This window comes from Phyllobates terribilis, unplaced genomic scaffold (assembly GCF_046119375.1).
Source record: "Phyllobates terribilis strain yellow unplaced genomic scaffold, ASM4611937v1 Scaffold_3__8_contigs__length_932513732, whole genome shotgun sequence".
NCBI lineage: Eukaryota > Metazoa > Chordata > Amphibia > Anura > Dendrobatidae > Phyllobates > Phyllobates terribilis.
In genome coordinates, this window is record NW_027362763.1 from 578,631,706 (window position 1) to 578,775,884 (window position 144,179).

A 144,179-nucleotide genomic window follows, 5' to 3' on the forward strand; every position below is an offset into this window, starting at 1 on the left:
GTGTGGAATTGTATCCAATTTGGCTTTAGGACAATTCTTTTTGTGTTTTTTCATTGAAGACAAATTAAATGAAGATAATAATACCAAAGAATTTGTGATTGCAATCATTTTCAGGAAGAAACTGAGTATTATCTGACAGAATTGCAGGGGTGCCAATACTTTTGGCCACCACTGTACATATATTCCATGATTTGGAATCAGTAGAGTATATGCCATATGTTGTTACTTTACCAATAACCGGCCTATTAGTGGAAACAGCCTGCGGCCTCCTCCGTTGATCAGTCAATTGCGTAATTGTCTGGACGATGGGTGGCAGAAGGGAGCTGTTCGTGATAAAAAGATAACAGCAGGTGGATCTGCACGAGCTCCCAGGCTGAGATCTTTGACATCCATTTTTTAATATACCAAACTTATGAATTTTGTGGTTGTACTGAAGAAAGAGTCGGCGTAACCCCGAAACGCGTTGACATTAAACCAGCATTTCTTTATCTCACTGTGGTTTATCATTTAATCAGCAGCGCAGGATACTTCCATCGCAAGTGACACATCTGTATACATTTCCTTTGGAAGCAGCTGCAAGTTAAGCAATTTGAGGTTGTCTCTCACGCAACCCCATAAAGGGTGAGCACACCTACCCTTTGCTTTCTCTCTATTAGTTGGATAAGACCCAATATATTACATTTTTTTTTATCAAACTTTTATGAAGGAGGCAATACCAAATATACATTTTTTAACAGGGGAAAAGAGGGGGTGATTTATATGGCTATATTTTAAAAAAAAACTTTGTTCTTTGTAGGTTTTCGGAATCCTCAAAGAGGACTAAAAAATATAATCATTTGTTCACTTATATAATATATGCAATACCATAATATTGCAGTACATCGTGAAAATCTAGTCTCCTATTGAGCCCAGTCTATGGCTACAAAGGACAGTAAATGGGACAAAGATAACAGTAAATGGGATATTCAGCAGTCATAACACACTGGTCTCCTGCAATTGCGTCCATGCTGACTGAAGCCAGTGCGCATGGGCACTGGTGTACTTTCCTTAAATGCCGCTTGAGATTGACAGCAACATTTAAAATGGAGGAGCTGAGGTCCCTCCACATGTGACAGATATCAGCTATATTACATAGTCAGCATCTGTTCTCCAAGCATCGTGGCTGGCTCAGAGTTCTGGCTGTTGCTGTTAAAGACAGATACTGACAATATCACATAGCCGGCATCTGCAGCGTTTGGAGGGAGATCAGATCCTAATCTCCCTCTACATCTGAAGACGCCTTCCCAGGATGTTAACACAGTATTGAACGTGAACGGGTTAAAAGTCACTAAAGAGGGGGAAATTATCAGTTATTTATAAATTTAAAGTGGGCACTCTTAGTCTGAACCTTTTTAAAAGAGGACCATTTACCAAATGTTTCATGTTGAACTGGACACAGTATGTAGTAAGGGCTGCAGAGCATAATATTTATTATTAAATTTCACCTTCCTGTTGCATTCAAAGTATTAAGCTAATTACCTAATGAGTTAACACCCAATTGAACTTAAAAGTTATCAGATAGTTACATGGTCCCAGTGAAAAGTAAGTCTCCTTGTATGAGTTGCCCAATCATAAAACAGGCAACACGGTAGAAAAGAAGCTAGCCCACAAATTGATTAGGTTTCCAAAACTGGAAACTGTATGGAATGGAACTGTAACAAGAGAAATGAAGAGGAAATAAAAAAAAATATATATTTTTTTTTTACCACAAAGTAAAATGTATCATGAAAAAAAACAGAACAAAAAATAAAAACAATCTGAGAATCATTGGGATAAGTAGAAGCATTGCAAAATGTATCACAGAGACATGTCAAATTTGCAAAATTATGTTTGATCAGAAAGATGAAAACTGAAGGAAGGGCTTCAACATCAATAAATCTGTTTGAATAGATTTCTTCTCAGTGTAGATAACAAAATTGACACAGAAAAATTCTTCAGACAATTACAATAATAATATTTATTATTCCAACTACATTGTTCCAGAAAAAGTGGTCGCTGCTTTCTTTCCCCATCTATGATCATTCCTTTAGATCTGCATTGTTCAAGTCAGAATCTACTATTGTAGAAATAAAGGTCCATTTAGGCAAAACGTGCATTTTCTTAGAAACATTGAATCATCGATTCTCTAGATTTCCCGACTCCAATCCATTTAACTGCGATAAAATAGAAATAAAAATTAAAACTTCAAAAAGGGAAAAGAAATATTAGATGACCGATTATTTTAAATAAATACTTTCTTGATAAACATTTTTTGTATAAAATTAGTTGTCAGAAAAAAAAAATTACTTTCATTTGTACATTTAACAGAATACCGAAACTAAAAAGCATTCAACTTTCCATTGGTTAAATGATAAATGTCCGGACATTTGGGGTCCACATGTGAAAAATGTACCCAGTCTTGGTTCAGGTGGGTATGAATGGATTTGCAGTTGACCTTGAGCCCTGCTGCCTCATTCAAAGTCTACAGCACGGACTGAAAGACCTGAGAACTAATCACTGCCTTGGCCAATGTGGAGTACGGGGGTCTTCTAGAACTGCAGATGAGGTGGCATCCAAGCAAAGAAAGAATAGTTGCAAGAAGCTCTATTTTTTATTTTGCCAAAATGTGGTGTTTTCCATCTTCTGCATCTTATTGTAATGCCATAAATGTGGGAGCAGGAATACTTTCTAAAAGGCTACGCTCCCAGAACGAGTACTTTATGTTGCAGGTTTTCTGCACCTGCTAGGTAAATGAGGTGTCCCATCGCTGGGACCTGAACCGATAGGTAGATCAGGGAATTTTTATCATAAATGGAAAACCATTATTCCACTTACGAAACAGCGTGGAAGGTTGGACGGCCGACCGCTATTCCACTCTGCTCCTGAGCAATGCACTCAGCTTTTTCCAGTAGCCCAATAGGAAATTAATGGGAGTACAGTTCAAGTATGCACACTGGCGGTCTATTCTATGGGATAAAAAGTTCCCCGTACTGCTGATCGGTGCAGATCCCAGTGGTTGGATACCAAAAGATCCAGTTATCACTTACCCTGAAGATAAGCAATAACCATTTTTAATTGATTACCTCTTTAAAGGGAATCTGTCAGTAAGATCAAACCTCCTAAGCTGTCTATATGGGCATGTAGGTCATAGGGAGCTGAATAAAATGATACCTTGATATCTGCAGATATCATATTCAACAAAAATATTTTTTTCTTAATATGTAAATGAGCTGTTCAAAACTATGATCTGGAACTGATCTTCAAGAGAAACTGCCTCTACAGTCATGGCCAAAAGTTTTGAGAATGACACCAAAATTATATTTTCACATGATCTGCTGGCCTCTGGTTTTTATTAGTGTTGGTCTGATGTTTATATCACATACAGAAATATAATTGCAATCATATTATGAGTACCAATAGGTTATATTGACAGTTAGAATGAGTTAATGCAGCAAGTCAATATTTGCAGTGTTGCCCCTTCTTCTTCAAGACCTCTGTAATTCTCCCTGGCATGCTCTCAATCAACTTTTGGACCAAATCCTGACTGATAGCAGTCCATTCTTGCATAATCAATGCTTGCATTTTGCCAGAATTTGTTGGTTTTTGTTTGTCCACCCGTCTCTTGATGATTGACCACAAGTTCTCAATGGGATTAAGATCTGGGGAGTTTCCAGGCCATGGACCCAAAATCTCTATGTTTGTTCCATGAGCCATTTAGTTATCACCTTTGCTTTATGGCAAGGTGCTCCATCATGCTGGAAAAGGCATTGTTGGGCACCAAACTGCTCTTGGACGGTTGGGAGAAGTTGCTCTTGGAGGACATTCTGGTACCATTCTTTATTCATAGCTGTGTTTTTAGGCAAGACTGAGTGAGCCGATTCCCTTGGCTGAGAAGCAACCCCACACATGAATGGTTTCAGGATGCTTTACAGTTGGCATGAGACATGACTGGTGGTAGCGCTCACCTCTTCTTCTCCAAATAAGCTGTTTTCCAGATGTCCCAAACAATCGAAAAGGGGATTCATCAGAGAAAATGACTTTGCCCCAGTCCTCAGCAGTCCACTCCCTGTACCTTTTGCAGAATATCAGTCGGTCCCTGATGTTTTTTCTGGAGAGAAGTGGCTTCTTTGCTGCCCTCCTTGAAACCAGCCCTTGCTCAAAGAGTCTCCGCCTCACAGTGCGTGCAGAAGCACTCACACCAGCCTGCTGCCATTCCTGAGCAAGCTCGGCACTGCTGGTAGTCCGATCCCGCAGCTGAAACAGTTTTAAGATACGGTCCTGGCGCTTGCTGGTCTTTCTTGGGCGCCCTGGAGCCTTTTTGACAACAATGGAAGCTCTCTCCTTGAAGTTCTTGATGATGCGATAGATTGTTGACTGAGGTGCAATCTTTGTAGCTGCGATACTCTTCCCTGTTAGGCCATTTTTGTGCAGTGCAATGATGGCTGCACGTGTTTCTTTAGAGATACCAAGAACCAGCCTCCTTTTAAAGTGTCCAGTGATGTCATTCTTACTTAATCATGACTGATTGATCGCCAGCCCTGTCCTCATCAACACCCACACCTGTGTTAATGGTTCAATCACTAAAACTATGTTAGCTGCTCCTTTTAAGGCAGGACTGCAATGATGTTGAAATGTGTTTTGGGGGTTAAAGTTCATTTTCTGGGCAAATATTGACTTTGCAAGTACAGTAATTGCTGTTAAGCTGATCACTCTTTGACATTCAGGAGTATATGCAAATTGCCATTACAAAAAATGAAGCAGTAAACTTTGGAAAAATTACTATTTTTCTCATTCTCAATACTTTTGGCCATGACTGTAGTGCTTATTGTAATTAAAAGGGGGCTTTAAGAATAATTTTAATTTTATTCCGCTTCGTATGACTTGCATGCCCATATAGAAGACTCAGAAATGTTGATCGTACTGATAGATTCCCCTTAACTCAATTACTGTATACTGGTAATCTGCATAGTACCCACAAAATGAATGCAGTCCCACATATTACTTTATACTAATGAACAACATCTCAGAAAACAAAAAATGTAAAACCAAAAGATAAATTTGGGATTTAATACCCAACATGCCTAGTCAACTTCACAGTTTACATAAAACCTAATATTAGGCAACATAAGTTAGGTCAACTATTGCCAATTAAGGACAAAATGTTAACTTACTTGGAATGCCAAGTGATTCTTCTACAAAATGAACATATTTCTTTGCATTCGCAGGCAGGTCGTTAAATGTTCTTGCATTAGAAGTGTCGCTTTTCCATCCGGGAAGTGTTTCATATTCAACCTCAACTCTATTTAACACTTCTTGATTTGCTGTAAAATGGTGCACAAAAACACAAAAAAACTTGCGTGAATAGTTGAAAAACATTTTTTTTCTTAATAAAGTTAATCACACAGTATAGATGTGCCCAGCGGTGTCACTAATGAGAGATTTTCTCCAACTTTTGCAATTGTAGTTACATGGCTTGTAAATAAAACAAGGTAAGATTATCTACCAAGCACATCCCACGTTCGTTATATCCTATTCAAATGAGCCCTTTTAATAGGAAATAGAAGACAAAATGGGCATTTCAAAAACATAAATCTGAGGGGTCAGCTCTTAGCTTTTAACCCCTTCATCTCAGTCTGTTTTCACATTCCTGACGAGTGTCACTTTGAGGTGATAAGTCTGGAACGCTTCAATGGATTCCAGTGATTCAGAGATTGCTTTTTTATGATAAATTGTTCATGTTAGTTGATAAACATTTTTGCGACATTTACAAAAAAAATGTAAGTTTCATGCCCTTAAACTAGATGGTTATATTACACAAAATAGTTAACTAACATTTTCCTTTACATCTGCATTTTTGAAACATTTTTGTTAGAAAGTTAAAAGTTTAACAGCAATTTGTAATTTTTCCAACAAAATTTACAAAACCAGTTTTTTATGGACAATCATATTTGAAGTGACTTTGAAGGCTCCATGTGACAGAATACACCAAGTTGTTTCACTCTGGAGTACACAAATACCAACTTTTACATTTTTATAAGGAATTATATTGGAAAAAACTGACAGTGTAGTTTGTTGTGCAAATTCTCTTGAGTGGGCCAATACCCTACATGTAAATCAGGAATTTCAGGTACAGTGGGAAGCGCAGAAGGAAAGGAGCACCATATTGTAGTGCAGATTTAGCAGTTATGGTTTGCAGGTGTCTAGGCCCACTGGAAAAGCCCCTGAGGCACCATAACAGCCCATGAGTGACCCCATTTTACAAATTACACCTCTCAATGAATTCATCTAAGGGTGCAGTGATCATATAGAAACAAAGGGTGTTTCAGAGAATTTTATATCATTGGGCAGTGAAGAAAAAATAATTACATTTTTACCACAAAAATTGTCATAACCCCAGATTTTACATTTTTCACACAGGAAATGAGGAAAACTGGCAATAAAATTTGTCACAGAATTTCTGCTGAACGTGGCAATACCCCACATGTGGCTGTACAGTACGGCTTAGCAACACGGCAAGACACAGGAGAGAAGGCGCGCTATTAGACTCTTACAGAACAAATTATCGTAGAAAAGTTTGTGGACTTCATATACAGAGCCCCTAAGGGCCAGAAAAACAGATTCCCCCCTTAAGTGACCCCTTTTTGGAAATTGCACCCCTCTGGGAATCTACAGGTGTAGTGATTATTTTGACTCCATGGGTGTTTTCCAAAAACAAGCAGCAGTGGATGTTGCAGAGTGAAAATTGCAAACTGCCATTGCAGTGACCAGCTCATGCTTCTGGAGACATGGACTCCGTAAATTAGGCAGGCTCTCATCGCTACAGAAATGCCAAACATGTGGACGCTCAATGTGGCTTAGGCACACTGTGGGACTCAAAAGGGAGGAGGGAATTTGGGAGCGCAGAATTCGCTGGATTACTTTTAAGGCGCAATGAGCCATAGCGCTTTTCCAGAGCCTCTGTGCTACCAGTAACATCCAAGCCCCCAATGTTTCAATTGACAGGCGACAGACCTGCGTGGGGACTTGCCTTTTTTGTGGACAGAGTTGAAGCTTTTGTTGGGAACATTTTACATAACATTTTGGATCACAATTACACTGTAGTCTATGATGAGCACTTACATCAGGGTTTCCATCTAAATCTCCAAATGACGAGATTCTGATGAACCCCCCTACCCCAGGGATCCCTTCACTATAATGAGGCAGCAGAGTTACTCTGCACTCAGTCTGGCCTCTGTTCAGAGGTGTTCCTCTTTACAGAGGTGCACAATACAGTGGCTGACCTAAAAAGAAGGACACTGCCAGATCATAGGTCAGATTGCTTCCACAGTGCTTTCATCTGCCTCATTATAGGGAATCTTCAGTTGAGGTTTCTGTCTGAATTACGGATTTCAGAGAATTACACGGAAACCCCGGCGTAAGCGCTCAGCGCAGGACAAATATGCCTTACTGCGCTCTTTGGGAGGCAGAATGAACAAACCAACAGTAGGTCAAGAATTGGTTCTATTTTTTACGCCATTACTCGTGCAGTACAAGTGATTAGACAACTTTATTCTTCAGACCGATGCGATCCTAGATTTATAACTGTTTATGTGTTGGCTGCTATCGCTAACACTAAAAAACGTTGTGTTTTTTTGCAAAAGAAAAAAAAGTAAGTTTTTGCATTGCTATATTTTGATAGCTATAATATTTCTTTATTTCTGCCGACCGGCTCAATCTTTTTTGATCGCTTTCTATTCATTTTTGGGAGCCAGAATTAAAAAACAAAAAGCAATTAAGGATTTTTTTTTTTTTTTTTTTTACTGCAGTTCACTGTGTGGTAAAAGTGATGAAACATCTTTATTCTTTGTGTCAATACGATTAGAGTGATACCACATTGATATAATTTTTTTTGTTTTGCCGCTTTTACACAAAAACTATTTCACAGAGAAGAAAATAGTTTTTGAATAACTATTATGAGATCTATATCTTTTATTTCTCTGCTGATGGAGCTGTATGGCTGATTGTTTTTGTTTTTTTTGCAGGACAAGAAGACATTTTCAGCAATACTATTTTATTTCCATTTGAAAGCATTTTATTCCACTTTGTTAGGCGGTATGATGAAAAAGCATAATTTTTTGCTCAGTTCTTTATTAGAGATGAGCGGTGTTCGACTTGAACTGTTCGCCAATCTCAAATTCGAGCTGTTTTGGGCGGTGTTCGAGCCGTTCGACGAACCCGAACGATTTGAAAAAAATTTGGCTGTTCGAGGTTATGTTCGATAACTGTTCGTGCACCAAAATCATAACTGGATTTTTTCTCAGCAATGCTGAAAATTAATGTTAATACGCAGTTTGAGTGTACAGCGGGGTGGGGGGAGGGGCAGGGGATGGATCTCTGCAGGAATAATGAAGATCTCCATTTTTTTTTCTCTTTCCCGCATTTACAGTGGGGAGGTGCAGTCTGTCAGCCTATCAGCAGCGCACACGGAGCGAACTGCTTTTTTTTCACACAAGCAAGGGCATGTGTCATTGGCAGTGTAGGTCACATGTCCTTGCCCTATAAGACCCAGCCATTTTCCACGTAGCCACCATTTTCTCACTGCTGCAGCTGCGTGTTAGACGGCACCACTGTTGCGGTGTGCGCTATACTTTGTTAATTTCAAGCCAATTTCCGCACAAATCTACAGATAGCTTGGGAGTAGGGAATAGTTGTGATTGCAGTCCTTTTGAGGACTAGGTTACATCATTTCCTACGACTTTTATCAGGCAGGTCTGTGCTCTTAAATAGATAGGTTGGGAGTAAAGACTAATTGTAATTGCAGTCCTTTTCAGGGCTAGGTTACATCAGTTCCTATCACTTTTTGCCAGGCAGGTCTGTGCCAGAGCTGTGCAAGTTTTTTTCACAGCATTTGGCTAAATCTAGCTAAGCAAATCCTTTTTGGCCTCTTGCAGTGTGTGTTAGTCAGTGGAGTAGCCTATCTGTGTTGCAAGCTACACCACCTGTGTATAGAATACAATTTTTTTTACTGCACCTAGCCAAGTAAAACCTTTTGGGCATAGCATCATTCTATTAGTCCATCTATACTAACCTCCACCAGGTTGCAAATTCAAAATAATTTTTATCTGCATCTAGCTCTGAAAAAATATTTGGGCTTGTAGCAGTGTGTGGTACTCATTGTATTAGGCCATCTATACCAAGCTCCACCAGCTTTGAAATTAATAATAATTTTTAGCTGCATCTAGCCCAGAAAATAATTTTTCTTCCCAATAGTGGTAGCAATAGAAATATGGGGCGCGCGCCTGGCTAACAAAAATATACGCTTCATAACAAAAAAGACCAGCCTAGCGCACTGCATTAATAAGATGGCATCATCGTCTCTCCCAGTGCTAGGCCTACTACGCCGACTAGCATTCCTGTGCCTAAAACACAATGTATGGGTCCGCGCTAGCCACGATGCTGAGGGGTCTAAAGCTGCTGCTAACGCTTTATCACAATTCAATTGGCAGATTTTCACAGAGCTCCTCCTCAACGCCCACCCATCGGGCAACAGTTGCCCACCCTCCCTATGGGATCTAGTGGCAAATAGTTGATGCCATTAATCAGAGCGTCAGTTGCCCCGTCGACGTGGCAAGCATACGGTAAGGCATGGGAAGAGTGGACACGACTAGTAGCAGGCAGACGGGTTGACCAATGTGAACAAGCCAGATCACAAGTCACCATAGAATTTCTCCACCAGCTAATTATGAGGGGCATATCAGGGGCGTCAGCGCAGCGGTGTCGGACCGGAGTAGCATTTCACTTCCAACTACTGAATTGGGGAGATATGACAAAGATTCATCATCAGACAATCCATAAATGGGTGGAAAAGGGGTCAGCCAAGTCAGGAGTGTAGACGTCCCGTGTCACTAAAACCGATTTCTCACATCATATCCCTAACACCATTAACATGACACTCACAATTTGAAGCAACACTACTGTCTACTACATTTGCGATCGCCTTCTTCGAGGCGCTATGCATAAGCAAATTAGTCCCTCAATCCAAAATTACCACCAATGGAGGCTTATTACACCAGGACGTAGTCATAGCCAATAATGCAATAAGTCTACGCATACGCCAATCGAAAACGGTTCCAGCGGGCAGGGGCACTTGGGTACTTCTACAACCCACAAACGGTACACCGAGTCGGGTAACAATAGTAAAAACATATATAACCATCAGATCACAAAGTAATTTCTTCATATCACACATTGATGGAATGCCATTATCAAGATACTAGTTCCAAGCTATATTTAATAAATGCATAACATCGGCAGGGAACCACCCCAAAGATTATGGGACACACTCATTCCACATAGGCGCGGCCACGGAAGCAGCAAGAGCAGGACTGTCAGAAACGGAAGCTCAGAGGATAGGGAGATGGCGATCCACATGTTTGGCGAGATACACAAGACCGGACTTGTTATCCTAATGTGGTTTGTTTCTTTTACAGGTGACGCTAAGCCAACAGTGTGGGTGATAGGCCACTCGTATATATATTGGGCAGAAAAAAGGGCGAAAGTCCGCCTAGGCGGGAGGAAATTCGTTTCATAACACATTTCAACTGGAGAGGTATTAGAGGCCTGCTATGGCCACAGGTACTAATGGAGGTAATCAAGGTAGGGAGAGAGGCAAGAGGTCCGGTCATATTAGTTATACAGGCCGGGGGAAACGACCTAGGTCATCACAACAGCGCATAACTAATAGCAATAATGAAACTAGACACTGAGCGCTTCAGAGAATTTTTCACAAAACTAACTATAGTATGGTCAGAGATTGTGCCGACAGCGGTATGGCAAGGTGCGCGAGACATCACGGCCATCGAATAGGACAAGGCGGGTAATAAATATTCGGATGGCAAAATTTAGAAGAGACAGAGGCGGTGTAGTGATACAACACCGACAACTGGAAGGAGAGAAAGCAGGCCTCATACGGCCCGACGGTGTTCACTTAATGGATATTGGACAGGACATATTCCTGTCAGGACTCCAGGACAGAGTGGAACAAGGGTTAAGAGTGATGGATGGGGGTCAGTTCTGCATACAAGTAAGCAGGATCCTCCATGGCCTGGAAATAGAAAGGACATGTTGGAGAGTTACACTTGTTGGTCAACTTGCCGGTGTGGAGACCCAGGGCATGCTGCAACAAGCTGAATTATTTTAGAAATAAAATGCCTTTCTAATGGAATGAGTATAAAGAGTTAATAAAGCTGTGACCGATCCTCACCCATCCAGTTGTAAGGGTTACATTATTGTATTGTCAAGGAAAGGGGGGCGGTAGGGGGGCTGAGCGTCTGGGTTTGGTAGGGGGTCCCCACAGTCTGCCCAGGCTAGATGCATTTAAAATTCTTATACACAGGCAGTGCAGCTTGCTTCGCAGCTGGGCTACTACGCCCAAAGTATTGCCTAGGCTAGATGCAGTTAAAAATTCTATGCTGACTAGCAGACACTGAAGCTTTGGAGCAGACCTCTGAGTAAACAGCTCTTCAGACTCAACCATCTGTGTTACCACAAGCCATAGTGTATGTAATTTCTTACAGTTAAAAGGGGGGGCGCGACCCAACCCACCTGGAATTGACAATGCCAACGTCACGTAAAACACAGCAAGGGGACTCCAAAAAGAGTCTCCATTTTTTCCAAAAATTGTGGCACAGACACCACTTAAGTGGCATCAATTGCCCCAGAGTTGCTTAAAACAGTTGGTGAGGTGATTTTACCAAATCCTCAAGCTTTTAGTCTCCCCAGGATGACACAGGGGTAGAATAGTCCTTGCGGATCCAAGATTTGTTCATCTTTATGAATGCGAGTCTGTCTACATTCTCAGTGGACAGCCGCGTGCGCTTATCTGTCAGCACACCACCAGCAGCGCTGAACACACATTCAGAGAGAACGCTGGCTGCAGGGCATGACAAGATCTCCAAGGCGTGAGTGGCGAGCTCCGGCCATTTTTCCAGATTGGAAGCCCAAACTGAGCAAGGGTCCAGTGACACAGTCATGGCTTCGATGTTCACTTGGAGATACTCCTGTACCATCCTCTCTAGGCGTTGACTATGTGTCAGACTTCTTGTCTCCTGTGGCCTTGCAAAGGATGGTCTAAAAAAGTGGTGAAACGATTCCACAAAATAGCTGTTACCAGCAGATACTGTTTTACTGTTAAGGTTTGAGTGATGAAGACTCGACAGTCCCACGGTTGGCAAGTTAGAACTGAGATTCACTATGTGCACCACTGGTGTTTTGTGGAAAAGCACATGTAAGATTCTGCAACAGCCTCTGCTCATACTCCTGCATGCGTGAATCCCTTTCTATGGCAGGAATTATTTCGGCAAATTTACTTTTGTACCGGGGATCTAAGAGTGTGGCAACCCAGTAGTCTGTATTACTTCGAATTCTGACAATCCGAGGGTCATGTTGCAGGTAGTGCAGCAAGAAGGCACTCATGTGTCTTCCGCATCCAGGAGGACCAAGTCCTTGTTGTGTTGGTAGCGAGGTAAGAATCATGCTTCCTTCCTCTGCCCTCTCCCCCCAACCTCACACAACAGAAATGTGATCAAGGTCTCCCTCATCTGATGAGTCTTACATGCCCATCGCCAGTTCGTCCTCCACTTCTTCCTCGGCTCCTGCACCTTCCTCAGTTTGGCTGCTACCATGCACCCTGGTTAATCCCTCTCCCCCACTCTCCCATGCCTGCCGCCTTGGTGCTGCCGACCGTCTGGACCTTGGAGATGTTATCCCTTCCGCATACGACGACTCCTCTACTTCCTCCACCTCCTCTTGTCCCAGCACCTGACTCTGAATTCTGTTTAATGTGTGCTCCAGCATGTAAATCACCGGAATAGTCATGCTGATAATGGCATTGGCGTCAGCACTAAACATCTTCGTCGCCATTTCAAAACTGTGCAGAAGGGTGTGTGGCGCCCCTGAGGGTTCAGTCGCCACAGAGGTACTGCATCTCACCCTCAGGTAAGGAAGGAGTATGGCTCGGGACCCTAACACCTGCATCCAACACATACCTGCAGTGGGGGTAGGGCGAGATTGCTCCTAAGGGAGAGCACAGTCCCAGGTCCCTAGCTGGCGGGAGGGTCCTATGTAGTGGGTGTGGGTGGAGAAAGCAGCTTAGGGGAGCACATGACAGGGAGAGTATAAATAGGAATCCATCTTAGAAAGAGCAAGCCAGTCAGAGGAGGAGAAGTGACAGGAGCAGAGGCTCTGCATGAGCTCTGCTCCGGAGGCAGGCCTAGCCTGGGAGGCCTAGGACTGAAGGAGAGAAGAGAGGAGTGGGAGCAGGAAGGCTCCAGGAACCGAAGGGACCCTAGGGGTACGGGCCGTGCAGAAGGCCACCAGTACGCCCGCTGCTATCAGGAGGTAGAGGAGTCAGGCCAGATAAGGGGAACTGGTCTCAACTAGCGGAGAAACAGCAAGGCTCAACTAGAAACCGGAGGCTGCAGCATTTCATGTGGTGCTCTCGATGTCGGAGAGCGCTCAACACCAGCTGGTGCTTCCACTTCCAAATGAAATGATGACCTGCCAGTCACACTGGCTGTTGCGGGTAAAGAGGTGGCAGGTCAGCGTCCAAAAACATGTGTGACTGCTGTCTCCCCAGTCACAGAGGATGAAGAGGCCGCGGATGCACAAGATGGGGCAGACGGTGGTTGGCCCGGCCTGCTAGGCCGCATTGTAGCACAGTGAGCTTCCCACTGCAACTTATGCTTCATATCCATGTGACGGTTCATGCATGAAGTACTCAAACTATGGATTTTTTGGCCTCTGCTTAGCTTTTGGTGACAAATATTACAGATAACACAAGTTGGGTCATCCTTATCGATCTGAAAAAATGCCCAGGCTATGCAACGCTTAGAGCCCATGCGACCTGAAGAGCCACCACGACTTGTGGTCAGAGGCAGAGTTGTGGTTGAGGATGCAGTTGTTGACGTGCTTCCAGTACTCCGTCTCTGTCCAGGAAGGCACAACCTAACCTCGTCGTCAATAGCATCTGTGACGCCCAGCTGCGCTTGGTATCACAGATCCTAGAAGAGTGCATTGATGGAATCCTCCAAGGCCCCCATAAACATTCACACATCTCCACCTTCCACCTCAGACCAGCAGAGGGAGCCCGTTAGGGATATAAATAGGGAAGGTGGCGCTAGGCAGTTCAGTTCCTCTGAAGAGTTCCTGCAGTAGAGAAGCCTAAGAGGTCAGTCTGCAGTGGAGCTCAGTCTAGTCTAGAGAACTCAGTTAATAGTTCAGCAGTGGAGCACGAGGCTCCTGTTAGCTAGATTCAGGGAGCCCAGTTAGAGCTTAAGGTGTGCCGGCGCCATAAGATCGGTGAAGCGCGGCAAGCTGCCGCTAGTGTGTATAGCCAAGTGAGGGCCCGAGTAGGCCGAAGGAGAGTGGAGAGTTAGTACATAGGGGGCAGGGGAGCTTAACCAGCTCACCCCGAAGCACTTACCGGACACCGGATCCGAGCTTACCGGGATCTCTATGACCCAGTAAGGCATAACCGGAATCCCTGGAGAACAAGTCCCAGGATCGCTAAGGTGCTGATACGTAACAGAGCCAGGAGACGCTTAGGCCCCGCATACTGGGAGCGTGAACTCCAAGACAAGGCCCTACCACAAGGTCAGCCAGCGCAGGACAGAGACAAAGTTAGGCCTAGCTCCAGGCAGGTCAGAAACTTACTACGCAGAGGCAAGAAACAGGAGGCCCTACACCCGCTCATTGGGGAGGATCCTGATATGCACCCTTCACCCTACAGTGCTCCGGGATGTGCCTGAATTTCCACCAGTAAAAGGTACTGAAGTGACTACCGTGTCCGTTCCCGTTCTTGCTCTGACCCAGCTGGGTCTCGCCTGTCCTGCACACGCTTTTCTGAGGCCTAGCTCCACCTGTGGGGAGCTATACCATCGAGCTGCCTTACCACCGGCCTCAGTGGACTGCTGCAGCGCTGGTGCTTCTCACCAGATACCACAGTGGCGTGACAAACTCTTATAAAATTAACAATTATCCACCCTTTTAAAGACTGACCCCAGGGTACGGGCCCGGGAGCCGACCACCGCGACATCCCCAAGGCCAGGCAAAGGCCCGGGTACCGAGTCATCCCCATCCCCTGGGCTAGTCACATCCTCCTCCACCTCCTCTGCTGACCTCATCGATTGGCTGACTGTGGGTTGACAGTAAGTGGGATCTCCAACCTCGTCATCATCACCCTGTGTGTTCTCACACCCGTCGTCCTCCGAGCCAACCTCTTCCTGCCCTGACCGAAAAGTCAAGTTGTCGCTCCAATCAGGTATTTGAGTCTCATCATCATCTTCATCATTGTCTCCACCAACAGGAGTTACAGTTTGGGAAAAAGGGTCTACATTATGCTCAGAACCTTCTTCATCTGGTCCTGGATCCGACTAAAGATTCTGGGCATCAGTGCAGATCATTTCCTCGTCTGGATTAACAGAAGCTCTGGAGCAGACCTCCGTTTCCCTGGCTATAGTATGAGTAAACAGCTGTGCAGACTCAACCATCTGTGCTACCCCATACTCAGACGGGCAGCTGGAGACTTGGGAGCTGTGAGGAAGCAAGTGCGATTGGGGTGACACCCCTGAGGACTGGAGTATTTGTGATGTTGAAGTTGAGGTGGAGGAGAGCCCACTTGAAGGAGCACTTGATATCCGCTGAAGCACCTGCTGTTTTTGTGCCTCATCTGGAATTTGTAGCGATGGGCGTGTCCGTAAGAAAGGGATCGTATCACATTGTCCACGAAAAGAAGTAGACATCTTAGCTTGGCTGGAAGATGGTCTTTCTTCTGCAGATGTTACACACCCCCCCCCCCCCCCCACCACGGGGGGGCTCGACCCACTAGCGGACAGGCACCAGTATTGGGAGAGGGGGGCTGGCCGTCAGGGTCCACCGCGGCTCTGGCACAAACCCGGCGACACGGAGGTCGCATGGGCAGGAACGGACTGGCCGTGTCGGCTTGGCACTCCAGAATAGTCCCCCTGCCTGCTCGCGCCCGTAACCTCAAAGGGATGCGCAAGCGGCTTTTCTTCCCAGGGCTGTTCCCCGCCCAACAGGAACGTGGGGGAGCTCAGGTCGGCCTTCCACTGTACTCCCTTACCTCCCTCGCCCGCTTTCCTTCTTCCGTTCTCCATCTAACCCCTCAGCTCTGTGGTGTCTGCTCTCCCTCCAGCTCTCTCCTTCTCACAGTTGGACTACCGCATGTATTCACACTGTGGCGAATCTTTTGGGCCCAGGCATAGGAAGTTGTCTGGGTAATGGATGATATGTGCCCCCTTAGAAACGTCCATTACAACCCATTCGAGGAAGCAACTAAACGCCTCAAATAGTGAGCAGAATCTGGAGCACCCCATGGGCAAACAGCGATCTATATAGTAAGCTCCTTCCCAGAAGCAGCCCAATAGGTGGACACTATTCGGAGGCACAGGTACCAAGTAACCGGAACGCCGAATCAATGTCTGTTTTGGCCATTAGGGTGACCCTTCCCAACTTCTTGATTCGCCTGATTGCCTTGTCAAAAGATGTACAGTATATACTACTGTACTTGGTTCCGCGTCAATGTTGTCGTTTACGGACCTGCCCCTTGGATATTACAAATGGTGGATTAGTCCGAATGTATTGGGTTCCGTTTTTGGCACAACTCACAACGGGGATACCACTACGTCTTGTAAGGAAACTGTTCTGAATGGAACCGCCATTCTACCTAAAGATATTTCTTTTTTTCATTTTCTTGTCACGACATCTGGGTGTTGGTAGGCTGATTTTAGATTTTTACTCCAGCCTTTCTTGATTTTAGAAGGGCATGACATGCCTATATCTGTGTCTCCCCCTCCTTTTACTCCTCCATCTCTTTTCTTTTCGCATGACTATATGTACTTGTCACTTTTCCATGTGTTCGTTGTGTCTTCTGAGCAGTTTGTCAGCTTTTGGACACCTTTGAAGGTGTTTTCTATGTGTTTTTGATTGCCTGCCATTGGTTTTAACGGTGTTCGACGAACCGAACCGAACTCTAACACTATGGGGGTGGCTCAACAATATTCTTTATTCACGGTGTTCAGTGACTGGGTTAACTAGTATGACAGTTTTATATGTTTGATCGTGTCCGACACTGCGATACCAAATGTGTACTTTGTTCATTTTTGTTCAGCTAACATCATAGCCGACACCCAGCTCTCACTACCAGGAGCGGTGCCCCCATGATGTTATCGCGAGGGCCCGATAATTGCCATGGTGACTTGAGGTTGTCCTGACGACCCCCGGGTCACCAGGCTAGCAAGCTATTACAACATTCTCAGAGCATGGTCTAACAAGCTTGTGTATTTCAATAAATTTTTATCAACATTTTATAACATATGAATGTGTGGGAGTGGGATTTGGGAAAAAGGGAGAATTTGGGGGATGGAAATGAATGGAAGGGGACAGGGGAGAGGGATAAGAGGAAGGAGAACCTGAAATTGACTATAAAATGTGATAAATTACAGTAACAAAGCATAAAAAAAAATCTAAAATAAAATATATACAGTTAAGTAACACTATATAAAAGAGTCTCCAGGAAAATCCTGAATTGTTTCTTCTTGGGGGAGAAAGTCCGTGAGAGAGAGTCCATAGGTGAGCAACCATAGATGTGAAGAGGAAGTACATTGCTCAAAAAAATAAGGGGAACGCTTAAACAGAATATAACTCCAAGTAAATCAAACGTCTCTGAAATCAAGCTGTCCACTTAGGAAGCAACACTGATTGACAATTTCACATGCTGTTGTTCAAATGGAATAGACAATAGATGGAAACTATTGGCAATTAACAAGAAACCCTCAATAAAGGAGTGGTTCTGCAGGTGGGGACCACAGACCACATCTCAGTACCAATGCTTTCTGGCTGATGTTTTGGTCACTTTTGAATGTTGGTTGTGCTTTCACACTCGTGGTAGCATGAGACGGACTCTACAACCCACAGAAGTTGCTCAGGAAGTGCAGCTCATCCAGGATGGCACATCAATGAGAGCTGTGGCAAGAAGGTTTGCTGTGTCTGTCAGCGTAGTGTCCAGAGGCTGGATGCGCTACCAGGAGACAGGCCAGTATACCAGGAGACGTGGAGGGGGCCGTAGGAGGGCAACAACCCAGCAGCAGGACAGCTACCTCCGCCTTTGTGCAAGGAGGAACAGGAGGAGCACTACCAGAGCCCTGCAAAGTGACCTCCAGCAGGCCACAAATGTGCATGTGTCTGCACAAACTCTTAGAAACTGACTCCATGAGGGTGGTATGAGGGCCCGAAGTCCACAGATGGGGGTTGTGCTCACAGCCCAACACCGTGCAGGACGCTTGCCATTTGCCACAGAACACCAAGATTGGCAAAGTCGCCACTGGCGCACTGTGCTGTTCACAGATGAAAGGAGGTTCACACTGAGCACATGTGACAGACGTGACAGAGTCTGGAGACGCCGTAGAGAGTGATCTGCTGCCTGCAACATCCTTCAGCATGACCGGTTTGACAGTGGGTCAGAAATGGTGTGGGGTGGCATGTCTTTGGAGGGCCGCACAGTCTTCCATGTGCTCGCCAGAGGTAGCCTGACTGAGGATCTCATCTCGGTACCTAATGGCAGACCCCTTGTGAGACCATATGCTGGTGCGGTTGGCCCTGGGTTCCTCCTAATGCAGGACAATGCCAGACCTCATGTGGCTGGAGTGTCAGCAGTTCCTGCAAGATGAAGCTATTGAAGCTATGGACTGGCCCGTCCGTTCCCCAGAGCTGAATCCGAATGAGCACATCTGGGACATCATGTCTCGCTCCATCCACCAACGTCACATTGCACCACAGACTGTCCAGGAGTTGTCGGATGCTTAGTCCAGGTCTGGGAGGAGATCCCACAGGAGACCATCCGCAACCTCATCAGGAGCATGCCCAGGCGTTGTAGGGAGGTCATACAGGCACATGGAGGCCACACACAATACTGAGCCTCATTTTGACTTGTTTTAAGGACATTACATCAAAGTTGGATCAGCCTGTAGTGTGTTTTTCCACTTTAATTTTGGGGGTGACTCCAAATCCAGGCCTCCATTGGTTAATAAATTTGATTTCCATTGATTATTTTTGTGTGATTTTGTTGTCAGCACATTCAACTTTGTACAGAACAAAGTATTCAATGAGAATATTTCATTCATTCAGATCTAGGATGTGTTATTTGAGTGTTCCCTTTATTTTTTTGAGCAGTGTATAATCTCCTATTCCTTGGCCAAACTTCATGGACATAAGTTTTTATTCAACTGTATTGTGCAAATTTGTGGGTTATACATGTCTAAGTACAGAATGAACCACAGGATCATTCAGCCATATATAACCCCACCATTTATTCTCTGCTTCAACTAGCCTAAGGTTTGCTGATGTCAAACTTGACATGAGTAGAGTAAAAGTTGTACCATATTTCTAGTGTCAAATGCAGCCGAGTTACCAAAAATAGCCAAGTGGCACTGGGTTATAATGTTGGTAGCATTGCCTTGACCCCTAACAGCTCATACAGCAGGGAGAGCTGGTAGTTAGGAGAAAATGTAGGTATACACAGCTGTTACTGTCAGCTCCATATGAACACTTTGTCCAACAGTGAAGCACTATATGCAGTCTCATCACAAATGTTTCTACATTTGGCACTGCGGTGATCATAACCCACAGAATAACGTAAACATAATTACAATGTATGACAGACATCATACAAACAATAGCTGAATAGTCGACAACTAGATAATGTCACGCTGTCTCGGCGTTCAGGAGGTCAGGAGCCTATGCTGACCCTACACTGAGGCCCTGCCTAATCCCTCTACCTGGAGGTACTGTTGATGGTACAGAGGTCCAGGCCGCCAGCGTAAACCTACCTCCTGAGAATCCCTGAACCTCAGTAATCTAGTCCTGAGAAGGACCAAGATCACAACAATTGGGGACAGGACCGTATATGCCAAACACAGTACAAGACGAACGAGACAGTACAAGGGGCAAACCAAAAACCACCTTGCATACAAAAAACTTACACCACTACAACGGAGGGAACACCAACGGGTAAGGGGATAAAGAATAAAGCGAGGAAGGGAAAAAAACACACCAAGTACACTTCGCTCCTACTTCACAATACCACGTATCACTCCGATAGTCTGCATGAAAAGCTTTCACCGACAACCACCCTATCAGAACGGCAGGTATTTGAAGGAGTCCCAATACTGCAGAATTAACTGCAGCTGGGTGAGGCTGGGCCTCCTCTAGCACAGAGAGAGAGAATTAACTCCCTCCCTGCCGAAAAACACCAAGCACCAAAAACTCAGCTGCGAGAAGTCAGGCTGTGTAATCGCGACGATCTTCGTGGCGACACACCCGTGACAGTACCCCCCCCCCTTCTACGAGGGGCCTCCGGACCCTCAGGGCCAGGTTTATCCGGGTGAGTCGTGTGGAAGGCCCGAATTAATCGGTCTGCGTTAATATCCGACGCAGGAACCCACATCATCTCCTCAGGACCATACCCCTTCCAATGAATCAGGTACTGAAGGGACCGGCGATTAAAACGTGAATCGATGACCTTCGATACCTGAAACTCCAAGTTACCATTGACCACCACAGGAGGAGGAGGTAAAGGTGACGGTATCACCGGCGCCACATACCTTTTAAGCAAAGATCTGTGGAACACGTTGTGAATTTTAAAAGTAGAGGGGAGGTCAAGACGAAATGCCACCGGATTATAGAGCAGATCCTATACGGCCCGATGAACCTGGGACCCAGTTTCCAGGAGGGAACCTTAAGTTTTTATATTCTTGGTAGACAACCATACCCGATCGTTCACACTTAGGAAGAGAGTGTCTGGTCCGGACCTATCAGCCATACGTTTGTATCGGTTCCCCATAGAACTTCGATTATACAGCAACCCTTTCCATATCGAAGCGAGTGATGACGAAAATCGTTCCTCCTCAGGAACCCCCGAAGAGCCCCCCCTACTGAAAGTACAAAACTGGGGGTGAAAACCATATGCCCCAAAAAACGGGGACTTACCAGTGGACTCACTGGGCCTATTATTAAGAGCAAACTCCGCCAGAGGTAAGAAAGAAGCCCAGTCCTCCTGGTTCTCTGACACAAAACACCGGAGATATGTCTCCAAACTCTGGTTCAGACGTTCTGTCTGACCATTGGTCTGAGAATGAAAAGCCGAAGAAAACGATAAATGCATCCCCCGCCGTGTACAAAATGCCCTCCAGAATTTGGACACAAACTGAGACCCCCGATCAGACACCACATCAGAGGGTACACCGTGAAGCCTTACAATCTCCCCAATGAACACCTGCGCAAGAGTTTTAGCATTAGGAAGAGCAGGAAGAGCGATAAAATGTGCCATCTTGCTGAACCTGTCCACTACAACGAGTATGACCGTTTTACCCGAAGATGGCGGGAGATCCGTAATAAAGTCCATAGACAGAGGAGTCCAAGGACGCTCCGGGATCTTCAAAGGTAAGAGAGCCCCAGACGGACGGGTACGTGGGGTCTTAGAGCGCGCACAAACCCCACAGGACGCAACAAAAGTTCCCACCTCCCTATGTAAATTAGGCCACCAAAACCGACGCGAAAGGAGATCCACAGTTGCTTTACTCCCTGGGTGTCCTGCCAAAGCTGAGTTATTGTGTGCCTCGATCACCTTTTGTCGCAACTGATCTGGAACAAACAGTCTCCCAGGAGGTCCAACAGGGGCGTCCCCCTGAGCCTCCAATACTTCCTCCTCAAGCTCAGAGAATACTGCCGACACCACCACCCCCTCCTGAAGGATAGGAACTGGGTCATCCGTATTCCCGGCCCCAGGGAAACTACGAGATAAGGCATCCGCATTTACATTTTTTGATCCAGGACGATATGTGACGACAAAATTAAACCTGGTAAAAAACAATGACCACCTAGCTTGTCTGGGATTCAGACGTTTTGCGGACTCCAGATATAGCAGGTTCTTGTGATCGGTGATGACTGTGACCGGATGGATAGCCCCCTCCAAAAAATGGCGCCACTCCTCATAAGCTAACTTAATGACCAAGAGTTCCCTATTGCCGACATCGTAATTCCTCTCAGCGGACGACAATTTTTTAGAGAAAAAAGCGAACGGACGCCATTTACCAGGAGACGAACCCTGTGATAATACTGCCCCTACCCCTACCTCAGAAGCGTCTACCTCTACAATGAATGGCTGTGACGCATCAGGTTGAATGAGTATGGGTGCCGAGGCAAAACATTTTTTCAAGGAAGAGAAAGCTTGACAAGCCTTGTCAGACCACCTAGAAAAATCCGTCCCTTTTTTTGTCATGTCTGTGAGAGGTTTAACCATGGACGAGAAATTACGAATGAATTTCCGGTAATAATTAGCAAACCCCAGAAAACGTTGTAGTGCCTTAAGATTCTCTGGCAGATCCCACTCAAGAACTGCCCGCACTTTCCCAGGGTCCATACGAAAACCAGACGCTGACACCAGGAAGCCTAGAATCTGGAGTTCCTGAACAGCGAACACACACTTTTCCCACTTGGCGTACAGTTTATTATCCCGCAAGATCTGTAACACCTGCCTAACATGCTCCTGATGAGACACAAGATCAGGCGAGTAAATTAAGATGTCATCCAGATAAATAAACTGTTGGAACACAGCCGGGGCATTAGTCAGACCAAATGGCATGACAAGGTTCTCATAATGTCCCTCCAGAGTGTTAAAAGTAGTCTTCCACTCATCCCCCTCCTTCATCCTAATCAGATTGTATGCCCCCCTGAGATCCAATTTAGAGAACCATTTGGCGCCCACAATCTGATTGAAGAGATCGGGGATAAGTGGGAGCGGATAAGGATCTTGGACCGTAATCCGATTAAGTTCACGGAAATCCAGGCAAGGGCGTAGGCCACCATCTTTCTTCTTCACAAAGAAGAACCCCGCGGCCACCGGGGAAGATGAAGGTCTAATATGCCCCTTAGCCAGACTCTCTGAAATATAATCCTTCATGGCCTGCCTCTCCGGACCAGACAAATTCTACAACCTAGATTTAGGTAACTTGACCCCAGGAAGCAGTTTTACCAAACAGTCATACACGCGATGAGGAGGTAGTTCCTGACACCCTCTTTCCGAGAACACATCCTCAAAGTCAGCCAGAAATGGGGGTAAGACCCTAGGAGCGACCGTACCGATGACCGTATTCATGCAGTTTTTTTTTTACAGAATTCACTCCATTGGCTTATCTCTCTAGATTGCCAATTAATAACCGGGTTATGCTTAGTTAACCAAGGAAGGCCCAACACAATAGGAGTGGGAAGACCCTCCAACACGTAACAAGACAACAGTTCTTTATGTATCGCCCCCACCTGAAGATTTATGTTATGCACCGCTTGCGAAAAACTTTCCTGACCGAGAGGCCTGGCGTCGATCGAGAATATGGGGATGGGTTTAGCCAACACACTCAATCGCATACCTTGAACCCGAGCAAACCCAGCGTCCACCAGATTAGCCCCGGCCCCACTATCCAGAAGAACAGATAACCTCTCAGTTCTCGTACCCACCACCACCTCCGCCGGTACAAGAAACTGAGACAAACCTAGGGACGAAATACCTACTCCCAGATTGCCGTCCACCACACAACCTGGGATCAATAGTTTTCCGACGACTCTTAGCTCTGCGAAGGACGGGAAGGACACCCCCCAATAAAATGTCCCTTTCTCCCGCAGAAGAAACCCCTTCCTGTCTTGTGGCGCACCGCCGGTCCCCTCCCCCGAAAGGATGTCCCTCCTAACTGCATAGGCTCCTCTGGACTGACCAGGGGAACCTCCATATAAGGAACCCTTGTAGAAGGAGGAGTCATCACAGAGGGTGGAGTTATCCCGCACGTCTCCCGAAGCCGTCTGTCAATGCGACTAGCAAGGGCTATAGTGGCTTCCAGCGACGCGGGAGAGTCATACTGTGCCAACATATCCTTTAATTTGTCAGATAAACCTTGACAAAACTGCCTCCGAAGAGCCGGGTCATTCCACTGGGTGTCCGTGGCCCACCTACGGAACTCTGAACAGAATTCCTCCGCTGGACGATCTCCCTGCTGGATCCTACGTAACTTAGATTCAGCAAGGGAGATCTGATCCGGGTCATCATATACAAGACCCAGAGCAGAGAAAAACCCATCCACTGTCCGGAGAGCCGGAGAGCCCGGGGGAAGAGAGAACGCCCAAGATTGGGGGTCCCCTTGAAGGAGCGAGATGACTATTCCCACCCTTTGTTCTTCACTCCCCGATGACCGAGGCCGCACCCGAAAGTACAACTTACATGCCTCCCGGAAAACAAAAAACTTGTCCCGTCCCCCCGTGAACCTGTCAGGGAGAGCTACTTTGGGTTCTGATCCGGCTTGCTCCAGGGGATACGAAACCTTGGACTTAACGTCCGCCAGCTCCAAGGACAAACTCTGCAACTGCCGAGCTATATTGGCTACTGGATCCATGGTGGCTGGAGAGAATCTTTTAGTGGGTCGGTGAAAATGTCACGCTGTCTCGGCGTTCAGGAGGTCAGGAGCCTATGCTGACCCTACACTGAGACCCTGCCTAATCCCTCTACCTGGAGGTACTGTTGATGGTACAGAGGTCCAGGCCGCCAGCGTAAACCTACCTCCTGAGAGTCCCTGAACCTCAGTAATCTAGTCCTGAGAAGGACCCCGATCACAACAATTGGGGACAGGACCGTATATGCCAAACACAGTACAAGACGAACGAGACAGTACAAGGGGCAAACCAAAAACCACCTTGCATACAAAAAACTTACACCACTACAACGGAGGGAACACCAACGGGTAAGGGGATAAAGAATAAAGCGAGGAAGGGAAAAAAACACACCGAGTACACTTCGCTCCTACTTCACAATACCACGTATCACTCCGATAGTCTGCATGAAAAGCTTTCAGCGACAACCACCCTATCAGAACGGCAGGTATTTGAAGGAGTCCCAATACTGCAGAATTAACTGCAGCTGGGTGAGGCTGGGCCTCCTCTAGCACAGAGAGAGAGAATTAACTCCCTCCCTGCCGAAAAACACCAAGCACCAAAAACTCAGCTGCGAGAAGTCAGGCTGTGTAATCGCGACGATCTCCGTGGCGACACACCCGTGACAGATAAAAGGCCAAATATATACAAGAAAAAGGGAGCAATTTAAGGAACATTTTCCGAATTTTAACATGCCCATTAGCGGTCAAACATTACAGGAAGCAAAGAGCAGGCAAATGCTAAAATCGCTTAAAGAGACTGTCAGCACAATGTCCCCATTCTTCCCCCAAATCGGATATTAATAATCTTTTTATTTATATAGCACCAACATATTCCACACGCTTTACAATTCAGACAATTTACAGATATTTTCAGGTTGCTTTCTGAAAGATAAGGACACAGATCCATCAAGAGCAGCTATTTTCTTGTCGGTCTTAAGGAGGGGGCACGGTGGGCCCAGACGCTCTTAATTCCTGAAGAGGTGCATCAGATCTATGCTATCTGAATCAGGAGCAGCATGAATCAACCATTGGCGGTGCTAAAGGTAGACTAGATTAAAGGTTAAAGAGCTCATTGTTGCTCTGTTAGTAGAAAAACCACAGCAAAAATTCTGATGGCTGGAAATCCTGGATTTCTCGTAAGTCATCTCCAGCTTTTGATCTGCAAACATCGAGGTTGCAGAAATAAAGAAGTAAACCAGCTTCATTGTGGAACCCTAGATTTCATTGGACAAACATACTGTGGACGCTGAAAAAAATATTTCTCCCAGCCAGTCCAGTTTAGCTTTACACACGACAGGCTTGATTCATGAACAGAAAGCTTACCTGGAAAGTGAGGTATCTTTACACCATCTAATTTGTAGGAAACCCCTACTTTAATTTCTGAAAAAACATCCAAAATGTCAAGTTTTGTAAGTGCCAGCCTGTAACATAGAAACATTCATTAATCTAACATTCAAAACATTTTGGCAAACAATGTACAGATAAAAAAAAACACAATATGTACAAACTTACGCTGTGAATCCATTGATCATGTGAGCAAATCTGAGCAAAACCAGATCCAACCATCCACATCTTCTCCTCCTACCAGTAGTAACTCCGAACTCATGGCCCCGAGTCTGGAGAATATCTCCAATATCCTAATAAGAAACATGTACACAAGTGTTTGTGAAACTTTAAAATTCTTGTTGCCTTCCAAAATTCAATTCACTCTCAATAGTAAAAAACTCATTTAACAAATATCCTTTAGTGAATCGGTTATGCAAATATAATCAGTATTACGACTACTTACATTACTTTGCTCAGTCGGAAAGGCACCAATACCAACTCGAGTAGTGTATGCTTTTACCACTCCATAAACATCTCCAATGCTTTGAGGTGGAATGCCAAGGCCAGTACAAACTCCTCCAACAGTACAATTTGAAGAGGTCACAAATGGATAGGTACCTGCAAAGTTTAACAAAATTGACATTGCATTTAAAAATCATTTTCCACTGCAAATTGTTCAGGTTTAAATCTATGATGTATTTTCAGCTGGCAAGACTAAAAGGGTTGTCAAAGCCCACATACTAAATGTATCCGATACAGAATACAAAATTTAAAACAATTTTGTTTTCATACAAAAAAAAAAAAAAAACCTAAACATTTATATTTTGCCATTACATTCCTTTATGGTGGGAGATACATAGGGAAGGTGACAATTTTTAATGTTGTATTAATTATATAATCAATTATTTTTAATACAAAATGAAAAAGTACAACTTTCATTTTTTTTTATATATATTCATTTTTACCTTAGATACTGGTGGCTGCCATTTTAATTTGGGAGTGTGTAAATGTCAGAGCAGGACAGTTACACACCTCACTTATGGCAATCCTGGGCATAAGAGACTGCGGTCACCCGTCCAACCGCATCTGTAACATTGAGCCCGCTCCTCCTGCCTTTTAGCTACTCCCCTTGGGCTGTCCAGGTCGCAGCTGTGGGAGGAGATAGCGGCCATCTTTGTAGAGCCTGCTGTGTATGTTGCGAGCGCCACTTTCCCCTGTCATTGCACGTACTTGCTCAGTGCGTGCGATGACAGAAATTGCCGGCCGGAGACTCGGGGAGAGGAAGTGCTGGGGAGCAGAGGTCCCGGGTGAGTATCTGCAGGGAGCGGTGATGCACTCTGTTGCACCTCCCTTTGCCAACATCTTTATGGCCAATTTCGAGCATACATTTGTATACACCAACACCTTGTTCAAAAAACACAGGGCGATATCAACACAGTGGAAACTTTTTTTCACCTATATCAATCAATGTGTACCCAATCTGATATTTACCTTACATTATCATGGGACTAAACTTCATTTCCTGGACACCAACGTCCTCTTAGACAAGGAGGGTGTTCTGACAATGGATTTATATATTAAAACAACTGATAAGAATAGTTTTCTCCACTACTCTAGTTGCCATCCAGCGCACATCAAAAAAGCATTACCAAAGTCACAATTCCACAGTATTAATCGCATGGTCTCCAATGATCTGACACGACATACACAGCTGTATGAGATGTGTGATGAATTTAATAAGATAGGGTAGCCCAACACTTATCACTTGACCAGTCCCGAGAAAGTGCAGCCCTGGATCACCCTAGGATGTAATTGGTCAATAACTACCATCCACTAATGTGCCTCATTCATCAGTCCATTAAAAAGACATTGGCCACTTTTAGGTAGATCTTATCCTAATATACAAGAGTTTTTGGTGCCACCAGGATTTGTCACAAAAAAACCCCCCAAAAAACAGATAATCTTAGAAACCTATTGGTTAATGCCGATATTGGCTAGCAGACTGTGGTTAGTGCACAAACTTTTCTGGTGACAACGGAGGGGCACTTTTCCATGTCTTCACTTCTTGCAGTGTTCTAATATCATAAAAAATGATCACTTTACGCATCCCAGATCTGATAGAAAATTCCCTATCAGAGGTTTTTTTTTTTTTTTTTTTTTACTTGTGACTCCTCATATGTGAACTATCTGATCAAGTGCCCTAAGATACGTGGGCGAGACCACCCAGCATATGAGAGACCGCACCTGGCAGCAAGTCTACCATTAGATGTAGAAAAACCATGTTACCAATACCATCACACTTTGTTTCTGCAAGTCATAGTGTGGCACAACTTCATTTCCAAGTGTTAGAAACGGTAACCAATGCGAGAAGGGGCGGCAATAAAGTCCTTGAATTAAAATAAAGAGGCCTTCTGAATTTTTAGGTTGCAGAGGTTAGAACCTTTAGGGCTCAATAGAGAATACGAGGTTTTCTATGGAATAGTCACATATAGGCTTACATATTGGCCTCCAATGTACTTATTTTATATGTTATGTTTTAGTGTCTCATGCAAGTCCTTTTTGTCTTACAGGTCATCTAGGTTTCCATTAGGTATCAAAACACACCTCTATGTTATATGTTTCCTTTCCTCTTTCCTTCGCTACACCTTATGTATTATTGCTTGTTCCCCTTTTTTATTTTCTCTCCCAGTTTTCCCTATTAACTGTATACTTTTGAGTTTTGCATTTCCTTATGCTTCCTACTTCCCCTTTCAGATCATCCCCTTTTACCTATGGTTCTTACTCTTCAGACATTGTCACTCATCTGTAAAAAGAAACATCCCCCCCCCTATTCTACACATAATCAAGGTCTTCATACACCTTTCCTATACCTTACATGGGCTTAAGGCGCCAGCGCACAGTAATCTGGTCTTATCCACTGTTCTGCGCATGTCAGATTTTCTTTGTCGCTCCGGACCGCTGTTAAGAGGAGACTTTGTGCAGCAGGCCTTCATGGTAAAATAGCTGCTAGGAAACCACTGCTAAGGACAGGCAACAAGCAGAAGAGACTTGTTTGGGCTAAAGAACACAAGGAATGGACATTAGACCAGTGGAAATCTGTGCTTTGGTCTGATGAGTCCAAATTTGAGATCTTTGGTTCCAACCACCGTGTCTTTGTGCGACGCAGAAAAGGTGAACGGATGGACTCTACATGCCTGGTTCCCACCGTGAAGCATGGAGGAGGAGGTGTGATGGTGTGGGGGTGCTTTGTTGGTGACACTGTTGGGGATTTATTCAAAATTGAAGGCATACTGAACCAGCATGGCTACCACAGCATCTTGCAGCGGCATGCTATTCCATCCGGTTTGCGTTTAGTTGGACCATCATTTATTTTTCAACAGGACAATGACCCCAAACACACCTCCAGGCTGTGTAATGGCTATTTGACCAAGGAGGAGAGTGATGGGGTGCTATGCCAGATGACCTGACCTGAACCCAATCGAGATGGTTTGGGGTGAGCTGGACCGCAGAGTGAAGGCAAAAGGGCCAACAAGTGCTAAGCATCTTTGGGAACTCCTTCAAGATTGTTGGAAGACCATTTCTGGTGACTACCTCTTGAATCTCATCAAGAGAATGCCAAGAGTGTGCAAAGCAGTCATCAAAGCAAAAGGTGGCTACTTTGAAGAACCTAGAATATAAGACATATTTTCAGTTGTTTCACACTTTTTTGTTAAGTATATAATTCCACATGTGGTAATTCACAGTTTTGAAGCCTTCAGTGTGAATGTACAATTTTCATAGTCAAGAAAATACAGAAAAATCTTTAAATGAGGAGGCGTGTCCAAACTTTTGGTCTGTAATAAATATATATATATATATTTCCTTCTGATACCAGTGTTCCACCTGACCTGCTTGACATACTTATTAACCTCTTTACACACGTCGGCTCCCTCCCGGAGTCGGCACCTTTCTGGGTGCATGACAGCTGATCTGTACAGCTATCATGTGCCCATAACAGCTCCAAGTGGAATCGCGTTCCACCCAAGTCTGTTAAATAGTTAAATGCCGCTGTCAATCTCTAATATCGGCATTTAACTCGCGCTTACCGTAAGTGCGTCCTAAACCCCACCCATCGGTGACCCCGTCACTTGATTGCGGATCACTGATGGGTTGGCATGACAACCCAGGGTCTGAAGAAGACCCCTGCGATTGTCATTGCCAGATTGTTATCATAGCAAGTGAGCAGTTCTGCTACACACAGGCGATCAGAGAATTGCAGCTTCAAGTCTACCATGGAGACTCTTGAAGCATGCAAAAAGTAAATAAATGTTTTTAAAAATATTAAAAAAAAATATATAAAAGTTTAAATCACCCCCCTTTCAAAATAAAATAAAACTAACAATGAACTCTAATCATATTTGGTATTGCAGAGTTCAGAATCGCCTGATCTATCTATCTATCTATCTATCTATCTATCTATCTATCTATCTATCTATCTATCTATCTATCTATCTATCTATCTATCTATATATATATATATATAAAGAATTAATCCGATCGGTTAATGGCGTAATGAAAAAAAAAATCAAAACGCCGGAATTAGGTTTTTTGGTCGCCGTAACATTGCAATAAAATGCAATAACGGGTTATCAAAACATCGGCTCTACCCCAAAAAGGCACCAATAAAAATGTCAGCTCAGAGTGCAAAAAATAAGCCCTCACCCAACATCCGGGTCAACAAGCATGGGCATGTTAGGTAGATCGTGCTCAGTGCACGATCTATATAACTTGTGTCTGCAGGGGCTGACAGCCTGCATAGCATAAGGATGGAATATTTTTTCAAAAGTAAAGAAAAAAAAGAAAAAAATGACGAAGATATGGCAACTAATGTTTGCTACTTGAGTTTGCATCAGGTGTTCAGGTATGGACAGAGTATCGCGGATGCTCGAGTGACAAGCTCGAGTTTCTGCCCAATGTTTCGCTGCTGTTTTACAGTAAAAAAAAAAACCTTGTGGGGATTGCCTGCTATGCACGAGCGATCCCCGCATGTTTTTTTTTTGGGGTGTCTAATAACCATGAAACATGCGGTGCGGGGACTAGAGCATGTCACTCGAGCACCCACGATACTTGGTGCATACCCATGTACCTAATGCAAACTCAAGTAGCGAGCACTTGCGCTCAAGACTAATGACAACTTATTCAATATGATGACCTAATGTTATCAAATTCTGTGTCGTACCTCTGGGTTCAAAATGTTCACTATACCCTTTGATGAAATCCCTGAGGGGTCTAGTTTCCAAAATGGTGTCACTTGTGGGGAGTTTCCACTGTTTAGGCACATCAGGGGCTCCCCAAACGTGACATGGCGTCCGCTAATTATTCAAGCAAATTTTACAATCAAAAAAATCAAAATGGCGCTCCTTCCCTTCCGAGCCCTGCCGTGTGCCCTAACAGTGGTTTTACCCCATATGTGTGGTATTAGCGTGCGCAGGAGAAATTGCACAACAAATTTTGGGGTCCATTTTTTCCTTTTACCCCTGCGGAAAAAAATTATTGTGGTTTAAAGTAACATTTTTGTGAAAAAAGTTAAAATGTTTATTTTTTTTCTTCCATATTCCAAAAATTCCTGTGAAGCACCTGAAGGCTTAAACGTCTTGAATGTGGTTTTGAGCACCTTGAGGGGTGCAGTTTTTAGAATGGTGTCACTTTTGGGTATTTTCTGTCATAAAGGCCCCTCAAAGTCACTTCAAATGTGATGTGGTCCCTAAAAAAATGGTTTTGTAAAATTTTGTTTCAAAAAATGAGAAATCGCTGGTCAACTTTTAACCCTTAACTTCCTAACAAACAAAAAAAATTTGGTTCCAAAATTGTGCTGATGTAAAGTAGACATGTGGGAAATGTTATTTATTAACTATTTTCTGTGACATATCTCTCTGATTTAAGGGCATGAAAATTCAAATTTTGAAGATTGCGAAATTTTTACCAAAATTTCCAATTTTTTTCACAATCAACTGCAAGTCATATTGAATACATTTTACAACTATGATGAAGTACAATATGTCATGAAAAAAAAATATCTCAGAATCAGGGGGATCCGTTGAACCATTCCAGGGTTATTACCTCATAAAGTAACAGTGGTCAGAATTGTAAAAATTGGCCTGGTCATTAACGTGCAAACCATCTTCGGGGGTAAAAGGGTTAAGATTATTTATTTGTAGAAGCCATCCTCTTTCCAACTTTAGCTTTTTTTACAGAGGTTATGTTTGCATCAAGAATTTGTTGAAATTTCATTGAATCCATTCTTCCCTCTACTTGCAAAAAGTTACCCATGCTACTGGCTGCAACACAACCCCAAAGTGTGATTGATCCACCCCCATTGCTCAATGGTTGGCGAGATGTTCTTTTCCTGAAATTCTGTGCACCTTTTCCTCCACACATGTTTTTTTCATTATTGCCAAAGAGTTCCATTTTAACCTCATCGGTCCCCAGGACTAGTTTCCAAAATGCATCAGGCTTGTTTAGATGTTCTTTTGCATACTTCTGAGAGTGAATTTTATGTTTAGGACGCCAGAGAAGTTTTTTTCTGATGACTCTTCCATGAAGGCCATATTTGTGCAGGTGTCTCTGAACAGTAAAACAATGTACCACAACTCCAGTCTGCTAAATCTTTCTGAAGGTCTTTTGCTGTCAAGCAGGGGTTCCGATTTCCCTCTCTATCAATCCTACGAGCAGCTCTCACTGAAAATTTGCTTGGTCTTCCAGACCTCATCTTGGCCTCCACTGTTCCTGTTAACTGCCATTTCTTACATTACATTTCAAACTGAGGAAAGGGCAACTTGAAAATGCTTTGCTATCTTCTTATAGCCTTATCCTGCTTTGTGAGCCTCCAACATTTTCATTTTCAGAGTGCTAGGCAGCTGCTTAGAAGAACTCGTGGCTGCAGCTTTTGGGCACAAGGTTAGAGAAGGGTGGGTTGTTATAAAGCTGGGAAATTTGCATATATACACTGCTCAAAAAAATAAAGGGAACACTCAAATAACACATCCTAGATCTGAATGAATGAAATATTCTCATTGAATACTTTGTTCTGTACAAAGTTGAATGTGCTGACAACAAAATCACACACAAATCATCAATGGAAATCAAATTTATTAACCAATGGAGGCCTGGATTTGGAGTCACCCCCAAAAATTAAAGTGGAAAAACACACTACAGGCTGATCCAACTTTGATGTAATGTCCTTAAAACAAGTCAAAATGAGGCTCAGTATTGTGTGTGGCCTCCATGTGCCAGTATGACCTCCCTACAACGCCTGGGCATGCTCATGATGAGGTTGCAGATGGTCTCCTGTGGGATCTCCTCCCAGACCTGGACTAAACATCGACAACTCCTGGACAGTCTGTGGTGCAACGTGACATTGGTGGATGGAGCGAGACATGATGTCCCAGATGTGCTCAATCAGATTCAGGTCTGGGGAACGGACGGGCCAGTCCATAGCTTCAATGCCTTCATCTTGCAGGAACTGCTGACACACTCCAGCCACATAAGGTCTGGCATTGTCCTGCATTAGGAGGAACCCAGGGCCAACCGCACCAGCATATGGTCTCACAAGGAGTCTGAGGATCTCATCTCAGTACCTAATGGCAGTCAGACTACCTCTGGCGAGCACACGGAGGGCTGTGCGGCCCTCCAAAGAAATGCCACCCCACACCATTACTGACCCACTGCCAAACCGTTCATGCTGAAGGATGTTGCAGATCGCTCTCCACGACGTCTCATGTGTTCAGTGTGAACCTGCTTTCATCTGTGAAGAGCACTTTGCCTATCTTGGTGTTCTGTTGCAAATGCCAAGAGTCATGCACGGTGTTGGGCTGTGAGCACAACTCCCATCTGAGGACGTCGGGCCCTCATACCACCCTCATGGAGTTGGTTTCTAACAGTCTGTGCAGACACATGCACATTTGTGGCCTGCTGGAGGTCATTTTGCAGGGCTCCTCCTTGCACAAAGGCAGAGGTAGCGGTCCTGCTGCTTGCCCTCCTACGGCCCCCTCCACGTCTCCTGGTATACTGGCCTATCTCCTGGTAGCGCCTCCAGCCTCTGGACACTACCCAGACAGACACAGCAAACCTTCTTGCCACAGCTCTCATTGATGTGCCATCCTGGATGAGCTGCACTTCCTGAGCAACTTCTGTGGGGCAACTTCTGTGGGTTGTAGAATCCATCTCAAGCTACCACGAGTGTAAAGGCACAACCAACATTCAAAAGTGACCAAAACATCAGCCAGAAAGCATTGGTACTGAGATGTGGTCTGTGGTCCCCACCTGCAGAACCACTCCTTTATTGAGTGTGTCTTGATAATTGCCAATAATTTCCATCTATTGTCTATTCCATTTGCACAACAGCATGTGAAATTGATTGTCAATCAGTGTTGCTTCGAGATAGAGATAGATAGATATATATCTCTATCTATCTATCTATCTATATATATATATATATATATTTGCCTAAAATACAAATAAAATGTGTCATGATTAACTTCAGCCCTTTTAGTGATCATTTGAGCTTCAACTAGCTTAACTGTTCACAACAATAATAATTTTGACCAGGAGTGCCCAAACTTTTACATGCCACTGTAGCTGAAGTAGAGCAGTTGCAGAGAAGAGCGGCCAAGGATAAAAAACATTGAATAATACAAATAAGTATGAGGCCAACAAAAGTGCCCCCAAAGACAGTAAGATACCCTCCACAGTGAATTCACACACACACACACAGTATAATGGGTCCCTCATAGTCCTACATACAGTACAATGGGTCCAACATAGTCCTCCATTCTGTATAATGGGCTCAGGATTGCCTTCCATATAGTATAAGGCCCCAGTCTTTCATACAGTACAATGGACCATGCATTTCCTCTCATACAGTATAATGGGCCCACTTAGTCCTTGACAGTACAATGGGCCCTGCAATGCCTTCCATACAATACAATGGGCTCTGCATTACCTTCCATACAGTGTAACGGCCCCACATAGCCCTCGATACACTATAATGGGCCCCACATAGTCACTCAAAACACTAGAATGACCACATATTAAAAAAATAAATAAATACTCCCCTCTCCCCCACTGCTCGGGTCTCTGAATCTCTACAAAGCGGACGCATTGTAGTGACGCAATCGCGCCCGTTGTGCTAAGACGTCAGACACAGACTGATGGCAGAGGGAGCGATAGCTGACGGCTCCTTCTTACATCATTGCATTCAAATGTATCGGCATCTAGGATGTTGATACAGTTGAAGGTGCAATGTTGAGCACCCCCCCTGCGATCCAGATTTGGCCCGCGGGCTAAAAGTTTGACATGTGTGGTCTAAATGAAAGCCAGCTTAATCAATCGCAGATGGTAATTATTCACTGTAAGAGGAGTGAGACTATGGAACTCTCCGCCATATGATGCAGTACGGTCAATTCACTAAAAAACATTCAAGGAGAATATCTTCAATATTATTGAAGAATATAATATTAAAAATTATGGGCAATAGATTCTGTGATGGGACGTTGCTCCAGGGTACTAGTCTGAATGCCGTATGTGGAGTAGGAAAGGAATTTTTCTCCTAATGTGGGGTAATTAGTCTCATGTGGTTCTTACCTTCTTATGGATCAACATGTTAGATTGTGTTCAAACTATGGACTGGTGCCTTTTTTCCACCTATAAGGTAAAACTCTTAAGGTTTTCCTTTTAACAATATGAAATAAATAAACTACTCACCAAAGTCAATATCCAGGAGTGCTGCATTCGCACCTTCCACCAAAATTTTCTTTGGAGTGCTGTGAATAGCTTCGTGTAAAAAGTAAACACCATCCTTCACCATGGGTCTTACTTTTTCAGCAAAGTCCTTAAAGAAGAAAAATAAAAAAAGTTAATCTGGTTTTTACAATGCATCTATGGTAGAATAAATACACCCATTAGACCCATAGTCTTTTATTGTGTGCCAATACTGTACTGTTTGCATTTGTTTAGGTGCTGTGATTAAGTATGCCTTTTTTTCTGTACTAAAAAAGCATTGTCTAGCAGTGATGGCAAACCTTTTAGGCTATGTGCACACTTTCAGTATTTTATTGCAGAAATTTCTGCAAAGTTTCTGCACCCCTTGGCAGCAAAAACGCTGTGGGGAAAAAAATGTGGGTTTTTTATGTTTTTTGTACAGCAATGAATGCTTTTTGGGAGCTAAATAAAGATATTTGAAAAAAGAAATGCTTTAACCCTTGTATTACCATCGGACCTGAGGTGAGTATATTGAATAATTTAAATGATTAAAGACTGTGTGTTGTATTTCAAATAAAGTGTTTTATTCTGTTTATTTAACTCCTTACTTACAGGTTTACTAACGAGGGCGTCTGGTTGACATCTTCATCGCTACACAAAGGGCTTAGAGTCAACGACACCTAATCCCATAAAACCTAATTCCATTAGCCCCAATTCCCATTCATGTCATTTCTGGAGCAGCTGAGAGCTGCTATTTTAAGCCTAGGAAGGAGCCATTAAGCTAACATGTTCCCTGCCTATTAACAGCTCACAGCCAATACATCCCCACGATCAGCAACCAGCAGCACTTTGGACGCAACATATTTTAGCTGAGTCCAAAACTATGTTCTAATGCCGCAATTGTTTGGTCAGTATATGCAGATCCACCACATGTACAGACAAAACAAGTGCTGCATTAGAATATAGCGTTTTGGACACGCCAAACATTATGAGCTACCGTAACTACAGTCCCTGGAGTTTAATCAGCTTAAGATCAGCTGACGAGCTCCGGTGACCTCACTTACTGCATCATTGTTGCATGAGAAAATTCTCACGCAGCACTGGTGACGTAAGTGAGGTCACCGGAGCCCTCATCTGATCATGAGTTGACTGAACACCAGGGACCGTAGTTACAGCAGCTCAGCGTTATACACTGGCGGGAGCGATCACACTCCAGTCAGTGTATACAGTGCTGCCAGGTGATCGGATCGGCATGGAACACTCATGATGACGGCGGTAGGAGAGTACGAAGTGTTTTCATGTTAAAATAAAATTTTCAATTTTTTTTCCTGTTTTTAAATGATCCAATAAAGTTCATATTTTACCAGTTGGAGTGCCGATTTCTCCTTCCGGTTTGTTTTTAAGTTAGTAGCAATTTATCTGAACTTTTTTTTTTACACTGCGCACAAGCGCCAGCTGAGGAGACCACTTCTCCCCTCAGCCGCGCCTGCTCTTGCTATTATCAACGGAAGCTGCCGTAGAATAATAGGAGTAGTCTCCTGTGAGCAATTCTTTGTGCGCTTTTGCCACGTTTTGACTCATTGACTTGAATTGAGTTAGTCAAATAAGCAGCAAAGCCGCGAATATTTTTAGGCTATGTGCACACGAAGCGTTTTTGCTAAAATAACACAATTTGGGTCTAAAGTAACATTTTTGTGAAAAAAGTAAAAAAATGTTCATTTTTTTCTTCTACATTCCAAAAATTCCTGTGAAGCACCTAAATGGTTAATAAACTTCTTGAATGTGGTTTTGAGCACCTTCAGCGGGTACAATTTTTAAAATGGTGTCACTTTTGGATATTTTCTGTCAAAGACCCCTCAAAGTCACTTCCACTTCCAAGTCACTTCCAATGTGATGTGGTCCCTAAAAAAAGGGTTTTGTAAATTTTGTTGGAAAAATGAGAAACCGCTGGTCAACTTTTAACCCTTAACTTCCGAACAAAAAAGAAAAATTTGGTTCCAAAATTGTGCTGATGTAAAGTAAACATGTGAGAAATGTTATTTATTAACCATTTTGTGTGACATATCTCTCTGATTTAAGGGCTGCTCTAGTATGCAATGCTGTCTGCTACAACAGTGACATCAGTGATGGCTGATGTCACTGCTGTAGAAGTGACACCGATCGTCGTGGGACACTCGTTGGCGGTGTCTGCGTCGTTGATGGAGGACAGGTGAGGGATTTGGTTGCCTGTTATTTTACGTTTTTTTTTTTTTTTCAGGAGATCGAGGGCTTCATGGACGGAGTGTAATAAAAAAAATTGTAGAACCGTGTGTTTTTTATTTCATTAAAATAATTTATTCTGGCCGTGTCTTTTATTGAAAAAGCGGCGACCACTTTACTGCGCGGTTCGTAATGGGGGGGTGGGAGGGGGTGGGAGCGCATGTGCCCTTACGAGAATTGAGACGCACGCTGGTGAGCACATTTTCCTCGTGCTATGGAACGCATGATAGCTTGTTGGACCGTGCCACCGGTCTCTAACGGATGAAATATCCGGTCAATTAGGCGCGTTGTAGGCATTTTGAATGATTTACAGATGAATGAGAAGGGGGCTTATAAAAGCAGGGGTTTTTGAACAGGACGACTCTCCAATACCAGCACATTTATCATATGGGGGACTCTCCCCGGACTCCCAAAATGCTCTACAGAGAGATGGTGGAGACTCTGTGATTTAACACATGGAGGACTCGTATAATGACAAGGTTTTACTTATCTATTATATCCATGAGAGCTTTGGCTAAATAAGATACTCCTGATGAACCTTGTTAAAGGGGAAACGCGTTGAGTTGTATAGCCATTGAGTCTTACACTGTGTGCAGAATTATTAGGCAAGTTGTATTTTAGAGGATTATTTTTATTATTGAACAACAACTATGTTCTCAATCAACCCAAAAGACTCAAATATCCAAGCTTAATATCTTTGGAAGTTGGAGTGGGTTTTTTTTAGATTTGGCTATTTTAGGAGGATATCTGTTTGTGCAGGTAACTACTACTGTGCAGAATAATTAGGCAACTTAATAAAAACCAAATATAATCCCATCTCACTTGTTTATTTTCACCGGGTAAACCAATATCAGTGCACAAAATTTAGAAATAAACATTTCTGACATTCAAAACCAAAAAAAATTGTGATCAACATAGCCACCTTTCTTTATGATGACACTCAACAGCCTTCCATCCATAGATTGTCAGTTGCTTCATCTGTTTTCGATCAACATTGCATGCAGCAGCCACCACAGCCTCCCAGACACTGTTCGGAGAGGTGTACTGTTTTCCCTCCCTGTAGATCTCACATTTTATGATGGACCACAGGTTCTCTATGGGGTTCAGATCAGGTGAACAAGGGGGCCATGTCATTATTTTTTTCTTCTTTTAGACCTTTACTGGCCAGTCACACTGTGGAGTAGTTGGATGCATGTGATGGAGCATTGCCCTGCATAAAAATCATGTTTTTCTTGAACGATACCGACTACTTCCTGCACCACTGCTTCAAGAAGTTGTCTTCCAGAAACTGGCAGTAGGTCTGGGAGTTGAGCTTCACTCCATCCTCAACCCGAAAAGGTCCCACAAGTTCATCTTTGATGATACCAGCCCAAACCAGTACCCCACCTCCACCTTGCTGACGTCTGAGTCGGAGTGGAGCTCTCTGCCCTTTATTGATCCAGCCTCTGGCCCATCCATCTGGCCCATCAAGAGTCACTCATTTCATCAGTCCATAAAACCTTTGAAAAATCAGTCTTAAGATATTTCTTGGCCCATTCTTGACGTTTTATCTTAAGTTTCTTGTTCAAAGGTGGTCGTTTTTCAATCTTCCTTACCTTGGCCATGTCCCTGAGTATCGCACACCTTGTGCTTTTTGATACTCCAGTAACGTTGCAGCTCTGAAATATGGCAAAACTGGTGGTGAATGGCATCTTGGCAGCTTCACGCTTGATTTTCCTCAATTCATGGGCAGTTATTTTGCACCTTTTTTGGCCAACACGCTTCTTACGACCCTGTTGGCTATTTGCCATGAAACGCTTGATTGTTCGGTGATCACGCTTCAAAAGTTTGGAAATTTCAAGACTGCTGCATCCCACTGCAAGACATCTCACAATTTTGGACTTTTCAGAGCCCGTCAAATCTCTCTTCTGACCCATTTTGCCAAAGGAAAGGAAGTTGCCTAATAATTAAGCACACCTTATATAGGGTGTTGATGTCATTAGTCAACACCCCTCCTCATTACAGAGATGCACATCACCAGATTTACTTAATTGGTAGTTGGCTCTCAAGCCTATGCAGCTTGGAGTAGGACTACATGTATAAAAAGTATCATGTGATCAAAATACTCATTTGCCTAATAATTCTGCACACAGTATATATTGCCAAATCAGTGCATATACATATATTTATTCATGACATGTAATTTATAAACAGCAATCATGAGCTATATATGAACTGATCTGAGCTGTATAGGCATTGAATTATGGATACACTGACTGGGCAATATATACATTTATTATTCTTAAGTCGATCCCTTGTCCATGACAACTTATAAACTGTGATCATGAGCTATATATAAACTGATCGGGCAGTGTGTATCGTTTTGGAATGGATCCTCTGTCCATGTCATGAAAGTTAAACAGTGCATTTTAAGATTTATCCTTCTATGTGGCATGAGATCCAGTAACAGAAAATTTAAGAATTGATCCATGTATGCGTATTGATTATATCTATGGACCCTTTTGTATCTGTGGCCAAATTGTGCTGATCAGGGCTACAGATATTTATTTTTTTTGTATTTGTCACAAGAAATTGTTTGTTCTCCACTAAGAATCCCGGTACCCCATTGGCCAACATTGTAGGGTGTTATAGGGACCCCAGGGAGAGTCATCATTGAGCGGGGGCACCATTGCGCAGGAAAATAGGGTGCCAACCTCCACGGCAAGGCAGGGTGAGATAGGGCCTTAATAGGGTGAGGCACTATCCCCTCCTTTTATTGTGCACTGATATTGTGGTTTGCTATTTTATGGCTGTTAATATTTTATTACATATATTAAAGGTTCTATTTTAGAATTTGCCTTATACTTTACCACCAGCATGTTGTCGCCACATTGGGCTCACCCTGAGAAGCTGCCCAATTAGCAACCAAGGGAGTTGCGCAGAGTACCACATGCTGCAGTAGCTATGGCAAAGAGGGATTTGAAGAGTGGGGTCAATTCCCACATAATTTTCCACTTGCTCACATGACAGGGGGCTGAATCCACGTGTCCTTCCCTTCATAAACCCTAAATCTGTGTCTGTACCCTGATGTATACTCGCACAATTCCGTACCTTGCCCTCTTACTGTGCAGTGTATTAGGGAGTCCTCTACTCCAGGTCTGGGCAAACTGCGGCCCGCGGGCCACATCCGACCATTTCACTGCATCTGTGTAGCCCGTTGACACAGTCAGCCAGACGCAGGAGAAAGCCTAAGCTGTGATTCTGATGTTACTCAGACTCTGAACTCAGATTACAGCTCCGCCCCTCCCTGTGGATGCCGTCTTATCATTGGGACCTGATTGGATCAGGCCCCAATGATGTTAACCCTTTGCTATCTTCTATATGCCACGATCTATAGTGATTGTGGCATTTAAAAGATAGTGAGAGGAGAGGGGGTCGTCCACTTGAGGGGGTTGTCATGGCAGCCGGAGGTCACATGACCGCCTCCGGATCTGTATGGTGTCCTGTTAGACTCAGCCTGCAGCTGAAGTCTAGCAGGAGACACTGACTGTGAAACGGCCAGCAAAGTTCTCATGCAATGCAATACATGTCTATTGCATTGCATGAGAACAGTGATTAGAAAAATAAAAATTAATGTCCCATACAGGACTAAGTAAAAATGGAAAAAAAAAAGTCTAAAAAATGTTTTTCAAACTGTTTAAAAAAAAAAATAATCACAAAATAAAAATAAAATATTAAACCAATAAATCCGTATATTTATGAAAAAACAAAAAGTACACATATTTGGTATCGCCGCGTCCAAAACAACCCGATCTATAAAACGGTCACACTAATTAACTCCTTCTGTGCACACCGTAGTAAAAATAAATAAAAAACGGAGCAAAAAAACTGCTTTTTCATCATATCGCCAAACAAAAAGTGGAATAAAAATGCGATCAAAAAGCAAAATGGAAATAAAAATGGTACCGCTGAAAAAATCATCTTGTTCCGCAAAAAAAAGCCACCATACAGCTCCATCAGCCGAAAAATAAAAAAAGTTATAGCTCTCAGAATAAAGCAATGCAAAAAAAATATTTTTTCTATAAAAATTTTTGTGTAAAAGCGCCAAAACATAAAAAAAATATACGGTAAGTATAGTATCGCTGTAAACGTACTAACCCGAAGAATAACGCTGCCTGATCACTTTTACCACACGCAGAACGGCATAACAAAACACCTCAAAATAACAATTCCTGAATTGTTAGTTTTTGTTAATTTTACCTCCCAAAAAACGGAATAGAAAGCGATCAAAAAAATGTCACGTACCCAAAAATGGTACCAATAAAAATGTCAACTCGTCCCACAAAAAACAAGTCGTCACATGACTGTCGGCCGAAATATGGAAAAATTATAGCTCTCAAATTATGGCGATGCAAAAACTAGATTTTGCAAAAAAAAGCGTCTTTTAGTGTGTGACAGCTGTCAGTCATAAAAACCCGATATGAACCTGGTATCTCTGTAATCGCACCGACCCGAAGAATAAAGTAATCTCATCACGGTGTAAAAAATAAATAAAACCCATTCTTCACCTACTACTGATTTGCTTATTATGTCTCCCAAAGATCGCAGTAAGGCTCTGCTCACATTTATCCTGCGCTCTGCGCTGAGCACTTACACCAGAGTTTCCGTGTAAATCTCTGAAATACGTTATTCAGACGGAACCCGTGACGGAAGATTCCCTGTAATGAGGCAGATATAGGCACTGTGGATGCCGTCTGGCCTGTGTTCCCACGGTGTTAGTTTTTTTAGGCGTGCATAAAAGTTTCTGCACTTCTGAAAAAAAGGACACCGCTAAACAGAGGCCAGACGGAGTCCAGAGTAACTCTGCTGCCTCATTACAGTGAATGGATCCCGCAGGGGTTTCATCTGAATTACATCACTTGGAAATTTAGATGGAAACCCCGATGTAAGTGCTCAGCCTCGAGCGCCGGATAAATGTTACGTAAAATGTTCCCAATAAAAGCTTCAACTTAGTCCTAAAAAAAAGCTAGTCCCCACTCAGGTCCGTCATCTGTTAAAAATATAAGGGACTTTCAAGTTACTGGTAGCAGAAAGGCTCTGGAAAAAGCGAAATGGCCCTTGCCCCCCAAAAGAAATTCAGAAAATTTTGTGCTCCCAAATCCAAATGCCTATTCTACAATAATTTGTTCTCCAATTGTCAAATAACACTCCGTCCCCCCAGATCTCGCCGTATGGCTGAGCGGTACGATACAGCCACATATGGGGTATTGCCACTTTTAGAAGAAATTGTGTGACACATTTTGGCACCATTTTTACCCATTGCCCTGTGTGAAAATGTAAAATCTGAGGGTAAAACATTTTTTTTGTGGTAAAAATATAATTATGTTTTCTTCACTGCCCAATAGTATAAACTTAAAAATTATAAAATACTCACTACTTCCCTAGATGAATTCCTTGAGAGGTGTAGTTTACAAAATGGTGTCACTTGTGGTGGGTTTCCACTGTTTAGGCACATCAGGAGCTCTCCAAACGCAACATGGCATCCACTAATTATCCAAACAAATTTTACATTCAAAAAGTCTAATGGCGTTCCTTCCCTTCCGAATCCTGCAGTGTGCCCAAACAGTGGTTTTCCCTCACATATGGGGCATCAGCATGCTCATGAGAAATTGCACTACAAATCATGTAGTCCATTTTTTCCTGTTACCATTGTGAAAATAAAAAAATTGGGTCTAAAGTAACATTTTTGTGAAAAAGTTAAATATTCATTTTTTTCTTCCACATTCCAAAAATCCCAGAGAAACACCTGAAGGGTTAATAAACTTCTTGAATGTGGTTTTGAGCACCTTGAGGGGAGCAGTTTTTAGAATGGTGTCACTTTTGGGTATTTTCTGTCATAAAGGCCCCTCAAAGTGACTTCAAATAAGATGTGGTCCCTAAAAAAATGGTTTTGTAAATTTTGTTGGAAATATGAGAAATTGCTGGTCAACTTTTAACCCTTAGAACTTCCTAACAAAAAAAAATTTGGGTTCCAAAATTGTGCTGATGTAAAGTAGACATGTGGGAAATGTTATTTTTGTGTGACATATCTCTCTGATTTAAAGGCATGAAAATTCAAAGTTTGAAAATTGCAAAATTTTCTAAATTTTTGCCAAATTTCCAATTTTTTCACAAATAAACGCAAGTGATATCGAAGAAATTTTACCACCATCATGAAGTACAATATGTCACGAAAAAACAATCTCAGAAGCAGGGGGATCCGTTGAAGCGTTCCAGAGTAATTACCTCATAAAGTGACAGTGGTCAGAATTGAAAAAATTGGCCTGGCCACGAAGGCAAAAACAGGCTTTAATCTACTAATATGCGTATACAGGTTATAGAATGCTGAAAATAGTCATACCGGTACGCCTCATATCAGATGCCTACTGGCGACAAAAAAATAATCTTTTATCCCTTTATGTTAATGAGCTCTTCCATGCAATGAGGTGGACGTTTCCTGGAAGATAACACTGCCTTCTCAGTTCATTAGCCTAGCTATCGTCTCCCATCAGCATAAGTGTGTCCCTGTGAAGTCTAGTTCGTGTCCAGAAATCCTGCGCACTGGCATTGCCCACGTTCCACTTTAGTGTTATGCCCTTCTATGGGCATTGGCTTTGTGTTGCTTCTGCGCAGGTACCGGAGAGTGACTCCTACTTCGGCTCCAGTGATCTCTGACGTGCGCAGAAACACAAAGCCAATGCCCACAGAAGGGCAGAACACTAAAGTTGAATGTGGGCAGTTGCAGTGCACAGGATTTCTGGACAAGAACTAGACGTCACAGGGACACTGACGCTGATGGGAGGCGATCACTAGGCTAATGAAGTAAGGAAGCAGGGTCATCTTTCAGGCATCGTACAGCCTATAGCCTGGAAGAGCTCATTTATATAAAAGTGAGAAAAGATGATTTCTCAACAAAAAGCCATCTGATATGAGACATACAGGTAGAAAAGTTTTTCAGAAGTCTATAACCTGTATATGCCCATATTAAATAGTTTAAATAGGTCAAATGTGGTGACAGATTCCCTTTAAGAAAAGCATCAAAGACAGATTGACATTCTGTATGAAGTACAGGGAATGAACAACAGAGGACTGGGGTGAAGTTATTTTCTCTGAGGAAGGTACCTTCAAGACAGTTGGGGACATCTGAAAGGATGATTGTCTAAATAAGAAAAGGTGAGCACTACCATTAGTTTTGTGTCATGCCAACAGTAAACCATCTTGAGCCCACTTATACAAAAGGTTGCTTTTCATCCAATGGAGTGGGCTCATTCACAATTTTGCCCAATAACATTGTCATGAATAAACAATGGTATCTACACATCTTGGAATTTAAACATCCTCAAAGAGCAACTTATGACCAAAATTCTCCAAGATTGTTGGGAAGAGCAATGCTTTTTTCGCAGCATAATGTTAACAACATGTCACAAGGCAAAAGGGATAACCAAGTGGCTTAGTAAACAAAACATTGAAATTTTGGGTGCATGGAAAGGAAACTCCTCAGATCTCAGTCCCATTGAGAACCCTGGTCAATCCTCAAAAGCAGGCTGACAAACAAAAACAGACTGAGATATACGCCAAGCACGGATTAGATAAGTATGTATTGCCATCAGTCAGAATTTGGCTGAGCAGCTGAATGCCAGGGCACATTGCTGAAGTCTTAAAAATAAAGGTCAGAACTGTAAATATTGAGTCTTTCCTTAAGGCTATGTGCCCACGTTGCATTTATGAAGCAGAAAATTTCTGCTGCATAAATGCAAGTCCTCTCCCGGAAAAACGCATGCGGAATTCCGCACGCGTTTATCGCGCATTTTTCGCGCGTTTATCACGCGTTTTCCACATGCGGAATTGCCTTGCGTTTTTTATGCATTGGACAAAGGCAATTCCGCTTGCGGAAACGCAAAATTAAATGACATGCTGCGGATTTTTGAACGGGGCATAAACGCTGCGGAAAAATCCGCAGCATGTGCATAGAACTTGCGGAATCCCATTGGGGACCATGGGGTGCGGATATACATGCGTTTTTCAAGCGTTTACGCTACGGAAATTCCGCAGCATATACGTTTGAAAAATGCTACGTGGGCACACAGCCTAAACGTTATGTTTTTGTCAATAAAAGTTGAAAAACTGCTGGAATGCTTATAATTGTACTTCCGTAACCATAGCAACATTGACCAAAAGATTTAAAAAAAAAAACACATTTAAAAGCAGCAAACTTGTGAAAACTAAAATCTAAGTGTATCTGAAAAAAACGTTCGGTCACAACTGTAGGCCTAATGTGCAAAAACGCATCACGATTACTACTTCAACAATGAATATTGCTCTTTTTGTATTTTATTTTGTTGTACTGACAAACATATTGGTATTAGACATAATGAAAAGTTTTAACATGCTATGTCAGAGATAACTGAAATACCTTAAGTTTGTCAAGTTCTCCTTCAATGTTGATTTCTAGTGAAGGGTACATTGATTTGTACTGTTTAGCCAGAACTTCAAATCTATCAAAAAGGGGAAAAAAATATTTTATTACCAAAAAGGTATTTAAAGGGAACCTGACAGGTGATGAATGTACGATCACAGCCATGTATGTTTGTCTCTGAAACGCCGCAGTGGGTCCCCAGCAGCTTCTTCCTGCCCGCTGACAGTGACTGACAAGTCTCTGCACCCGTTAGTGTCAGGGCAGGGAGCGGGGACCCAGCTTGTACGACCAGTGCACATTGTGGCTCAGTCCCCGGCAGCCATTAAAGTGTGTTTTTCTCTGAAACGCTGGCAGTGATTGCACAGCCAGTGCGCGATAAATGCTGCCCACAGTTTGGGCAGCATGAATCACTGGTCAGGTTCTCTTTATAGGGAATCAATCAGTTGAATAATCCTTCCTAAGCCATCTATATGAGCATGTAGGTCATAGGAAGAGGAATAAAATTATATCTTGATATCTGTGATCAGATGTTTTATTACAGAGAAATCCACGTTTTTCTGATATGTAAATGAGCTGTTCAGATCTATGGGCTGTACACTGATCTGCATGAGAATCTGCCGCCAGAGCTTATTGTAAATGAAAGGAGGCGTTACCAGTGTGAGACATGAAACTCAAAACAGTAGAACTGAATTTTGTTCTCTTTCAAACACATTTTTTGCTTCTCTCTCAGCTCTGCCGTATTGCAGCCCTGTCTGCCTGCGAGATTGAAGCTGCAGATGTGTCAGGTATAATCACACACAGCTCTGCAGTGAGATCAGGAGAGCAGAGAGCGGCCATCACACATCACACTGGTAACACTAGAAACTATTACATATCACACTGGTAACACTAGAAACTATTACATATCACACTGGTAACACTAGAAACTATTACATATCACACTGGTAACATCTCCTTTCACTTAACACAAACTCTGGAGGCAGATTCTCATGCAGATCAGTGTCCGGGCAATAGTTCTTAGCTCATTTCTATATAAGAAATATTAGAATTGCTTACCGGTAATTTGATTTTCCAAAACCATGACAGCACTGCACAGAGAGAGAGTATCCACCATCACACCTTTTCCTCCCCAGTGCGTTTACAGAGAATAAGAGCTAACCGGCTTGTTAAGACATCTATGCATACAACAATAGTTAACATTCACCTTATAGTGTTTGTACACACCAGTGATTTTTTTTTTTGAAAACAGGAAGTTTCTTATCATCAAAAAGAGAAGGGAGGGAAGTAGCACGGTGCCGTCATGGTTCTGGAAAATCAAATTACCGGTAAGCAATTATATTTACCCCTTCACCACGACAGCACTGTACAGAGATTAATATAGATGAAAACCCTAGGGCGGGACCACCACTGAAAGAACCTTTATCCCAAAGTAAAGATCAGACAGCCCAAGATCCAACCTGTAGTGACTGAAGAAGGTGGTCGGAGACGCCCAGATTGCAGCTTTGCAGATCTGGTCTACTGGGCATTGGCTCTTTCTGCCCAAGAGGTAGCTATGGCCCTAGTAGAATGTACTTTAATACCCTGAGGGGGATCATGGTCAGAGGCACAGTAGACTAAAATTATGGCCATTCTAACCCATCTGGCAATCGTGGATTTAGTAGCTGCCTTACCCTTGTTTGCCCCCTGAAAAGAAACAAACATGGCCGAGGACTTCCTCCACTGACTCGTTACCTCAAGGTATCTAAGGATACACCTTTTCACATCTAGGGAGTGAAATGTTATTTCCCCTTGGGTCTTCGGTTCATCACAAAATGAAGGGAAGACTATTTCCTGACTTCTGTGAAATCTAGAGCTTGCTTTTGGGAGGAAAGCTGGATCTCTCCTCAATATCACCCTATCTTGTAAGAGGTTTGTAAAAGGGGGATTGATTGAGAGGGCCTGTAACTCACTCACCCGCCTAGCAGAGGTTAGTGCCACCAGCAGTACTGTTTTTAGTGTAAGCACTTTTAATAGCAGCGGATGAGATGGGTTCAAAGGGAGCCTATGTAAGCGCATGTAGGACTAAATTAAGGTCCCATGGTGCTACTCTAGAACTGGCTATAGGTCTGGACAAAAAACGATGCCTTTATAAACCTATATATCCATGGGTGATCAGCTATTTTATGATCGAATAGCACCCCTGGGGCTGATACCTGCACCTTTAAAAGGAGCTAGTGGAGAGGACCCTCTCTAGACCTTTTTGGAGGAACTCTAGTATTTCTGAAAGGGGAACTAGCTGACTTTGGGGAGTCATGACCCGACTGGAAAATTTAAGAAAATTATTCCAAATCTTTTCATATTTAAGGGAGGTGACTTTTTTCTGCTCAACAGGAGAGTTGAAATTAAGTTTTCTGAGAAACCCCTGACCAACTCCTTTTTCCTCGAGTATTTTATTTAATACTATGGGAATCAAGTGAAAGGGCAGAAAGGCATATGCCAGGCAAAATCCTCATACCTGCAGAAGGGCATCCACCCAGTCTGGTGACTTCCTTGGATTTAGAGAATAGAATTTTTATACCTTACTGTTTTCTCTGGTGGGAAATAAATCTATTTCCGGAAGACCCCAGGATGAACAGATCGGATCGAAAACGCTTCTGTTTAGAGCCCATTCTCCTTGACTGAGTGAATGGCGACAAATAAATCAGCAACAATATTTTCTGAACCCCTTAAGTGGCGGCCTGAGAGTGATAGAAGATTTTGTTCCGCCATGGAGAATATTTTCTCTACCTCTAACATTAATGGGTCTGACCTGGTTCCCCCCGGCGATTTAAATAAGCCACTGTTAGGCTGTTGTCTGATAGGATTACCACATCCTTCCCCTTACAGTATTTTAGGGTTGCCTGTAAAGCTTTCCTGACTGCGGTCAATTCTTTTAGGTTTGAGGATCCGCTTTTTAATTTGGAATCCCATAGACCTTGAAACCAACCCCCCTCTAGGTGGGCACCCCAACCCGTCGGGCTTGCGTCAGTGGTGATTACGATTGGATTTTTTACAGTCCGTGGAACCCGCTTCTGAAGATTTTTCGACTGTCCACCATTTTACAGATTATAGGGTCTTTGTAGACAGCTGAAATTTGTAGTCCAGCCGATCTCCTACTGAGGTCTGTATTTCCAGGATCTCCCACTGTAGTCTTCTTGTGTGGAAATGAGCCAGGACTCATTTCCACCAGGTGGCAAGGACATGGCTTCTCTTACTGAGATATGTCTTTCTTGAATATTTGGGATTTTTTGTTTAATTTTCTGAACCTTCTCTTGTGGGAGGAAGCAACGCAGATGAATAGCATCTAGGCTGATGCCCAGAAAAGTTTGAAGTTGAATGGGTGTGAGCCTTGATTTTTACTATCCAACCCAATCTTGTTAGGATGGATAGAACTTGTTTAACAGCTACAATACAGGCTTTTTCGGAGTCCCCGACTATTAAAAAATCGTCTAGGTATGGCACTATTAATAAGTCTTTTTTTCTTATATACAATGTCATTTCAGCCACTACTTTGGTAAAAATTCTGGGTGCTAGGGACACCCCAAATGGCAGGCACTGTTATTGCAGATGCAAAAGGTCGCCTTGGAACTCTACTGCCACCCTGAGATATTGTTGGTGGCCTGGGTGGATTGGTATGTGATAGTACGAATCCTTTAAAAGGGAATATGTCACCACTTTGGAGTTATCAGACCTCTACTATGGGCATACAGTGTATAGAAAAGTAAAAATATGCATACCTGTATGGCCCATGGTAGATGTCTGAATGCAGAAAAATGTAGTTTTATCTCCTTGGTTATTCACAGGCTTGGCGTCTCCCGAACGCCAAGCTATCCATGCCCATCTGCTTATAATTCCACCAATTTCCCACCTATGTCCACATTTACCATATTTCCCTCCCTCCCGGCGCATGCGCAAAGCGCGGCTCACAGGGATTGCGCTTTGTTTCCTCCCGGGCCCGTTTGGCTGAACACAGTGCCACAGTGCTCTATTGCGCAGTGCGTCACAGTGACTTTACAGTCGATCTCAAGGTCTCCATCTTGAATTGTACTGTTTTTATATATATACGTTCAAGGCTTTTACATTTATTATTGTGCTGTAGGAACCATCAGGTTTTTTTTTTTATTTTCTATTAGGAATAGATTGCTGTAAAAACCTCTACATTTTTCCAGCTCTGGCACTCTGATTAACACACGTTTGTCTAGTAACTTTATGATCTCCGCTTCTAATGCGATCTGTTTTGTTTTGCTTACCCGGGCATCGATCATCCGAAGTAGGGGAACGGAAGAAAAACTTATTTTTAAGCCTCTGGAAAAAGTATCCACTACCCACTGGGTAGCAGACAGTGAGGCCCACTGATTGTAAAACTGCGTTAATCTTCCCCCTACTGGTAAACTGGCATTATTGGTGTTTTGGGCCCCCCTTTGTAGGTGGTGCCCTTATTAAACAGGAATCCCTTGAACTGACTCCTGTCTCTTCTCCAGGCTCGACCCTCTCTTCCACTATCCTCTCTCTGGCTTCTTCCTCTTCCCCTAGTTCTTGACCCTCGAAAGGATCTTTCATATTTTGAGAGGGAGGGGAAAATTTTGCTTTTTATCGGCCACCTTCTCTAATATGTCGTCCAGGACTGTCCCGAATAAAAAGTCACCTTGGCAGGGAATGGCACAATTTCATTTTGGACTGGAAATCGGCTGACCAATTCTTAAGCCAAAGGGCTTTGCGTGCAGAGTTTGAGAGACCACAGGCCCGGGCCGCAAATCTAACGCTGTCTACTTAAGCGTCAGCCAGGAAATCAGCTGCTTTCTGCATAGTGGGGAGTGCTTCCAGGAGTTGTTCCCTAGGACATTTATTCCTTATTTGGGTGCCTCTTCACTAGAGACCTGGCAGTACATGTGGCTGCGATGCTGGGCTTAAAGGAAACTGCTGCCGCTTCCCATATACCCCTGAGGAATAGGTCAGCCTTTTTATCTAAAGGATCTTTTAGAGAACCTTAGTCCTCAAAAGGAAGGGCTACTTCCTTAGAAACTCTTGTAATAGTCTCATCAATTTTTGGGGATTTTTCCCACACATTTGTCAATCCTCTTCAAAAGTATACTTCCGTTTAAGGGTGTTTGGGACTGACACCTTTTTCACTTTTTTTCCACTTTTTTTTTTTTTTTTTTTTTTTTTTATCAAGGAAAGTAAATTCTTGTGGACTGGGAACATCCGATGTTTGCGCTCCACCAGGTTAGTGAACATGGAATCCTGCACAGATCTATGCTCCCTCGGGGTCTCTACCCCCATAGTAGACCTAATGATTTTTAATTGTTTTGTCGTTTCTTCCACCAGGAAGCAAGGCTGACCATATTCCCCATCAGATGAAGATGGTTCAGAGCCATCAGTCAGCTAATTCTCCCGATTCTTCCTTTTCCTCCTCTGAGCCAATGTTTGAGGGTGTATGCTCTATGCCTGAGGAGGTAGATGGTATGTCCTATTTTCTTTTTTTACCGTATTTTTAACTTCATCTTTGACCAAAGGTTTTTTTTTATCTCCTGAAATAGAGATGGTGATTCCTCCATTACTGTTTTCTCTATACAGGCCTGGCAAAGCTTTTTAGCGTATGACTTTGGTAAAGCGTCCTTGCATAAGGCACATTCTTTATATTTTTTTGTCTTGGTCACAGTTTTCCTGGGTCTATCCTAAAATAGGTAATGACACCAGTCAGGAGAAACGCTCACCCCGTCCTAGAGCCCCGGAACTACCGCGCCAGGATCAGGTTTCGGCTCAACTCATTCAGGTATGTCTTGATTCTCCATCTTGAGGGAATGCTTTTGGCACCAGTGAAGACGAAATCCACACCTGCGCAGGGACAAAAATCCACACCTGCGCAGGGACTGGAGCAGCAGCACACTCAGCAATGTTCTGCTAAGCACACCTCACCTGCTCAGGGACCCACACTATGAGCACACTTCTATTCAGTGAGGGAGGAGCTAGGATACACGGGAGGGTGGGGTTACTCGCCTTTTACTAGTGCATCTCCAAATGTATCGGCAGTCTCTTCCTCCGAACCGGAAGCAGAACGCCGTATAACCCCTGCCGACGTCATATCCAGCCTTCACAATGCCCCGGAAGTAGCCCCGTCACCGCGCATGCGTCGTTTAACAAACCAGCGCCATCTTTAACATGCGCTCCCCTCGGCACCAACCTCCGAATCCGGAGGCGGCCCGCTAATGTCCCGCGCTCCGGTTATAGTGATCCTTCCATGAAGCATGCCCCCACCTTTTGGAACAGCCCTCCAGTTGCCAGGATTACCGGGTCAGCACGACACCAGGAGAAATCTCCCCAGGTCTGTTGTTCCTCTGTAGGTATCCTTTTCCAGGAACAGGAAACCACACTGGGGAGGAAGAGAGGCGCCACCCCTTTTATTTTGGTAGGTTTCCTGTTCCTGGGGGCGGATATCCTCTCTCTGTATGGTGCCATCATGGTGAAGGGTAAAAACGTGGATTTCTCTGGAATAAGACAACAGATGGCAGAAATCAAGGTGTCAATTTATTCACCTTCCTATGATCTACATGCCCATAAAGATGGTTTAGGAGGGTTGATCCTACTGACAGATTACCTTTAACTATCACAACTGCAACAAGTTAGTTAATGACCAACCACATAAATGGTAGTGTTAAGTCACCAAGACCAAGGAAAGATTTATACTATCTCATTACTATGGCTCATATGGAAAAGAAATTATATAAGTTATATAAGAAGCACATTTTGAAAACCAAAATTTGTGCTAGTCTCACAAATTTTAGCAACAGCTATACTATATAATAAATAAGGGTGCAGATCAGGTTTTTCATAGCAGTGGACAAAGTCATGCAAGCTAGCCCCTTTAGAATGTAATACTGGCAATATGAGCCATGTAATATAGAATTCAATGAAATTCAGATACTTGTGGAACCTTATTTACCCATGAATGGCAACTTTTTTTTTTTTTTTTAAAGTGTTGATTTCTATTTCCTGAATTTCCTATAGGTTGCAGCTTCGCGAGACAGGCCCATGAAATGCACAATGTGGTTCAACATACAGTACAAACCTTTTAGAAAATTCACTAAAATCTGAAACAAGATCACACATTCTAAGGCCACTTCTTGCAGCTTTTGAAGAATACACTGGTCCAATTCCTTTCTTTGTGGTTCCCAAACTGTAATAAATAAAATTATGACAAGCGCTTTAATGCCTTTGTTTATAAATAGATTGATCAGTAATTTTCTTTAAAAGGGAACAGGTCACCAGTTTTTTAGTATTTCAACAAATGCTACTACTTGCGCACTTTGCTCTGCCCTACTGTGGGCATTTTTGGTAAACACTTCGGCCAACATAATAAACATCACGGGTAGGAGGTATGGAAGAAGCGCGACTCACACCCCATAGCAGTAAAATATTGCCTACTCAAAAACAGATGTACAAACACTAGAGAAAGCCGAGTATAAGGCATATAGAAAAAGCTTTATTAATAATAAAAAATTCACAGTGAAAAATGCATGTTACAGATATGTGCAAATTACGGAGCAAATCGGTATACAAGGATAGACAAAAGGATGGCCACGGTCGCAGTGCAGCAAAATAGTGAATAACTGGACCAATGTCCTAGTGTAAGCTGCAAGTAAGTGGGTCCTCATAAAGGACGGGGCAAAAATGGCCCTTTATGCAGAGTGGGATACTGGCATAAAACAAGAGCAATCAGCAAGTGAATATGTAGATGACAGCGCAGGTAATTTATATATAGACTTATAGGCAATTTAAAAAGGTCAAAGATATCAAGCATGAAATATTGACAAATAGCTAAAGTGTATAGACTGTTAAATACAAATGACTCACCGATGCAGTCACCAAGAGTTGCTCAAGAAGGGGGGAGGGGGGGGACGGAAGAAGTGGAGGGGATAGGCGAACAGGGCAGGGGCAGGCAAGTGTGGGACCTGCAAGCCTCGAAGCACGTTTCGCAGGGTTTGCTTTGTCAAGAGGCGTCCTGAGCAACGCTTGGTGACAAAAAAAAAAAAAAAAAAATTTGGTTCCAAAACACCAAGGTTACTTAACGGTAGCGGTTTTTTCCTGAACCCATGACAGGACACCTTGAGAGAGGGATCCGCCCCACCAAGGACCAGAAACCGTCTGAAATAAAAGGGCGGTACCTCTCCCTCGCTTCAGTTGATTACAGAGCATTGAGAGGACCTCCAGAAAAGGTTAGACAAATTACCCACACCTACAATATACATAAGCACCCGAAAAGTGCACACCAGGGCGTGAGGAAAAGAAAAGGGGTTGGGGGGGGGGGAGAGGAACTACAGGTGCAGTCATGGGTTCAGGAAAAACCGGCTACTGGTAAGTAACCTTGGTGTTTTCCCCTCACCCATGACAGCACACCTTGGGAGAATTTTGGAGACTATGAGCACCCTAGGGAGGGACTACCGCCTGAAGTACCCGTCCCCCAAAAGGTGAGGTCAGAGGAGGATAGATCCAACCTATAGTGCTTGTAGAAGGTGGATGGTGCAGACCAAGTAGCGACTTTACATATCTGGTCAATTGAGACGTCCGCCCTCTCCGCCCAGGAGGTTGCTACAGCTCTGGTGGAATGAGCTTTAATACAGTTAGGGGCCAGAACTCATGCAGATATGTAAGCTAGACAAATGGCCTCCCTAAGCCACCTGGAAATAGTACCCTTTGATACCCTGTGACCTTTCCTACTCCACTGAAAGGCCAGAAACAAGGAGTGGTCCTTCCTCCACTGACTAGTCATGTCTATATACTGTAGCAAGGCTCCTCTGACATCCAGATTGTGGAATCCAACCTCCCCGGGGTTTCTTGGATTGCTGCAGAATCAAGGTAGCGCAATCTCTTGATTACAGTGGAATATGGACACTACCTTAGGAAGGTATGCAAGATCTGGACGTAGGATGATCCTGTCATCATGAATTTAGGTGTATAGAGGATCAACAGAAAGGGCCTGTAGGTCACTCACTCTACGGGCTGAAGTTAAGGCCACTAGGAGAATGGTTAAGGGTGAGGATCTTTGGAGAGATAACCTGCAGGGGTTCAAATGGGTCGCCAGAGAGTGCATTTAAGACCAAATTCAGGTCCCAGGGAGGAATTCTGAAAGTCCGAACTGGTCTAGATCTGGCGCAGGATTTAATGAATCTACAGACCCACCTGTTCCCCGCCAGGTTGCAATTATAGAGCGCCCCTAGAGCGGACACCTGAACTTTAAGTGTTCCTATTGCCAACCCCAGGTCACGCCCCTTCTGCAAAAACTCCAGGACATCTTTAATTGGAGGTTTATCTGATAATGGGGTATCTAAAATCCAGGAAGGAACTTTCCCCAGATTCTGCTATAAATCTTAGTTATGGGCTTTCTGCTACCCAGTAGGGTAGAAACTAGGCCCGGTGAAAACCCCTTATTACTCAGTAATGCCCCCTCAAATTCGACACCAAAAGATGGAATCCTTTGGAGAAGGTCCTGCCGTAGGACCCAGGGATCTGAAACAGAGACGAAGCAGGGAAAACCAGGGTCTTTTTGGCCAAAATAATAGAATTACTAACGGGGGGAAAAGCATAGGCCTTCCTCAACTTCCATGGAACCTGGAGGGGGTCTACAGCATAGGGATTCCCTGTCGGGTCTAGTGAACAGAATCTCTCCACATTCCTGTTTGCCCTGGTGGCGAACAAATCTATGTCCGGTGGCCCCCATAGTTGGATAATCTGCTGGAAGACTATCGGGTTTAGGGCCCACTCTCCTTGTTTTAAGGTGTGGCAACTAAGAAAATCTGCCTTTGAATTCTCTACCCTCCCTGATGTAAAGAGCACTGAGGGATGGGAGATGCTGTTCCGCTAGTTGCAGGATTCTGTTTGCCACTACCATCAGGGAGTGTGATCTTGCTCCTCCCAGGTGGTTTATGTAAGCCACTGTTGTCAGATTGTCAGACCTGACCTGGACATGGTGACCCTGAATGTGGGGAAGAAGTCAATCAGGGATTTCTCCACCGCCCAAAGTTCTTTTAGGTTCGATGATGCCTCTATCTCGTGACATGCACAGTGCACCTGAACTGAGAGATCAGCCAGATGACCCCCAAGCCGGAGCCACTCACATCTGTTGTAATTATTTGGTCGACTAGTCTGGACCACTGTATGCCTGAGGTCAGATTTTCCCTGTTTGTCCACCATAAGAGGGAGTCTACTGCTTCTGAGGAAAGAGATAGTGTTGTTTTTTTAACATTGAAGGATCTGTGTTGACAGGACCTCCCACTGAAGAAGCCTCATATATGACCTTGGGCCCATTTGACCGCTGGGAGACAGGACGTCATGGAGCCCAGTAGGGACATTGCTTCTCTCAAGGACATCACCGGAGACTCTATGGCCCTTGTAACTAAATTGATTATTTTGCAAACCTTGTCTTCCGGGAGGAAGAAGGATTGAAGTAGAGAATTTAGGGTCAGGCCCAGAAAGATTTGAGTCCTTGAGGGGGTTAGTTTTGATTTTTGAGCATTTATCATCCATCCCAGCCAATGTAAAACCACCGTGACATCTAGAAGTTGAGTGGAACAGTGGTCTTCTGATCTCCATATTACCAAAAAGTCGTCTAAGTAGGGAACTATCACTAAGTTTTTGACTCGGAGAAAAGCTGTCACCTCCGCTATCACCTTTGTAAACACTCTGAGCTATCGAGAGACCAAAAGGTAGGGCAGTGAATTAGAAATGTTTCAGTTCCCCTTGAATGAATAGGGCTACCCTTAGGTACTTCTGGTAGTCTGGATGGATTGGGACGTGATAACAGGCATCCTTTAGGTCGATTACTGCCATGAAACAAATTGTGGTGTAGTAGTTTTACTGCAGAGTTCAGATTCCATTTTGAAAGTCTGGTTCTCTATCAGCTGATTTAGACTCTTGAGGTTGATAATGGTCTTTAAAGGACCCATTTGTTTTTTTTAATCACAAATAGGTGGGAATAAAATCCCCTTTCCCATTGTGATTTCGGAACTTCGTTAAGGACCTGTTTCCTTACCAATTCTAATATCGCCGACTTCAGGGCTATCTGTTCCTCCCTGGACTTCCTCCTGGGGGTGATCATGAAAGTTTGGTGAGGAATCTGACTGAAGCGCATCTTCAGGCCACTCCTCAATACTCAGCACCCAAGCATTTGATGTAATGGCCTCAAAAGCTGGAATAAAATGGGATAGCCTTCCACCGACCTCTAGCCTGGCGTCACTTTTTTTAAAGTACTGGAGGATGGTCCTCCAAACATAACCCGACTCTTTCGATCTGGACTCACATCTTTTTTTCCTTTCTTTCTCCGGGAGGGTGACCCCGATTAAATCTCTTCCTCTGAAAGCAAGATCTTTTTGTTTCCCCTGGGAAACCTGTCTTCCTGTAGCCAGTTTTCTCCAAAAGTTCATCCAGCTTTTGGCCGAATAGGCGCTTGCCGTCACAAGGAAGTGAAGATAACTTATGTTTTGATTGCAGGTCTCCTGGGCAACCCTTGAGCCACAAGGCCCGTCTGGCAGCATTAGATAAGTTTGCTGATCTGGCAGAGTTTAACAGAATCCGCTGAGGAGTCAGCAAGGAAGGCTGACACTGCCTGCATTCGAGGTAGATTGGAGAGGATCTTTTTATCCTTGAGCTGGTCTTCTAATTGTTGAAGCCATACCATGAGTGACCTAGCAACACAAGTGACTACTACCGCTGGCTTCAGGCCCCCTGCAGCAGTTTCCCAGGTGTGACGAAGGAAGGAGTCTGCTTTTTTATCTAGAGTATCTTTTAAAATGCCCAAATCCTCCAGGGATGGAGACAATTTTTTAGATGATCGGGCCACCGACCCGTCAACTTTGGGAATTTTATCCCAAGACCCAGAGTCCTTATCCTCGAAGGGGTACCTCCTCTTAAAGGATGAGGGCAACACTCCCGATTTTTCAGGCTTCCTCCATTCCCGGTCTACAAGGGCCTGAATTTTAGGGTTCACCAGAAAGGAGCATCTTTTTCCTCCAGGCCCACGAACATAATGTCTTCAAGGAATCTGGCTACTTTCTCCTCCCTTAATCCCATGGTTGATCTGACAGCTCTGACCAACTTGTCCGTACCCTCCATATGGAAACAGGGTCTACCATTATCTGATGAAGAAGAGGACGATGAATCACTGAGCCATGGATCCTCTGACTGGCAGGATGAATCATAGTCTGAGGAGATATCCTTACGGGATCTCTTCTTTCCTTTAAGTAGACCCTTCAGGGAACCTTGTACCTCTGCATGGACTATGGACCTCAGATTAGATGCAAAATCTGAAGTACTCTCCGCTATGGTTCTGTTAATACAGCCTGAACAAAGCTGTTTCAGTCAATCTATGGAAAGCGGAGTTTGGCATAAGGCACAAATCCTGTGCTTCTGTTTGGTGCTACTCTCAGGCTCCTAGGGGATGAAGCACATAACTTCCCATTACTATCAAGTGACATTCACGAAGATCACTCACCCCTGAAGTCACAAAAGGGTACCAGATTTGGAGGCTGTGGCGGAATATGAGATAAATCCCTTCTGGATGGCACGGAAGCGTCTGACACTTTACTTCTCTGGCTGCCGCTATGGTTGCTTTAGCGGCTGTTTGTGTGAGAGGCGTCAGACTGTTTCTTCCGCTGGCGTTGCTGAGGTGGAAGTGTCAGCAGCTGCTGTTCCTGACTGTCCTGGTCTGCCATAACTACTAAGACTATGAGCTGGAGCATAAGCAGCGCTGGTCAGGATAACCCCCCCACCTTAAAATAGGGCACATCCAGAACCTCCTCCGGCTCAAGTGCCTTCCCCCCTTCTAATGCCCGCCGGCCAAGGCTTCAAAAAAACGTCCGGCAAGCGTTACACCCGGAAGACGCCTTTCCATGCATGCGGCTAGCAAGGAGCTTGCGGCAGGGGGAAAGCGGCACAGCGGTCTGCGGGGAGCCCTCCTCACCGCCTGCGCGAAGTCGATCGCAGCATTGTGGGGGCAAGGGGAGGTGATCGCAATACTCACCTCCTCTCCCGGCCTTCAGCGCTGTCTGCCGCGGCTTCCCGGATGTTGCCATGACGACCAGATGTCGTCATGACAACATCCGGGTCACAAGACAGCAGGAAGATATTTTGGTCATGCGCAGAGCATGACCAAAGAATCTTCTGCATTTGAAGCACTGACAGCCTGTATAGCACAGGGATGGTGCTCCATCCCTATGCTACACAGGCGATCAGAATAAAAAAAAAGTGAAAGTCCCACAGTGAGACAAAGAATAAAAGTCCAAAAAGTGTTAAAAAAATGGGAAAAAAGAAAAAATAATCCACCAAAAATAAAAATATAATGTACCCATCAATAAATATTATGAAAAAAAACAAAAAACCCCAAAAACAATAAAAGTACACATATTTAGTATCGCCGCATCCGGAACGACCTGACCTATAAAACTGTCCCACTAGTTAACCCCTTTAGAGAACACGGTAAAAAACCAATGCTTTATCATACTGCCAAACAAAAAATAGAATAATACTAGATCAAAAAGACGAATAAAAATAAAAATGGTACCGCTGAAAACGTCATCTTGTCCCGCAAAAAACAAGCCGCCATTCAGCTCCATCAGCCGAAAAATAAAAAAGTTATAGCTCTCAGAATAAAGTGATGCAAAAAAATATTTTTTTCTATAAAATAGCTTTTATTCTGTAAAAGCGCCAAAACATAAAACAATATAAATGTGGTACCGCTGTAAACGTACTGACCCGAAGAATAAAGCTGCCTTATCAATTTTACCACACGCGGAACAGCATAAAAAAACAAAAAACAACCAAAAAAACCATAAAAAACAATTCCGAAATTGCTGGTTTTTGTTTATTCTGCCTCCCAAAAATCGGAATAGACAGCGATCAAAAAATGTCAAGTGCCTGAAAATGGCACCAATAAAAATGTCAACTCATCCCGCAAAAAACAAGCCGTCACATGACTGTTGGCCAAAATATGGAAAAATTATAGCTCTCAAAATATGGCGATGCAAAAACTAGATTTTACAAAAAAAATGCGTCTTTTAGTGTGTGACAGCTGTCAGTCATAAAAACCCAATGTGATTCTGGTATCGATGTAATCGCACCGACCTGAAGAATAAAGTCGTCTAATCACTTATACCGCACGAGGAACGGCGTAAAAAATAAACTAGGGTTAGGGTTGTATTAGGGTTGGGATTTTTTTCAAAAGTAAAAAAAAAAAAAAAAAAAAAAAATGATGACGATATGGCGACTAGTGTTGAGCGCAAGTGCTCGCTACTTGAGTTTGCATTGGGTGCTCAGGTATGCACTGAGTAGGGTGCTCGAGTCTCCGCTCCATATGCTTCGTGGCCAAAAAAAACCTTGCGGGGATTGCCTGCCATGCACGAGCAACCCAAGCATGTTTTTTTGGGGGTCTAATAACCGTGAAACATGCGAGCGGGGAATAGAGCATGTCACTCGAGCACCCGTGATACTTGGTGCATACCCGAGTACCCGATGCAAACTCAAGTAGAGAGCACTTGCGCTCAAGACTAATGACAACTTATTCAATATGATGACCTAATGTTATCAAATTCTGTGTCGTACCTCTGGGTTCAAAATGTTCACTATACCCCTTGATGAAATCCCTGAGGGATCTAGTTTCCAAAATGGGGTCACTTGTGGGGGGGTTTGACTATTTCGGCGCATCAGGGGCTCTCCAAACGCGACATGGCGTCCGCTCTCAATTCCACCAGCCCAAACACTGTATTTTCCCCACATATGGGGTATTGGCGTACTCAGAAGAAATTGCACAACAGTTTTTGGGGTCCATTTTCTCCTCTTAACCTTGTGAAAATAAAAAAATTGGGGCTAAAACATCATTTTTGTGGAAGTTTGATTTTTTTATTTTCACGGCTCCATGTTATAAACTTCAGTGAAGCACCTGGGGGTTCAAGGTGCTCACCACACATCTACATAAGTTCCCTGAGGGGTCTGGTTTCCAAAATGGTGTCACTTGTGGGGTTTTCCACTGTTTAGGCACATCAGGGGCTCTCCAAACGCAACATGGCGTCCGCTAATTATTCAAGCAAATTTTAGAATCAAAAAGTCAAATGGCGCTCCTTCCCTTCCGAACCCTGCCGTGCGCCCAAACAGTGGTTTTTCCCCACGTATGGGGTATCTTGCGTGCTCAGGGGAAATTGCACAACAAATTTTGGGGTTTATTTTTTCCAGTTACCCCTGCGAAAATTAAAAAAAAATTGGGTCTAAAGTAACATTTTTTGTGAAAAAAGTTAAATGTTCATTTTTTTCTTCCACATTCCAAAAATTCTTGTGAAGCACCTGAAGGGTTAATAAACTTCTTGAATGTGGTTTTGGGCACCTTGAGGGGTGCAGTTTTTAGAATGGTGTCACTTTTGGGTATTTTCTGTCATAAAGGCCCCTCAAAGTCACTTCAAATGTGATGTGGTCCCTAAAAAAAAAAAATTGTTTAGTAAATTTTGTTGGAAAAATGAGAAATCGCTGGTCAACTTTTAACCCTTATAGCGCTTTAATAAAAAAAAAATTGGGTTCCAAAATTGTGCTGATGTAAAGTAGACATGTGGGAAATGTTATTTATTAACTATTTTGTGTGACATCTCTCTGATTTAAGGGCATAAAAATTCTAATTTTGAAAATTGCAAAATTTTCGCCAAATTTCCTTTTTTTTCACAAATAAACGCAAGTGATATTGAAGAAATTTTACCGTTATCATGAAGTACAATATGTCACGAAAAAAACAAATCTCAGAATCAGGGGGATCCGTTGAAGCGTTCCAGAGTAATTACCTCATAAAGTCACAGTGATCAGAATTGTAAAAATTGGCCTGGTCATTAACGTGCAAACCACCCTCGGGGGTAAAGGGGTTAATCCTCAAATATAAGCTGGGAAAAATGATGGAAGAGGATGAGGGAAAGGCCAATCTGCCAAGTGCCCTTTTCTCTACAGTATTTATACAAGAAAATCCCATGACAGACGACATGCAGGGCTGTGGAGTCGGGGGTCGGAGTCAGTATAAAATGGACCGACTCCAACTCCTAAAATATATAATAAATTGGGTGCAGTAGTTCAATGCAGTTTGGGGGAAATATTTTTTCATAAGAATTTGGGAAAGTTATGAAATGTCCTATTCCTGATCTAAGGGTCTAGACTTTTAGCTGAGATGAATCTGCTACAGTAAATTTATCACTTAAACATGAGCCATGTATGAGGGAGTCATGGAGTGGGAGTTGGAGTCGGTGCCATGGAAATGGAGGAGTCGGAGGTTTGACTCACCGACTCCACAGGCTTGACAACATGATCTAGAAATTCTCCATTAAATAATTAAACCAACAGGAAGTACAGCTTCGCTTAAAAAATCACTAGAGGAGAGGGCCTAGATTGAGGCGCCCAGGAGGACAGGCTGGAAGAGGACGGGAGCAGAGGCAAGGCTCCAGGACTGAGGGGATCCCAGGGGCACAGCGAGTGCGGAAGCCACCCGTGCGCCCGAATCTACAAGGACGTGGAGGGATCAGGCCCCTAACTAGTGGAGAACTACAAGGCTCAGCTAGAAACGTGAGGCTACTGTACTTTCAGGGTGCAGCTGCTCACAACTGCAACTAGATCGCTAAAAAGGTAGCCGTATAGGATTCAGGGGACTGCACGTTGCCCGCCAAAATCCGAGGCTACAGGTTGGGACACTGATTGCGAAGCGCAGGTCAGGAGGGTGAGAGCCAGCACAGGAAGACGACCGAGGAAGGCACACAGAATGGGGTCCCGTTATGTATTCCTGAAACACCTGGGAGATTGCTGAACCCCTGCCTTGGTGAACACAGGACGGCGTGGGAGGTTACCCTGGCGCTGGGAACCTGGAGTCTGACAACTGTGAGTAAATCTGAAGACTGCACCCCACTGTGTCCTAGAATTATTAGTTGGCGGATGCTTTAGTCCAGGTCTGGGAGGAGATCCCACAGGAGACCATCCGCAACCTCATCAGGAGCATGCCCAGGCGTTGTAGGGAGGTCATACAGGCACGTGGAGGCCACACACAATACTGAGCCTCATCAGGAGCATGCCCAGGCGTTGTAGGGAGGTCATACAGGCACGTGGAGGCCACACACAATACTCAGCCTCATCAGGAGCATGCCCAGGCGTTGTAGGGAGGTCATACAGGCACGTGGAGGCCACACACAATACTCAGCCTCATCAGGAGCATGCCCAGGCATTGTAGGGAGGTCATACAGGCACGTGGAGGCCACACAAAATACTCAGCCTCATCAGGAGCATGCCCAGGCGTTGTAGGGAGGTCATACAGGCAAATGGAGGCCACACACAATACTGAGCCTCATCAGGAGCATGCCCAGGCATTGTAGGGAGGTCATACAGGCACGTGGAGGCCACACACAATACTGAGCCTCATTTTGAATTGTTTTAAGGACATTACATCAAAGTTGGATCAGCCTGTAGTGTGTTTTTCCACTTTAATTTTGGGGGTGACTCCAAATCCAGGCCTCCATTGGTTAATAAATGTGATTTCCATTGATTATTTTTGTGTGATTTTGTTGTCAGCACATTCAACTTTGTACAGAACAAAAGTATTCAATGAGAATATTTAATTCATTCAGATCTAGGATGTGTTATTTGAGTGTTCCCTTTATTTTTTTGAGCAGTGTATAAGTGAGCAGCAGGCAAGGTCTGGATTTTGGGTGCAGAATCTACAACTCAAGGATGGTAAACTGCATGGGAATAGGATATAAAACAAAATTCACTGTGCTTGCAAATAGTATGTCTACACATCGGCTTGTCAGGCTTTGAATGAGCACTACTGCACGTGGCAGGTTTAGGTCATTTATTAAAGGGTTATTCCTCTCTTTGGGAGTACTCCGCTTCCCAGTCTCCTGGTTCCCCTCTTAGCCTGAATTGCATGCTCCACCATACTGCAAACACAGACAGCTTTGCCTTTGAAGCTTTGGAGGAATGCAGATAAACTGGAACTGGCCAGATCCAGGCAGCTTCAGAGTGAAGTGCGGTGCTCCACGGCAAGGAAATCTGCCACCTCCAACAGTAAACTGCACATTAAAAATCCCTCTGTCCTAGAGAAGAGAGAGAATTTTTAATAACAGGTGAATTGCAAAGTTGCTTGTTTTTATACTCTGAAACTGAACTCATTAAGTTCACCCTAGGCGTTTTTCAGTGGGGTTTTTTTTTCTGCAGCAAAACCCGATCTCTTGGCAGGAGAGAAGCAGCGCCAAAAACAAAAAGGTTTTAGTGTGTTTTTTGCAGTGTTTTTTTGCTGCGTTTTTCAGGATCTCAAAGTTCAGCTTTGTAACACCACATAAGCATGAACACAGGTCACCAATCCAAGACATATATTCATGTAAAAATACGCGCCACTAATGTAACACGCGCCACATTACAAATGGGTCACCTGAGATGTAAACCATCTCAGGGGACCAAGACATGATCGTAAACTTGGGAAAACAACAAAGATAAATGGGTTTCACATACTGCTGTACTTTATTTTTTCCCTAAAAAAGCAGACTTTGCTGGTACTGTAAAACGCAGCTGAAAATTAAAAACTGTTTAGCGTGTACTTACTTCTTTCCAGCTTGTTCTTGTCTCTGCTGTTCTTGAATGCCATCAGCAGCTTGGTGAAAGTCAAAAACTATTTAAGAAAAAAAAAAAAGAAATATAATATAATGTATAAATTACTTGCTTAAATCTTATTGTGTAGTTGGGGACTTAAGCGAACCATTATTCAACATACACTTCTAAAGACTGAAAACATTACACCATGAAGGAAAAGTCGTAGAGTTAAATACCAAGATCGACATGATAATGATATGGAAATGAAGAAATAATGGAAACATTTTCAAATAATCTTGATTTAATTAGTATCAAGTACGAGAGCCGCGGCAAACAAAAACAAAACACTTACATACCTTGCCGTCTATTAATGAAGACACCAACTCCTTCCTGACATTTGCCATACATCAGAAGCGGGTGTAAGGAGCGTGCTCAGATTTCCAGTAGATGATTGCTGCATTTTTCAGCCATCAACTGCTTTTTAATAGCAGTGGTGGAGCGGAGCTCTGCCTACTATTAGCTTGATAAATGCCACTGTCAATATCTGACGGCGGCATTTAAAATGCACATTTTTTTATTTTTTATTTTGGATTTTTCTTTTCATTTTTTTTCTAGGCGTCTCTTCTAAATTTTTCCTTTTTACTTCTTTATTTTTTAATCACATTTTTTTTTTCTCAGATTTTTATAGCAAATTTTATAATAAAAATAGTACTTTTTATGCATACCTCACACAATACACATATAAAAGCACCAATTACACACCCAATGTTTAGAAGAATGAAATAGAAATGGTTCAGTCGTCAAGAAGACGATTTTCAGCAGGAGGCATATGCTTTCATTGCCTTCGACACGGATTCAAACGGTGAGGCAGATCATCATATATCATATCATATCATATATCATTCATCTAGTGAGGAGGGACCCCCAGCAATGCGCCCTACGACCGAGGAGACCCCTTCAGCAATTGATCCCATATAGACTCCACCAAAAAATTATCAGCCTGTTATTTTGGATTTCATGGGCAGATCAGGAATCCAATTTGACGCTGAAGGCTTCTTAGAAATGGACTTTACCAAAGTCTTCTTCACTGAGGATATAATAAACCTTATTATTTTTCACCCAAAAATTCCACATCATTATTTGCCAGTTGGACCACTGTAAATGCAGCAGAGATTATGACATTTTGGGGCATTGTGCGGCATTTGGGCAAATTGAAAACCAGATTCAGCAATACTGGAGTACTGATATTTTATAGAAACACACCAGTTTCCAGAGCTATGACAAGGACATGATTTGAAGCAATCCAAAAATGTTTGCATAATAGTGATAATGCGCAGTGTCCTCCTAAAGACTATCCCAACTTTGATCGTCTATATAAAAATCAGCCAGTAGTTGACCACTTCAGCAGAAAATTTGCTGAGGCGTACAACCCCCAAAAGGGACATTGCTATAGATGAATCTCTGGTTCCTTTCTAAGGGAGGCTAAAATTCTGACAGTACTTGTCCAGTTAGAGGTATGGAATTAAAATGTACAAGCTGTGCAAAAAGTACCTTAGGGTACACCCACAGATTTAGAGTTTACAGAGGGAGGGATACCCAGATTGACCCCCCACTGAATGCCCCCTTGTCCTGGGAGTGAGTGGGAAAATTGTGTGGAAATTGCTGCACCCACTGCTGGATAAGGGTTATCACCTCTATGTGGATAACTTCTACACCAGCATCCACATGCCAGTTGGGGAACTGCTCAAAGAATGAGCCCAATGTAGTGACAACATGCTGGTGGTCAAGCATAAGGACAAGAGAGATGTCTTAATCTTGACCACTATGCACCGTGACTACAGCTCCCTTGTCACTGTCAGAGGTACCACAACACAAGTCCAATGCAGATTGTATCCTGGATTTTAATAAATTCATGAGGGTGTAGATCTCTCAGATCAAGTCCTGAAACCCTGGCAGTGCCATCCGAAAAGCAAAAGGTATGGTACGAAAAGTTGGCCATGCACATCATACAGATGGCAGTGTATAATGCCTCTGTTCCGTTTTGATGTGCAGGAAATATGGGGACCTTCCTTCACGTTCAGGAGTCAGTTATCAAGGTCCTAATATTTGGCAATCAGGGAGGTGAGGGCCCCAGTACTTCTGAAACTGATGGTGCCCATACTGAACCAGGGGAACATTTTCCCGATTAGATTTCCCAAACTGTGAGGAAGGGAAGAACACAGAAAAGATGCAGAGAATGCTCCAAAAGGGGAAATATGAAAGGACACAAATTACCATTATGAAACTTCCTTTAAGAAACCTGGCCTTTGCATAAAGGATTGCCTTAAAGCGTACCACACGTACATGAATTAACAGGGTTAAACCAAAATTTTAACACAACACACTTTTATAATCTGATGTACTCCACACAACTTACACATACCACCACATTATAAATTCATGCACCAGTAAAACCAAAAGCATTACTGTTATAATTATACTCTTAAGATAAATTCCTTGAGAAGTGTAGTTTCCAAAATAAAATAAAAAAAAAAAAAAGTAGATTCTCCAGCGAAACGTCCTCAGGTAAGTAAAACTTGAAGTTTATTTCACAAACATTAAAACCTGGAATTATAGCATGTAGCAGACCACATGGTCGTGGCTTAATCTCTCTATAGTCTGGTCTGTTAAGTGCCATCATTCCTGGTTTTAATGTTTATATGAAATAAAATTTGAAGTTCACTTACCCGAGGAGGTTTTGCTGGAAAAATTACTTTTTCTCTACTTGCTGCTGCACGTGCGCGGTTCCCCCTTATGGCAGCCCTGGCCTGGGTGGCTCTGTGCGCGGTTCCCCCTTATGGCAGCCCTGGCCTGGGTGGCTCTGTGCGCGGTTCCCCCTTATGGCAGCCCTGGCCTGGGTGGCTCCGTGCGCGGTTCCCCCTTATGGCAGCCCTGGCCTGGGTGGCTCCGTGCGCGGTTCCCCCTTATGGCAGCCCTGGCCTGGGTGGCTCCGTGCGCGGTTCCCCCTTATGGCAGCCCTGGCCTGGGTGGCTCCGTGCGCGGTTCCCCCTTATGGCAGCCCTGGCCTGGGTGGCTCTGTGCGCGGTTCCCCCTTATGGCAGCCCTGGCCTGGGTGGCTCTGTGCGCGGTTCCCCCTTATGGCAGCCCTGGCCTGGGTGGCTCTGTGCGCGGTTCCCCCTTATGGCAGCCCTGGCCTGGGTGGCTCTGTGCGCGGTTCCCCCTTATGGCAGCCCTGGCCTGGGTGGCTCTGTGCGCGGTTCCCCCTTATGGCAGCCCTGGCCTGGGTGGCTCTGTGCGCGGTTCCCCCTTATGGCAGCCCTGGCCTGGGTGGCTCTGTGCGCGGTTCCCCCTTATGGCAGCCCTGGCCTGGGTGGCTCTGTGCGCGGTTCCCCCTTATGGCAGCCCTGGCCTGGGTGGCTCTGTGCGCGGTTCCCCCTTATGGCAGCCCTGGCCTGGGTGGCTCTGTGCGCGGTTCCCCCTTATGGCAGCCCTGGCCTGGGTGGCACTGTGCGCGGTTCCCCCTTATGGCAGCCTGGCTTGGGTGGCACTGTGCGCGGTTCCCCCTTATGGCAGCCTGGCCTGGGTGGCACTGTGCGCGGTTCCCCCTTATGGCAGCCTGGCCTGGGTGGCACTGTGCGCGGTTCCCCCTTATGGCAGCCTGGCCTGGGTGGCACTGTGCGCGGTTCCCCCTTATGGCAGCCTGGCCTGGGTGGCTCTGTGCGCGGTTCCCCCTTATGGCAGCCTTGGCCTGGGTGGCTCTGTGCGCGGTTCCCCCTTATGGCAGCCTTGGCCTGGGTGGCTCTGTGCGCGGTTCCCCCTTATGGCAGCCCTGGCCTGGGTGGCTCTGTGCCCGGTTCCCCCTTATGGCAGCCCTGGCCTGGGTGGCTCTGTGCCCGGTTCCCCCTTATGGCAGCCTGGCCTGGGTGGCTCTGTGCCCGGTTCCCCCTTATGGCAGCCTGGCCTGGGTGGCTCTGTGCCCGGTTCCCCCTTTTGGCAGCCTGGCCTGGGTGGCTCTGTGCACGGTTCCCCCTTTTGGCAGCCTGGCCTGGGTGGCTCTGTGCACGGTTCCCCCTTATGGCAGCCTGGCCTGGGTGGCACTGTGCGCGGTTCCCCCTTATGGCACAGGCGTTTTAATTGTTGGAGAGCTGCCTTCTCCTGTTTTCTTTTACGTAGTTTCCAAATTTGGGTCAGTTGTGGGAGGTTTCTGCTGTTTTGGCACCTCAAATGCTCTGCAAATGTGATTTGCCCACAGAGCAGAAAAATTGCACAACAGACTTTAGGGTCAATTTTCTCCTTACCCTTGTGAAAATTAAAATTGGTATGGGAAAAATGACATTTTCATTTGGTCTTTCCACATGGCTTTAATGCTTTTAAAGCATTCATAAACTTCTGTAACTACATCACCCCCCAAGCAAGTTTTCACCTTCAGGACCAGGCCAATTTTTACAATTCTGACCAGTCACTTTATGAGGTAATACCTCTGGAACACTTCAAAGGATCCCACTGCTTCTGAGAATGTTTTTTCGTGACATATTGTACTTCATGATAGTGGTAAAATTTGTTTGATATCACTTGCATTTAATTGTGAAAATATGGCAAAAATTTTGCAGGTTTCAAACTTTTAATTCTTATGCCCTTAACCCCTTAGTGAGCAAGTTAATTTTGACCTTAATGACCAGGCCAAATTTTTTAAATCTGACCAGTGTCACTTTATGAGGAAATAACTCTGGAACAGTAGACCAGTACGGCAGTGTGTGACACCAGAGATCAAAATAAAAAATACACATGTCCTACAGTGGGATTAAGTATAAAAGAAAAAAAAAAAAGTAAATTAAGATATGTAAAAAAGAAACCCACAAAAAAAGTGCACACAAAGGAAAAGCAGTTTCACCACTCAGAATGCAGAGTTTGTGACAAAAACAAAAACATTAGCACACATAATTGGTATCATTGTGTCCGGAAAACTCGCTCTATAAAATGGCCACGTCATTTATACCGTATGGTAAACACCGTAAAAAAAATACGCACAAACATTTTTTAACTTTTTCATCATACTGACTCACAAAAAAGTGAATAAAAAGTGATCAAAAAGTAGGTATTAAAAAGCGACACCCTCCTGCAAACAACAAGTCCTGATATGGCACATTAGGCAAAAAATAAATAAAAAAGTTATAGCTAAGAATTTGACGATGCAAAAAAACATTCTGTTTAGTAAAATATTGTTGTAAAACCCCCCAAAAAAACTGAATTACTGATTTTGGTTCATTCTGAAAAATCTGAATAAAAAGTTATGTACCCAAAAAATGTTACCAAAAAATCTGCAACTAGTCTCACAAAAAATAAGCCCTCAAACAGCTCTGCTCGCCAAAAAATAAAGTTACAGCTCTCAGAATATGGCAAAACATAAAAAAACTATATACTGTATTTTTCGTTTTATAAAAATGCACTTTTTTCCCCCTAGAGTTGGGGGGAAAATAAAGGTGCGTCTTACAAAGCAAAATCACCTTACTGGCTGCGGTGGAGCGTGGACCCAGGGTTGCTGCTGGCGAAGCAGGACGGGGTGTTCGGTAATGCGGGGGCACCGCCGACATTTTGTGGAAGCTGGAGCCCTGCACCTTCCATACTCTCCTATGCGGTGGACTCCAGGAAAATGGCCGACGGAGGCGGCGCATGGTCAGACAGATCTTGGCACTGCAGCGGCCCTAGAATTGGCGCATCAAATCAGATCGCGCCTTGCCTTCCTCTTGTCATCGCACGCACTATCATTACCCCGATTGCCACTGCACCAGGGCAATCGGGGTAATGATAGTTGGGGGATGAAGACCGCTGTGAATTATCAAAATTCACATCTGGCATCAAGCCCTGTGGTTAGTAATGGAGAGGGGTCTATCAGACACCCCCACTGCTAACCCACTAACGGTAAAAAAAAAAAAAAAAAAAAAAGGAAATTAAATGTTATTTTGAATAAAAACTCCCCGATACTTTCTCAGGTTCATCAGTTTATTTAAAAAAAATAAAAAAACCAAGCAGGTCCGACAGTCCATGGCGTTCCCATGACTATCCCCAAATCAGATGTCAAAGGCTATGGAGCTTTGTTCTGAGAAGGACGTTCCATATAGTGCCCCACAGCATAATGGGCCCATATAGTGCCCCACAGCGTAATGGCCCCCACCCTGGGTATATGGAATACGGTCCCTCACCCTGGGTATATGCTCCCATATATTCAATGCAAAGAAAAAAAAAAAACACTTCTACTCACCTTTCACGCAGCGCTGTGTCCGTGTGTTATGAAGATGTCAGCAATGAGCGGTGATAACGGACAGGCTGAGATGAGCGCACCCTACCGCCACTGCAGACACTCACCTGGGACCTCCGCTCCCAGCGCCTTGTCTCCCCGGCAGCTACTGTCATGGCACGCACTGTCTGAGCAGTGCGTGCGATGACAGGAGGAATGTGCAGCTTGCAGCTTACACTGCGGGCTCCACAAAGATAGGGCGTGCCTATAATGTTAGAGATGGGGTCGATGACTGACTACTGTCTCTTATGGCCAGGACTGCCGTAAATGAGGTGTTAGATCAGGTCAGAAGAGAAAGAAATTATCTTTATAGCAGACACGTTTCTTGTTTGATTGCCATTATTCATTGAATAATTGATCACCGATAACATGATCGGGGACCGGAAAAACCGGCCCCGATCATGTTCTCCAAGGTCTTAGCTACCACCCATAGCTGCGATCCTGGAGATTTTCGGATTCAGGTGGAGGAAGGGGGGGTGGGGGTGCTATAGATCTTCTAGATTGCCATGTTCAAACGGCGATGAGGGAATAAGGCCCCTTAGCGGCAACCGTTTTAATGAGCATCGTCGGTCATTAAGGGGTTAAACCAGAGACTAAGGTCACACAAAATAGTTAATAAATAACATTTCCCACATGTCTGATTCACATCTGCAGCATTTTTGAAAGGCTTTTTTTGTTAGGAAGTTAGAAGGGTTAAGGGTATGTGCACACGATGCAGAAATGCTCAGGATTTTTTCCTGAGCGTTTCTGCATCTCTCTGGCAGGAAAAAACGCATGCGGATTGTACATGCGGTTTCCTGCCAGGGACATGCGCAAATGAAGCGGTCTTCACTTTCATTTCCGCATGCGGGTTGACAAGCGCTTCCCAAGCGATTTTAGCATCACTTGGAAAGTGCTTGTCAACTTCACACTATATAAATCCATGCAACCGGCATGGATTTATATAGTGTGTGATGTCAAAAAATAAAAAATAAATCTATACTTTACCCTCTGATGGCCCCCGGTGTCCTGCTTCATCGGTCCCGGCTGCCGGCAGTGAAGACTTTAGGACCTTCCGACGTCAGCGTCACGTGACCCGTCACATGACTCTGACGTCAGCGAAGGTCCTTCTTCATTCAAACGCGAAGTGCCCGGGAAGCCGGCAGGACGCAGCGCGGGCCGTCAGAAGGTGAGAATATATATATTTTTTATTTTATTCTTTTTTTTTTAATGGTACCTTGGTCTGGATGAGAGTCCTCTCATCCACACCCGGGTACCATCCGCACATTAGACCGCATGAAAAGCGCATCAACATATACAGTGATGCGGATTCCATGCGGTCTAATGCAAGTCAATGGCGGCAAAAGAGCAGCGTTTCCGCAAAATTAATTGACATGCTGCGGATTTTTGACCGCAGCGTTTACGCTGCGGAAAAATCCGCATCATGGGCACAGCACATGCGGATTTCCATTGGGGAACATTGCTGCCCTTCTACCATGCGTTTTTCATGCGTTTCCGCGGCGTTTACGCAACTGCAAAAACGCCGCGGAAACGCATGAAAAACGCATCGTGTGAACTCAGCCTAAAGCCCCAATTTTTTTTTATTTTCACAAGGGAAACAAGAGAAGTTTCACAGCTAAAATTGTATGGTCCATTTTCTCCTGAGTACGGCGTTATCACCATGTGTGTTGAAAAACTATTGTTTGGGCGCTTGGAAGGAAGGAGTGCCATTTTTGAACGCAAAATTGGATGGAATGGTTAGCGGATGCCATGTTGGGTTTAGAGAGCACCTGATGTGCCTAAACAGTAGAACCCCACCCCCCACAAGTGACGCCATTTTGGAAACTAGACCCCTCAAGGAATTTATCTAGACGAGAGTTGAGCACCTTGAACCCCCAGGTGTTTTCAGAAGTTTATATCTTTTTATACAGTGTATGTAAACTTCTGGTTTCAACGGTATATGCAGCACCGCAACCGTAAATTGATGTTGCTCTACAAATTTCCGGATCTCTTCAGTCACCAACATCAGAGGCTGGGATCTTGTAACCCCCTGGTGGTTGACATAGGCGACCGTTGTGCGGTTGTCTGACATAATGTGGACATGCCACCCCTGCAATTGGGAACTGAGCTGCATTAAAGCATTTTTAACGGCGAACAGCTCCTTCATATATGTGGAGTAACTCCGCTCGGTGTCCAACCAGACACCCTGGATTACACAATCCCTCAGAGGTGCTCCCCATCCGGTAGTAGACTAGTCTGTTTCTCTGAGTCCAAGATAAGTCCTAAGAAAAACTGAACTTTGTCGCTTCAGTCTTGACTTTTCCAGATTTAGTATCCACCCAAGTTCGACCAGACTGGTTCTGACCTCAGTCAACTTGAGATTGCAGTGTTCGACTGACCTGTCCACTACCAGAAAGTCCTCCAAGTACCAGGGTATCTCGTTCTCGTAGATGTGACCTCCAGAATGATCTTTGTAAAGATCCTTGGAGCCATAGAGAAACCGAAGGGCAAAGCTGTGAATTGAAAATGCCTGACTTGCTTGTTGATATACATAGACACTCAGGTACTGATGATCTTTCTCATGGACTGGGACGTGGTAATAGGCATCCTTCAGGTCCAGGACACTCATGTAACATCCCGGGAACAATAGTTTTATGGCCGATCTTCTAGATTCCATCTTGAAGGGTCTGTATATCAGGAAGCTGTTCAGGCCCTTCAAATTGGTTATGGTTGTAAAGGTGCAGTTTTTTGTTTTTTTTAATCAGAAACAAGGGAGAATAGAATCCTCTCCCCTGTTCGCTTCCTAGAGTCTACTTCAGAATCTGCTTTTTCACCAAGTTTAACATTTCCTTCTCCAGGGCTGCTTGCTCCCTTGGACCCCTGGGAGACAAGATGTTGAAGGTTTGCTGAGGGATAGATGTGAAATCCAGTCTCAGTCCTGATGTTATTATCCCTACTATCTAGTCACCGGATGTAATTCTTTTCCAGGCAGGCAGGAAGTGGGACAATCTTCCTCCTACCTGGGGAGGCAAGTCACTAAGAGGTTTTCCTATTCTCAGAACATGAAGCCTCCACTTTTTTGCTTCCTTTCTTTTCCCTGGGAACGTTCTCTTTAACCCTTTAATGACTGAAGCATTTTCAGTTTTCGTTTTTTGCTCGCCTTTTTTCCAGAGCCAGAACTTTTTTATTTTTTGTTCAATATGGCCATGTGAGGGCTTATTTTTTGCGGGACCAGTTGTACTTTTAAACGTCATCACTGGTTTTACCATATTGTGTACTGGAAAACGGGAAAAAAATTCCAAGTGCAGTGAAATTGCAAAAAAAAAAAATAAAAAATAATGCAATTCCACAGTTTTTTGTTTTTTTACCACGTTCACTGAATGCTAAAACTGACCTGCCATTATTATTCTCCAGGTCATTACGAGTTCGTAGACACCAAACATGTATAGGTTCGTTTTTATTCAAGTGGTGAAAAAAAATTTCCAAAGCTTGCTTAAAAAAAAAAAAAAAAAAAAAAAAAAGGAAAAGAAAAATGGCGGCATTTTCCAGAGACCCATAGTGTCTCCATTTTTTTTTTTTTTTTTTTAGATCCGATGTTTTGATCGCCCGTTATTTAATTTTATTGCAATGTTGCGGCGACCAAAAAAAACGTAATTCTGGGGTTTGGAATTTTTTTCTCGTTACGTCGTTTAATGATCAGATTAATTCTTTTTTTATATTGATAGATCAGGCAATTCTGAACGCGGCGATACCAAATGTGTGTATGTGGGGTTTATTTTTTATTATTTTATTTGAATGGGGCAAAAGGGGTGTGATTTAAACATTTATAATTTTAATATTTTTAAAAACTTTTTTTTTTTTAAACACTTTTTGCATGCTTCGATAGTCTTCATAGGAGACAAGAAGCAGCAGTTCTCCGATCGCCTCTGCTACATTGAGACGATGAGCAGATCGCCTCTATGTAGTACAAACGCTCACTTGCTATGAGCGCCGACCACTGGGTGGCGCTTATAGCTAGCGAGACATGACAACCACAGGGGTCTGCTGTAGACCCCGGGTTGTCATGCCCACGCATAGGTGACCTGCGATCGCATGACAGCGTCAAAGATGGGCGCTGTTAAATGCCACTGTCAGATAATGACAGCGGCATTTAACTGGTTAACAGCCGCGGGTGGAACACGATTCCACCCGCCGCTATCGCGGGCACATGTCAGCTGTAAGAATCAGCTGACATGTGCCCGGTTCAGTGCGGGCTCACCGCCGGAGCCCCCGCTGAACTGGCCTTTCCGACATGGTGCGTACTATTACTGACCACGTCGAACAGAGGTTAATTTGGTCCTCTAGTTGTTGTAACCAGACCATCATTGACCTGGCTGTGCAAGTGGCCACGACTGCAGGTTTTAATGCTCCCTCTGAGGACTCCCATTTTTGTTTCAGAAAAGGCTCAGCCTTTTTTTCAAGGGGATCTTTGAGAGCTCCCAAATCCTCAAATGGCAGGGTGGACATCTTAGAGGATTTGGGCACCGCCACATAAATTTTAGGAGTTTTATCCCACCTGGCTGTATCCTCTTCCTAAAACGGGTATCTCCTTTTTGAAGATGGTAGCTGCCCCTTCTTTTCGGGTCTCCTCCACTCCTTGTCAATGAGCATTTTAATTCTCTCATTGACCGGGAACATGCGCCTATTCTTTTGATCTAGACCTCTGAACATGATGTCTTGAACTGTTCTAGGGGGTCTTGGTATCACCTATCCCCACAGTCGTTCTTTTAGCCTTTATTAATTTAGTTAATTAAATTTATTTCAGCTTACCAGCCGTATCATTCTCTGAGAAAGATGTGGACGAAGAGGAGATAGAAGAGGAATTAGACTCATTGTCTTGAAATATTAAGAATTCCTCTGAATCAGATGTTTGATGTTTTGGCTTCTTAACTTTAATCAGGGTTTTCAGTGAGTCCCTAACCTCAGTCTGGATTATTGATTTTAGATCCATGGCAAAGCTGGGGGTTTCCTCCGATATGGTCTTTTGGATACACCCAGGGCAGAGTTTTTTAGTATATGTGCTGGGACAATTAACCCCGCACAGCGCACATTCCCTGTTATTCTTTTTGGAGTTACATTTCTTGGGTCTTTCCATGTAAAAAATATACAGAGAAAGGGACCTATTTAATATGGTGAACTTTCACGAAGATCTCTCACCACTCTGCCATTCAGTCTAGGGTACCGGAGATGGAGGTTGGATCAGTTCATATGATCTCTCTTGCCTGGAGGTGGTGGACTCACGACCTGCCCTGCTCCTCTGGCTGGTCTTGCTGCCACTTGAGTGACTGCCACTATAACATCCTTGATGGTGGCGCTACTGCGACTGACGTGGCTGCTGCTCAGGTGACTGCTGCTCTTGATCCATATTGGACAAGATGTATAGGCACCGCCATCCTGCAGCTTTTCCTCTCTTTAATAGCCGAGGGATGCCACACCACCCCCAGTCCAGCCCCACCCCTGGATATCTGGGGTAAGACCAGGCTTTATTACATTTGTTTTTTTTTCCTTCTGTGCTCTATGCACTACCGCAATAAACTCCGGTGCGCTCATTCCCAGGATGCGCCTGACTTCCTGACACGCACCCTGCGCAGACTCCTATGTCCCGCTTTCCAGCGCACTCTGCATCCGGCAGGCTGGATAAAAACCACCAGCACGCCCGCAGCCCTGGAAGCAGGCCTCGGCGCACTCCACCGGAGGCCTCCCATCTGACTTACCTGCGCAGCCCCGGAATGTAACCCGGCGCGCTTGGCCCAGCCTGCAGGCAGATATCCCATCCATGGACACCCTCTAGTCTAGTAAGCTTCCATGAAGCACCACTCTTCAGAGGTTCCCATCACAGAGAGGAAACCAAACTGATGCGGAGGAGAGGTACTGCCTTTTTATTCAGTAGGTTTTTTCCCTGTGCAGGCGGCTGGACATCTACAAGTGCGCATGCGCCCCACAATATCAGCGCTTGCTGGGAGCAATATTCAAATACATGGGCATCGCCAGCAGTGAGTGAATGCTGCGCCCGCCCATGACTGAATATGACAAAGACACCCCTATGACTGAATGAGCAGGTAGGATCTAAGTATATTAAAGATTATAAAATCATTACAGCTGCACAAATTTTAATGGAAAAAGCAAGTTAGTGATGCACATTGCATCACTAAACGCTATGGGGGCAGTGTACAGGGTAGCTAGGACGTGACAGGTTCCCTTTAAAGTACGTTGTTCTTCTGAACAATGTCTTGAATGACCCATATTTCTCAGGCTTTGAAGGAGAAATGCATGTACAACATGTGCTGGCTTCACCCAAAATAAGGGCTACCTGATTCACACCTGTTTCTTCACAGAATGATTGACCTCACTAATTGAACTCCACACTGCTATTATTTTGAACACACCCTCTTTCAATTAATTATTCAAATGCACAGACTCAAAAATATGCAGATTATGAATGCTGAGTCTGTTGGTTTTCTTGACATGTGGTAATAAAATGTATACCAAAACAGTGAATAATCTGGTTAGTCATATTGGACGGCTATTTTGAATACTACTGCACATTCATGACGGGCATGAAGGTCTTCAGCAGAACGCCCCTCAGCCATTATGACAACTCAATGGCTATTAGAAAAGCGCAACCCTGTGCCCCGTGCTGTAAGTGTCGGTCAGACTGGCAGCGACATTTAAAAGGTTAACATCTATGGGCGGAGCTCCGAGTCTGCACAGCGGTTAAAAGAATATGATGTCTGTGTTATTCAGCCATCATCTACCAGCAAAGATGCAGATTCAGTTCCTGAGACCACATCAAAAGTCAGTAAGCTGACATGATGTAATTGTATGTTCTATATGTCGGTAAGGGGTTATCAACCTCACTGATTCAATTGAATTACTTGGCATGCTATTTCTGTGCATGGTGTTTATACTGAATAAATCGAGGTTTTAAAAATGTTCTATTTTTCCATTATTCAAATATCATCCTACTGATCCTGTGATTTCTGCAATTCCATGACTATTCCTTCTTAGTAACATATGAAGTTGCACTACCAAGTGTATAATAGGAACAATTACCATATGCGCTAATGCTCCTGGATAAATTACAGTTATCAAATACATATTTTTTTTTTAACAGTTATAAGACTATCAAAATCTCTTTTTGCAAGGACAAATATTCATCAGTGGAATTAAACAGTGCTTCCTCAGGATACTAGTACTGCAAATTCAGGTCACAGAGCTAAAAAAATGTAGCAAAATACAAAAAGATTTGAGAATTTTTCTTCCCGCTGGATTCTAAGAACAGTTCTTAAAGGGAATGCGAGCACAGAATGACTGCTCAAAACAAGTACAGCCGCTCAATGCACCCTCAGCGTGGCCGAACAGTTCACTGCATAGGTACACACATGGGTAACCTATTAGTCAATCAGAGTGGAGCAGTGAGGATGGCTCTTCAAACCATGTTTTCTCTGAAATGCCGGGGCCTATTTTTTTTGTGAAAACCATACCTGGCTTTAACTGTGCAGCCAGGCACCAAGTCATGCTGACCGTGGTTCTGATCAGGGCTGTGGAGTCGGTAAGCCAAACATTCGACTCAGACTCCTCAATTTCCATGACACCGACGCCGGCTGCCTCACACATGGCTCATGTTTAAGTGATAAATTCACTGTAACACAGATTCATCTCTGCTAAAAGTCTAGACCCTTAGATCAGGAATAGGACAGACATTTATAGGACATTTCATAACTTTCCCAAATTCTTATGAAAAAATATTCCCCACAAACTGCATTGAACTACTGCACCCAATTTATTATATATTTTAGGAGTTGGAGTCGGTCCATTTTATACCAACTCCACCAAAATGGGCTCCAACTCGGACTCCACAGCCCTGGTTCTGACAGCATGAATGAAGTGAAAGGTTCCCTTAACCCTTTCATCCTCTAGCCTGTTTTTATCTTTCTGACCAGGCCAAAGTTTTTCAATTCTAACCAGTGTCACTTTAGGTAAAACTCTGGCCCGTGGGCCAAATCTGGCAGTTAGGGTGATTATATTTGGCCCGCAACGCTTCGGATTAGGTGTTGCTCATTATACTGTATGGAGGACTGTCTGGGACCCATTATTCTGTATGGAGGATTATGTGGCACCCATTAAACAGTATAGAGGACTATGTGAGGGTCATTATACTGTGTGGGGATCACAGTTGGGGCATCATACTGTGATGGTCACCATACTTTGCTGTGGGATACAGTAGGGTCATTATACGGTGTGTGGAGTGTCACTATGGGGGTAATCATACTATATTTGGGGCACTTTTGTTGGCATCATAATTTATTATCTGTATTACTTATTAATTCAATGTTTTTTATTCTTTGTTATTACATATTTAAATTAGGCCACTGGGCTATATGCTTCTTACTGCTCTTACATAACATATGATTCCAGTATACACCATTTGTGATTATGTGCTAATTTTATTAAAAGATCTATTGATAAAATGTACTTTGTTCATAAGTCAAGCCCTTTAAAGAGCACCTGTCAGCAGGATTGTGCTCTGTAAACTACATACACTATCAGGTCGGCTACATTACACTGATTATAAATGATACCTTGGTTGATGACATCCGTCCTGTAGTTCTTGTGTATCCTTTACTTTCAGTTTGGAGATAATGATATGCTCATGCTCTGGGGCGGCCTGTGGAGGGGGGCTCTATCTGGTGCTCTGCTTACATATTGTATGCTCTTATGACAGCTCACTGTGCCTTCACTGACCTGCCTCCTATTTTACCTAGCCCCACACTACTAGCTGCATTATGTAAAATAGGAGGCAGGTCAGTGAACGATCAGTGAGCTATCATAAGAGCATACAGATGAATATGTAAGCAGAGCACCAGATAGTGATATGCTCATGCTCCGGGGTGAGCTCTATCTCCAAACTGAAAGGAAAGATTACACAGGAACCACAGGACGAATGTCATCAACCAAGGTATCATTATAATCAGTGTAATGTAGCCGATCTGACAGTTTATGTAGTTTAGTTTACAGAGCACAATCCTGATGACAGGTGCGCTTTAAGTTAGTTTTCACATGAAAAGTTTCATTATATTTGATAAGGAAAAACTCAATTATAGAATTTTTTTTTTTTTAATAAATATCAAGGTTTGCTCGCGACTTTGTCAAAGTTTTTAATTTTGGCCCTCTGTGTGTTCGAGTTTGATATCCCTACTTTATGTGGTAATAACTCTGAAATGCTTCAACATATCCCAGTGATTCAGAGACTGTATTTTCGTGACACATTGTACTTCGTGTTAGTGGTAAATTTAGGTAGATATGATTTGCAATAATAGAGTTTCCAGTTAAGATTTTGAAAAATTGGCAAATTTTTGAACTGTGAATTTTTCTGCCCTTAAAACAGATTGTCATGCCACTAAAAAGTTAATAAATAACATCTATCCCAAGTCTACATTACATCAGCATCAGTTTTGAAACAATTTTCTCTTTTTTGGGGGGAGGGGGAGTTAGGAGGGTTACAAGTTTATCAGCAACATCTCAGCTTCCCAACAAAATTTGCATAACCATTTTTGTAGGGACCACAGCACATTTGTAGTGACTGAGGGCCTGTGAGACAGAAAATCCCGTATTTTAAGGCGGAACATAAGAAGCACTCCCTCCCCCCCCCCCCCCCCCCCACACACACAAATTTGGAAGGAAAATGAGGGGGGTGCATCTTATGGTCCAAACGTTACCGGAGGTGGTGGTGAAGCCGGATCGCAGGGCCCTCCCTCCTTCAGGAACGCGGTGGCAGCAGAGGTGAGGCTGAGCGGCTGGGGCCGGGACCTGTGGCTGGCCCGTACTGGGGCTGGGGCCGGTGTCGGGCAGTGAGCGGCGAGGCAGAGCAGCCATCTTCCTAGAGTTGTGATCTACAAGAAAATGGCCACCCGAGCCGGCGCACGCGCAGACCGGTAGCTCCGGCGGCCATTTTCCTGTAGATCACAGCTCTAGGAAGATGGCCACGCACACCGGAAACCTGCGCAGGCCGCTCTGTTTCGCCACCTGATGCCGCTCACACACAGGCCCCAGCCACAGGCCCCGGCTAAGGTCCCCGGCCAGGCACAGGCTCCACAGCATCTCACCTCTTCTGCTGCAGCTGCCAGCTTACTGAGGGACCCTGCCTCCTGTGACCCTCGCTCCACCCCCCCCAGGTAAGATACCGTACCTATTCAGACTATAAGATGGACCCCCATGTTATAAAAAAAAATTTTTTTTCTATTTTCCACCCCAAAATTTGGGGTGTGTCTTATGGTCTGATGCGTCTTCTAGTCCGAAAAATACGGTACTTCAAAGTTACACAATTTTAAAAACTGCACCCCTCAAAGTGCTCAAAACCACATTCAGAAGTTTATTGATCCTTTGGGTGCTTCACACGAATTAAAGCAATGTGGAAGGAAAAAATAAAAAGGTTTTACTTTTTCCCACAAAAATGTTGCTTTAGCACCAAATTTTGCATTTTCACAAGTGTAATAGGAAAAAAATGAACTCTAAACTTTGCAAAACTAGGAGTGGGTGAAAAATGCAGAAGCGGTGTAAGTGTTTCTATTGTACTTTTCCTCTGACTGCTCCAGTCCTAAATTTGGCCTACACATACGGATATATACAGACCAAATATTAAACTTTGCCTAATACGTGTTGTGAATAAACAGTTTGGGTGCACGGCAGGGCTCAGAAAGTAAGGAGCGCCATTTGAATTTTGGAGCCCCATTTTGGCTGGAATCGATTACGGATGCCATGTCACATTTGAAGAGCCCATGACATGCCAAAACAGCAGAAACCCCCACAAGTGTGTGCACTGTGAGAATTCATAAGTCTGGTCTCAATTCACACAGTGACTGCAGACTTGTTTTAGACCGGACAATCCCTTTAAACATCCGCAATTGAGCTGTTGGACACGCATGTCACCTATGTAATATACAGGAAGTACAGTTAAAGTGACCCTCCAGCTTTATCTAACACTTTAGAGTGGAAGAGGAATGCTTAGTGTGCAGCAGTAGACTAAGATTTCCTCCTCCTGTTGATTGACACGGGTGGTGGATAGATCGTGTCTTGGCCTAATGTTCATAGAGTGCTTACAGTAAACCGAGAAGCAACCTACAATTCTTAGGCTGTGTGCCCACGTAGCATTTTTCAAGCGTTTTTGATGCGGAATTTCCGCAGCGTAAACGCTTGAAAAACGCTTGGTAACACGCACCCCATGGTCCCCAATGGGATTCCGCAAGTTCTATGCACATGCTGCGGATTTTTCCGCAGCGTTTATGCTGCGTTCAAAAATCCGCAGCATGTCATTTAATTTTGCGTTTCCGCAAGCAGAATTGCCTTTGTTCAATGCATAAAAAACGCAAGGCAATTCCGCATGTGGAAAACGCGTGATAAACGCGCGAAAAAAGCGCGATAAACGCGTGCGGAATTCCGCATGCGTTTTTCCGGGAGAGGACTTGCATTTATGCAGCAGAAATTTTCTGCTTCATAAATGCAACGTGGGCACATAGCCTTATTGTGGAAATCTAACCTGGTGACTCTTTAAAAATGAAGCTTTTATGCTGCATTGCCATCTAGTGATCTATGCCAAGTACATGATTTTATGCTTGGTAAGTGAAAGGGACTGTCAGCACAAATTGAGAATGCTCTACAAATGTTTTGTTTGTGGCATTTATCACCACTACTGACTCATGGAGAGGTAACAAACTTCCAAGAAAGGTAACGTACCAATGTGTGCTCGATCAGAGATAGTCAGCCTGTTTTCCCATCCAGCCAATCCTGAAGGAAACAAGGAAATCAATACAATAATGAAGTACATTACCAGTAGATCAATGTGTAATAGACAAAATGTTTTCATCCTTTATAAGCACACAACAATGGAAAAAAAAGTCATCAGCCAGCCATATATGTTACTTGCTTTTAAAATCTGCCAGTGACCGAGTCGTACGGATGACTAGTCGTACCGGCGAATCCCAGGCGGCTTCTCCCCACTTGCCAACAGTGATTAACAAGCCTCCGCCTATGTGCGCGTCGCTTGGGCAGCATATATCAGCTGAAAGATTCCCTTTTTAACCAATTTACAAATTGATGGCAGCAACATCTCAAAAACGTGGGTCAGGGTCACGTCTACCAATGTGTAACATCCCCAATTTTTATAACAGTTTGGGAAGTGAGGAGACCAATTAAGGGAGGTGGGGAAAGGAACGTTGTCCCATTCTTGTCTGATGTTGGACTCTAGCTCCACAGTCCTGGGTTTTCGTTGCTGTATTTTTCATTTCATAATGCACAAAATGTTTTTTTTAATTTTTACTGGTGAAAGGTCTAGGCTGCAGACAGCCGATCTCTTCTGTGAAGCCACGCTGTTGTGATGGATGCAGTATATGGTTTAGCATTGTCCTGCTGAAATATACAAGACATTCCCTGAAATAGAGGTCGCCTGGATGGGAGCATATATTATTCTAAAACCTCTATACAATCCTCAGCATTGATAGTGACTCTCTAGATGCAGCTCCATACCATCAGTGATGAAGGATTCTGAACTGTGCACGGATAACAAGCTGGATGATCCCACTCCTCATGTCCACAGTCAGTGGTTTCCATAAAGAATTTCACATTTTGATTCATCTGACCACAAAACAGTTTTCCATTTTCTTTCAGTCTATATTAATGAGCTTTGGCCCAACGAAAATGGCAGCATTTCTGGATTGGCTTCTTCACTGCATGATAGAGCTTTAACCCCTTAAACCCCGGAGCATTTTCCGTTTTTGCATTTTCGTTTTTTGCTCCCCTTGTTCCCAGAGCCATGGCGTTTTTATTTTTTGGTCAATATGGCCATGTGAGGGCTTATTTTTTGCGGGACGAGTTGTACTTTTCAACGCCATTACTAGTTTTACCATATCCTGTACGGGAAAACAATTCCAAGTGCGGTAAAATTGCAAAAAAAAGTGCAATACCACAGTTGTTTTTTATTTATTTTTTTTACCACGTTCACTGAATGCTAAAACTGACCTGCCCTTCTTATTCTACAGGTCATTACGAGTTCATAGACACCAAACATGTATAGGTTCTTTTATATTTAAGTGGTGAAAAAAAATTCCAAAATTTGGTAAAAAAAATAAAAAAATAGCGCCATTTTCCAAGACCCGTAGCGTCTCCATTTTTCGTGATCTGGGGCTGGTTGATGGCTTATTTTTTGCGCACCGGGCAAACGTTTTTATTGATAACATTTGGGGTAGATCCGATGTTTTGATCGCCCGTTATTGCATTTTATTGCAATTTTGCGGCGACCAAAAAACGTAATTCTGGCGTTTAGAATTTTTTTCTCGTTACGCCGTTTACCGATCGGATTAATTATTTTTTATATTGATAGATCGGGCGATTATGAACGCGGCGATACCAAATATGTGTATGTGGGTTTTTTTTTCATATATTTTATTTTGAATGGGGTGAAAGGGGGGTGATTTAAACTTTTATATATTTTTTTATTTTTTTTTTATATTTTTAAAAACTTTTTTTTTTTTACTTTTTGCATGCTTCTATAGTCTCCATAGGAGACTAGAAGCAGCAACTATCCGATCGCCTCTGCTACATACAGGGGACGAGCAGGTCCCCTGCATGCAGCAGAAATGGTCCTGTGCTATGAGCGCCGACCACTAGGTGGCGCTCGTAGCAACAAGATCATGACAACCACAGGCGTCTGCTGCAGACCCTGGGTTGTCATGCACGCCCATCGGCGACCCGCGATCACGTGACGGGGTCGCCGGTGGGCGGGGCTTATGACGTGCTACCCGGAAGCGCGCGTTAAATGCTGCTGTCGGAGATTGACAGCGGCATTTAACATGTTAACAGCTGCGGGTGGATCGCGATTCCACCCGCGGCTGTTGCGGGCACATGTCAGCTGTAAGAATCAGCTGACATGTGCTCCGTTCAGTGAGGGCTCAGCGCAGCAGCCCTCACTGAACGGGCAGTACGCAAATATGCGTACTAATACGTCCCCGGTAAGCAAGGGGTTAAATTGCATTTGTGGATTGCACGGCAAACTGTATTCAGAATTTCTGGAAGCATTCTCTAGCCCATGCAGTGATTTGTACAGTTAGCCTTGCCCCTTGGGCACAAGGATTTTTCCACAATCTGAATCTTTTCACGGTATTCTTTACTGTAGATCAAGGCTACCTCAGGCCCACAGGCCATTTACAACCCTAGATTACTTTTTATCCAACCCCTGGGCAGATTCCCGGGGACCACGGTGCTTGGGCCGGCAGCGGTATTTTGATGGCCGCTAGCTCATTAATTTCTTCTTGCTTTGTGAGCACACGCACAAAGTGTTCACTACTGAATGCTGATGGACTCTGCCTCCCCATCATGCTCTTTTTATAGTCACGTGACTTAGATGAAAATTGACGCTCCAGTCACTTTTCATTAGTACTACTTACTTTCTCCAGCCTTTTATTAACCATGTCACAACTTTGAGATATGTTGCTGCCATCGATTTCTACAGTTAATTTTTTCAATTGAAACAGAAAAAGGTCTAACTTTTAACTTCTGATACGTGTTCTATATCAAACATGGCTATAAAAGGATTTCCAAATTGTTGCATTTATATATTTTCTTTACACACAGCATCCCAACTTTTTAAAATTGGGGTTGTAAATAATCAGCAAGTCATAATGCAACATATAATGTACACTATTACAGCCCATGGCAGTAATGTGCATCTCATATGCAATCCTATAATCCTAAAATATATAAAAGGCCAACAATTGAGAATCAAAGCTACTTCTAATAGATCACAATATAACTTTCTATGAAAAGAAATTCAATACATTTACATGAATGAGGAGATTGCAAGTAACATACAGTCTCTGATAGGGTTTTCAGAAAATTTATTTTTATACTCCCATAAAACTGAAATCCCTTTCTCACAGAAAGCACTGAGGCACAAAGTAACTTTGGTATACACTCTGCCACTAGGTAGGGAAAAAAAAAAAAAGTTGGCTCCACCCTACCATAGGATAGTAGTAGTTGAGTAAAGAAGAAAAATAATCTTTAACAATCAGGAACCAATATGTCAGGTCATCTAACAGTATGAAAATCCATTGTGGGTTTAACAGAACTGTGAATTGTTCTGGACCAAGCTCCAAAAAATGGTAATTAGTGATGAGCGAGCATGCTCATCACTACTCATTACTCGCCCGAGCATCACAGGGCTCGAGATGCTCGTTATTCGGTGAGTATTTTTTGAATGTTCGGTGGGAGCTCGAGTCCCTGCCTGACATGTTTGGTGCATATTAAGCAGCCAATTAACATGCGGGGATTGCCTGACACTCACTCTAATGCCATAGCCATGTTGGTTGTGGCATTACAGTGATTGGCTGGCCGCATAGTGTCTATATAAGACCCGGTGACCTTATGCTCATCACAGTCTACAGGTCAAACAGGCAGAGTAGGGAGAGCATTGGTGCTCATTTTAGGCAGGGCTCCACACCACTATTAATCTACACTATCAATCCTTGTAAGGGCTGATTCTGATGAATATTAATCCGGCTGATAGCAATAGTCAGAGTTTGTGGAGACCTAGTATAGTACAGAATAGGGTCCACTGCACGTTCTTATTGCTGCTGGAACTCCTATCAATAGCCCTCGATATCAGGGCTGATAATATTCTTTTTGCTCTTAATCCTAATAATTTTGGTGAAAAGAAATATAATACACCATTTTACTGCAGCATACAGCCAGATTTGGTTGATTTGAAAAGCATTGCTGTATTGTGCAAGAGTTGTATTGTGAAAGAAACTTGTCCATCTCAGGTGGTCAAATATTACTGCAGTAATAATCCTGACATTTTTTTGCAAGCTGCAAAATATTGTAATAGAAAAAAAAAAAAAAAAATGGGGGGGGGGGGGGGGGGGGGGGGGGGAGATTCAGCTCACCCACATGAAGACAGAGACACGGAATCGGCTGTGCGGCAGGAAGGAAATCGAAGAAGAGAATTTATGTTCCAGCTCCAGGTCCTTTTTCAATAGACTATTTCATCTTATTAAAAAATATATTCAGTGATGACGCCAACCATAAACAGGCGTTATTCCAGCGTCAGCTATAATTACTGCGGTAATAATCCTGACATTTTTAGTAAGATGCAAAATAAAGTCCATTTAAAATGGGAAAGGCGCGTGGTAAGGGACGGCGAAGTGGACTTTATGCTGATGGTGCACACAGAGGTCGAAGCCGTGGGCAAGATGAAACGGTGCCTGCTGAAGGAGAGCATGATGAGAAGGAGCAAGGAACTATACAGGGTGATGCTATACAAGCCAGCTTCATCTCATCATGGTTTGTTGGGGGGTGGAGAGAGAAGAAGCAGCAGCAGGAGTAGGAGGAACAGGAGCTGGCTTCCTGCGCTACAGATGGTTCTACCCTCTCCACATTCATACAGTCTGTTCATCGTGGATTGCCTGAAGAGGCGGGGTGGGGTGAGGAGGACAAGGAGGAGAACATGGACAGTTGTCCTCTTGGTGGGGACAGGGAAGTCTTGGCTGTTGACAGTCTGGCACACATGGCTGAGTTCATGTTCCGCTGCCTTTCCCGTGACCCTTGCGTTGTACGCATTTTGGGCAAAACTAACTACTGGTTGGTCACACTTCTAGACCCACGCTACAAGGAGAATTTTCTATCTTTCCTTCCCGTGGCGGAGAGGTCTAGTAAAATGTTGCAGTAGCAGAAGGCCCTTGTTCAAGAATTCTTAAAAAAAAATCCCATCTATCAACGCAGGCGGCAGAGGTCGCAGTTTTTTGGACAACCAAGGAGTACAGACGAGGGAGACAACTGCGATGCAGTAGAGGCAGGGGAACACTGTCAAAGGTGTAGGACAGTTTTCTCAGACCCTCCCAGCGCCCAGGCCCTGATGGGCAGGGTACTCTGGCAAGGGAAAAATTTTGGAAGATGCTGAAGGAGTACCCTGTTGACCGTACCAGCGTCCTCCGTGATTCCTCTGTGCCTTATAACTATTGGGTATCCAAGCTGGACACATGGAATGAACAGTCTTCTCCACGCCTTGGAAGTCCTGGCCTGCTGCTAGCGTTTAGCCAGAGCAGACTTTGAGTGCCGCTGGGGGTATTATAACTGAAAATGCTGATGGGCTGACTTATCAAAATGAACAAGGGCTGGATTGGGCCAGACTTCTCAACAGCACCAGATGATAGCAGCGGAACATAGTCAAATCCAGTGGGTTTTTTGGAGGGTCTAATCCCACGCACCCCTTCACACCCAGACATGGGTATACGCTTCAGTATTTCGTCTATTTTTATGTCATCCTTCTCCACCACCATATCACCAGGGTAACCATCATGCAACACCCACATATTTTTATTTATTTTTTATTTTTTGTTAAGGGTGGTAGAAACTATTTTTAGAGGCCTACCTCTAACATTCTGTAAAATATACATATATGTACTACCAAGGGGTACATGCGTTTCAGCCCATGTCAAACTCGTTTAGCGCAGGCTCCGGCTCTGAGCCCGCGCTAAACCGGGCACATGTCAGCTATTCCCCATTAATCACACTGTTAGCTGCATTTACAATAGGGACGAGGCACTAGGTATCATCAGCCGGAATGGAGTGTTTATTCTGGTCACATACATATCTTCCACAGTGCATAACTTTATTGATTTCTTCCATGACTCATTGACCAATTCATAATTTTTACGGTGATCTGTACTCCGAAATGAATCAAAGTTAAAAAAATTACTGATTTAATGTGTCCATTCAGTGTTTCTCTGTAGCTTCTGAATGTAAGAGGCAATGGTTGGAGACTTGACACTACTGGAGCTGGAATTACCACTTCAGAACTCACCAGTGCTTTGTTTCCATCCATATCTGGGTGCTTCTTGAAGTATATTTTGGGGGTCATTGTCCTGCTGGAAGACCCATGACCTAGGATGGAAACCCAGCTTTGACACTGCGCACTACATTGCGACCCAAAATCCTTTGGGAATCTTCACATTTCATGATGACTTGCACACAGTCAAGGCACCCTGTGCCAGAGGCAGCAAAACAACCCCTAAATATCTTTGAACCTCCACCATATGTGACTAAGGACTGTGTTCTTTTATTTGTAGGCATCATTCCAATTAGAATAAATAGTTGGAATGAGGTGCGTTACCAAAAAGCTGTATCTTGGTCTCATCTGTTCCCAAGACGCCTGCTGGCACTCTACAAGTTGTGAGGGACGCCTGTTGGACATCCAAATTTCAAACTTTACATAAAGTAGGCAAAGAAGAAAATTTGACCACCTCAGATGGATACGTTATATTGCAGTAGCAATATACGGCTATGCAATGCATAGCTGGCTCTCTAACAACAGTAAGGACTGCCTGATGGCCCTGTAAATAGGCTGTGACTTTCAGAGTCCCTTCTTCATAAATGAAACAGGATGTGTCTGATCATGTCTCACACACCACATGGCCAGGTAAGGTAGTAAAAATGTTAAAATTAAAATTTACTGGTGAATGTATTATTCACCGTTGAAAGCAATGCAAAAGTGCAAAAATGCATCAAAAACACTGAGTGTGAACATAGCCCAAGATGTGGAGGAGCAATTTGTTTGTTTTGCCTTATATACAAGTCATTACCCTAGAAAGAATGTTTAACATTTTTTTACAGGAAAATCCATTTTAGCTTTGTTTTTGTATGTTTTATTGTTAGTCTGTAAAAATGGCGTAAAAGTCTGAATCCCAGGTCACATTCGTGAACAATGTTGTCAGAGATGCTTCCAGGGGTCTTCCCCATGCTGTTCTCATGTCATTTCAGCACCGTTTAAATCTATTTGACCAATTTTTAGACCCCCCTCCAAGGGAAGGAGGGGTGGGAAGGGGGGGCGCCAGAAAAATGCTTGAGTTTCCCATTGACTTCCATTGTACTCGTTACTCGGGTCGAGGACCCGAACATTACAATTTACTTGATCCAAGTAACGAGTACCCGAGCATTTTAGTCCTCGCTCTCATCACTAGCGGTAATACAAGAGCTGATTAGGACCATTTAGCACAAGAGTGCCCAACCTGCAGCTACTGATGCCATCCTTACCATATGGGCAGAAAAAATGCTTGCCTGACAAGTTAACTACATGTGAGCAGCTATACACGTAAGAGTAAGGAAAGCAGCAGAGGAGCAGGATCTGACAAATACTAATGGTGCCCTGTGGAGACATCTTTAGATCCCTCATATCAGGAGAATGGGGTCTCTAGAACAGTATTTTTTTTTTTTTCTGAAGTGCAGGAATAGGACTTACACAGGCAGGTAGCATTCACTATCTGCAGCTCACTCCACTGTAGTTTATGGGAGTTGTGAAACATTAGGCAGTAAGCACTAAACCCATAACCTATTGTAGAGAGCCTGGTGTATGCATGACTTCATCAGGGCACATTCAGACAGTTGTTTTTTTTATAAAAGAAGTTAGAAGCGGATTTCACTGCAAAGTCACCATTAGAAAATTGCTTCAGATACTCTGAATAAGCTTCCTATTGGTTTTATTTACAGCACTGTGTGAACTATAGGAGCTTTTCCCATTATAATCAGTCAGAAACTAATTATTATTTGATGCGGACTTAGGAGAATCTATTTCTAAACCCTTGTCAAAACCATCTGAACATACCGTGAGAGTGCTGATGCATGTCATTTCTGCCTGCTACAGAACATTAGACTTTACCCAATTAGTCCATTGTAAGAGAAGAGGGTATATTCCACCAGGTGGTGACAACACTTCTTCCTACCTAGTGTGCCACGGTGTTGACCAAAGAGCTGTATCCTTCATTGCAGCTAATGAGAAAAGAATATTGGTGTATAACAGGAAAAAGAAAAAAAGTGTCCAGTTTAGGCTCTGTCCACTTCTGTATTGTAGTATCCAACTCTGACCAACTTACAATGGAGCCTGTGTGATGAAGGTGGATTTCTTACCAAAACGTGCATGCTAGGATACAATAATTATGCTGTGCAAGTAAGTACATTATTATATACACCCTGAAATAATTCAACTCATGTAAATCAAATGCAGAACAAATACTAGATAAAACTGTTGTAGGATACATATTTAAAACAAAAGTCTTTATCATTTAAAAGAAAAATATATATGCTTATTTACCTTGTCCTTTCTTCAGATTTTTTTCGGCTTCTTCAAATAAACCAGGAAGATGAATTACAACTCCATTCCCTAAAAATGAAAAAAATAAATACATACAGTTATCATGGCACAGCACCACCCATCCACTCCAGCCAGTACCAATCACCGTCACAAGACGTTTCATTTCTCTGCCTTATCTGACTGATGTGAAGAAAAAAAAAAAAAAGTGTCCAGATAACCAACGCATTTTGCATTTTAGCAAGAATAGCTGCAGAAACTAGACTCAATTAGTAATGCAGTTTCTCCTAAGTAAGAGGATACCCCCCTTAAGTGGTTGAAATCAACGGTTTGGGCACACTGCAACGTTCGGAAGGGGAGGAGCATCATTTGACTTTTTAGAGCACAATTTTTGGTAGAATAGATTACAGATATCATGTCACATTAGAGAGCCTCCGAGATGCCAAAACAAAAACCCCCCACAAGGGACCCCATTTTGGCAAGTATACCTCTGGACAAATTCATGTAAAGTGTAATGAGCATTTTAAACCCACAGATGATACATGGAATTGTATAACAGTGAACAGTCATAATGAAAATTATTTTTTCTACTAAAATGCTGATTTAGTGGTTTTTAATTTTTAAAAAGCTAAAAATAGGGAGAAAACGTACCCTATAATTTGTTTCATAATTTCCTTTGCACATTGACAGAGCCCCTGAGGTGTCAGAACAGCAGATCCCCCCACCTAGCGGTGCAGTGAGCATGTTAACACCGCAGTTGTTTCACAGAATTTTATACCACTGAGCTGTGTGGCAAAATTACATTTTTACCACTAAAATGTTTTAGCACTACATTTTCACAAATGAAAATTGTGTAACTAATTATGGGGACATTTTTACCCAATTTCTCCTGAACCTGTTAATACTCCTTATGTAGCTGTACATTACTGTTTGGAGATACTGCGGGGCTTGAGAGAGGAGAACAATTTGGCTTTTCAAGAGCAGATTTTCCCAGAATAGTTTAGAGACTCCACTTGCAAAGTCCCCAAGTGCCCGAACAGCAGAAACATCGAGTGACTCCATTTAGGAAATTACACCTCTCTGGGAACTAATCTACAGGTGTAGTGACAATTGTTACTCCAGAGGTGTTACCCAGAAAGAAGCACACATTGCATGTTGAAGAGTGAAAATTGCAAATCTGCCACTGTAGTGCCCAGTACATTGTGCTCAATTCGTGCTTCTGGAGACATGGACCCATAAATTATGTGGGCTCTCATCACTACAGTAAAGTCAAACACGTGGATGCCTTGCAAACTGCAGTTTAGGCACACTATACGGCAGTATTTGGATTTGGCAGCACAAAATTTGCTTGACTTCTTTTTTTTTTTTTTTTTTTGGGGGGGGGGGGGGGGGGGCGCCATGTCGCTTTTCCAGTGACATGGACACCCTGTATTATTTCCGTTAGCAGGTAACAGACCTGAATCAGGACTTTATTTTTGTGGCTTGATTTGAAGCTTTGTTCGTACCAGTTTACAAAAGGTACATAACATTTTGGATTATTTTTAAGGCTCGGTTCACATTTATCCTGCGCTCTACATTGAGCACTTACATCGGGGTTTCCATCTGAGTCTCTGAAATACATGGACTTAGATGAAGCTCGCAAAGCATCAGTTTACTATAATGAGGCAGCAGAGTTACTCTGGACTCTGTATGGCCACTGTTTGGCGATGTCCATCTTTTCAGTGATGCACCAAACTGGTCAATCGAGCTTTTATGCGCTCCTAAAAAGACACAGCCGGATCACAGGCCAGACCAAAGTGACTATCTTTCTCAGAGCATGTTCCACCGGTTGTTTCTCCGAATCAAATTTTTCAGAGGTTTTTAGGTTTTGCTACACAAAAAAAAAAAAATAAGTTTTTGGATCACCATATTTTGAAAGCTATAATTTTCCATGTCTTTGCTGAGTGCTTGTTTTTGTGCGATGACCTGGAGTTTTTATTGGTACCACTTTGGAATGCATAGTTTTCGATCTCTGCCTACCAAAAATTTGGAATAGAAAACTAAACAAAAAACATCACATTCATGTTTTTTTAAGCAGTTTCTATCCAGGTTTGAAGAGACAGGTGGCCTATTTATTTGAAAAACTTCCAAAAGTGTTACCTTTTAACCCACAGCAGGATGTGTTATTCACATCCTGGTAAGGGGTCCTCACAAGTGGAGGGGTCTGAGAAGCTGGGCTCCTGTCACATGCAGCAGACAACGGCTACAATACAACCCCTGGCAAAAATTCTGGAATCACCGGGCTCGGAGGATTTCATTCAGTTGTTTAATGTTGTTGAAAAAAAGCAGATCACAGACATGGCACAAAACTAAAGTCATTTCAAATGGCAACTTTAGGGCTTTAAGAAACACTAAAAGAAATCAAGATTAAAAAATGTGGTACTCAGTAAGGGTAATTCTTTTCAGACCAAGCAGAGGGAAAAAAAATTATGGAATCACTCAATTCTGAGGAAAAAAATGGAATCACCCTGTAAATTTTCATTTCCAAAACTAACACCTGCATCAAATTAGATCTGCTCATTAGTCTGCATCTAAAAAGGAGTGATCACACCTTGGAGAGCTGTTGCACCAAGTGGACTGACATGAATCATTGCTGCAACATGAGAGATGTCAATTGAAGCAAAGGAGAGGATTATCAAACTCTTAAAAGAAGGTAAATCATCACGCAATGTTGCAAAAGTTGTTTGTTGTTCAGTCAACTGTTTAAAATCTGGACCAAATATAAACAACTTGGGAAGGTTGTTAAAGGCCAAGGAAGACATCAAAGCGTCAAGATTGGAAACTTAAAGCAATATGTCTCCAAAACAGGAAATGCACAACAAAACAAATGAGGAACGAACGGGAGGAAACTGGAGTCAATGTCTGTGACCGAGCTGTAAGAAACCGCCTAAAGGAAATGGGATTTACATACAGAAAAGCTAAACATAAGCCATCATTAACACCTAAACAGAAAAAAAACAAGGTCACAATGGGCTAAGTAAAAGCAATTGTGGACTGTGGATGAAAGTCATATTCAGTGATGAATCGCAAATCTGCATTGGGCAAGGTGATGATGCTGGAACTTTTGTTTGGTGCTGTTCCAATGAGATTTTTTAAAGATGACCGCATGAAGAGAACATGCAAATTTCCACAGTCATTGATGGTATGGGGCTGCATGTCAGGTAAAGGCACTGGGGAGATGGCTGTCATTACATCTTCAATAAATGCCCAAGTTTACATTGATATTTTGGACAGTTTTCTTATCCCATCAATTGAAAGGATGTTTGGGGATGATGACATCATTTTTCAAGATGATGATGCATCCCGCCATAGAGCAAAAACTGTGAAAACATTCCTTGAAAGAAGACACATAAGGTCAATGTCATGGCCTGCAAATAGTCCAGATCTTAATCCAATTGAAAATCTCTGGTGGAAGTTGAAGAAAATGGTCCATGACAAGGCTCCAACCTGCAAAGCTGATCTGGCAACAGCAATCAGAGAAAGTTGGAGCCAAATTGATGAAGAGTACTGTTTGTCACTCATTAAGTCCATGCCTCAGACTGCAAGCTGTTATTAAAGCCAGAGGTGGTGCTACAAAATACTAGTGATGTATTGGAGTGTTCTTTTGTGTTTGTTTTTCATGATTCCATAATTTTTTCCTCAGAATTGAGTGGATTCCATAATTTTTTCCCTCTGCTTGGTCTGAAAAAAAAATACCCTTACTGAGTACCACATTTTCAATCTTGATTTCTTTTAGTGGTTCTTAAAGCCCTAAAGTTGCCATTTGAAATGACTTTAGTTTTGTGCCATGTCTGTGATCTGCTTTTTTTCAACAACATTAAACAACTGAATGAAATCCTCCGAGCCCGGTGATTCCATAATTTTTTGCCAGGGGTTGTATATACCTCCCTTCTGTCTCTAACAGTATGGATCTTGGAAGAAGGAGGGAGGAAAAAACGAAAGTGCTAAAATTGAAAATTGCTATGTCATAAAGGGGTTAAAATGTTACTTCAGCCTCAATTTTTTCATTTTCACAAGGAATATATGAAAAAAATGGACAGCACGATTTTTTAAAGAATTTTTAATTATTCGTGTTAAAAGTTGATCAGCAATTTCATCTTTCCAACAAAATTTACAAAACAATTTTTTTTTTTTTTTTAAAGGGACTCTGAGGGGCCTATATGACAGAAAATACCCAAAAGTGACACCATTCTAAAAACAGCACCGCTCAAAGTCCTCAAAACCACATTCAATACGTTTATTATTAACTCTCCAGGTGCGTCACAAGAATTAATAAAATGTGAAAGAAAAATAACTTTTTTTTTTTTTTCTTTCATAAAAGTTTTACTTTGGCCACAAATTGTTTTACCTTCACAATGGTAACAGGAGGGAATGGACCCCAAAATTTGTTGTGCGATTTCTCCGGAATATGCCAATACCCCATATGTGGGGGAAATCTACTGTTTGGGCGCACGGCAGGGTTCGGAAGGGAAGGAGCGCCATTTGACTTTTTGAACGCAAAATTGACTGGAATCAAGAGTGGACACCATGTCGCGTTTGGAGAGCCCCGGACATGCCTTTACAGTGGAAACCCACCACAAGTGACCCTATTTTGGAAACTAGATCCCTTAAAGAATTTGTCTAGATGTTTGGTGAGCACCGTGAACCCACAGGTGCTGTTGAGCTGTAAAAAAAAAATAAAAATTTCTCCACAAAAAATGTTTTTAGCCCCAAATTTTTTATTTTCACATGAGTAAAAGGAGAAAATGGACCCAATTTTTTTTTGTGCAATTTCTCCCGAGTACACCGATACCCCATATGTGGGGGAAAACTACTGTTTGGGCGCACGTTAGGGCTCGGAAGGGAAGCAATGAGGTTTTGGAGTGCAGACTTCAATGGAATGGTTTACGTGCACCATGTCGGAAAGCCCCTGATGTGCCTAAACAGTGGAAATCTCTCACAACTGACCCTATTTTGGAAACTAGACTACCCCCAAAGGAATTTATCTAACTGTGTGGTGAGCACTTTGAACCCCAGGTGCTTAACAGAAAATTATAAAGTAGATACAGGGAGGGCATCATGTTAGAGACAGCAGAAAGACAATCACTGGTATTTTCTAGTAATGCAGGGATGACATCAGCAGACTATATAATTGGGTGTCATCTGCATAGAGATGCTACTGAAATCCGAAACTACTGATGGTTTGTCCAATAGGGGCAGTGTATAAGGAGAAAAGGAGAGGCCCTAGGTCGGAACCCCACTAGTGAGAAGAGAAGAGGAAAATGAGCCAAGCAAAAACCACCATACAGTGAAGGAGCAGTCAGAGGTAGGAGAACCGTGTTCTTGAGGACGATAGCACGGAGCATAGTGAGGAGGAGCTGGTGATCCACAGCGTTGAATGCTTCAGAGAGATCCAGGAGAATCGGCAAGGAGTTGCGACCATTAGATTTAGCTGTTAGTTGATCAAGGGCAGTTTCAGTAGGCTGTAAAGATCGGAAACCAGATTGTAAAGGGTCAAGAAGAGAGTAATCAGAGAGAGGGGATTAGACGTGAGTGCATCAAACGTTGCAGGAGATTTTCCACAAAAAATCTTTTTCACCCTAATTTTTTAAATTATTTTCACAAGGGTAAAAGGAAAAAATGGCCCCCAAAAAAACTTCTCAAAACCACAGTCAATACTTTAAACTCTTCAGGTGCTTCACAAGAATTAATGGAATGTGGAAGAAAATAAAAAAACGAATATTTTACTTTTTTTTAACAAAAGCGTTACTTTGTGAAGGGCTGAGTTGTAGGTTTTAAGCATAAACTTATAATGGATGAAAACTTTCAGATGGGATATTCTATTGTAACGCTTGCCTCCCCCTTTGCGCCGAGCTTGTAGGTTATTGTACATCTTGTGCAGGGGAGATAAGGATTAATGGATTGGAGGTGAGGGGGCCCTTCACTGTTGGGAGGTAGAAAAATCAGTAGCAGATCAGCCCCTTTCCCGCCCTCAGGCTTTGCCTGTCAGCAGGTAGGATAGGAACAGCCAGAGGGCTGGATGTGGCTAACGGGCTGCATATTACCCAGGCCTAAGGCCTCCTTCACCCTTCCGTGTTTCCAGTACATGTGGTATCAGGTTTTGTTTGGTTTTTTCACGGATGCCAAACATACCCATTAATACTTATGCAGCTATGCATACAGTACAGACCAAAAGTTTTGACACCTTCTCATTTAAAGATTTTTCTGTATTTTCATGACTATGAAAATTGTACATTTCACACTGAAGGCATCAAAACTATGAACTAACACATGTGGAATTATATACTTAACAAAAAAGTGTGAAACAACTGAAAATATGTCTTATATTGTAGGTTCTTCAAAGTAGCCACCTTTTGCTTTGATGACTGCTTTGCACACTCTTGGCATTCTCTTGATGAGCTTCAAGTGGTAGTCACCGGAAATGGTTTTCACTTCACAGGTGTGCCCTGTCAGGTTTAATAAGTGGGATTTCTTGCCTTATAAATGGGGTTGGGACCATCAGTTGTGTTGTGCAGAAGTCTGGTGGATACACAGCTGATAGTCCTACTGAATAGACTGTTAGAATTTGTATTATGGCAAGAAAAAAAGCAGCTAAGTAAAGAAAAACGAGTGGCCATCATTACTTTAAGAAATGAAGGTCAGTCAGTCCGAAAAATTGGGAAAACTTTGAATGTGTCCCCAAGTGCAGTTGCAAAAACCATCAAGCGCTACAAAGAAACTGGCTCACATGAGGACCGCCCCAGGAAAGGAAGACCAAGAGTCACCTCTGCTTCTGAGGATAAGTTTATCCGAGTCACCAGCCTCAGAAATCGCAGGTTAACAGCAGCTCAGATTAGAGACCAGGTCAATGCCACACAGAGTTCTAGCAGCAGACACATCTCTTCAACAACTGTTAAGAGGAGACTTTGTGCAGCAGGCCTTCATGGTAAAATAGCTGCTAGGAAACCACTGCTAAGGACAGGCAACAAGCAGAAGAGACTTGTTTGGGCTAAAGAACACAAGGAATGGACATTAGACCAGTGGAAATCTATGCTTTGGTCTGATGAGTCCAAATTTGAGATCTCTGGTTGCAACCACCGTGTCTTTGTGCGACGCAGAAAAGGTGAATCGATGGACTCTATAAGCCTGGTTCCCACCGCGAAGCATAGAGGAGAGGTGTGATGGTGTGGGGGTGCTTTGCTGGTGACACTGTTGGAGATTTATTCAAAATTGAAGGCATACTGAACCAGCATGGCTACCACAGCATCTTACAGCGGCATGCTATTCCATCCAGTTTGCGTTTAGTTGGACCATCATTTATTTTTCAACAGGACAATGACCCCAAACACACCTCCAGGCTGTGTAAGGGCTTTTTGACCAAGTAAGAGAGTGACGGGGTGCTATGCCAGATGACCTGGCCTCCACAGTCACCAGACCTGAACCCAATCGAGATGGTTTGGGGTGAGCTGGACCGCAGAGTGAAGGCAAAAGGGCCAACAAGTGCTAAGCATCTCTGGGAACTCCTTCAAGATTGTTGGAAGACCATTTCCGGTGACTACCTCTTGAAGCTCGTCAAGAGAATGCCAAGAGTGTGCAAAGCAGTCATCAAAGCAAAAGGTGGCTACTTTGAAGAACCTAGAATATAAGACATATTTTCAGTTGTTTCACACTTTTTTGTTAAGTATATAATTCCACATGTGTTAATTCATAGTTTTGATGCCTTCAGTGTGAATGTACAATTTTCAAAGTCATGAAAATACAGAAAAATCTTTAAATGAGAAGGTGTGTCCAAACTTTTGGTCTGTACTGTATGTCCATGTTTTTACATGGACCGTGAGTCCATGCAAAATACACAGTCAGGTCCATATTTTTCAAGCAGCACAGATGACAAGGGCAAATACAAGTCTATAGATTATAAGGGGTACGTGTGATAGCCGTGAAAATAACAGATGCCACGTGTACTGGATACATGGCCATGTGAAGGAGACCTTATAGATCCCTGCATACCCACTGAAATTTTGCTATAAGACGATGCTTCAAGAAAACACCAGTGGCGTGTTTCCTGAAGAGTCTTCTCTGGTGGCATCCTTTTTTGTTATCTATATATTAAAAGGAAGCTGCCAGAAGAATAGACTCTTCACTTCTTTTAGCCGCGTCACCGCTCTTAAAGCCTGAAACTATTATAAGAAGTTGAAGGAGATTGATTGTATGCTCAGAAAGTAATTTTGCCATTACTGTGCAGATGCCTTTTTTTTTTTTTTTTTTTTTATACCATCTATGGAGCTTTTTTTCAGGTGGTTACCAACCAGAATTAGCCTGAAAAAGGAATAAAAAAAAAGAAACCACACACACACACCTTCATGATCACTGGGGAGGTTGGGTGTTTAATCGTTGGGTCACCCACTGATCCCAAGAAACTGTGGTCGATCATGTGAACCTGAAGATTATGAGCCACAGATTCCTGATTTTGTGGCCTGATCAGGAATCCAATTTGATACTTTTCAAAGTCTTTTTCTCTGAGGATTTTGTAAATCTTAAAGGCGGTCCAGACAAATGTTAGTACCACCAATAATTTTGTTCCCAAAACCCCCCTTCGTCATATGCAAATTGGACCCCTGTCACCTGGTCCTTCACATGGGGAAAGTGAATAAGCCAGAACTTCGGCAATATTGGAGTGTGGATATTTTAGAACACCAGTTTTCCGCATGGATATGCCCCAGACACGCTTTGAGGCCATTCAAGTTTTTGCATTACAACGATAATGCAGTGTTCACCCCGAGAAGACCCTAACTTTAAAAGACTTTTCAAAGTTAGGCCGGTCATTGATCAATTAAGTAACAAATTTGCTGAGGAGTACATGCCCCAAAGGGACATCTGCGTAGATGAGTCTCTAACAAACTTCAAGGGGAGGCCTAGATTCCAGCAATACCTGCCAAGTAAGAGGGCCAGGTACGGAAGAAAAAAAGTAAAAATGTACAAGCTGTGCGAGAGCACCTCAGGGTACACGCACAGACTTAGGGTTTATGAAAGGGAAGGACACGGATTCAACCCCCTGAATGCTCCCCTGTCCTGGGAGTGAGTGGGAAAATTGTGTGGATTTGGTGCACCCACTGCTGGATAAAGGTTATCACTTCTACATAGATAACTTCTACAGCATTTTGATAATTTTACAAATAAACGTAAAAAAGGTCGACCTAAATGTACGACTAACAAAGCACAATGGGTCAGGAAAAAATAATCAGAGAATAACTGGAATACATTGAAGCATTCTAGAGTTATTACTGCATAAAGTGACACTGGTCAGAATTGTAAAGCTTGGCCTGGTCTAGAAGGTGAAAACAGACTCCGGGATGAAGGTGTTAAAAGGGGCAGCTGGCGATAAGCTGAGCATTGCATTTGTAAAGAATGGAACATGGGTTTCTTGGGTTCATAGGAACATGGGTTTCTTCAGAGCCCTGTTTCTTGAGACTGGAAATTGCCACAGCAGTCTGACTTCTAGTGTTGGGAAAGTTATCCCCTATCCAATGGTTCGTGGATACATTCTTAAATAGGTAAAACTTGTTAAACAGAAAACAGTGCTTCTCAAACCTTGAGGCTGACCAAGCTGTTAGTGAGGCACAACTGGCCAAGTAGTCTTCACAGAAGTGGTTATATGCTGCACAGACCTATTATGGCTACAGAAATGTTTAGTTTAGCAATATAACTTAGTGTACTTATTTTAATGTTATATTAGACTCGAGAGGCACATCTGAAAGATATGGTTAACTTAGTAATGGCCTCCACTACAGATGGTGAGGTTCAAACATCATCTTGACCAATCAAATGAAGCCCCAGTGCAAAAAGTTTGGAAAACACTGAGGTAAAAAGTCTCTCCGAAAAAAAGATTGTTTTTAAAAGACTCCCAGACTTACCTATGAAGGCAGTAACTTTTGGGTTAATGATCCCACTTGGTAGAAGATGAAAGTCATACTCCACAGAATCCACCACAACTGTGTGGCCTGCATTGTTTCCTCCCTATATGGAAAGAGAACTCAAATATTTAATATATGATTTTAGGAGTTAAGGAATGGTCTATCTCATATGCATGTTTTATAGAAAACTAACATTTAATATATACTAGTAAAAACACTTATTGGATTTTTTTTTTTTTTTTAAAGCAAATGAGCGACCAAATCGCTAGTTAACCAGGAAAAAATAGGAGACCATTTTATCTCATCCAATCAAGAAACAATCCCTAATAACCTGGCAAAACACAGACCAGGGGTTGTAGATATATATCTACCAAAGATCTAAAGGGAGTCTTGTCACCGCATTTGACATTTGCCTTGTTGTTGATAAATCATCTTTTATCACTTTATATAAATGACCTCTCCCAGGCTCTGGGGAGCACGCTGGCTGAAAGATAATGCTGCCTCCAGAGCTGGTTTACATGAAGGTGCAGTTACCAGTGTGGAACAAGTAACTAACAGAACAGGAGAAATGAAATTTATCTTCTTACACACACATGTTCTGCTTCTTTCTGAGCTCTGCTGTATATTGCAACCCTGTTTGCCTGTGAGCTGGAAACAGAGGAACCTGCAGATGTGTCAGGTGTAATCACACACAGCTCTGCAGTGAGATCAGGAGAGCAGAGAGCGGCCATCACACTGGTAACACTAGAAACTATTACACATCACACTGGTAACACTAGAAACTATTACACATCACACTGGTAACACTAGAAACTATTACACATCACACTGGTAACACTAGAAACTATTACACATCACACTGGTAACACTAGAAACTATTACACATCACACTGGTAACACTAGAAACTATTACACATCACACTGGTAACACTAGAAACTATTACACATCACACTGGTAACACTAGAAACTATTAGGCTATGTGCCCACGTTGCATTTATGAAGCAGAAAATTTCTGCTGCATAAATGCAAGTCCTCTCCCGGAAAAACGCATGCGGAATTCCGCACGCGTTTTTCGCGCGTTTATCACGCGTTTTCCACATGCGGAATTGCCTTGCGTTTTTTATGCATTGAACAAAGGCAATTCTGCTTGCGGAAACGCAAAATTAAATGACATGCTGCGGATTTTTGAACGCAGCATAAACGCTGCGGAAAAATCCGCAGCATGTGCATAGAACTTGCGGAATCCCATTGGGGACCATGGGGTGCGTGTTACCAAGCGTTTTTCAAGCGTTTACGCTGCGGAAATTCCGCATCAAAAACGCTTGAAAAATGCTACGTGGGCACACAGCCTTACACATCACACTGGTAACACTAGAAACTATTACACATCACACTGGTAACACTAGAAACTATTACACATCACACTGGTAACACTAGAAACTATTACACATCACACTGGTAACACTAGAAACTATTACACATCACACTGGTAACTCCCCTCCATGTAAACAAGCTCTGGAGGCAGAGTTACCTTCCAGCCAGCGTGCTCCCCAGAGCCTGGAAGAAGTCATTTATATAAAGTGATAAAAGATAATTTTTCAACAACAAGGCAAATGTCAAAAGAAGTTTCACTTTATCCTGAAATTGAAAAAGTTGAAACAATTAAGTTCCTGATAGACACCACAGTTTAAGTGTATGTTCTGATTAACCATGTCATATAAACCTGAGTTCACGACCACCACCTTAGACCCTTTATCTGCTGGTCTCACAAGGTCAGGATTATCACCAAATACCTTAATGGCTCTTGCTTTTTCATTGTTTATGCAACAAAGTTTATTTATTTTTCATTTATCATTGGCTTGTTAGCATCATATGATTAAACTGAATACGATGTGTGATTATTTATATATTTTATATACACTGTGTGCAGAATTATTAGGCAAATGAGTATTTTGCTCACATGATACTTTTTATACATGTTGTCCTACTCCAAGCTGCATAGGCTTGAGAGCCAACTACCAATTAAGTAAATCTGGTGATGTGCATCTCTGTAATGAGGAGGGGTGTTGACTAATGACATCAGCACCCTATATAAGGTGTGCCTAATTATTAGGCAACTTCCTTTCCTTTGGCAAAATGGGTCAGAAGAGAGATTTGACGGGCTCTGAAAAGTCCAAAATTGTGAGAGGTCTTGCAGAGGGATGCAGCAGTCTTGAAATTTCCAAACTTTTGAAGCGTGATCACCAAACAATCAAGCGTTTCATGGCAAATAGCCAACAGGGTCGCAAGAAGCATGTTGGTCAAAAAAGGCGCAAAATAACTGCCCATGAATTGAGGAAAATCAAGCGTGAAGCTGCCAAGATGCCATTCACCACCAGTTTTGCCATATTTCAGAGCTGCAACGTTACTGGAGTATTAAAAAGCACAAGGTGTGCGATACTCAGGGACATGGCCAAGGTAAGGAAGGCTGAAAAACGACCACCTTTGAACAAGAAACATAAGATAAAACGTCAAGAATGGGCCAAGAAATATCTTAAGTCTGATTTTTCAAAGGTTTTATAGACTGATGAAATGAGAGTGACTCTTGATGGGCCAGAGACTGGATCAGTAAAGGGCAGAGAGCTCCACTCCGACTCAGACGCCAGCAAGGTGGAGGTGGGGTACTGGTATGAGCTGGTATCATCAAAGATGAACTTGTGGGACCTTTTCGGGTTGAGGATGGAGTGAAGCTCAACTCCCAGACCTACTGCCAGTTTCTGGAAGACAACTTCTTCAAGTAGTGGTACAGGTCAGGAAGAAGCAATTATTTTGCAGAATCGCTACGTTTTCGTCGCCATTGACTTGCATTGAATGGCTTGGATTATGCATCACTGCATCTGTACATGCGGAATCCATGCGTTTCAATGTGCGGATGGTACCCAGGTCTGGAGGAGAGGAGACTCTCCTCCGGACCAGGGTACCATAGAACCTGTAAAAAAAAATATATATATAATAAAATAGAAAATAAATATATTTACCTTCTTATGGCCCTCGGTGTGCTGGTCTTCGCTTTCCGGTAGATCGCGGTGGACTTAAGGACCTGTGCTGACGTCATTTAGTCGTGTGACGGGTCACGCGACTGCTGACGTCGGCAGGTCCTTCAGTGTACCGCGAGCTGCCGGCAAGCCAGGACAGATCGAATAAAGACTTTGAGGGCCATCAGAAGGCAAGTATATATTTATTTTTTGATTTTTTAACATTCTTTACGGTCACACTATATAAATCCATGCCGTTTGCATGGATTTATATAGCGTGACCAAGTTGTCGAGCACTTTCCAAGTGATGCTAAAATCGCTTGGAAAGCGCTTGACAACCCGCATGTGGAAATGCATGTGAAGAACGCTTCACATCCGCTTGTCCCTGGCAGGAAAAACATGTACAATCCGCATGCGTTTTTTTCTGCCAGGGAGATGCATTTCTGCATCGTGGGCACATAGCCTAACTCCTGACACTGTTGTTTTTGGGCCTTCGTGAGTGTTTCTGCTATTGGGACTCCTACAACGTCACCTTCTGACTCGCCCATCAAGCATGGAGATTCCACAGCCTCTGTCTTGCCACGGCTTGATGAGGTTGACGTGGTATATCTGGTACGGCTTACGTCGTCCCGGTTGATGAACCTTGTAGTTCACCTCACCAACTTTTTCCACCACCTCATACAGCCCTTACCACTTGGTCAAGAATTTGCTTTCCACGGTAAGAATCAGAACGAGGACTCTGTCCACGGACCTGGTCAATGACCTGAAGAAAGCAGGGACCAGTCTCAAACATGATAATTAGTAACATACTACGCAGTCAATGCTTAAAATCCTGCAGGGCACGTAAGATCCCCCCGCTCACGCCAGCACATGTCCAGGTCCGTTTGAAGTTTGCCAATGACCATCTGGGATGATCCAGAATAGGCATGGAAGAAGGTCATGTGGTCAGATGAGACCAAGATAGAACTTTTTGGTATCAACTCCCCTCACCGAGTTTGGAGGAAAAAGGAGTACAACATTAAGAGCACCGTCCCAATCGTGAAGCATGGTGGGGGAAACATCATACTTTGGGGGTGCTTTTCTGCAAAGGGGACAGGACTACTGCACTGTATTGAAAGGAAGAGGGACGGGGTCATGTATCGCAATATTTTGGCCAACAACCTCCTTCCCTCAGTAAGAGCATTGAAGATGGGTCGTGGCTGGGTCTTCCAGCATGACAATGACCCGAAACACACAGCCAGGGCAACTAAGGAGTGACTCTATAAGAAGCATTTCAAGGTTCTGGAGTGGCCTAGCCATTCTCTAGACCTGAACCCAATAGAAAATCTTTGGAGGGAGCTAAAACTCAATGTTGCCCAGCGACAGCCCCAAAACCTGAAAGATTTGGAGAAGATCTGTATGGAGGAGTGGGCCAAAAATCCCAGCTTCAGTGTGTGTGCAAACCTGGTCAAGAATTACAGGAAACGTCTGACCTCTAATTGCAAACAAAAGGTTTCTGTACCAAATATTAAGTCCTGTTTTACTATTGTATCAAATACTTATTTCATGCAATAAAAGGCAAATTAATTATGTAAAAATCATACCATGTGATTTTCAGGATTATTTATTTATTTTTATTTTTTTTAAGTTTTCTGTCTCTCACAGCTGAAGTGTACCTAAGATAAAAATTACAGCCCTCTCCATTCTTTGTAGGTGGGAAAATTTGCAAAATCGGCAGTGTATCAAATACTAATTTTCCAGTGTCAGTGTATTTTTTTTTTTTTTTTTTTTAACTTCTGCGAAACAAGCTTCAGTATTTATTGGTGAATCTGTAAGTAGAATCAACCCCATTTATATGACAATGTAGGTCATAGGAAGCTGAATAAAATGACACCTTGATATCTGTGATCAGATGTTTTATTCCAGAGAAAGCCAAATTTTTCTTATATGGAAATGAGCTAAGAACTATGGGCCCGACACTGATCTGCATGAGAATCTGCCTCCAGAGCTTATTGTAAATGAAAGGGGGCGTTACTAGTGAGGCATGTAGTGACTGACAGTTTGATCTCCTGATCTACATGTCTCACTAGTAACACCTCCTTTCATTTACAATAAGCTCTGTAGTCGGATTCTCATGCAGATCAATGTCCACCGAATAGTCCCGAACAGCTCATTTACATATAAGGGTATGTGCACATGATCAGGAGACGCTGCGTGTCTATGCAGCGTCAAACCCGCAGTGGCCAGATGTTACAGCATAGTGGATGGGATTTCTAGAAATCCCATATACACTATGCGTCTGTGGCTCACCCGCGGAAAATGACATGCGGCACATCTTTCAAACCCGCAGCATGTCAATTTCTCTTGTGGGTCTGCTAGTGGACTTTCCCTATAGATTAACATCTATGAGGAAAGTCCATATGTGAAAAAAAAAAAAAAAGTTAACAATAGCCACCGCTCATTTACAAATGACGGCAGAAGCCGCGCGGCTATTCTGTAGCGTCAGGGCTGCAGGCGGCTCCGGATCGTGGGAACATACCCCAAGAAATGCCATATTCTTTGTTCATTTCGTGCAAAATCTGTACAGCAGTTGTATGGACATTAGATGCTGACTGTTTCTTCAAGCGTACCTGTCAGCAGGATTGTACTCAGTAAACCACATACACTGTCAGGTGGGCGACATTACACTGATTAATATGATACCTTGGTAGGTGAAATCCGTCCTGTGGTTCTTGTGTAATTTTACTTTTAGTTTGGAAATAATCATATGCTCATGCTCTGGGGCGGCCTGTGGGGAGGGCTTTATCTGGTGCTCTGCTTATATATATATTCACTTTCTGCGTTTTTGACAGGTCACTGATCCTTCAGGGACCTGCCTCTTATTTTAAATACTGCATGTGTAATTCTGTGATTCAAATCAAGAACTTTACATGCTGCAAAATGGCCCCGCCACCCGTGCATGCGCAGTAGCACATCTCATTTGCCGACAGATGCTACTGCGCAAGCACCACTAGCGGCGCCATTTTGCTGGAAGAAAAAAAAATTAGCCAGCAGCAATATGGCGCCGCCAGCACAGCAGCATCTATGGTCGCTACTGTACATTCTGCTGAACTTTGCCTCAGGATTTGTCAGAATCCCCAATAAACAGGCCTCGGACAGGGCCATTCAACCATATGAGGCCTAAAGAGTCGCTATGGACACTGATTTAATTCATATTATGGAAGCAAGACGAGAACGTACTGGAACAAAAGTTTAGCTCCGCAGGTTCAGTTATGACCCAAATTCAGCTGTGCAGGTGTGGTACTGCAGTAATGGGCAGTCGCATTGTGGGCATGCAAGACTGGCACAAGGCGGCGAGGTTCTGCGGGTGCAACCTGAAAACAATCAGCAGCTCAAGCTGGAAAAATGTGACTGCCAATGCGGTGATATTAAAGGGGTTGTCCACTATCTGGTCAGCCCCTCTTACATGAAGATAAAAACAATAATCCCCTCTTGCACTATTCCAACAATGCACAGGGTCATGAGGGCTGCTACCCACTCACAGCTTCCAATAGTCCGAGGAAACAACAGGCCGCAGCCCAGTAGTGGCCGCAGAGCTCATGTGGCATTATGTCACTCACACCCTGGCATCGCTGGAACAGTACAGGAGAGTATATTATCATACAATGGGCTACTGCATATAACAAGGGGCTGACCAGGTGGTGGCAAAGACTTTCACTGCTATCCTCCATTACTTAAGACTGTCATACTGAACCCTCGCGGCCCCTGCTGGACCCGGGGCACGGCAGGACGGACCCTCGCGGCCCCTGCTGGACCCGGGGCGCGGCAGGACGGACCCTCGCGGCCCCTGCTGGACCCGGGGCGCGGCAGGACGGACCCTCGCGGCCCCTGCTGGACCCGGGGCGCGGCAGGACGGACCCTCGCGGCCCCTGCTGGACCCGGGGCGCGGCAGGACGGACCCTCGCGGCCCCTGCTGGACCCGGGGCGCGGCAGGACGGACCCTCGCGGCCCCTGCTGGACCCGGGGCGCGGCAGGACGGACCCTCGCAGCCCCTGCTGGACCCGGGGCGCGGCAGGACGGACCCTCGCGGCCCCTGCTGGACCCGGGGCGCGGCAGGATGGACCCTCGCGGCCCCAGCTGGACCCGGGGCGCGGCAGGACGGACCCTCGCGGCCCCTGCTGGACCCGGGGCACGGCAGGACGGACCCTCGCGGCCCCTGCTGGACCCGGCAGGACGGACCCTCGCGGCCCCAGCTGGACCCGGGGCACGGCAGGACGGACCCTCGCAGCCCCAGCTGGACCCGGGCACGGCACACACTTAATTTCACTTTTTGGGAATGACCTCAGGTCGGAAATAATCCTCACACAAAACCAAGCCCGGAAATTAACAGGAGACCTGCGGCCATGACAGCATGAATCAGTCATTCGTCCTTGTGCAGCACAAAGTAGGAAGTCAGAGCTGGGGCAGGACACGGCTGCAGAGCCGTCCCGCGGCCTCATGCGTTAGTAGGCCGGAGCAGAGGCGCATTCACACGCCGCAGGCTCCGCGGTTGCGCCTCTCCCGTGCCTGTGGCGCGCAGCAGGGCCTCCACGTGCACAGCCTGTCAGCCGCACGCCGCTCCCTCAGGTCACAGTCAGGCGGGAGACTGCAGAGCGGCGCCATCACACCATTCCCCGCCCGGGCCCACAACTCACCTGACAGCGGCACACGATGTCTGCGTCCTGGGCCAGCAAATCCACCACTTTGCCCTTCCCCTCATCGCCCCACTGGGCTCCCAGCACCACCGTCACTTTGTTCTGCAGTGGCGGAGCGGGCACAGCCGTGCTTTCTCCGTTAGACATGACGGCTGCTTGCGTCGCTCCGCTGCCCGAAGACATGACACCTTTAAATCATAAGAGGAGAAATCTCAAACGACAAAAACTGCAAAGTGAAGCGGATTTGTCCTGCGGCTTTTCGTAACTTACCCACCAGCGAGGAAGCGAGAGGAGACGAAAGTAACCCCTTGTGTCCCGCCTCCCTGTTAAGGCGGGATTTGGCTTTAGACAGCGCCATCTGCCGGTCCTCAGAGTAAGCGACAGCAGGAGATGCAGCTAGCAGTCAGCGCCGCAGGGTACACCTGACATTGAGGGCTGCAGCAGGTCGCCTCACAGGTCGCCAGCCGTCCCGAAACTCCAGGACAGTCCGTAAAATTAGGCCACTTTTTTGTCCCTGTTCATAAAAATATGTAAGGTGCCTGTGATGATTTTTTTTTTAGAGGCTGAAGAAACCTTTAGGGTATGTGCAGACCATCCGTACTGTCAGCGCTTTGACCGCAGTAAGCTTTATGCTGCGTCCATGGCGCTGCACGCAGGTGAATCTTAATGTGTTCAGTGAGCCGTGTGGATTCACCACATCCTATACATTGCACTGATCAGATCTCTCAGACTGGCGGCTCCACAAGACAAATTGACATGCTGCGGTCTGGAAAGCCGCCCCTCATGTCCGTGTGTGATCCACAGGGTCCGCAGACGCATAGTCCACTATGCTGTAACATCTGGACCCTGCGGGTTGCATGCAGTGCGAGTGGGCTGCGTCCAATCCGCAGCGATTACGGATCGTGTGCACATACCCTTACAGGTTATTTTGATTGAAATTCTCATCATTTTACATTTACATTGAAAGCAGCTGATGTCTTTGTATCCGAATTATGGGCTGTACCAGAGGCATTCAGGGGTACACTAGGGGTTCAGCTGGGGGGGTCGAAACACCAGAGTGGGCACCTAACCAGGTAACTCTGATTACAGCTATGGTGGTGCACTCTAAGGCCACGGCCCCACTATCAGTATTTGGTCAGTATTCGGTCAGTATTTTTTCTCAGGAGTGGGAGCCAAAACCAGATGAGGAACAATCAGAGAAAAGGTATAATAGAAACAAGTCACCGATTCTGTATTTATCACCCACTCCTGGTTTTGGCTCCCACTCCTGAGAAAAAATACTGACCGAATACTGACCAAATACTGATAGTGGGGCTGTGGCCTAATAGTGGATGTAGGAGAACCTCAGCAGATGACGGCGCTGTTACTAAAAGAAACTCTGTACAAAGACCTACACTGATATTGCCGCCATACGGTGACCATATAGTGGTAGATACCAGTCTGTAGAACACGTAAGAGATCACGGTACAGTTATATATAATGACTTACAGCTGACGTTCTTTCTGATGGAGTCTTTCACTTTTCCATGTGGCCCAGACTGACATGGAAACTTCCAACTTCTTTCTCTTCCTGTATTCAAAGACAACAGTGGTAATATTTTGGAAAGTGGTGGCAAGTGTCTTCAGGACACAATTTTTAAATTTAAGGATTTATTGAGAAAAAGGACAAGAGTATGGAGGACTTGAGCCTTTTTGGAGAAATATTTACAGAGGGGTCCTATAATCGGGGCTGCAATTTCAAGTATTTCCATCCTTTAGGCTATGTGGGCACGTTCAGGAGTTGAATGCTGAAATTTCTGCAGCGTTTCTGCATCTCTTGGCAGGAAAAGCGCTGCAGAAAAAATGCTAGTTTTGACTCGTTTTATGATGCATTTTTTAATGCGTTTTTGTAAATCAATGAATGCTTTTTGGAGCTAAATAAAGTTATTTAAAAAAAGAAACGTGGGACATTGCTTTAACCCTTGGATTACCATCAGACCTGGGGTGAGTATATTGGTTAATTTAAATTACTAAAGAATGTATCTGTTGTATTTCAAATAACGTGTTTACTCTGTGTTTGTGTTTATTTAACTCTTTACTTTAATTAGGTGTAGTAATGAAAGGGTCTGATTGACACCTTGTCATCACCACACAAAAAGGGCTAGGTGTCAGCTAATCCCATAAACCCAATCTTCATTAGCATTTCCATTCATGTAATTTCTGGAGCAGCTGAGAGCTGCTATCTTTAGCCTAGGAAGGTGCCATTGGGCAAACATGTTCCCTGGCCATTAATAACAGCTCACAGCTGTATCTTTAGCCACTACGTCCCCACGATCCGCAACAAGCAGCGCTTTGGACGCAGAGTATTTTTGCTGCGTCCAAAACACTCTGTTATAATGCCGTACTTTTGTTGTCAATACTTTCAGATCCACCATATATAATAACACTTCAATCTGTCAAAATCGGCAGCAGAGACTAGAGTGTCCGCTACAGAAATTGACATCCTGCAGTTGAGTTTGCGTACGTGCCCACGATCGGGAGCCGCCGCAGGTTTGAAGCTGCGTGTTTATGTAGCGTCAAACCCGCAGCATCCAGATGTTACAGCATAGTGGATGGTATTTCTAGAAATCTCATGTCCACTATGCGTGCATCTGAGGCTGCGGATCACCAGCGGACACTGACATGCGGCATGTCTTTCAGGACCGCAGCGTCTCCCCAACTGAAATTTGACCACTAGAATATATTGAATGCGATAAATCGTCATGGTTCAGTGAACACATGCGGATTTACCTGCGTTCAATTGGACGCAGCAAAAATATGCTGTGTCCAAAGCGCTGCTACGTCCGGATCGTGGGCACATAGCCTAAAATTTAAAAAAAATGGCGCGGGCTCACTTGTCATTTTTATAACCAGCAGAGGGAAAGCCAACCCCTGGGAGTTGATATTAGTAGCCGGGGAAGGGGTCATTAGCCAAAAATGTTCCCTGGCTATTAATAACAGCCCACAGCTGTTTGCTTAGCCTTTACTGGCTAGATTACAGGAGGACCCCTGAAAAAAATTGACGTAGGGTCCCCCTATAAAATATAACCAGCAAAGGCTAAACTAGACAGCTGCGGGCTGATATTATTAGCCAGGGAAGGGGCCATGGATCATATGCCCCCTCCGCGGCTAATAATATCACCCCTCAGCAGTCCCAGAAATGGCGCATCAATAAGATGCGCCAAATCTGGCGCTTAGCCTCTGCTCTTCTCACTGCCGTTTAGTGGTGGCGAGTGGGGTTGGGGTTCATATCAGCCTTGTATTGGCGGCTGACATGAAGCCCAGGTTAGTAATGGAGGGCGTCTATAAGACGCCCCCATTACTAACCCCCTAGTAAAGTTTTTGACGCTTTTTCAATCAAGGGCACGGCCAGAATAAAGTATTTTATTGAAATAAAATTACACATGGTTTTAATAATTTGTTTAGTCTGCCAATCCCCGAATCCCTTGTCTCCTGAAAAAAATAAAAAACAACCATATCCCTCACCTGCCCGCCGTCGTGATGTAATCCATACTGTACCATGGCAATCTGGATCACTTCTACAGCAGCCACATCAATCACTGATGTGACTGCTGTAGAAGACAGCACTGTACACTGACAGGAGTGTAATCACTCCTGTCAGTGTACATCGCTGTGCTGCGGGCTGAGGTTATGTGAGTTCATCAGCTGAAGATCAGCTTATCAGCTCTGGTGACCTCATACAGAATCAGTGATGTGTGGGAACATTAGTGAGAATATTCCCACACAGCACCGATGCTGTAAACTGAGGTCCCGCAGCTCTCAGTTCATCTTCAGCTGATGAACTCGCGTGACCTCAGACCAGGCAGCAGCGATTTTACACACACAGGCGCCGGCTCGGCTGAGGAGACTATTTCTCCTCTCAGTCGCGCCGCTCCCGCTGTTATCAGCGGGAGCAGCAGTCGGATGATGGGGGAAGTAGTCTTCCCCAGCCGACCCTGGTACCATTCTATGTGCGTTTTTGCAGCGTATTTGACCCATTGACTAGTCAAATATGCAGCAAGCAACAGCAGCAAATATGCAAATATATTTATACCTGCGGGTTTGCTGCAGTTCAATTAATTTCAATGGGTGGGAAACGCTACAGGAACGTCACAGGAAACTCTTTCCTGACCCGCGCCGTCATCACGATGGCCGGAAGTGATCTGTGGATGCCGGGACTCCGCTGCACGTGCGCCGTTACCAACAGCTGTCACGATCATCGTGATTGAGGATGGGGATATAAATAGATATGAGATCCCATACATACCACACCGCCCCCTGAGGAAGCCCACTACGCGAAACGCGCGTCGGGGTGCGATCACAGCTGGACACATATGGGTAAGCCTGTCTCATGTTAAGTGGCGAGCGCACATATATATGTATACTGTTTATTGGTCGATATTTGAATTGTGCGCATGGCACTGGCACTGTCCCGAGAGTCTATGCATGTTTGTGGCTCAAACTATGAATACTGCCTTTTTAGCATCTATTAGCACAAGGGCCCTTATGCATTTCCTATAGAGCCTCTATGCCCTCCTGTGATCCTTTTTTCATGTATCTCTCACCTCATACCCATTGACTCTTCTTTATATCTTGCAATGATCTTGCTTTTTAAATATACCTTAATAAAATATATACCTTTTAATCTATTCTCTAGCACTGAGTTGCATTTTTGGGGTGCACCATTCTTCTTATAGGTTTATATACATTATGATGTGGTAAAATCCCCTCTGTCCCCATGAATGGGATAATATGTGATTTATTCACCCGTTGCGTAGGTATTATGCATATATAGAATGGACATGCTGCGTATTTTAACGCAATGATAATCCTGAGCGGAAATTTCCGCATCGTGTGCACAGCATTGTCATTGCATTAGCTGGCAGGCTGATTACCTAGCGTTTTCGGTGCATTTCCGAGTGGAAAAAACGCGAAAACACATCAAAAACGCTCAGTGTGCACTTAACCTTAATGTGACTTACGAACAGTTGGGAAGAAATCTCAAAAACATGCTCTAAGGGATTTATTGAACTAGCTATTGAACCCGTTCTACGCCCGGGTGGCGAGAATTTTTAATTTTACTAATGGCTCCGCAGTCAGCACGTGCGCACACCGCGCTGTCCTGCGCCATTTTTTTAAAGACACTGTGTCTTTAAAAAAAGCGCCATAGATCATAGTATACGCATGCGCTGACTCCGGCGCTGTTTTATTGAAGTAACGTACTACAACATCAACATAGCAGTGCGCACGCTCTGGCCACAAGGATAATGGTTATGGCTGGCGTGTGCGCACTGCTATGTTGACATTGTAGAAGAATTCTTCAATAAATGGTGCCGGAGTCAATGCATTCGCATCCCGCGATATCCAGCTCCATTTTGTTGAAGACCCTGTGTCTGCGAATTTGCAAATACAGTGTCTTCAATAAAATGGCCCTTTGCAGTATGTGCACGTGCCGACTCAGGCGCCACCCATCCCGGCTTCAGACATAAGGACGCGTCCAGCATTTTATATAAAATATACTGTTAATACAGAGGGGTGTACTCAATTCTTCTGAGCGCTTTATATATAATGTACTGATAATATAGGGGGTGTACTCACTTATACTGAGTGCTGTATATATAATGTACTGATAATACAGAGGTGTACTCACTTATACTGAGCTCTGTATATATAATGTACTGATAATACAGGGGTGTACTCACTTATACTGAGCTCTGTATATATAATGTACTGATAATACAGGGGTGTACTCACTTATACTGAGCGCTGTATATATAATGTACTGATAATACAGGGGGTGTACTCACTTATACTGAGCACTGTATATATAATGTACTGATAATACAGGGGTGTACTCACTTATACTGAGCGCTGTATATATAATGTACTGATAATATAGGGGGTGTACTCACTTACGCTGAGCGTTGTATATATAATGTACTGATAATACAGGGAGTGTACTCACTAATGCTGAGCCCTGTATATATAGTATACTGATAATACGGGGGTGTACTCACTTATACTGAGCACTGTGTATATAATGTACTGAGAATACAGGGGGTGTACTCACTTATGCTGAGCGCTGTATATATAATGTACTGATAATACAGGGGGTGTACTCACTTATACTGAGCGCTGTATATATAATGTACTGATAATACAGGGGGTGTACTCACTTATACTGAGCTCTGTATATATAATGTACTGATAATACAGGGGTGTACTCACTTATACTGAGTACTGTATATAATGTACTGATAATACAGGGGTGTACTCACTAATGCTGAGTGCTGTATATATAGTATACTGATAATACAGGGGGTGTACTCACTTATGCTGAGCGCAGTATATATAATGTACTGATAATACAGGGGTGTACTCACTTATGCTGAGCGCAGTATATATAATGTACTGATAATACAGGGGTGTACTCACTTATGCTGAGCGCTGTATATATAATGTACTGATAATATAGGGGTGTACTCACTTATGCTGAGCGCTGTATATATAATGTACTGATAATACAGGGGTGTACTCACTTATGCTGAGCGCTGTATATATAATGTACTGATAATACAGGGGGTGTACTCACTTATGCTGAGCTCTGTATATATAATGTACTGATAATATAGGGGTGTACTCACTTATGCTGAGCGCTGTATATATAATGTACTGATAATACAGGGGTGTACTCACTAATGCTGAGCGCTGTATATATAGTATACTGATAATACAGGGGGTGTACTCACTTATGCTGAGCTCTGTATATATAATGTACTGATAATACAGGGGTGTACTCACTTATGCTGAGCGCAGTATATATAATGTACTGATAATACAGGGGTGTACTCACTTATGCTGAGCGCTGTATATATAATGTACTGATAATATAGGGGTGTACTCACTTATGCTGAGCGCTGTATATATAATGTACTGATAATACAGGGGTGTACTCACTTATGCTGAGCGCTGTATATATAATGTACTGATAATACAGGGGGTGTACTCACTTATGCTGAGCGCTGTATATATAATGTACTGATAATACAGGGGGTGTACTCACTTATGCTGAGCTCTGTATATATAATGTACTGATAATACAGGGGGTGTACTGACTTATTCTGAGCGCTGTATATACAGGTGCTTCTCACTAAATTAGAATATCATCAAAGAGTTAATTTCAGTTCTTCAATACAAAAAGTGGAAGTCATATATTATATAGAGTCATTACAAACAGAGTGATCTATTTCAAGTGTTTATTTCTGTTAATGTTGATGATTATGGATTACAGCCAATGAAAACACAAAAGTCATTATCTCAGTAAATTAGAATACTTTATAACAACAGCTTGAGAAATGTTTTTAAAATCAGAAATGTTGGCCTACTGAAATGTATGTTCAGTAAATGCCCTCAGTACTTGGTCGTGGCTCCTTCTGCATCAATTACTGCATCAATGCGGCGTGGCATGGAGGCGATCAGCCTGTGGCACCGCTGAGGTGTTATGGAAGCCCAGGTTGTTTTGATAGCAGCCTTCAGCTCTCGTCTGCATTGTTGGGTCTGGCAGGGGCATATCTAGGGGGTGGGGGCAGGCAGGGCATGTGCCCCGGGCTCAGCCAGCGGGGGGACGCTGTCGGGCCACCTAATGTGGCTGTCCGAAGTGTCCCCCCCCGGCGGCTGCATTCTCCCGCCCCCCGGACCGGGATCCGGCTGTTCTCTGAGTGGGCTGTCAAGCTGACAACCCACTCAGAGAAGGTGCAGCGTGCCGGCTCCCAGTGATTGTACTTGCGTCTTACAGACGCAAGTACAATCGAAGCTCTGACCGTCGGCTTAGAGCGACGTCAGCAGCGTGATCAGGTTATGTGATTGCGCTGCTGACGTCACTCGCCAGCGCCCACAGGAGAGAGCAGAGCTTCGGTGGTAAGTGCTCCTGTGGCTATGGATCTGAAGACACCGAAGATTCAGCCCGGGGGGGCTAATTATTAATTGTGCAGGGGGAGTATTAATTGTGCAGGGGGGCTAATTATTAATTGTGCAGGGAGCTAATTATTAATTGTGCAGAGGGGGACTAATTATTAGTTGTGCAGGGGGGCTAATTATTAGTTGTGCAGGGGGGCTAATTATTAATTGTACAGGGGGGTAATTATTAATTGTGCAGGGGGCTAATTATTAATTGTGCAGGAAGGCTATTTATTAAATTGTGCAGGGGGCTATTAAATTGTGCAGGGGGGGCTATTCATTGTGCAGGGAGGCTATTTACTAATTGTACAGGGGGCTATTTACTAATTGTGCAAGTGGGCATATTTATTCATTGTGCAGGGGCATTTTTATTCAGTGAGGAGGGGGGATTTATACAGTGTGGAGGGGAGAGGTTTAATCTGTGGGGGGGTGGGTGCAGACAAATTATTGGTAGCGAGGGGGAAAATGTGTGCGGACACAGTATGGGAAGCGAGGGTGATGAGATGTGTGGAGACAGTATGGGGGAAGAAAAGTGTGAGTGGGCAGAATAGAGACTGAGTAGTGGGTGGGGGATGGCATGGGGGGGCAGTGTAAGGTCACAGCTAGGGGGGAACAGTATGCTAAGGAGGGGGAGTGTGATGAGGGGGCACAGTACAGAGACTGGGCCGTATAGGGGGGACACAGTGTGAAGAGGGGGCCCAGTATGGAAAGGAGAGGGCAGTGTGGAGAGCATGTACCATAAGAGGGACAGTGTGGGGGTCATATTTTGTGCAGAGAATATAGTGAGAGGCAATTATCTATTCATGGGCTTAGCGTAGGGCAGATATTTGTATTCAGAAGCATTATAATGACACTGCTATCTTTAAGGGCATCGTGTGGGGATGTGCTGCAGTAGACCGGAGAAGATGGAAGTCTGCTGAGACGAGCTATGGATGGGAAAAGTCCAGCATCCTCTTCACCTCGGCTGAGATTACCTCACGGCGGGCTTCAGGAATCCTATAGGGTTTGAGGTTTAACTTAACATGCGCTTCCAAAAGCACGTCATGCTCGACCACCTGCGTACGCCCTGGCAACTCAGAGAACAGGTCACGGTTCCGTTGCAGCATCTCTCTACATTGTTGCTTCTGTGCCGGCGATAGAGTCTCTGCTATCATGACGTCCTCGACTTTGACTTTCGGACTGGCTCCCAAACAAGAAGCCCCTAACGTTTCCCGATCTCGCCATGGCTTGAGCAAGTTCACATGGTACACTTGGTGCAGCATTCTTCAGCCAGGCTGGGGAACTTTGTAGTTCACTTCGCTGAGTTTCTCCACCACCTCATACGGGCCTTGCCACTTGGCCAGGACTTGCTCTCGACGGTGGGAATAAGCACCAGAATGCGATCCCCAGGTTGAAACTGTCTCAGCCTCTCTGACTGGTTATAGACCCTTGCCTGGGCCTCTTGTGCATGGAGGAGATGCGCCTTCACGATAGGCATCACTTTCGCCATTCTCTCCTGCATCTGGGCGACATGTTCTATGATGCTCCGGTGGGGCGTAACCTCGGCTTCCCAGGTTTCCTTGGCAATATCCAGGAGCCCTCGCGGATGTTGTCCATGCATTGGCTCAAACGGGGAGAAACCCATAGAGGCTTGTGGGACCTCTCTTACCGAGAAAAGCAGGAACGGTAGCAGGTAGTCATGACCATCCTTCTCTACGACCTTTTTGAGCATTGCTTTTAAGGTTTTATTAAAGCGCTTCACTAGGCCACCTGTCTGCGGATGGTAAATGGAGGTTCACAGCTGGGTAATCTGAAGGACTTTACACAGCTCCTTCATTACCTTGCTCATGAACGGGGTGCCTTGGTCCATTAGTATCTCCTTTGGCAGAGCGGTCCTGGCAAATATATGGACAAGTTCCCGGGCTATAATCCTACTCGATGAGTTCCTCAGTGGTACTGCTTCAGGATATCGGGTCGCATAGTCCATGACAACCAGGATGTATTGGTGGCCGCGGGCCGATTTGACTAAGGGCCCCACTTGGTCCATGGCAATCCTCTCAAAGGGGATTTCTATTACAGGTAGGGGGATTAAAGGACTACGGAAGTGGGAAGAGGGGGTCGGTTATCTGGCAGGTGGGGCAGGACCTACAATAGTCCAGGATCTCCCGGTAACACCCTGGCCAATAAAACCTCAATATCCTCTCCTGAGTCTTCTCGACCCCCAGGTGTCCCCCCAGAACATGTGAATGGGCCATATCTAATACCCTCTGTCGGTATGGCCCTGGAACTAATAGCTCCTCCACTATCTCATCACCCCTTGGTTTGGTCACCCAATACAATAACTCCCCCTGAACTGCGAAGTGTGGGTACCTGGTGTCTGCCCCCGGCTCTTGAGCAACCCCATTACAGACAGTAACATTGTCCCATGCCCCCTTCAAGGTCAAGTTCCGAACTTGAGCAGACCCAAAGTTCTCGCCTGTCACCTCTAACTCAGGGAGGTCGGCCTCCTCAGTCACAGTCTCGTCTTCGTCGCCGGCAAGGACACACAACGGGAACTTATCCCCTTCAGATGTCGACGGAGGTATTTCCCTAGGGACCTGAATTTTGTCCACGGGACTCAGTTCGGTTCCTTTCCCCCACAAGTCCAAGAACAATGGGAAATCGCTCCCCAATATGACAGGATATATCAGGTCCTTAACCACCCCAACCTCGTGGGATTGGGCACCACAGTCTGTTTCCACTGTCCGTCTGGCCACAGGGTAGTCCTTGGTTTCCCCATGTATGCAGCGAATGTCCACAGTCTTGACAGAGATCAGCTGGTGGAGAAGGTTGGCACTGATTAGGGTCACTAGACTCCCTGAATCCAACAGTCCAAGCACCATTACCCCATTAACGGACACGGCACACGCCTGTGGCCCCTCACCAGTTTGACCATCCACGTTACAAGCCGGAAAGGCATAATAGGAAAAACGCTGTCCTAGGCTGCAGTCCATTGGTTCAGAGGACATATGACACCGGGCGGCTATGTGTCCAGGATTATGACACCGCCAACGTACTACATCCCTCACAGCAGTCTTTGCAGGGCCCTCAGTGGGATTGGGACGACCCCCCGTTTGTGACTCTAGACCCCTTACGTGGTGAGCCCGCCCCTCTTTGGGTACTCCAGTACGGGGAATTGACTATGTCTGGTTTGCCAAGAGAGTTTTTGACAACTAGGTACCTCTCTACCAGACCCACGAGGTCGTCCGCGTTCCAAGGGTCGCCCTGGTCAACCCAGGTCTACAGCAGCCTGGGTAGGGAATGGATGAACTTGTCCATCACCACTCGTTCAACCATCCGGGCAGGAGAGGAAGACTCTAGTTGCAGGCATTTCTGGACTAGATGTAACAAGTCAAACATCTGCGAGCGAGGGGGTTTGTCGCCAGCATACGCCCAGTGGTGGACCCTTTGTGCTCTGACAGACATAGCCACTCCCGAGCGTGCCAGTATCTCGGTCTTTAACTTGGCATATTCCTGTGCGTCAGGTAGGGTCAGGTCTTAGTAGGCCTTTTGGGGTTCACTAGTTAAATAGGGGGCCAGCACCTCCGCCCACTGCTCCGGCGGCAGTTTTTCCCGCTCTGCTACCCTTTCGAACACAGACATGCCTCAACATTATCCCCTGGGGTCATCTTTTGCAACGCATGCCTTACCGCCTTCCAGACGTATGAGACATTACCTGGAGTTGGGGGAGGGGCGGCCTCTCTGCTGCGAACTTCCCCCGCTTGAAGTTCCATCTGGCTTTGTTGCTGCTGAATTTGCTGCATCAGGAGTGTATTGGTCTCTTGCTGTGCTTGCTGACTCTGCAACTGCTGCTCTAGTTGCTGCTGTAGAAGCTCCCGGTGCTGTTGTTGTAGGCTCTGCTGGTTCTGCAAGTGCAGTTGATGTTGCTGTTGCTGGCTCTGAAGCAAGTGCTTGAGGAGCTCCTCCATGCTGCCGGACACCTCTGGCTGGCTGGCGGCTTTACCCAGGACATCCACTGATCTCAGTGGCAGGTTAACGTGTTCCTGGAATCGTGCTCACACCAACTGTCGTAAGACGACTCGCTCGGCGGCTTCCGTAAGTAGACTCAGGAACCGGCTTTCTCTGTAGGCTTTATTATATGGCATAAAGCCCTGCAACTCCAGCAAAAATATTCACGGCCTTACATGCGAAACCACAAAACAAAAGATAAGTGATAGCACAGTCCATATGTGTAGCGCTGGCGTCCCTGCCCTCTGCTAGGCAGGGACGCTGCTCCCCTCACCGCTCTGCTGTCAGCGCGCGCTCCGTCCCGGCGTCCTCTCCCCGCTCTGCTGTCAGCACGCGCTCCGTCCCGGCGTCCTCCTCCTGCTCTGCTCTCAGCGCGCGCTCCTTCCCGGTCCCTGTGCTTAGGGCGCGCGCGCGCGCGCTCCCCTCCTCTTAAAGGGGCCGCGCGCGCCGCCCTAAAGAGTCCCCGGCCAATGGCCGGAGGACTTCATCATATATAAGGCACCTCCTCCAAAATGGAGGTGCCCGAGCAATGTTGTTTGCACCTGTGTCTCACCTGTGCTTCAGCCCTCAGGTCCCGTTGCCAGTTACCTGCCAGTTTCCTGCCAGTTTCCTGCTAGTTACCTGCCAGTTACCTGCCTGATTCCTGCCTGAATACTTGTTACCTGTCTGCCAGTCTGAGGTCCGACGGTCTGCCTTACTACTCCTGTCAGTCTGTCTAAAGGACCAGCCTGCCCGCTCACCTGGGAGCGCATATCAGCTACCTGCCTGCTTGCCTGAGGTCCGACGGTCTGCCTTACTACTCCGGTCAGTCTGTCTATGGACCAGCTTGCCCGCTCACCTGGGAGCGCTTCTCCGTTATCTGCCTGCTTGCCAGCCCGGAGGTCCCGTTGTCACGTGCGGTGACCACCAGCTATTCCAGAGACTCTTGCCCGCTCACCTGGGAGCGCTTCTCCGTTACCTACCTGCCTGCCAGCCCGGAGGTTCCGCCGTCACGTGCCGTGACCACCTGCTATTCCAGAGACTCTCGCTTGCTCACCTGGGAGCACACATCTACCATCTGCCTGCTAGCCTACCCGGAGGCTCTGCCATCACAGGTCGTACCTACCCCTTACCCAGAGACTGCCCTGATCACTTGCCGTAACTCCCTGTCCGTTCACCCAGAGACTGCCACCCGCTCCCTTACAAGGGCCGCCCCCTTGTATAGTAGCTCAGAGGTTCCGCCTCCCGGACCCGTTACAGTTTGCTCGGGCCATGGAACCCGGTGGCACCCAAACTCCCTCGCTCACGGACCTGTGTCATGAACTGTCCCATCAAAGGTCCCAACAGGAGTCCATCCTGGGTCACCTGCGGAATGTCAATACTCGCCTGGACACTCTGACTGCACCACCTGCAGCCACTGCCAGTACCATGACTCGCAACCCGGCAGCTCCGCTACCCACTAATACCATGGTAACCTATCCCGGTCCCCGGCTGTCTGCACCTCCTCGCTTCGGAGGCGACTCCGTCCAGGCTCGGGGCTTCATAAATCAGTGCACCCTGCACTTTGAACTTTTGTCCCATCAGTTTAATTCCGACCGGGCCAAAATTGCCTTTATCATGTCCCATCTCACCGGGGAGGCCCTGGCCTGGCTAAATCCTCTATGGGAGAGAGGAGACCCCCTGGTGTCCAACTTGCCTGCTTTTCTCTCGGCTTTCCGGAAAGTCTTCGACGAACCCGGACGGAAGACCTCATCCGCATCCTCTCTGCTACGCCTCCGTCAGGAGGGTCTCACCGTGGGCCAATATGCCATACGGTTCCGCACCCTTGCCTCGGAGCTGGCCTGGGATAACGACGCTCTGGTATCCGTCTTCTGGGAGGGTCTGTCCGGTCGTATTAAAGATGAACTTGCTGGGCGGGACATTCCTACCTCTCTCGATGATCTAATAACCCTTGCCACCCGGATTGACCTACGGTTCCAGGAGCGTGCCAAAGAGGTCACCCGTGAGAGAAGGATTCCACGTTTAGCTCCTACTTTCCAGAGACCCGTCATTCCCTCCATCTCTCCCCAGGTACACTCTCCTGAGCCTATGCAGGTCGACCAGACCAAGATGGTCAAAACCCGTCAGGACTCACGCCGTGCCGAGGGGAGCTGCTTCTACTGTGGCAGTAAGGAGCACCGGATCCGTGCCTGCCCGGAGAGGTCGGGAAACGCCTGTGTCTAGGTTCGCTCAGAGAGGTCCACCTAGACAAGAATAAATCCTCTCCATCCCTGCTGTTGTCAGTTTCGATCATCTACGGGGAGAACCGTTATTTCGAACTAGCCCAACTTGACTCTGGAGCAGCCGGGAACCTTATTTCACAGTCCCTGGTTGAGAAATACCGCATCCCCACCAAACCTCTGGCTGTACCCTTGTCTGTCGCTGCCGTGGATGGGGGCCTCTTACCTCGCCCCATTCAACTCATCACCGAATCCATTACCCTGCAGGTGGGAATGCTGCATTCAGAGAGTATCTCCCTTCACGTTCTGCCTGGACTCTCTCACGCCCTCTTGCTAGGTCTGCCTTGGCTCCAGAGACATGCACCCGTGCTTGACTGGCAAACCGGCGAAGTCCTTCGCTGGGGACAAGACTGTCATAAGACCTGTCTGGTTCCCGTCCATTCCGTCCGTCCCTCTCCTATCCCAGCTAATCTACCTGGACTTCCGATTCCTTATTGGTCTTGTGCTGATGTCTTTGATATGGAGGAGGCAGAGACATTACCACCTCATAGACCATGTGACTGCCCCATCGATCCCGCCAGAGTAATGCAGGTGGCTCCCGTGAGTCTAAATTGTCTCCCTCCTGGTAAGACGTTCGTATCGGTACCTGATCGGGAGAGGATCCTACACTGGGGTCATTCGTCTAAACTAGCTGGCCACGCCGGTCAGAAAAAGACCCTCCAGCTTATTACCCGGCACTACTGGTGGCCTAACCTGCACAAGGATGTTATGGACTTTGTTTCTGCCTGTGTGTCCTGCGCCCGCAACAAGGTTCCGAGACACCTGTCGGCCGGCCGCCTTCTTCCTCTGCCAGCACCTGCTGCCCCCTGGCAGCATATAGCGATGGACTTCGTAACTGATCTGCCCGTCTCTGCCGGTTGTACGGTCATTTGGGTGGTCGCTGACCGCTTTTCCAAGATGGCTCACTTCATTCCCCTGCCAGGTCTTCCGTCTGCACCCGAGCTGGCTAGAGTCTTTATCCGCCACATCTTCCGTCTTCATGGCCTGCCCCGTCACATCGTGTCGGATCGAGGAGTACAGTTCACTTCTCGTTTCTGGAGAGCCACTTGTAAATTGCTAGACGTCACTCTGGACTTCTCCTCCGCATACCACCCACAGTCTAATGGTCAAGTGGAGCGGATCAATCAGAACCTGACCAGTTACCTCCGGCACTTCGTTAATGCTCACCATTCTGACTGGGTGGATCTCCTGCCATGGGCCGAATTCTCGTACAACAATCACGAGAGCGAGTCTTCCTCCATATGGGAGAGTACCCGGTCCGCACTCCTTCTGTCATCCGAGCGTATGAAAAGGCACGCTGACAAAGGACGTCTGGATCCTCCTCAATTCCGTCCTGGGGATAAAGTCTGGCTCTCGTCCAGATATGTCCGGCTCAAGATCCCTTCCTATAAGTTGGGGCCTCGGTTCATCGGCCCACTGGAGGTTATCAGTCAGATCAACCCGGTGGCCTATAAATTGAAACTCCCGGCCAACTTACGGATCCCTAACTCCTTCCATGTATCTCTCCTCAAACCTGTGGTACTTAACTCTTTTTCTAAGTCTACAGGTACGCCTCTTGCTCCGGTTTCTGCTGAGGACGAGTTTGAGGTAGAGAACATTCTTGCCACCAAAAGGGTAAGAGGAAAGACCTTTTTCTTGGTAGATTGGAGGGGGTTTGGTCCTGAGGAGAGAACGTGGGAGCCCCGGGAGAATATCCATGCCCCTCTCATCCTAGCTAAATTTCTGTCTGGCCTAAAAAAGGGGGGGCCTAAAGGGGGGGGTACTGTAGCGCTGGCGTCCCTGCCCTCTGCTAGGCAGGGACGCTGCTCCCCTCACCGCTCTGCTGTCAGCGCGCGCTCCGTCCCGGCGTCCTCTCCCCGCTCTGCTGTCAGCACGCGCTCCGTCCCGGCGTCCTCCTCCTGCTCTGCTCTCAGCGCGCGCTCCTTCCCGGTCCCTGTGCTTAGGGCGCGCGCGCGCGCGCTCCCCTCCTCTTAAAGGGGCCGCGCGCGCCGCCCTAAAGAGTCCCCGGCCAATGGCCGGAGGACTTCATCATATATAAGGCACCTCCTCCAAAATGGAGGTGCCCGAGCAATGTTGTTTGCACCTGTGTCTCACCTGTGCTTCAGCCCTCAGGTCCCGTTGCCAGTTACCTGCCAGTTTCCTGCCAGTTTCCTGCTAGTTACCTGCCAGTTACCTGCCTGATTCCTGCCTGAATACTTGTTACCTGTCTGCCAGTCTGAGGTCCGACGGTCTGCCTTACTACTCCTGTCAGTCTGTCTAAAGGACCAGCCTGCCCGCTCACCTGGGAGCGCATATCAGCTACCTGCCTGCTTGCCTGAGGTCCGACGGTCTGCCTTACTACTCCGGTCAGTCTGTCTATGGACCAGCTTGCCCGCTCACCTGGGAGCGCTTCTCCGTTATCTGCCTGCTTGCCAGCCCGGAGGTCCCGTTGTCACGTGCGGTGACCACCAGCTATTCCAGAGACTCTTGCCCGCTCACCTGGGAGCGCTTCTCCGTTACCTACCTGCCTGCCAGCCCGGAGGTTCCGCCGTCACGTGCCGTGACCACCTGCTATTCCAGAGACTCTCGCTTGCTCACCTGGGAGCACACATCTACCATCTGCCTGCTAGCCTACCCGGAGGCTCTGCCATCACAGGTCGTACCTACCCCTTACCCAGAGACTGCCCTGATCACTTGCCGTAACTCCCTGTCCGTTCACCCAGAGACTGCCACCCGCTCCCTTACAAGGGCCGCCCCCTTGTATAGTAGCTCAGAGGTTCCGCCTCCCGGACCCGTTACAATATGTATGGGGAATACGCCCACACAGGGTGTAATCCCAACCTTCAGCTCCGTCCTGAGCTGAAGCTTTCCCAGTCTGGAGACCTTGCCTCTCCAGACCACAACATTTAAACCTTGCTCAGCCACACCCTGAGGGGAGGTATGGTGAATGACGTCCCTCCAATCTATATGTCATTCACATAAAACCACACCCTTTAAAAGAGTTGACCTCCAACATATAACATGCTGGCAGAAATTCAGTAGGTCTCAGTTCACACAGTAGAGCAACCTGACTGACACATACCTCCCCCCATATATCACACCAGTGACTCTGTCACAGGGTGTACTCACTTATGCTGAGCGCCGTAGTTTTATATAATGTACTGAATACGGGGGTGCACTCACTTATGCTGAGTGCTCTATATATATATATATATATATATAAATATATATATATATATATATATAATCTACTAATAATACAGGGCATGTACTCACATGCTTTGAACTGTATATATAATGTACTGATAATACGGAGGTGTACTCACTTAAGCTGAGTGCTGTATATATAATATACTGACAATATAAGAGTATACTCATTTATGCTGAGCGCTGTATATATATAATGTACTGATAATACGGGGGGTGTACTCACTTATGCTGAGCGCTGTATATATAGTATACTGAGAATACAAAGAGGTGTACTCACTTATGCTGAGCGCTGTATATATAATATACTGATAATACAAGAGTATACTCATTTATGCTGAGCGCTGTATATATATATAATGTACTGATAATACAGGGGTGTACTCACTTATGCTGAGCGCTGTATATATAGTACACTGAGAATACAGAGAGGTGTACTCACTTATGCTGAGCGCTGTATATATAATGTACTAATAATACAGGGGTGTACTCACTTATACTGAGCACTGTATATATAATGTACTGATAACACAGGGGTGTACTCACTTATACTGAGCGCTGTATATATAATGTACTGATAATACAGGGGTGTACTCACTTATACTGAGCACTGTGTATATAATGTACTGATAATACAAGAGTATACTCACTTATACTGAGCACTGTATATATATATATATATATATATATATATATAATGTACTGATAATACGGGGGTGTACTCACTTATGCTGAGTGCTGTATATATAGTATACTGATAATACGGGGGTGTACTCACTTATGCTGAGCCCTGTATATATAATGTACTGATAATACAGGGGTGTACTCACTTATACTGAGCGCTGTATATATAATGTACTGATAATACAGGGGGTGTACTCACTTATGCTGAGCACTGTATATATAGTTTACTGATAATACAGGGGTGTACTCACTTATACTGAGCCCTGTATATATAATGTACTGATAATACAGGGGGTGTACTCACTTATACTGAGCGCTGTATATATATATATATATATATATATATATATATATATATATATATATATATATATATATATATATGTACTGATAATACGGGGGTGTACTCACTTATGCTGAGTGCTGTATATATAGTATACTGATAATACGGGGGTGTACTCACTTATGCTGAGCCCTGTATATATAATGTACTGATAATACAGGGGTGTACTCACTTATACTGAGCGCTGTATATATAATGTACTGATAATACAGGGGTGTACTCACTTATGCTGAGCACTGTATATATAGTTTACTGATAATACAGGGGTGTACTCACTTATACTGAGCCCTGTATATATAATGTACTGATAATACAGGGGGTGTACTCACTTATACTGAGCACTGTATATATAGTATACTGATAATACAAGGTTGTACTCCCTTATGCTGAGCGCTGTATATATAATGTACTGATAATACAGGGGTGTACTCACTTATACTGAGCTCTGTATGTATAACGTACTGAGAATACAGGGGGTGTACTCACTTATGCTGAGCACTGTATATATAATGTACTGATAATACAGGGAGTGTACTCACTTATACTGAGCCCTGTATATATAATGTACTGATAATACAGGGGTGTACTCACTTATACTGAGCTCTGTATATATAATGTACTGATAATACAGGGGTGTACTCACTTATACTGAGCACTGTATATATAATGTACTGATAATACAGGGGTGTACTCACTTATACTGAGCCCTGTATATATAATGTACTGATAATACAGGAGTGTACTCACTTATACTGAGCACTGTATATATAATGTATTGATAATAATGGGGGTGCACTCCCTTACGCTGAGCGCTGTATATATAATGTACTGATAATACAGGGGGTGTACTCACTTATGCTGAGCCCTGTATATATAATGTACTGATAATACAGGGGGTGTACTCACTTATACTGAGCACTGTATATATAATGTACTGATAATACAGGGAGTGTACTCATTATACTGAGCCCTGTATATATAATGTACTGATAATACAGGGGGTGTACTCACTTATACTGAGCCCTGTATATATAATGTACTGATAATACAGGGGGTGTACTCACTTATGCTGAGCACTGTATATATAGTTTACTGATAATACAGGGGTGTACTCACTTATACTGAGCCCTGTATATATAATGTACTGATAATACAGGGGGTGTACTCACTTATACTGAGCGCTGTATATATATATATATATATATATATATATATATATATATATATATATATATATATATATATATATAATGTACTGATAATACGGGGGTGTACTCACTTATGCTGAGTGCTGTATATATAGTATACTGATAATACGGGGGTGTACTCACTTATGCTGAGCCCTGTATATATAATGTACTGATAATACAGGGGTGTACTCACTTATACTGAGCCCTGTATATATAATGTACTGATAATACAGGGAGTGTACTCACTTATACTGAGCCCTGTATATATAATGTACTGATAATACAGGGGGTGTACTCACTTATACTGAGCCCTGTATATATAATGTACTGATAATACAGGGGTGTACTCACTTATACTGAGCCCTGTATATATAATGTACTGATAATACAGGGGGTGTACTCACTTATACTGAGCACTGTATATATAATGTACTGATAATACAGGGGGTGTACTCACTTATACTGAGCACTGTATATATAATGTACTGATAATACAGGGGGTGTACTCACTTATACTGAGCACTGTATATATAATGTACTGATAATACAGGGGGTGTACTCACTTATACTGAGCCCTGTATATATAATGTACTGATAATACAGGGGGTGTACTCACTTATACTGAGCCCTGTATATATAATGTACTGATAATACAGGGGGTGTACTCACTTATACTGAGCCCTGTATATATAATGTACTGATAATACAGGGGTGTACTCACTTATACTGAGCCCTGTATATATAATGTACTGATAATACAGGGAGTGTACTCACTTATACTGAGCCCTGTATATATAATGTACTGATAATACAGGGGGTGTACTCACTTATACTGAGCCCTGTATATATAATGTACTGATAATACAGGGGTGTACTCACTTATACTGAGCCCTGTATATATAATGTACTGATAATACAGGGAGTGTACTCACTTATACTGAGCATTGTATATATAATGTACTGATAATACAGGGGTGTACTCACCTATACTGAGCCCTGTATATATAATGTACTGATAATACAGGGGTGTACTCACTTATACTGAGCGCTGTATATATAATGTACTGATAATACAGGGGGTGTACTCACTTATACTGAGCCCTGTATATATAATGCACTGATAATACAGGAGTGTACTCACTTATACTGAGCCCTGTATATATAATGTACTGATAATACAGGGGTGTACTCACTTATACTGAGCACGGTGTATATAATGTACTGATAATACAGTGGTGCACTCACTTATACTGAGCCCTGTATATATAATGTACTGATAATACAGGGGTGTACTCACTTATACTGAGCCCTGTATATATAATGTACTGATAATACAGGGATGTACTCACTTATACTGAGCCCTGTATATATAATGTACTGATAATACAGGGGTGAACTCACTTATACTGAGCCCTGTATATATAATGTACTGATAATACGGGGGTGTACTCACTTATGCTGAGTGCTGTATATATAGTATACTGATAATACGGGGGTGTACTCACTTATGCTGAGCCCTGTATATATAATGTACTGATAATACAGGGGTGTACTCACTTATACTGAGCGCTGTATATATAATGTACTGATAATACAGGGGGTGTACTCACTTATGCTGAGCACTGTATATATAGTTTACTGATAATACAGGGGTGTACTCACTTATACTGAGCCCTGTATATATAATGTACTGATAATACAGGGGGTGTACTCACTTATACTGAGCGCTGTATATATATATATATATATATATATATATATATATATATATATATATATATATATAATGTACTGATAATACGGGGGTGTACTCACTTATGCTGAGTGCTGTATATATAGTATACTGATAATACGGGGGTGTACTCACTTATGCTGAGCCCTGTATATATAATGTACTGATAATACAGGGGTGTACTCACTTATACTGAGCGCTGTATATATAATGTACTGATAATACAGGGGTGTACTCACTTATGCTGAGCACTGTATATATAGTTTACTGATAATACAGGGGTGTACTCACTTATACTGAGCCCTGTATATATAATGTACTGATAATACAGGGGGTGTACTCACTTATACTGAGCACTGTATGTATAACGTACTGAGAATACAGGGGGTGTACTCACTTATGCTGAGCACTGTATATATAATGTACTGATAATACAAGGTTGTACTCCCTTATGCTGAGCGCTGTATATATAATGTACTGATAATACAGGGGTGTACTCACTTATACTGAGCTCTGTATGTATAACGTACTGAGAATACAGGGGGTGTACTCACTTATGCTGAGCACTGTATATATAATGTACTGATAATACAGGGAGTGTACTCACTTATACTGAGCCCTGTATATATAATGTACTGATAATACAGGGGTGTACTCACTTATACTGAGCTCTGTATATATAATGTACTGATAATACAGGGGTGTACTCACTTATACTGAGCACTGTATATATAGTATACTGATAATACAAGGTTGTACTCCCTTATGCTGAGCGCTGTATATATAATGTACTGATAATACAGGGGTGTACTCACTTATACTGAGCTCTGTATGTATAACGTACTGAGAATACAGGGGGTGTACTCACTTATGCTGAGCACTGTATATATAATGTACTGATAATACAGGGAGTGTACTCACTTATACTGAGCCCTGTATATATAATGTACTGATAATACAGGGGTGTACTCACTTATACTGAGCTCTGTATATATAATGTACTGATAATACAGGGGTGTACTCACTTATACTGAGCACTGTATATATAATGTACTGATAATACAGGAGTGTACTCACTTATACTGAGCACTGTATATATAATGTACTGATAATACAGGGGTGTACTCACTTATACTGAGCCCTGTATATATAATGTACTGATAATACAGGAGTGTACTCACTTATACTGAGCACTGTATATATAATGTATTGATAATAATGGGGGTGTACTCACTTATGCTGAGCCCTGTATATATAATGTACTGATAATACAGGGGGTGTACTCACTTATACTGAGCACTGTATATATAATGTACTGATAATACAGGGAGTGTACTCATTATACTGAGCCCTGTATATATAATGTACTGATAATACAGGGGGTGTACTCACTTATACTGAGCCCTGTATATATAATGTACTGATAATACAGGGGTGTACTCAGTTATACTGAGCCCTGTATATATAATGTACTGATAATACAGGGGGGTGTACTCACTTATACTGAGCCCTGTATATATAATGTACGGATAATACAGGGGGTGTACTCACTTATACTGAGCCCTGTATATATAATGTACTGATAATACAGGGGTGTACTCACTTATACTGAGCCCTGTATATATAATGTACTGATAATACAGGGGGTGTACTCACTTATACTGAGCACTGTATATATAATGTACTGATAATACAGGGGGTGTACTCACTTATACTGAGCACTGTATATATAATGTACTGATAATACAGGGGGTGTAATCACTTATACTGAGCACTGTATATATAATGTACTGATAATACAGGGGGTGTACTCACTTATACTGAGCCCTGTATATATAATGTACTGATAATACAGGGGGTGTACTCACTTATACTGAGCACTGTATATATAATGTGCTGATAATACAGGGAGTGTACTCACTTATACTGAGCCCTGTATATATAATGTACTGATAATACAGGGGGTGTACTCACTTATACTGAGCCCTGTATATATAATGTACTGATAATACAGGGGTGTACTCACTTATACTGAGCCCTGTATATATAATGTACTGATAATACAGGGAGTGTACTCACTTATACTGAGCCCTGTATATATAATGTACTGATAATACAGGGGGTGTACTCACTTATACTGAGCCCTGTATATATAATGTACTGATAATACAGGGGTGTACTCACTTATACTGAGCCCTGTATATATAATATACTGATAATACAGGGAGTGTACTCACTTATACTGAGCATTGTATATATAATGTACTGATAATACAGGGGTGTACTCACCTATACTGAGCCCTGTATATATAATGTACTGATAATACAGGGGTGTACTCACTTATACTGAGCGCTGTATATATAATGTACTGATAATACAGGGGGTGTACTCACTTATACTGAGCCCTGTATATATAATGCACTGATAATACAGGAGTGTACTCACTTATACTGAGCCCTGTATATATAATGTACTGATAATACAGGGGTGTACTCACTTATACTGAGCACGGTATATATAATGTACTGATAATACAGTGGTGCACTCACTTATACTGAGCCCTGTATATATAATGTACTGATAATACAGGGGTGTACTCACTTATACTGAGCCCTGTATATATAATGTACTGATAATACAGGGATGTACTCACTTATACTGAGCCCTGTATATATAATGTACTGATAATACAGGGGTGAACTCACTTATACTGAGCCCTGTATATATAATGTACTGATAATACGGGGGTGTACTCACTTATGCTGAGTGCTGTATATATAGTATACTGATAATACGGGGGTGTACTCACTTATGCTGAGCCCTGTATATATAATGTACTGATAATACAGGGGTGTACTCACTTATACTGAGCGCTGTATATATAATGTACTGAGAATACAGGGGGTGTACTCACTTATGCTGAGCACTGTATATATAGTTTACTGATAATACAGGGGTGTACTCACTTATACTGAGCCCTGTATATATAATGTACTGATAATACAGGGGGTGTACTCACTTATACTGAGCGCTGTATATATATATATATATATATATATATATATATATATATATATATATATATAATGTACTGATAATACGGGGGTGTACTCACTTATGCTGAGTGCTGTATATATAGTATACTGATAATACGGGGGTGTACTCACTTATGCTGAGCCCTGTATATATAATGTACTGATAATACAGGGGTGTACTCACTTATACTGAGCGCTGTATATATAATGTACTGATAATACAGGGGTGTACTCACTTATGCTGAGCACTGTATATATAGTTTACTGATAATACAGGGGTGTACTCACTTATACTGAGTCCTGTATATATAATGTACTGATAATACGGTGGGTGTACTCACTTATACTGAGCACTGTATATATAGTATACTGATAATACAAGGTTGTACTCCCTTATGCTGAGCGCTGTATATATAATGTACTGATAATACAGGGGTGTACTCACTTATACTGAGCTCTGTATGTATAACGTACTGAGAATACAGGGGGTGTACTCACTTATGCTGAGCACTGTATATATAATGTACTGATAATACAGGGAGTGTACTCACTTATACTGAGCCCTGTATATATAATGTACTGATAATACAGGGGTGTACTCACTGATACTGAGCTCTGTATATATAATGTACTGATAATACAGGGGTGTACTCACTTATACTGAGCACTGTATATATAATGTACTGATAATACAGGAGTGTACTCACTTATACTGAGCACTGTATATATAATGTACTGATAATACAGGGGTGTACTCACTTATACTGAGCCCTGTATATATAATGTACTGATAATACAGGAGTGTACTCACTTATACTGAGCACTGTATATATAATGTATTGATAATAATGGGGGTGCACTCCCTTACGCTGAGCGCTGTATATATAATGTACTGATAATACAGGGGGTGTACTCACTTATGCTGAGCCCTGTATATATAATGTACTGATAATACAGGGGGTGTACTCACTTATACTGAGCACTGTATATATAATGTACTGATAATACAGGGAGTGTACTCATTATACTGAGCCCTGTATATATAATGTACTGATAATACAGGGGGTGTACTCACTTATACTGAGCCCTGTATATATAATGTACTGATAATACAGGGGTGTACTCACTTATACTGAGCCCTGCATATATAATGTACTGATAATACAGGGAGTGTACTCACTTATACTGAGCCCTGTATATATAATGTACTGATAATACAGGGGGTGTACTCACTTATACTGAGCCCTGTATATATAATGTACTGATAATACAGGGGTGTACTCACTTATACTGAGCCCTGTATATATAATGTACTGATAATACAGGGGGTGTACTCACTTATACTGAGCACTGTATATATAATGTACTGATAATACAGGGGGTGTACTCACTTATACTGAGCACTGTATATATAATGTACTGATAATACAGGGGGTGTACTCACTTATACTGAGCACTGTATATATAATGTACTGATAATACAGGGGGTGTACTCACTTATACTGAGCCCTGTATATATAATGTACTGATAATACAGGGGGTGTACTCACTTATACTGAGCACTGTATATATAATGTGCTGATAATACAGGGAGTGTACTCACTTATACTGAGCCCTGTATATATAATGTACTGATAATACACGGGGTGTACTCACTTATACTGAGCCCTGTATATATAATGTACTGATAATACAGGGGTGTACTCACTTATACTGAGCCCTGTATATATAATGTACTGATAATACAGGGAGTGTACTCACTTATACTGAGCCCTGTATATATAATGTACTGATAATACAGGGGGTGTACTCACTTATACTGAGCCCTGTATATATAATGTACTGATAATACAGGGGTGTACTCACTTATACTGAGCCCTGTATATATAATGTACTGATAATACAGGGAGTGTACTCACTTATACTGAGCATTGTATATATAATGTACTGATAATACAGGGGTGTACTCACCTATACTGAGCCCTGTATATATAATGTACTGATAATACAGGGGTGTACTCACTTATACTGAGCGCTGTATATATAATGTACTGATAATACAGGGGGTGTACTCACTTATACTGAGCCCTGTATATATAATGCACTGATAATACAGGAGTGTACTCACTTATACTGAGCCCTGTATATATAATGTACTGATAATACAGGGGTGTACTCACTTATACTGAGCACGGTATATATAATGTACTGATAATACAGTGGTGCACTCACTTATACTGAGCCCTGTATATATAATGTACTGATAATACAGGGGTGTACTCACTTATACTGAGCCCTGTATATATAATGTACTGATAATACAGGGATGTACTCACTTATACTGAGCCCTGTATATATAATGTACTGATAATACAGGGGTGAACTCACTTATACTGAGCCCTGTATATATAATGTACTGATAATACAGGGGTGTACTCACTTATACTGAGCACGGTATATATAATGTACTGATAATACAGGGGGGTACTCACTTATGCTGAGCCCTGTATATATAATGTACTGATAATACAGGGGTTTACTCACTTATACTGAGCCCTGTATATATAATGTACTGATAATACAGGGGGTGTACTCACTTATACTGAGCCCTGTATATATAATGTACTGATAATACAGGGGTGTACTCACTTATACTGAGCACTGTATATATAATGTACTGATAATACAAGGGGTGTACTCACTTATACTGAGCACTGTATATATAATGCACTGATAATGCAGGAGTGTACTCACTTATACTGAGCCCTGTATATATAATGTACTGATAATAAAGGGGTGTACTCACTTATACTAAGCACGGTATATATAATGTACTGATAATACAGGGGTGTACTCACTTATACTGAGCGCTGTATATATAATGTACTGATAATACAGGGGTGTACTCACTTATGCTGAGCACTGTATATATAGTTTACTGATAATACAGGGGTGTACTCACTTATACTGAGCCCTGTATATATAATGTACTGATAATACAGGGGGTGTACTCACTTATACTGAGCACTTTATATATAGTATACTGATAATACAGGGTTGTACTCCCTTATGCTGAGCGCTGTATATATAATGTACTGATAATACAGGGGTGTACTCACTTATACTGAGCTCTGTATGTATAACGTACTGAGAATACAGGGGGTGTACTCACTTATGCTGAGCACTGTATATATAATGTACTGATAATACAGGGAGTGTACTCACTTATACTGAGCCCTGTATATATAATGTACTGATAATACAGGGGTGTACTCACTTATACTGAGCTCTGTATATATAATGTACTGATAATACAGGGGTGTACTCACTTATACTGAGCACTGTATATATAATGTACTGATAATACAGGAGTGTACTCACTTATACTGAGCACTGTATATATAATGTACTGATAATACAGGGGTGTACTCACTTATACTGAGCCCTGTATATATAATGTACTGATAATACAGGAGTGTACTCACTTATACTGAGCACTGTATATATAATGTATTGATAATAATGGGGGTGCACTCCCTTACGCTGAGCGCTGTATATATAATGTACTGATAATACAGGGGCTGTACTCACTTATGCTGAGCCCTGTATATATAATGTACTGATAATACAGGGGGTGTACTCACTTATACTGAGCACTGTATATATAATGTACTGATAATACAGGGAGTGTACTCACTTATACTGAGCCCTGTATATATAATGTACTGATAATACAGGGGGTGTACTCACTTATACTGAGCCCTGTATATATAATGTACTGATAATACAGGGGTGTACTCACTTATACTGAGCCCTGTATATATAATGTACTGATAATACAGGGAGTGTACTCACTTATACTGAGCCCTGTATATATAATGTACTGATAATACAGGGGGTGTACTCACTTATACTGAGCCCTGTATATATAATGTACTGATAATACAGGGGTGTACTCACTTATACTGAGCCCTGTATATATAATGTACTGATAATACAGGGGGTGTACTCACTTATACTGAGCACTGTATATATAATGTACTGATAATACAGGGGGTGTACTCACTTATACTGAGCACTGTATATATAATGTACTGATAATACAGGGGGTGTACTCACTTATACTGAGCCCTGTATATATAATGTACTGATAATACAGGGGGTGTACACACTTATACTGAGCACTGTATATATAATGTACTGATAATACAGGGAGTGTACTCACTTATACTGAGCCCTGTATATATAATGTACTGATAATACAGGGGGTGTACTCACTTATACTGAGCCCTGTATATATAATGTACTGATAATACAGGGGTGTACTCACTTATACTGAGCCCTGTATATATAATGTACTGATAATACAGGGAGTGTACTCACTTATACTGAGCCCTGTATATATAATGTACTGATAATACAGGGGGTGTACTCACTTATACTGAGCCCTGTATATATAATGTACTGATAATACCGGGGTGTACTCACTTATACTGAGCCCTGTATATATAATGTACTGATAATACAGGGAGTGTACTCACTTAAACTGAGCATTGTATATATAATGTACTGATAATACAGGGGTGTACTCACTTATACTGAGTGCTGTATATATAATGTACTGATAATACAGGGGTGTTCTCACCTATACTGAGCCCTGTATATATAATGTACTGATAATACAGGGGTGTACTCACTTATGCTGAGCGCTGTATATATAATGTACTGATAATACAGGGGTGTACTCACTTATACTGAGTGCTGTATATATAATGTACTGATAATACAGGGGTGTACTCACTTATACTGAGTGCTGTATATATAATGTACTGATAATACAGGGGTGTTCTCACCTATACTGAGCCCTGTATATATAATGTACTGATAATACAGGGGTGTACTCACTTATGCTGAGCGCTGTATATATAATGTACTGATAATACAGGGGTGTACTCACCTATACTGAGCCCTGTATATATAATGTACTGATAATACAGGGGTGTACTCACTGATACTGAGCTCTGTATGTATAATGTACTGATAATACAGGAGTGTACTCACTTATACTGAGCGCTGTATATATAATGTACTGATAATACAGGGGGTGTACTCACTTATACTGAGCCCTATATATATAATGCACTGATAATACAGGAGTGTACTCACTTATACTGAGCCCTGTATATATAATGTACTGATAATACAGGGGTGTACTCACTTATACTGAGCACGGTATATATAATGTACTGATAATACAGTGGTGTACTCACTTATACTGAGTGCTGTATATATAATGTACTGATAATACAGGGGTGTTCTCACCTATACTGAGCCCTGTATATATAATGTACTGATAATACAGGGGTGTACTCACTTATGCTGAGCGCTGTATATATAATGTACTGATAATACAGGGGTGTACTCACTTAAACTGAGCATTGTATATATAATGTACTGATAATACAGGGGTGTACTCACTTATACTGAGTGCTGTATATATAATGTACTGATAATACAGGGGTGTTCTCACCTATACTGAGCCCTGTATATATAATGTACTGATAATACAGGGGTGTACTCACTTATGCTGAGCGCTGTATATATAATGTACTGATAATACAGGGGTGTACTCACCTATACTGAGCCCTGTATATATAATGTACTGATAATACAGGGGTGTACTCACTGATACTTAGCTCTGTATGTATAATGTACTGATAATACAGGAGTGTACTCACTTATACTGAGCGCTGTATATATAATGTACTGATAATACAGGGGGTGTACTCACTTATACTGAGCCCTATATATATAATGCACTGATAATACAGGGAGTGTACTCACTTATGCTGAGCGCTGTATATATAATGTACTGATAATACAGGGATGTACTCACTTATGCTGAGTGCTGTATATATAGTATACTGATAATACAGGGGTGTACTCACTTATGCTGAGCTCTGTATATATAATGTACTGATAATACAGGGGTGTACTCACTTATACTGAGCACTGTATATATAATGTACTGATAATACAGGGGGGTGTACTCACTTATGCTGAGCACTGTATATATAATGTACTGATAATACAGGGGGGTGTACTCACTTATGCTGAGCACTGTATATATAATGTACTGATAATACAGGGGTGTACTCACTTATACTGAGCGCTGTATATATAGTATACTGATAATACAGGGAGTGTACTCACTTATGCTGAGCCCTGTATATATAATGTACTGATAATACAGGGGTGTACTCACTTATACTGAGCGCTGTATATATAGTATACTGATAATACAGGGAGTGTACTCACTTATACTGAGCCCTGTATATATAATGTACTGATAATACAGGGGTGTACTCACTTATGCTGAGCGCTGTATATATAATGTACTGATAATACAGGGGTGTACTCACTTATGCTGAGCCCTGTATATATAATGTGCTGATAATACAGGGAGTGTACTCACTTATGCTGAGCCCTGTATATATAATGTACTGATAATACAGGGGTGTACTCACTTATACTGAGCCCTGTATGTATAATGTACTGATAATACAGAGAGTGTACTCACTTATGCTGAGCCCTGTATGTATAGTGTACTGATAATACAGGGAGTGTACTCACTTATGCTGAGCGCTGCATATATAATGTACTGATAATACAGGGGTGTACTCACTTATGCTGAGCTCTGTATATATAGTGTACTAATAATACAGGGGTGTACTCACTCATGCTGAGCTCTGTATATATAATGTACTGATAATACAAGAGTATACTCACTTATGCTGAGCGCTGTATATATATATAATGTACTGATAATACAGGGGTGTACTCACTTATGCTGAGCCCTGTATATATAATGTACTGATAATACAGGGAGTGTACTCACTTATACTGAGCACTGTATGTATAATGTATTGATAATAATGGGGGTGTACCCCCTTATGCAGAGCGCTGTATATATAATGTATTGATAATACAGGGGTGTACTCACTTATACTGAGCCCTGTATATATAATGTACTGATAATACAGGGGGTGTACTCACTTATGCTGAGCACTGTATATATAATGTATTGATAATAATGGGGGTGCACTCCCTTATGCTGAGCGCTGTATATATAATGTATTGATAATACAGGGGTGTACTCACTTATGCTGAGCACTGTATATATAGTATACTGATAATACAGGGGTGTACTCACTTATACTGAGCCCTGTATATATAATGTACTGATAATACAGGGAGTATACTCACTTATACTGAGCAGTGTATATATAGTATACTGATAATACAGGGGTGTACTCCCTTATGCTGAGCTCTGTATATATAATGTACTGATAATACAGGGGTGTACTCACTTATACTGAGCCCTGTATATATAATGTACTGATAATACAGGGGTGTACTCACTTATACTGAGCCCTGTATATATAATGTACTGATAATACAGGGAGTGTACTCACTTATGCTGAGCCCTGTATATATAATGCACTGATAATACAGGGGGTGTACTCACTTATACTGAGCACGGTATATATAATGTACTGATAATACAGGGAGTGTACTCACTTATACTGAGCCCTGTATATATAATGTACTGATAATACAGGGGGTGTACTCACTTATACTGAGCCCTGTATATATAATGTACTGATAATACAGGGGTGTACTCACTTATACTGAGCCCTGTATATATAATGTACTGATAATACAGGGGTGTACTCACTTATACTGAGCACGGTATATATAATGTACTGATAATACAGGGGGGTACTCACTTATGCTGAGCCCTGTATATATAATGTACTGATAATACAGGGGTGTACTCACTTATACTGAGCCCTGTATATATAATGTACTGATAATACAGGGGGTGTACTCACTTATACTGAGCCCTGTATTTTTAATGTACTGATAATACAGGGGTGTACTCACTTATACTGAGCGCTGTATATATAATGTACTGATAATACAGGGGGTGTACTCACTTATACTGAGCCCTGTATATATAATGCACTGATAATACAGGGGTGTACTCACTTATGCTGAGCCCTGTATATATAATGTACTGATAATACAGGGAGTGTACTCACTTATCCTGAGCGCTGTATATATAATGTATTGATAATACAGGGGTGTACTCACTTATACTGAGCACTGTATATATAATGTATTGATAATACAGGGGGTGTACTCACTTATGCTGAGCACTGTGTATATAATGTATTGATAATAATGGGGGTACACTCCCTTATGCTGAGCGCTGTATATATAATGTATTGATAATACAGGGGTGTACTCACTTATGCTGAGCACTGTATATATAGTATACTGATAATACAGGGGTGTACTCACTTATACTGAGCCCTGTATATATAATGTACTGATAATACAGGGAGTGTACTCACTTATACTGAGCAGTGTATATATAGTATACTGATAATACAAGGGTGTACTCCCTTATGCTGAGCTCTGTATATATAATGTACTGATAATACAGGGGTGTACTCACTTATACTGAGCGCTGTATATATAATGTACTGATAATACAGGGGTGTACTCACTTATACTGAGCTCTGTATGTATAACGTACTGAGAATACAGGGGGTGTACTCACTTATGCTGAGCACTGTATATATAATGTACTGATAATACAGGGAGTGTACTCACTTATACTGAGCCCTGTATATATAATGTACTGATAATACAGGGGTGTACTCACTTATACTGAGCTCTGTATATATAATGTATTAATAATAATGGGGGTGCACTCCCTTACGCTGAGCGCTGTATATATAATGTACTGATAATACAGGGGGTGTACTCACTTATGCTGAGCCCTGTATATATAATTTACTGATAATACAGGGGGTGTACTCACTTATACTGAGCCCTGTATATATAATGTACTGATAATACAGGGGTGTACTCACTTATACTGAGCCCTGTATATATAATGTACTGATAATACAGGGAGTGTACTCACTTATGCTGAGCCCTGTATATATAATGCACTGATAATACAGGGGGTGTACTCACTTATACTGAGCACGGTATATCTAATGTAATGATAATACAGGGAGTGTACTCACTTATACTGAGCCCTGTATATATAATGTACTGATAATACAGGGGGTGTACTCACTTATACTGAGCCCTGTATATATAATGTACTGATAATACAGGGGTGTACTCACTTATACTGAGCCCTGTATATATAATGTACTGATAATACAGGGGTGTACTCACTTATACTGAGCACGGTATATATAATGTACTGATAATACAGGGGGGTACTCACTTATGCTGAGCCCTGTATATATAATGTACTGATAATACAGGGGTGTACTCACTTATACTGAGCCTTGTATATATAGTGTACTGATAATACAGGGGTGTACTCACTTATGCTGAGCACTGTATATATAATGTACTGATAATACAGGGGGTGTACTCACTTATACTGAGCCCTGTATATATAATGTACTGATAATACAGGGGTGTACTCACTTATACTGAGCGCTGTATATATAATGTACTGATAATACAGGGGGTGTACTCACTTATACTGAGCCCTGTATATATAATGCACTGATAATACAGGGGTGTACTCACTTATACTGAGCCCTGTATATATAATGTACTGATAATACAGGGGTGTACTCAATTATACTGAGCACGCTATATATATTGCACTCATAATACAGGGGGGTACTCACTTATGCTGAGCTCTGTATATATAATGTACTGATAATACAGGGATGTACTCACTTATACTGAGCCCTGTATATATAATGTACTGATAATACAGGGGGTGTACTCACTTATACTGAGCACGGTATATATAATGTACTGATAATACAGGGAGTGTACTCACTTATACTGAGCCCTGTATATATAATGTACTGATAATTCACGGGGTGTACTCACTTATACTGAGCCCTGTATATATAATGTACTGATAATACAGGGGTGTACTCACTTATACTGAGCCCTGTATATATAATGTACTGATAATACAGGGAGTATACTCACTTATGCTGAGCCCTGTATATATAATGCACTGATAATACAGGGGGTGTACTCACTTATACTGAGCCCTGTATATATAATGTACTGATAATACAGGGGTGTACTCACTTATACTGAGCCCTGTATATATAATGTACTGATAATACAGGGAGTGTACTCACTTATGCTGAGCCCTGTATATATAATGCACTGATAATACAGGGGGTGTACTCACTTATACTGAGCACGGTATATCTAATGTAATGATAATACAGGGAGTGTACTCACTTATACTGAGCCCTGTATATATAATGTACTGATAATACATAGGGTGTACTCACTTATACTGAGCCCTGTATATATAATGTACTGATAATACAGGGGTGTACTCACTTATACTGAGCCCTGTATATATAATGTACTGATAATACAGGGGTGTACTCACTTATACTGAGCACGGTATATATAATGTACTGATAATACAGGGGGGTACTCACTTATGCTGAGCCCTGTATATATAATGTACTGATAATACAGGGGTGTACTCACTTATACTGAGCCTTGTATATATAGTGTACTGATAATACAGGGGTGTACTCACTTATGCTGAGCACTGTATATATAATGTACTGATAATACAGGGGTGTACTCACTTATACTGAGCCCTGTATATATAATGTACTGATAATACAGGGGTGTACTCACTTATACTGAGCGCTGTATATATAATGTACTGATAATACAGGGGGTGTACTCACTTACACTGAGCCCTGTATATATAATGCACTGATAATACAGGGG

The 144,179-nt window shown here is 43.6% G+C and overlaps 1 protein-coding gene across 2 annotated transcripts; it reads right to left on the reverse strand.

The window, feature by feature from the left end:
* Positions 1-1,969: 1,969 nt before the first annotated feature.
* LOC141257200 (adenylosuccinate synthetase isozyme 2) lies at positions 1,970-109,389 on the reverse strand. 2 transcript variants are annotated; one of them, XM_073671446.1, is made up of 14 exons: positions 109,237-109,389; positions 108,967-109,154; positions 101,279-101,381; positions 91,353-91,421; positions 82,952-83,002; positions 64,918-64,984; positions 53,387-53,494; positions 46,300-46,381; positions 35,613-35,739; positions 26,335-26,489; positions 26,058-26,182; positions 25,869-25,966; positions 5,190-5,339; positions 1,970-2,192 (listed from the first exon to the last, which is right to left on the reverse strand). In XM_073671446.1, exons 1-14 carry the CDS (start codon positions 109,322-109,324, stop codon positions 2,140-2,142), a joined length of 1,464 nt encoding a protein of 487 aa, XP_073527547.1. In that variant the 5' UTR covers positions 109,325-109,389; the 3' UTR covers positions 1,970-2,139. The 2 variants fall into 2 exon arrangements, with proteins under 2 accessions (XP_073527547.1, XP_073527549.1); XM_073671448.1 differs by having other exon boundaries at positions 109,241-109,344.
* Between the last annotated feature and the right edge of the window lie 34,790 nt (positions 109,390-144,179).

What these genes read in the sequence shown, in the direction of transcription:
- LOC141257200 (XM_073671446.1), bottom strand. Translation starts at nt 109,324, where the DNA reads ATGGCGCTGTCTAAAGCCAAATCCCGCCTTAACAGGGAGGCGGGACAC. An exon ending in AAAAGTTACTGCCTTCATAG is followed by an intron (nt 91,422 to 101,278) that starts GTAAGTCTGGGA and finishes TTTCATTTTTAG; the next exon opens with GGAATGGAGTTGTAATTCAT. An exon ending in TTTAGTGAATTTTCTAAAAG is followed by an intron (nt 46,382 to 53,386) that starts GTTTGTACTGTA and finishes CCTTTTTGATAG; the next exon opens with ATTTGAAGTTCTGGCTAAAC.